This window comes from Spea bombifrons, chromosome 1, assembly GCF_027358695.1.
Source record: "Spea bombifrons isolate aSpeBom1 chromosome 1, aSpeBom1.2.pri, whole genome shotgun sequence".
In the NCBI taxonomy this organism is placed as follows: Eukaryota; Metazoa; Chordata; class Amphibia; order Anura; family Pelobatidae; genus Spea; species Spea bombifrons.
In genome coordinates this window covers 90,048,528-90,192,706 of record NC_071087.1, presented here as the reverse complement: position 1 = coordinate 90,192,706, position 144,179 = coordinate 90,048,528, and the positions used below count along the sequence as shown (strand labels likewise).

The window sequence follows — 144,179 nt, the reverse complement described above, 5'->3', positions numbered from 1 at the left end:
TTCCTGAGTTGCGGTCAGCGACCCACTGTGGACTCCCAGGATGAGTGCCTGTATCCGGCCTACCCTGGTCGAGTACCCTGCAAGTGGGCAACCTGCCGTGTGCCCTGAAAGAGGATTTCCTGAGTTGCGGTCAGCGACCCACTGTGGACTCCCAGGATGAGTGCCTGTATCCGGCCTACCCTGGTCGAGTACCCTGCAAGTGGGCAACCTGCCGTGTACCCTGAAAGAGGGTTTCCTGAGTTTGCGGCCAGCGACCCACTGTGGACTCCCAGGATGAGTGCCTGTATCCGGCCTACCCTGGTCGAGTACCCTGCAAGTGGGCAACCTGCCGTGTGCCCTGAAAGAGGGTTTCCTGAGTTGCGGCCAGCGACCCACTATGGACTCCCAGTATGAGTGCCTGCATCCGGGCTACCCTGGTTGAGTATTCTCCAAGTGGGCAACCTGCCGTGTGCCCTGCAAGTGGGCAACCTGTTGTCTGAACCTGAACCCGTGCCTGAAACCGTGCCTGTGCTTGAACCTGTACCAGTCGTGTATGCCCAGCAAGTGGGTTACCTGCCGTGTCTGCCTTGTCAAGTGGCTTATCTGTTTTGCCTTCGTCTGGCCCTAAATGTCTGCTAGAGACTACTTCCTCAATCCTGTACTGTCATTCTGATTCCTGTTTTTGGAGGAGATTTGTCTACTAGCGGCAGTGCTGGTCATCGAAGGACTCCTACGTTTTTCGGACTCTGTATGCTGGTTCCTGGGTTGACTTGTTTCCTCCGTTCTCCCGTCAGAGGGCGGGCCCTCCTTCTATTGATGTTTCTGTTCGCGTCCGGAGGCCGCTCTTTTCGGAGGGGGATACTGTCACGGTCTGCCCAGGCTGCGGAGCTGCATATCTGTCCTGCTGTAGTTTTTCTGCTTTGCTTTGATCCATTCCTGGATTTCCTTTTGCTTTGTTCTATTTTCCATTCCTTGCTTCTGCTCCGGCTCTTTGCTTTAGCTCTGCTTCCTTTATTAGGTGTGCCCCACCTGTGTGTTCTGTTTGTCTCAGTCTGCAGTCTGCAGTCTAAGGTATGTCTCAGTGCTATGTGTTTGGTTTTCATGTGTGGTTTGTTTTGTACCATTGTCAGCAGGGATTAGCGTTAGGACCCACCGTCATTGGAGTACTTTGGCGTAGTGGTGGGCTAAGCATACTATGGCCATATCATGTGACGGAATCTCCAAAAGTTATCTTGTAGTCCTAGGCTAGTTTCTGTATTCATGTTTGTCTGTCTCTTATGTACCTTTGCCCTTCTTCCTTGAATCATCTGAGGATTCCGGTTCCTCTCTCCTCTCCCCATGTCCCTGTTAATATGTCCTATCCTTGCTTATAGGAGAAGCGTCCGAGGGTTCCGGCTCCTCACTCCTTCCCCTGTGTTCCTTGCCTTCTTCCCTGTCCTTTGTTGTGCCCTGTAACATGTATGTCCTGTCTGGTTATGTTTATTCCTTGTCTTGTGCCTGTTTATATCTTTCAATTCATGTCATGCTTCTAGCCACTTCTTGTGTATATCTCATATCATGTTTCTTGCCTGGTCTCCCTTTCTCTTGCTTGTTTTGTGTCTGCTACATTAACCCTTTGCCTAGCTTTCATTCTCCCAGCCTGCAGCATCCTGCTCGTGATCCGTGTGATATGCTTCATGCCTGCTCCAGGGTGCCTGCAGGATTCGTTTTGTTCTGGACTTCATCTGCTGCCATATCAGGGCGCTGGTGTTTGGCTGCACTACCCTAGGTGCTCAACGCCTGGGCGAGTGTGGTCACCCTGCACCAGGCCCTGCCCCAGACTCCGCTACTGCATCGAGACTCCTGCAAACTACATCGGGCGCGCTGGGTCCTTCCAGTCACCAGCTTGGACCCAGTCCGTGACAGTATGATGGGATTGCAACTCTAATTTTAATAAACCAAAAATACCAAAAATACCCACAAATATATATATATATATTTTTGTAAAGCAGACAACCCAGACTTCATGCAGCTATTTGGCCACCAATCACTGTCAAAGGTGGCCGCAGAAATTATTTCCTGTGCTTTTTTTCACCAACGCTTCTGTGTTGTTTATATTTTTTGCACAGGGTGTGTGTTACAGCAGAGAAACCCGGCCACAATTGTTTAGCTGTATCTCCTGATTACAGAAATACCCCACATGCTTCGTTTTTGTTCTTTCTAGAGGGTCATATCCATCCCTTATATATAGTACCCTATAGGGTAGTATTTTTTATACTTATTACATAATCGGTTTTGGGGTTGTGAATGGGGCTATAATGGGGTTATGCCTTTTAGATGTTGTGTTAGGGCAATAAGATGTCAAAGTTTTTTCTTTTATTATTATCTTTTTTATATATATATATATATATTTTTAATTGTGCACTTTTATCAGTGAAGCATGGTTAGGGGTCCTCTTAGGGACCTCTTGAACATGTTATCAATGCCAGTGATGTCACAATCACATCACTTAGCTTAGCAGCAACCTCTACTGCTACCCGGAACTTCAACTGGGGCTTCTACGATGGACTGCCAGCGTCACATTACCTTCTGGAGCTCCACCATAGAAGCCGCAGCAGAAGTTCTATGTAGCGCAGACGTTCACCGGCTGACCCCCCAAGAGGGAGTCTGAAGCACGGGAGACAAGTCTGGAGATGCATTGGTAAGTCTGGGGTGGGCAGATTGGCACTTAGGGGGGGTATAAGGCATATCTGGGGGGCAGAGTGGCAAATAGGGGGGTATACAGCATATCAGGCAGACAGAGTGGCATATAAGGGGGTATAAGGCTTATCGGGGTGGTAGATGTGCATTACTGGGGGGCAGGTTTGGAAATAAAAACAAGAAATGCATTTTTTTGTGAATTAATATTTACTAGTAAAACTGTTTTCCTACAGGGTCGTCTTTTATTCAGGCTCTCTTTTTCCTAAATTAATATTCAAATTTTGGGGGGTCATCCTATAATTGAGCAACTACTGTATATGTCACAGACAAACACCCCCCCCCCCATATGTGTTCAGCAAAAACCCCTGAGTACAGTGATACCACCCATGCATGGGTCTGTAGGGTTGTCTGGAGGGGGGCTAAAAGGCCACATTTGGGAAGTGCACATTTTTTTTTTTAAGCAATGTATTCAAAGAGGAAATTGTACAAACAAAGTACAAAAAAAGTAAGAGGGCAAATCAAAACAGGAGATACATTAGGCATGTAGTATCGGCACAGGAGATGTACAAGGTACATATCAGTAGTAAGAGACAATCAAAACATATACAATAAGGGCAGAGGAGAATCCACCACAGAAGGCAAACAATATAAACAACCTGGACAGCAGAGGGAAGCTCAATACATTGGGAAGCGCACATTTATTTTCATTTTGACGTCTGATCGACCCATGTCCCGTTTGAGTCATTTTTTTCCCCGGCCAAATCAGTTTACCCCATCAAACCGTACATGTCAGGATTTTTGGGAAGATACAGTGTTAATTTTAGCACTTGCTCATAAAAAAAACTTGTATTTAAAAAAAAAAAACTTCAGTAGGTGTGACTGGACTGAAGCAGGTGAGGGTGGAGAATATTATCCCTGATGTTATCAATTTTGTTTTTAAAGTAGGTGGCAAGCTTGTGGGTGGAGATGTTGGAGGGCAAGGGATGTGCTGTGGGACAGAGAAGGGTGTTAAAGGTGGAAAGTAGATGTTTAGGGTTATGGGAAAGATTAATGAAATTAAATTTGTTTGGAGAGATGGAGGGCGAATGCATAGGAACAGAGCATGAGTTTGTAATGAGTTAAGTCTTCCGGTGGAAGAGACCTCCTCCACAGGTTCTAGGTCAGGGATGCTCAAACTGCAGCCCTCCAGCTGCTGCAGGACTACATCTCCCATAATGCTCCTTCAGCTAAGGGGCTGGCTGAGGAGTATGGGAGATGTAGTCCTGCAGCAGCTGGAGGGCCGCAGTTTGAGCACCCCTGTTCTAGGTGGTATGTGAACACCTTTGAAAGAGACGGGTCGGTGTAGAATGCCACAGCTGAGGTGGACTGTGTGGGGAATGGCTCAGTTACAGACGCAACCATATCTAGGACTGAGGCTAGTGTATGGTTATGCTGAGCTGTAGCTGTATCAGGACAGGGGAGAGGAGGAGATACTTTAAGTGGCGGGAATGCATCAGTAAGCTGTAAAGTGTTGAGGTACCAAGAAAACATTATATTATGCAAAATCCATAACTGTTTTTAAAATAAAACTTACTTTAAACTGATACTAGTAATAAAAAAGTATGAACTCTGATTTAAATATCTCTTCAAAGAAAGACCTTCCTTTTATCTTACCCCTGGCCTATTGTTAAGTTGTAAAACGCTTTAGACAACCTTTGTAAGGGTGGGAGCGAGGAAAGAGGGTTTAACTTCAACACAGGGCATTGTTTAGACAACACTAATTCTAATATATAAGCTTCTTGGTGATAAAAAGTATCTCCACAACTACATTAAAGGCAGCCAGCCATTCTTTTAAATCAAGGATGAACTGCAATAGCATCTAAGGGCTTTTCCTGAATGCTAGATTCTTATAAAATCGTATCGTATCCCCCCCCCCACAGCCCCATTCCACTTACAATAAAAAGTATAACCTGAAGGTCACATGCTGTTGTATTTGTGCATGCATAATTAACCCCTTCAGTCCCCTATGGACGTACCGGTTAAAATGATAAAGCCATATAGGCCCAACAGCGTCTTTAGTCAAATCTGATAACTTTTACATGTCATCTTAGCTATTCAGGCCTTAAAGGACTTCTCTATAGGAAATAAAGATAATAAACACATTTTAACAAACGGTAGCCACCATTTTAAAGAGAATGAAATGAAAATAGTTTATAATGAATCCTAATCAACTTTAAACAAGTGTGTCTCTGAGGGGCATGAAAGCTCCTGGTTGCGTACACAACGAAGCGCTGACAGAACAGAAGCTCTGCTCGATTTTGACTCGTCATGCTATTCCATCAACCTTGTAGCTCCTCCCCCAGCACCAAGCGCGTGCGCACGAGCAGTGCGTAAGCCTCCAGCGCGCCTCGCAGTGAGCGGAGTCATGATGGCGGCGGACAGGCCGTGCTAATGAGACAGCGAAATCACCGCCGCGACGAGGATTATAGATTCGCGGGCATAGCTAGCCATTGACCCAGAGAGAAAAAAAAGACTGCGTAGGGGAAGTTTGCCTCAGCGGGCACGGACGCAGCCGGTGACGGGTATTACTGCACCTCAGAAGGGGATAAGGCGGTGCCACCCAGCCTACTTTACTGCAGAGTTTGGCAAGGCCCGAGGTCGGGGATAGTGACACCGGGTAAACACGGAGGGTACTACGTGACTGACAGGGAAGCAACCAGCAGCCACCATGCAGATCACCTTGAAAACTCTCCAGCAGCAGACCTTCAAGATCGAAATCGACTCGGAGGAAACGGTAATAGTTGCAGGCGGGTGGCGAGGGCTGGGAAAGAGGGTGTTCATTAACCGTGCAAGGATCGCACCAGTTGCAGCGCGCTTTAGGTTTAGTAAAGGAGAGGTGGCGGTGAAGGGCACAGTGGGTTGAATGTGATATATTGGGCCCCTCCACACCGCTGCCAAATACGACGGAGGTGCAAGAGTTAACTGCTTTGGAGAGGGGCGGGGTTAAAGCGCATGCATGTTAGGGGACGAGCTCGCGCGACAAGTGAACTGGTGAGCGTGCGCAAGATTAAATCACGTGCTGATTGGCTGGCAGCCTGAGGCGCGCGCTTCCTCGTGTTAAAGCGATTGTGTTGAGTAAGTAGCTGTAGGGCAGAGGGACTTAGGATGTCACGTGGTTATCTCCAAGGGATGCTTGTGGTCCACGTTTCAACTGGACTGTGTTCAGGATTTGACTTGGACGACATGGTTGTCCGCAAAGTGAATACAACAGTCAAAAGATTATCACTATTTAGAAGTCCGCCCATAAATTCTCACATGCTATACCAGTGTTTTTTGATTTTTACTATTTTCTGTAACGTTTACTGAGCAGCGAAACAAAAACTGGAAAAGTATAACTTTTGCTCTTGAAGAACATTTTAAGTTTACTCGTATCCTGCCTGGAGCTGTGAAGGTATAACCCAGATACTGCTCTGGAGTCTTGCTCTTTATAAGTGTAAATGAGGGAAGGCCCTGGTTTCTTATTTCCGGGGTCGGGCAGTCGTTCTAGGCCAGGGGTGTCCAACGTGCGGCCCTCCAGCTGGTGCAGGACTACATCTCCCATACTCCTCAGCTAGCCCCTTAGCTGAAAGAGCATTATGGCAGATGTAGTTCTGCAGCAGCTGGAGGGCCGCACGTTGGACGTCCCTGTTCTAGGCTGTTGCATGATAGTGAGTCCAGAATTGGAATATGGATCGTGGTATAAATTGCTAATGCTACTCAGAGGTCTAATTAAATACTTCCTAGCCTTGTATGTGTGTCTGGGAGAAACGTTCTGCTTATTTTGCACTAGTCCCTCTATTTCATGTACTGGCACCATAGCAGCCTAGAGTGCAAGAGACTGCTGGGTTAGTGTAAAGATATTTATGGCCAAATCTGCTATTTTTTGCTTTTATACACACAAAAAAATGATGCAATGGCAGTGTCTGATCCTCACTAAACTAAAACAGTACCGTTCATTACCTTTTCTCTGGTTGAAGAAGTATCATGGATGTATAAGAATGGCCTCAATAATGCACTTAACTAATATACAGCCTTGCATATAGAACCAATATTGTTCTAAATGCAGTTATTTTTTCATCAGAAACAATTATCCCCACATCACCTTAATCTCTTGCTGCTTGTATTTTATTTCACATCCCCGGAATATCATTTTAAGCACAATTTAAATACAATGGAGTAAAGGTTGATTCAGATTTTTTTTTGGAGGGTGATAGCCTAGATTTGATATTATAACATGTTTAAGTATACATTTATTTAAAACTTGCCGATTAACATTTTACATTTTGTTTGTCTCGTTTTTTCAGACTCCTCTTCATAGAATATTTTCTCATTTATCCCGTCAAATTAATGACTGTTATATCGCCTAGTTAAATATATAGAAAAGTCCCAGCGGGCTATGGCGCCTAGATTTTTAGATCTGGTCTTGTTTATATTTATCTCTACAGACGTACCTTAAACTGGCTCCTAATGTTTTCGATAACTTGCAGATCCTTGTTTCATGACAGTCTTGCTTTTCCTCTGTTGTCCAATAGGTCAAAGCGTTGAAAGAGAAAATTGAATTAGAAAAGGGCAAGGATGCATTTCCTGTTGCTGGCCAAAAGTTAATATATGCAGGTACATCTCAAAAAACAACCCACGTAAATATGAAACAATCTCCTGTAATTATTTTTATATTATATACTGTATAATTTTCATTTTTCTTTTTAACATGGCTTTTTCATTTGCCTTGATTTTAATCAGCGGTATTTCCGTAAATTGCCTGTAATGTGGTGTTTTTCTTTGTCAGCACATTTCTTTTTAAGTTATGGACTGTTTACCCTGCAGCCATATAGTATATGTATTTTTTCATGTCATCTGCTGTAAGTCTGTAATCTGATGTTTTGCATTTTGTTTTATTTAAAAGGAAAAAAAAACTTGTCATACTGTTCTTCATTTTTATACTCTGTTATCATAAAATAAATTTTTCTTAATTGTCCCACCAGGTAAAATTCTGAATGATGAAACAGCCCTCAAAGAATACAACATTGACGAGAAGAACTTTGTAGTGGTTATGGTGACAAAAGTGAGTTTCTGCACAGCTGTAATTTGTGCAAATGTGTGTTTTTTATTTATGCTGCTTAATTTTAGTTCAATGATAGGTTTTTGTAAATGCTTCAGCAATTTTCTTATATTTTTAAAGGGAGTTACCATTATGGTTATTATATGGTCACTCTTTAAACTGGTTTTAAAATATTTCAGACTATGTATACAAAATGATTCTGGCGCTTCATGTCCTTTGCACTAGTGGCCTGGTCCAAATATACCTCTGCCGTGCCATGCAGCAAAAGAAAAAGCTTCCATTTTACTTGTGTTGGAAGTTACACACTTCTATTTTTTTCCTCATGTTCTGTTACTGAATTTGCGTAGATGGTGTATGTGTTCTGGACCTGTTACAAATGAACCAGTCTAATAAGCAGAATTTTCTACTGATAAGTAGAGTAGGTGAGGTTTTTGTTTTAGCGGTATGAACATTAAACTTTTCATAACCTGATCCACTTCTTTTTCTATGTAGCCAAAAGCAGCAACTTGTCCTTCAGCACCATCTCCAGCAGCATCCCAGCCATCCAGCACTGTCACACCAGCCCCAGCATCACCCCCGCGTACATACACACCAATTGCGCGAACCAATGCCCCCGTCCCTTTGCCTGTTCCTTTTTCTGTTCCCACCATCCCTCCACCTCCTGAAGTCACTTCTGAACAGATGACAACCACGGTTTCTCAGGAAGAGAAACCTGAAGAGAAGACAGTAAGCCCACCGGAGACAGTGAACCCATCATCAACTGAGTGCAGGTGAGATCTTTTCATCATATCACTTTAGGTAGCTAATATGGACTGAAGTGTGTGTGTGTGTGTGTATATATAATTATACGTAGATGCATATATCCTAGTGGCATAAATCTGAAAAAACTAACTAAGCAATATTTTGGGCAAGAAACCTGTAACACCCTTTGAGTATTAGTAAAAAAGTACTCTAACATGTTCTCTTTGGTATTAGTTCTAGTAGCAGTATACAAAGTGTGCTGTAAATATAATTTCTTGAAGTGTCCTGATGCTGACGTTTTTTTTACTTTTTTGGCCATCTAAACAGGTAGATACTGTGATAAACACAAATTCTTGCATAATCACAATTTTTTTTAAATACTTTTCGTATCTGTCATTCACTCAGGACTCCTTGCTGTATCAGATAGCCTGTAAGAACAGGGCAGGCACCTACATGTTTGTTTTAATGTTACTTTTTCCAGGTATCTTTAGTAAAATACTCACAGAATGTTTATGAAGCTCTTAGATGTGAGTAAAGTTAAAAATTAATATATATTCTTACTACAGTTTACCAACTGATTCCTCACGGCCATCGATTTTTGAAGATGCCACAAGTGCTCTTGGTAAGTTTGGTAAAGCTAATGCAGTGTTTTGTAGATGCCTCAAAATAAGCAAAGTCTATGTACTGCTGTTTTACTCCAATCGTTTTTGGATCAGAGCTCTGCTGCATGGCGAATTGTCTTTTCATTAAAAAAAAAAAACAACAACTTTGTTTAAAGTGTCCGTATGCTACAGTTAGACCTGTTGACCCCTTCTTTTTCCTTAGAAGTAAATATAGTGATGCTGCTACTATAGATGGCTGGGAACACGGAAACCTATATATTTATACAGACTGTTTCCTTTCTAGATGTATAAAGCTTTTGCAAATTTTTTTTTGAGAACATATTTATACGTTCAGATTTAGACAGTATTGTGTTACCAGTTGGTGTAATACTAAAATGATCTTAAATGGCAAAAAAAAGCTCCCAAGAACATGGGAAGGAAAGCAAAAAAAAAAAAAGCAATTTTTGGCATTGGTATGTTTATGTGCTTTTTGGAGCCTAGCTGCGAAAGAAAGTAAACAACTAAAAACTGGCAGTTCATTACAATGACCAATTATATTATATGGTGTGCTGCATCAATATGAATTCAGTAAATTTTGTGTTATCACAAATGAGGGACCCTTTTAAATGTAAATAGTCGGATTCAGCCTGCTGTGGTTTATTTGCTTGGTGCATTTTAATAACAGTAAACGCTTATTCCTTACTCATTATGCACATGTTTGTATTTGATGCCACCCCTCATGTCTGTACACTCTTTTACAGTGACAGGTCAGTCTTATGAGAATATGGTAACTGAGATTATGTCAATGGGATACGAGCGAGAGCAAGTCATTGCAGCTTTGAGAGCTAGTTTTAACAACCCTGACAGGGCTGTGGAATATCTTCTTATGGTAGGTACTCACGTTTGATTCATGGGGTTACAAAGAACTGTCTGTCTATCTGTCTGGCTCTGCTTTAAATTACTTTATGTACCGGTTCTGTGCCTTCCAGTTATAGACACCAATTTAAAGTAAAACATTTTGGGAGGGAGTAAACCAGATCAGAAATAGATTTTAGAGTGACCAGATATACCTCCTAGCAGGCCATATGGAGTAAAAATAAACTGAGGTTCTCATTTTACTTGGCCTTCAAGCAAATATTTGTTATGTTTTATTCTCATTATCACATCTGTTTAGGCCTTTAACTTCTATTTATGTATTTTTAGGGCATTCCTGGTGATCGTGAAGGTCAGGCAGTTGCTGAACCCCCTCAAACACTTACTACTACTCCTACTACTCCTACTCAGCCTCTGCCAGTGGCTGCAGGTGCCGCAGCAACAACTACTACACCCACCACACCTTCAACTGGAGGTAATCAGGTGCTTCCAGTACTGTACTGCTATACTAATGTGCTTCATAGCATATAAAACAATACATTACACTGATACATCTTAAAATGTTGAATTTCACAAATTTGTTAGCACTCATAGTGGTCCTATGCATTTTACGCTATCTGAGTGTTTGTCAAAATTTGCTATTGTATGTCTCATATGAAACGTTCTAATTTACAAGCAAGATGGTTCAATATAATTCATAAATTGTGATTTATTATCTGGAAATTCCATTTCCATGGTGGCACCATATTAGGGCAGTAACACGATAAAAAGTAAAAACTCCCCAGTGTAATTAAAAAGATGTACTCGGAAATATCAATGCGAAAACAATTTATTGGGTGGTTAAAAAATGTGCCACCAAGGAGAAGGAATTCCTAGTTAAGAAGTCACAATTCCCTTGCCATTCCAGGCGGCACCAGGATAGAATTAGCGAGAAAGAGAGGGCAAAACAGCAGCCTTAGGGACTCAATTGCCAAACTTGGAATCCTCTGAAGAAAGGAGGTCTAGCCTGTAGTGCCTTGTGAATGCATGTACACTTTTCCAGGTAGCTGCTTTGCATATGGTCGATTCACACAAGCTAGTTCAGCCAAGGCAGTAGAGGTTGCTTTTGTCAAATGTGCCTTCGGACCAGACGGAGGTTCTTTTACTGCCAATATGTAACGCTCAGAGATGACAGCCTTGATCCATTGGCCTACGGGAAACTCTTGAAACCATTATTCCATTCCTGACTCCTGCAGAGAGAAAAAGGGAGTTCAACTTATGGCAAGGTTCTGAACGAGACAGATATCCGGCGAATGTAATTGCTCTTCCTTAGCATCTCTAGGATTTGGACAGAATGCTGGCAAGATTATTTTCTGTTCATGGAAGTTGCATGGAAGTCAGAAACTACCTTAGGTAGGAACTCCGGCGGTAGCCCGGTAACAACTCCGTCATCAAGGAATCTGAGAAAAAGTTCCTAAATGAAGATTGCCTGGAGCTCACAAACTCTTCTGTGATGTAATTGCCACCAATAAAACAGCTTTTTATGTAAGGTTTCAGAGAAACTTCCTACAAAGAACAATTGCTTAACGACTAGATTCAGATGCCAGGGCAGAACCGATGGGGATGACGTCTGGTGATGGCTCTGGACCTACGGATGATCAGCAAGATGGAAATCCATGCAAGTGCTCAATGCCTCGACTTGTACTTTTGGTGTAGCAGGTCTTATTCTAGCATCAAATATCTTCTGTAGGAAATCCAGGACTTGAGGAATGGATGGATGAAAAATGCTGGATCATTGGGAGAAGGACTCTGGGATGGCTCCCTGAAGCAAGATAGCTCTTCTTGCTGGCAGAGGAAGATGCTGATCTGCTAGGCAAATCAGAGCAATCCCAGTTGGTCAAAAGGAAACTGGAGAGAGGTCTTATGTGAGCAAAGAGCCTATGGAACAGTATAGCCGGACAAAGTCATCAATCCCAGAAGCGACACAATGCATCAAATGGAGAGTCCGTTGGAGGGATATAATTCCAAGAATTAGTGGAATTTCTCTATACGAAGAAAGGTCTTCTGATCTGAGTCCGGGATCATGCCCAGAAAAATCCTTGGTCTTGTCAAGATGAGACAGAAGAAGCTCTATAGTAGGTGCAGCTATCAGCTAGTCATCTACATAGGGAATAACTTTAATACCTTCCTGTCTGAGGAATGTCATAACTGCTGATACCACCTTTGCAAATATGCGAGGGGCAGAAGAAATGCTAAAGAGAAGTGCCTGAAACTGGAGATGCAAAATGCCAGTACCACCAAAGCTCCCTTCTGGATACTGGTCAAAGCACCATTGCCCGTGCTGTGGTATGGATTGATTCAATGCATTGGTGGTATCTCTAGGAGCAGTTAACCATAACCTCACAGCATGGGAGGCCAAGGCAACGGCAAGTGAAGGGCTAAAGTTAGCTGCTGCCTCAAAGGATCTCTTCCCCCAAATCCTCTGTGAGATCCTTGAAGTGTGAGGCATGGTATAGTAGTCTTTCTTTTAGCTTTGGCAGCTGAGGCACCTATCGTAGAAGCTTCGCAAAGACCCCTAGTACTTGAGGTCAAATGGAAAAAAAACTCTTAATACTCTACACAATCTGTGCCTTGATAATAAACAAGAATTAGACTGTGACCTAAGTGGCCTTACTGCCTCTTCAGTCACCATTTGACTACTGCACATCTCATGCATTCCTTGGAGAATATTTGGCTGCAGAATGCTTTGTGGCCTTTTCTTCCTATAAAGTATTTACGCAGTATCTTTGTTCAATCTGTAGAATATCTCCTGAAAATTGAGAATGCTCCAGGAAATATTATTTTTGCTATATAATTTGCCTTTCAATCAAACATTCTCCATAAAAATTCGGGATAGCTAATTTCTTTTCTTGTATTTAAACAATGTCCCTAACGTGTTTTCACTTTGGTTCACTGCACATGTGTTGCAATGTTTATTTGATTTATCAAATCTTACTGTGAGGTGCATAGCATCTTGGATTTTTATGAATGCTGTTTTTTTGTTTGTAGGAAACCCACTTGATTTCTTGCAGAATCAGCCTCAGTTTCAACAGATGAGGCAAATAATTCAACAGAATCCTTCTTTGTTGCCTGCACTGCTACAGCAAATTGGACGCGAGAATCCCTCTCTATTGCAGGTAATTTACTTTGTCAAAATTAATATTAAGCAATAAGCACACAACATTCTGGGTAGCATATGCAAATAAGGTTCACAATGGCAGCCTTTCACATCCACTTTAAACATAGATCCCTTAAGAGCAAATGTCTGCTGTATTACAGCCTTTAGACAAAGCTCAGGAAAGAGTTGCAGTCGCCAGATCACACTCATGGGACGTCTGCTTCGTCCTAAATGGGACTCGTCGGCATACGATTGTGATACTGGCTTAATACTTTAGGCTTGGAGAAGCAAAAGAAAGTTATGATGGAGTAAAGGTAATTGAAAACCCTTCCGCTTAAAATCAGTGGGGTAGCAGAAGCATTATTAAACCGTAATCTACACCCACTAGACAAGCCAGAAAGCTTACCAAACACCCCCCCCATCAGAAGTCTTGTGGCGCTGCCGCGATCACAAGGGAACGAGGGGTTCCTTGTGCTCGGCGTCGGCGTGCTAGTGTAGCCACGCCAAATAGTGGAAAGGGACAACATTGAACAGCTCTGGATGAAGTATGGGATATATATATAAATTTATATAGTAAGATATTGATTGCATTAAGAGGAAATATTCACGTTTTTATTCCATTTGTTTTAACAGCAAATTAGCCAACACCAGGAACAGTTTATTCAGATGTTAAATGATCCAGTCCCTGAATCGGGTCAGAGTGGAGGTGGCAGTGGTGGAAGAGGAGTAGTAGCTGAGGCAGGAAGTGGTCATATGAACTACATTCAAGTTACACCTCAGGAAAAAGAAGCTATAGAAAGGGTAAGTGTTTCTCATAGAGTGGAGTTGGAAAGCTACGAAAAATGTAATAATCATTTGGATTAAATCACTTGTGATTGGATTTTAACCTTGTAATCAGAATGGTTAGGCATGCTATTGTAATAACTTTAGTAATAATAAAAAAAAATAGCATACAGAATGTAAGGGCACATGACATAATACCAACAGGACAGCAGCCTGAAAGCAGGTCCATGTTTTGGATTAAATTAAACTGCAAGTGTTTTTTTTTTTTTATTATTTTGTGTGTCTGAACACATAGTATATACAAATTCAATAAACCTGTTATTTGTTTATTCCCCTGCTTAATGTTCTTCATGGGCATACTGATATGCAGGGGTCAAGGTGACCCCTGGTTTATACCCATACATCCAGGGTTTTTTTTGTTAGCAGCATGCACTTTTGCATGAGACCAGGCTGTCTAAAAGAAAGCCTGGACTCTCCCCTGTCAGCAGAAATCAGAATTGCTGACAGATCAAGTGTAATGGCAAGAGCTTGAATTCCCAATCACATAATCCGTCATTCCTTTCAGGTCGATGTCTGCCCAAGACCATATTGGTATCTGTTTACTCCCTGTGATAGCTGATCACAGGTAGAACAGAACAACAGAGCCCTGCCTATTGATCCAAGTGTTTAGAATTGGGTGGGGTGGGGGGATAGATAATGGAACTGTAAAAGTAACTGTGATAACACTTGCCAGCATCCCCAAAGATCTATATTCATAATTCACAGGGAATAGTGCAAACAATATAGCATAAAATCTGAGAAGGAATGGATGTGACCCTTTAAACTATTTATGCATTGTATTTTAATCAGGGAATGTTGCCAAACAAATCGGTTATATTGTTCAGCAACAGCACCTACTCTGTAGCAGATATCCTATGCAAAATTAAGGTGTTTTTTTTTCTTTTCATACTAGCACCAATAATTAATTTTTTATTACTTGATTAAGGCATTAAACTCTTATTTCTTTTCTTTCTAGCTAAAAGCTCTAGGATTTCCAGAAGGACTGGTGATACAAGCTTATTTTGCCTGTGAGAAGAATGAAAATCTGGCTGCCAACTTCCTCCTACAGCAAAACTTTGATGATGATTGAAAAGAAGAGACTATATTTTTTATCTCGCTTCACACCAGTGCATTACACTAACTTTGCTCACTGGATTTACTGGGATGATTTTGGGCTCATATCCACAATAATTTGGTGTACGGTAGAAAAAAAAATGGGAGGGGGGGTGGGGTTTTGGGGAAGTAATGGAGAAACTAGAACATGAAATTAAAAACTTAAATCTGCTTTAATTGAGCAGTTATTGAAGTCAGACTGTATTATGAAGAGAAAAAGAGAAATAAAAAAAAAAATATACAATGAAAATACAGCTTCAGCAAGCATTTATTCCTTAAGCACCATAAGATATATTCTCTAGATCTTATCTCTTTATTAGCCTACTTATATCCAGAATTTTAGTGTAATGCCCTGCTTCCTTTTTTTCTTTAACTTAAACTTTGGTGTTGAGAGTAAGCCCGTGCTAACAGGGAGAATTGTGTGCTTCCTGGTTACATGGGGTATAACCTTACGTGGAAGCTTGCAATTCCAGCAAAAAAATAGGTGATTGTTTGCTGCTTCTGAAGAGGGGAAAGCACATATGTTAATGTGCAGAAACAATTTGACAGAGGAAATGATGTGAAAGAAAAGTTCAGTATCTCTTTCCTTCCAATAAAAAAAAAATAACCAAAATGCAAAACTAAGCCCTGTTCATTGAGTGCAAAGTGCCCACATCTGATTTAGTAAACTGAATGAAGCAATTTTCCAGTTGCCTTTTCATTTTCCTTTCCCCGCCTTTGACAGTTTAGAGGTTCAAATCTGATTAGCTTCCCACTTGCTGATTACTTCCAGACAGCCGTAAAGGTTTGTTAAACAGCCGTTGCATGGTTTTGATACATCCCATTTGTGTGTTAAGTATGTTTATTCAGTTATTATTCTTTATCTGTGTCAGCTGAGAAAATGCAGACTTCTCACCCTAACACTATGTACTCTCCTAGAACTACATACATGTAGCATGTTATGCAATTCACTGTTACTGCTACTTAAAAGGAAGATTACTCCTTATATCGTAAATAGGGTTTCTTTGCACCTGGTATTCTACTTCAAGATGTTCCCTGCTTTGATGACGCTGGCATGGCAAAATTTGGCAGCACAATAAAATGTGTGATATTTTCATAGAGAGCATGTTGCAATCTACATTGTAAACACTTAGTGTATGTCTAATGCTTTTATATGGGAAATTGGATAGATAATTCTCCCCCCTCCAAAAGTTATGCACAACATTAAACATTCTCCTTGTATGTTACGTGTTCACATTTATTTGTTAGGATTCATTTGTATGTATATTTCTTTACTGTTGTGATTTTTTTGTTTTGTTTTGTTTATTTGTTTCATTGTTATTGAGCATGAAACTTTGAACAGGACAAAAATGGAACGTTTGAGTGATGAAGAGGTGAAAATTATGGCCTTGCTAATTTTGGACAATAAAATCATGGCACACGTGTTCAAATCAAGTCGACCCATAAACTGGACCAGACAAAAGGTTAGAGTAAATTAAGGAAAACAAGAATAAAACCCATGGGGGGGGGGGCATCTTACCCCCTCTAGGCCCTCCATAAATATGATTGCCAAACATCTATGCCGCCACTAAAGACTACTTCCAAATAATAAGGATTATTAGGAAGGGCTTGCAGCTCCCTAGTGTACATGAAAGCTTTAGCTTGAGAAAGGTGTGTGTGCACTTTCCTGACATGCAGCTCAAAGTGAATGGAGAGGCACTACATCGGTCTGTTTGCACATCATTAGTGTGGCTAAGTAGTATATCATTGTCACCAGGCAGCCCAATGTGTGAGGATGATTCCAGATGTTGAGCTTAACCTTGTTATGCCTGCTTAAAGATGGAAGAAGAGAGAAAACCGGAAGCAAAACTACCATGAGGACTTGCATAACGAAATAAAATTGGGTTGTGTACAGTTAACGCCCTGAAATAACATAGGTACAACAAGCATATTACCAATTGCTCCTATATGCTACCACTGCCTTCTAGAATTTGATTTTGCCTTTTCTGTGTACCTGATATGTTCAACTTCAAAAAGGCTTTAGGTGCAACGGGAGGCTTAGGCCCTTTGGACAATTATGGTGGAAGTGCTCAAACGCCTGAGGCAGTACAGTACTTTCAGCTCTCATATTTTTTAACCTTCCAGAGAAACAAGCATTTACTGGACCTCACTGATTTTATAGACCGTTACTCTCAAGATTAGCTGCTTGGAAGGACCTTCTCTCTGATCTGTAAAATATTACAGAGGAGGGATTGTGCATTCCCTCCAGGATTCATCTGCAAATGGGAGGATGCGTGTACCCATACATGCTCAATTGCTTCAAGGTTCCGGCAATATGCAAATATCTAATGATACTCGGGAGGCTGGCTGCATGTTTTGTGGATGTAGCTTCTGGGGCACCCCCATTAATTGGGTTAACGGGTACCGGGTAAAGCTTTCATTCTCAATGTCCAACCAAGCCATATGTTTTGGTCTAGAATGACAAATTGAGGATTGGACTTGGAGTGCTACTTCGTCATACAAGACAAAAGTCAGGAATCCCCATTCCTCCACTATTAGTTGGTCTTTGGAGAATGACCTGGATTTCTTATTTTCAGCTATAAAGGCTGAAATAATTTTTTGTAGTGATTTCATTAGCAATTTAGGTGTTTTTATTGCGCTTGTGTGTACCTCCCTATTACCCCTAATTACCAAATAAGTATTTGTAAAGCATCTGTCTTCTACCCCTACTTAAAACTTGTAATTATTTAAAAAACAAACACATCCTCTGTTCTGGAGGAATAAATAAAACTGTGCTGTGCGGTTTTACTACCTAATGATCACTAGAGGGCAAAACAGCACCAGCAATACACCACCCTTGATGAATAACAGTTACACAGTAATTGTATAAATGCCAGATTGTTACAAATGAGCACCAGTAAAAGGTAAATAAATGAATATTACACTTTTTTGTAATATTGATTAAAATCCATAAGGCTGCACATCTCCAAATACTCCAATTGACCAACATATTAATTAAGCAAAATGTGAATCCAGTTCTAGAACATTGCTGTATTTTATGTGAAGTATTTGTATTCTAAATCTGTCCTACTATCATAATTTAAAATCATTACAATACATAACAGCAATCCACCAACCCAGAAATATAACTACAATGATCCTATATACAGAAATTGTACAAAAGAAATGGTACAACAACTTGAATGAAATAGTAGTACAGCAAATAAATACCGTATTTGCTCGATTATAAGACAAGGTTTTTTTCAGAGAAAATGCTCTGAAAAATACCCCTCGTCTTATAATCGGGGTCGTCTTATAATCAGACCTCAAATAGGTCTGACTATGAGACGACTAAGATCCAGATCCCCCGCTGCTCCAGGGGACCTGGATCCTCCTGTCTCACCCCCTCCCCGCCCCACTTACCGGTACTTCTGAGTCCCCGGTGTGGAGCTGGGGCAGCGTGTAGATGTGTACGCGATTCGCGTAGACAACTTCCGCTGCAGCAGGAAGGAGGTGTGACTAGCAGCGGGGGTTGTCTGCGTCCATCGCGCAGACCTTCCCTGGCTGTCAGAGATCAGAGTTCCCCGCACCGGTGCCGGTAAGTTTGGGGGGGGCAGGGGAGTGTTAACTGGGGGGCATAAGGCATTTCTGGAGGCAGAGTGCTCTGTGAAATGCCTTTTAACCCCCTTAATGCCACTCTGCCTCCAGAAATGCTCTTTTAACCCTCTATAGGCCACTCTGCCTCCTGAATGCTGTAAACCTCCCTATATGCCACTCTTCCCCATAATATGCCTTTTAACCCTCTAAATGCCAGAGTGGCATATAGGGGTATAAGGCATTTCTGGAGGCAGAGTGGCACATAGGGGGTCAAAAGGCATATCATGGGGCACAGTGGCATATAGGGTTAAAAGTCATATCATGGGACACAGTGGCATTTAGAGGGTTAAAAGGCATATCATGGGGCACAGTGGCATATAGGGGGTATAAGTCATTTCTGGGGCAGATGTGCATAACTGGGGGGCAGGTTGGAAAATAGAAGGAAATAAAACCAAAATATTTTTCTCAATCATAGCTTTTATTAAAAAAATAGTTTAGATGAATTAACATTTACTGGGCAAACGTTTTTTTCCTATAGGGTCGTCTTATATTCAGGCTTTTTCTTTTTTCCCTAAATTAATATTCAGATTTGTGGGGTCGTCTTATAATCAGGGTCGTCTTATAATCGAGCAAATACGGTAAAACTAATAAAATAATAGTACAACAACTTGAATAAAAAAAATCACAACTAATGTAATCATCGTAAATATAGCACATTACAGGTGTCATTAGACACAAAGACACATACATTTAAGGTTTAAAAGGTTGCGGAGATATTTAAACAGTAATCGCCACCTATAAAGTGGTCTTTTGTTACTGTAAGTGCAAATTGTTATGCGATGCACTACTTGTTTTATTCAGTTTACCCATTACACAGAGATGTAGAATATGATGATGCTATATAAATCAATAAATAATAATAATCTCAGTCTTCGTTACATCAATTTACATCTTGAATAGGGAACTGAGTCACTATTTACTTACTGGAGCCATTGGCATAAACTAGGTTAGACTGACTAAACCTACTATACCATTTGCGGTCCCAGTGGCCAGTTAGGGGGGTGTCTTCTATGCCACAAGACTTTCTGATGCAGAGTGCCGGGATTTGATCCTACTGAAGGTAGGTTCTGGGAGGTGGCTGGCTAAGATACCCTTGGGAACTGGGCAACTTCCCACATAAATACGGTATATCCTTGCCTATACTAGGGAACTGATGATAAACAGAAATAGGTGGGTAGAGTTGGAAAAGTGTCAATATATAAGTATACATGATACGCAGCCAGGTGTCCACCATATAATAAAAGAGCAGACTCACAATATACTTGTAGTGTAGGTTCATATCTCCAGAGATCATATGTTATGTGATTGTACCCCATAGATACAGTAAAATGTATGCAGTTGGGCTATAAACTACTTAATAAATACCCCTCCTGCTGTTTACAGTCTTATCATTGTTGGTAAATCTCAAAGATTTTAGCTCATAAAAAAGCAAGAAATCCAAAAGCTAATTCCATAGTGATATTAAAGGTTTATTTGTTTATTATCCCTATCGCTGGAACTTTAATACCCTGAAAGCTTTCACTTTCTATTTAGGCTTTCCTTGACTGAACTTTGTAGTGTGTAATGTGCTACATTAATGGGTGACTCTCAGGGAAAACTAATTAATAACAACCCTGTTCCACTGTTAATGAACCAAGTTACTCAGGCAAGTTTTTTGTTTTCTTATATACTGTATATCTATACATATCTCATTTCATTTTTAATTTACATTCCACCTTTCAGAAAATACATAAATAGCTGTAGACGAAATTTTGAGTTTATTATTCATTATAACGCTGTTAATAAGCATTTATTCTTTTATACGAGGGGTCCAAACCAGCACCATGAGCATTATATGTTAAAACAAGTTCCATATACCAATGTTATATTTAAATGTGCAATAATTCTTGGGGGAATTATAATCCTTCAAACAGTCATTACCCTTATTAATCTTTATTCCTTATTAATGTATACATTAGCTGTATAGCATTAAAGGAGAACTGTCACTTGTAACATGAACAATCTGGTGTAATTGTTTTGAAGATGTGTAGTTAAAATCTGGCAGCTGAAGTTGGCTCCTTATCGCACCAAAGTAATGAAGTAATAATTACATACAGTATATAATTCGATGTTTAGACTCTGGTTGTTGCTGGTTACACAGTAATATTATCAGTAGGTGTGGGTGCGCTCCCCTCCCTTTTTAGCAGTCTGTCTAGCAGTTTTTATGTAGTTTTTTTTACCTTTCCATGGACCAAAATAAGCACTTGATGTCCTGGTTTGACAATGTTAGACATACACTAAATCTTCTATTTTAACCATCTGTTTTTACAGGTTGCAACTAACGAGTGCCAAAAGTGTAAAATGTGGTATTTACTGTTACCCTCCTGTTACCCAAAGGGCACCTTGGATGGAACCTTGCACCTCCTACTAGTGGAAAGGGGGGGGGGGTATTTTATTATTTATTTAAAATGTTCAATGCAACATTTTACTGTCCCTCATCCCAACATACTTTGGGAACTGATAGCAAGTGGTTATTAATTGAGCATCCCTTCCCTTTGGGATTTAGTTACCGACGCATCTCAAAGCACAAACGGGGGAATGAAGCAAGTAATCAGCACATCTTTTGTAATTATTATATGTTAAACCCTCATACCGTCGCACATGGGATGGGAAGAAGGGACATGAGCTAAAGTACTGGATAGATAGATAGATAGATAGATAGATAGATAGATAGATAGATAGATAGATAGATACAGACAAACTTGCTCCCTTGGTTACTAGGGGTTGAAGGGATTTGTTTTTTTAATGGAAGAGGAGCAGAGGTTCTTCTAACCTCAATCATTTCCAACTTGATTGTAAGTTAGCACCAACCTGTTTAATGAATTCCCAAGTCACATTTAATTTCTGTTGCTGTTGAGTTGGTGTTTAGTGCATAGTTGGATTCGTAGCATTGAACATGCAAATTTAACATTTAGTCTAGTTTGGCAATTTTGCCTCTTGAAAGCTTACTGGACAAAAAATCAATATTGATAACTGAAAACATGCAAAAAGCATTACCACAAAGCACTCAAAATACTCTTTGTATTTTTTTTACACTGATGCCACATGATTAACATGGTGTAAAAGTGTACAATAAAATAAGTGGATGTCCAGCCAAAATAAAAATCTGCAATGACTAAAGGGGGGAGCATAATAATCTGCGTCATTATCAAAAACGTATTAATTCATACAAAAAAAATAAACCATGTTCTAAAAACACATCTAAGCCAACCCATGACTAGTAGAAATGGCTTTAAAAATCCTCATTGATGCTTAAACACAGAAAACGGATTATGTTGCCATGCATCTATAATATAAAATAAAGTGCACAGGTATGTGGCCTAGTAATAAACATCCAGTTCAGAAGTCTTTGTGCATGTGAAATGAGGGGGCAGTCAGATTGCTTATATTTTCTTTTTTAGTACTATTTCTAATGTAAAATATCTCTATATTAGCTAAAAAGAGACACAAGACTGGCATTCAGCGTCAGTGACCTAAACCTGTAACTTACAAGTGATCTGGTTTCATATATCTTTTTTTATTTTTACAATATTTTATTTTTTACAATTTGTAACCTAATAAATTGATATCTGATGAATGATTAATAAATCTTTAGGTCGCTGATCATTGATCAGTCTCCACAATCATCAGCTAGTGACCTAATCTGATGGGTTTGTATTATTCAGGTACATTTTATGGTATTTATTTACTGTATATATATATGACACCATTATAATCTTAAGAGCTATAATATTAATATATGTATTTTTGAAAGCTACAGCTGATTCTGCCCCATTTATATGTCAGTTTTTTTTTTTTTACAAAGGGATTGACTATTGCTCAGCAGAGAAGAATAAGATGGTTTGAGAATATTAAAGGGGATGTTAGTATGTCTTCCATTTGCTAGTCAAGCAAAAAAAATGTGCATTAGTGTTAAAAATAATTTGTAATAAAATAGAAAAGAGATCTGCAGAATATTCACAACATTCCTGTTTTCTTTTAAATGTTTCTTAAAAACCTTTTTAGAAGAACACTGACAAAAGATGAAATAAAATTTGTATCATAAAGATACCTTTTAAATTATTGGAGTAACAGTGGATGAATAAATCATAATTTCTGTACTGTTTTCAGCCAAGTAATAAAAAATTTCCTTGAGCCTGATGTGAAGGTAATTGAATTTGATCTGTCTCTCACAGTTCCATCACCAGCGCATTGCCTGTAGGCCTTAAGCCTTTAATGTTTCTAATGAAGAATAAACAGATTATCACCAAGAATGAGAAACTAAATCTGAGTTGATTAGCTTTCAAAGCCGCTATTCCATGTGACTGTAGTTTTTTTTAGGACACCAGAATAGGAATAATTTATCTTGATTTATGCAAATTATTATTTTATTATTTTTATTATTATCCTCAAGTGCATCGATGTATTCAACACAATATAGACTAAAGTTGAAACATTTAAGATTATGAATGCATCAATATAGAACATAAGATTCTAACACTAGGCATACAACCAGAGAAGTCATGAATAACATATTATCCTTGGCATTGTGTTAGCACACACCTGAATGCTCCATACCAGCAAACTGCTAAAACGTTTGCTTTTATAGAGGTGGTCACACTTGCTAATGATTAATTACTCAAGGGCATTTGATTAGCAGCACCTGTCTTAATTCACATCGAAGCAGTAAGGACTTTTTCACACATTGCTTCTCCATTTTGGCTTTATTTTTGTTGAATAAATCATGACAGTTGTTGTTCATCTGAGGTTGTATTTACCTAACATTTAGACCTTCTAGGGAACAGATGATTGTTATTATGTCCTGATATGTAAAACCATATAATTCAAAGATGGTGTACTTTCTTTTTCACACGACTGTATATATTTATACCAAAGTGGAAAAGCCTTGTTTGAATATAGTATCTGTTTGCTTGATCAATAAAAGCTTATTGAATATAAATGTAACGAATTATACATTGGTCATTGGAATTACAATAAGAAAGTTGGAAAATAAACTTGTTTATGCCATGAGTTCTACAGTATAGGTATGGTTTATAGCACTGCTTCTTTTCCTACTTAGCCTACTGTGAATTTCAGTATAATGTTGTGTTGTGTTCATCGAAGGCAGATCATTGAAATAAAAGAAACCCATATTTTTTCATCATACTAATTTTGCTTTTCCGGAATGGTTGTGACAAAAACACAAATAATGTACTACATTTATTGTATAACATTGCATACAACATTTTTTTTCCTCCAATTTTCCTCATTTCCTTCACATCTACCATCTTTAAAAAGTATCCTTTATTTTCCAAAATTCTATATTTCATACTTCAGAATGCTAAATTATTATAATAAAACTATAATTCGTTTGTTATTCGTTAAATAACGAATACAAATGTAAAATAAGCATTCCCTACTGTTGCAAATGGATGGAAACATCTTAAATATTTGCCACATAAGTTACATTACACTTCCCTAATTGGATAAACTTCTTTTAAGCAACAGAATCATTTCAATCGATATTTTGGACTCTTATCCAGTAACTCACATACACACATATTTACACACACTCTTACACTTACACAAACTTACACCCTCAATTACACACTCATGTTAACACACACTCCCTCTTATACACACTTACATATTTATGCTAACAGACACTTAAACATACATTCTCACTCAAACATACATACTTACATACTCCTTCCTCTTACCCACTTACCTTACCTGCAGCCTTCTTTGTATCTGCTCACATATGTGCAAGCAGCCTCTCATTTATTGGCGTGGGAAGGGATCATGTAATGCCTTTCAGGGCAGGTTCAAAAGTATTCACAAACGATCAGGACGGCCTTTTCTGAAGACCTTGGACTTGCCTGGGGGGCAAATGGGCCAACCTACCCCTGAAATGTTCCAGTTCCAACTTCCAAGTGCTGCTATATTAAAAGACATAGTTCGACTCATTTGAAATTTGAAATTCAGCAAAATATGTAGGGAACTTTGAAATGCTGCTATTATTCAGAAAAATACATAGAGAAGTAATCAATAAAATTGACGTATTTCACCGTTGATGCATAAACAAGTAATATGGACATATGTGTAAAAATAAGTAAGTGGCGGAAGCTCATGCCTGACTTTGTGAGATCCTGCAAACCTCTGGGAATTCCACAGTATGGGTGAGTTGTACTAATGGGAGACACATCCCCTAGTGATCTTGTTGGGAAAAGACTGCAGATCATGGCTAATATGTAGGTATGTGAGCTTGGAAACAATTTGTAGTATTGTTGCCGGGCTGGTGGGGTAGTAATTTAGCATAAAATTATTTCCATTTAAACTCATGTGCACCTCAGATTCAGTACCACGCACGATTAACCTGTTCATTAATCATAACTGATGCAAAACAATACAGAGTCTTGACAGAAATTCACAGAGCTCTTTTGCCAACAATAATCAATAATAGTTATATCCGGTTCAGGAACCATAGTAAAATTCCATTACACATCCAAATGTTCATAAATAAATAATAAGTCTTTTATAAATAATCATTCTTCATTGCTAAACAATACACAATCAATACATCATCCTATGGTAACCAAATTCATTAAAGAGTAGACTAACAAAATGAATCTCGCCAAGAGCCAAATATAGTCAACACACTCACTGGTGAGGACCTTCTTAGTAGGGATAAAAACCAGTGCCTCTCTAGTTTTTCATTTAGTTCATTAGGGGTCATTTTGTCCATTTTGGCTTCTTTTTTTAGGGGACACAAGTCCTAAAATTTTATATTGTAATTGCGGTGATAGATTGTTGCCAGCCTCCCAAAAGTGTCTAGCCCTTGAAATATCATATTCTTTTTTCCTGAGGTAAGTCATGTCAAGAGATCCTTTCTTTAAATGATTTAATGGTCTTTCCTGCATAAAATAGACTACAGGGGGATTTCAACAAATATACCCCAAAATATGTGTAATAACCCTTAATCCTAATACCTCCCTTAATTATTTTATTACAGTGGTTACAAGACAAGCAAGAGAAACTGCGTATGTGTGACCTTGTATGTATGTGGGATGGTACGGAGAAAGAGGTTCATGAATGATACCATGTGTTAAAAATACACTTACATAAGGAGAAACATCAATTTAAATAACATAAATGACATCCTATGTGTAATGTGACTCTATATAAAGAGCGTAGCACCTTTTGTTCCCAGGGTGGAGGATGCAGCCTTACATCCTGAGCACTGTGTTCATGGTGTTAGCTAGAATATTCAGCGCTACATAAACACATATGTACATAAAATATTTGTTATGATGTGACTAAGTAGGAGCAATAGCTCTCACTAGGACACAATGTCATTCCTTAAAATACTGCTTGTCTGTTATGAATATTTACAAAACTAGCCGCAGCCACAAAGAATAAAGTCATTAGTTGTGATAATAATGCTATCACCAGGAAGGTGTCAAATACTTTTGCTGCCATTTATGGCTCTCGTCGGAGTTGTACGTTTAATGTAGTGGACATAAATTGGAAATGTCATGTGAGAAATCCTGGGGCTAGAAATGAAACCCTTTATTTAAGGAGAGTATGTGCAGCTAGAGACATAGCGGTCGGCTCAGAATGCTTAATTTTCTTCCCTTTTCTGCCTGTTGGTCACTTTGTAAACACTCCAGGATATTTATCCCTTCCAGTCAAGAATTTATAGCCCATAAAAGTTAAAAAATCACATAAAACTGACATTTATATTTTCCTTGAGACTGCAACATGACTCCATTATCTACAAAACGATAACAAGACACTTAAAGTTCTGTGTAATTATCCACAGCCAGTGCTCACTATATATATTAGGGAACACCTATAAAATACTCTGCTCTCATGGATATCAAACATTTGCAAACACAACACAGGTTTATGCAAAAAAAAAAAGTTAAGTGTATGTGTGGCACAATTATTGGCATCACTATGAATACATTTGAACTACATTCCCATTGATATTTTACATTTTTTTAGTACACCTGGGTGACTAGGAACATAAAATTGTTCAACCATGACTTTGGTATAACCCTGGTATAAATATTAGCTAAGATGTAGGCCAAATTCCCTTGTTGGAGCACACAGAGATGTAGCCATATGGAAATGGTTAAATGGTTATGCCCATAGTTAAATAGGGTGGTTGCTCTTTAATGTTTTGGAGCTATGTTGCTGCCAGAGGACATTTTGTTAGGATACATGGCATCATGGGCTCTATCATATATCAACAGATATTAAATGAACAGCTGACTGCCACTCCCAGAAAGCTTAAAATGGGCCATGGTTGGATCTTCCAGCAGGACAATAATCTGAAACATATATCAGAAACAACACAATAATGGTTTACTGATCACAAAATCAAGGTCCTACCATGGCTATCCAAGTCCCCTGACTTGAACCCCATAGAAAATCTGTGAGGTGAACTGACGAGGAGAGTCCACCAGCATCGATCTCGAAATTTGAATCATCTGGAGAGATTCTGCATAATGGATTGGTCTCAGATCCCTTGCCATGTATTTCCCAACCTCCTCAGGCATTATAGGAGAAGAATTACAGTAGAGCAGTTACCTTGGCAAAGGAAGGTAGCACAAAGTGTTGACTAAAATGGTATCAATAATTGTGCCGCATATATATATATTTAACATTTTTTTATTTTTATTTGGATAAACTTCTGTTGTGTTTGGAATTCTTTATAATCTCCATATAGAAGATACAAAGTGAGCTTGCAAGCAATTTGTGAGTTAAGGAATCTGCAAGTTGCTTGCATTTTTTTGAGTGTATGCAAGATGAGTGCACAACTGGCGAATATGCAATCTTTCTGTACCATTCATGGGTTTTCTATACCTTCTCTTTCTGTAAACGTGCCTTGCATAGGACTGGAGAGGACACAGGGACATAGGGCCTCTGTTAGACTGCAAGATGCTTTATTACTTGGCTGGACTGGGGCCCAGCAGCGCTGGACCTCCTCTGGAAACCCTAAATTGCCCCGACACCAATTACTGTAAGGACTGCAAAACGTTTATCCCCTATGTTCACATTAAGAACTACAAAATGTATTTATTTTTTAGACATTATATAAACTGTTTACTGATCTAAACATATAGAGGAAAGAAAGAACAATTTTGTGATTATTTTCAACCTCAAAACAAAAGTCCCGGGATGGGTCACATTGTTTTTACTGTAACCATTAATTGCTTTTTAAGAAATTAAACAGCTGAGAAGCATTTTTAAAAAAAAGCTCCAAAGGTAGCAGTGTCAGAGGAAACTGTTGTCATGGAAACTACCAAGGAAAAAACGACTAAAGAAATTACCAATATAAGCATTTAACTGCATGTGACGAATAATGCAGCAGCAGTCCATATCAATCCTTAACGCTGCTTTAAAACTGAACTCCATTAGGATATTATGTGAGGATTTATTATTATCAACCTGATAAAATAAGATTTACTTATTTGAAATATAATTCTGAGGGCAATATTAATGCAATTTTTAACCAGTTCCAAATATGGGAGAAATCACTAGGGAGACTGGAGGTTTCGACTCAGTGACAAATCAATATCCCTTTATCATTAACAACGTTCCAGCTATTTATAAGTCAGGAAAGTAGTATTCTTCATTAGATTTTTTCCTTCAGCACATCTGCTCCCATTCACTCGAGTATATTCAAGAGAAGTTTCTTCTTTTAAAAAAATAAATATATATTTTTTTATTAATAATAAATAAAATATTTTATTAATGCTAACTGTCCACTCAGAATATTAATATAGTAGATGTTATTTATATATTATAATAGGTAGGTAATGCACCCTTTACACTGCTATTAAATTGCTTAAAGGGGGGAGCAAAGCACTTTCAGCAAATGCTCTTTATGCTTCACTGCTCTCATTCTAAGTCAATTGAGGCATCACTCACTGTAAGGAGATGACTAATTACGAAGATGTGTACCTCATTATATAAGCGTGAATTGGAAATGGTTATGTGGTTGGACAACCCCCACGTGGTCATCAGACCTGCCCTTCGCACTGATTATTAGTATATAGCATAGCGCTACAGCAGTTACTTATGCACAATTAAATTTACCCAGGAGTGTGGTATGCTTTATAAAGGATGGAGAAAAGCCTCAGATGCATCTATTATCCCTTATTTCACAAAATGGAGACATTTGCCAGATTTACAGCATGCATATCTTTGTGGAATTAATATTGCTGATAAATAATGGTGGACTAAACATATGTTCAAAGATAAACATAGATTGCGCTTCCCTCATTAGTTTTACACAAACAAAATGTATAGCAAATTTAACAAAGGAAGCAATATTGATTTGGTCATGGCCATTGTTATTATCCATTTGTTCCCTGTATAAGAGCTATAAACCATGCAGTTTCTCAAGGAAGCATGAATGCCTGTCATATATATATATATATATATATATATATATATATATATATATATAAATACAGCATTATCACGATAAGTACAGCAAGTCCTGATTTTGTTACTCTATCACACCGTCCCACTGAGCTCTTCCTCTATCCTGCTTTTTTAGAGACAGTGTTCCCATCTTGCCATGTGTTCAGCATGTACTTGCCTGTGTCCACTTTAACTAATGTCATTCTGATATGTTCCACAGCTAAAGGTGCTGGCAGACATTATAAACAAAGATCTGCATATATATATATATATATATATATATATATATATATAAGGTATTATAACTAGACCTGCGTATCGCTACCTCAAAAACAGTACTAACTAAAAAATCAGGAGAGGAAAATGACCACCAAGGCCAAGCTATTGATCATTTTTATAGAATAGCAAAAACATTCTAATCTTACAACACAAAAATACATCTTATGTAACAGAAAATACTAATTCTGCATAGTTAAATCCTTAACCTTACTTCTACTGAGGCCTGTAACAGGATCCAGACCTAGGGACAAGAGAGCGAGCGGCAGCCCCTTTACCCTATTGTGTGCTATGTCCTCCAGGTACACCTCTGTTCAACGGAGAAGTTACTTAGGACCTGCGTGTCCCTAATTGGCGAAGCTCTGAGGGCCTAAGAACAATGGCCAAAGAGGAGATGTCTGGAGGTGCAGTTCTAAGACAGAGAGAGCAAATATGTCCCTGTGAGGAATAATAGTCCAGTGACTGATGCAGAGACAAAATTACTTGGGAGGTAGCTTAACACACCAGGGCCCACTGACCTTAAGAGACCCCTCCAGGCTACGGAGGCTAAATTACGAGTATAGTTTATCACTGTCTCTCAGCACCTCCAGAATCCTATTCCCCAGTTTCATTTAAAATTATAATCATATTTAGTGGTTACTGATGCACACACAGACACACACACACACGCATTGGTGCAGATAAAACATTTCTGTTTAATACTAAGAAAACTGTGTCTAACTTTTTAACAGAAAAAAAGCAACAACAATATATGCATCTCTAGTCGTTTAATTATAATACAATTATTTATTCATACAGTTTCTGATAACGATGGGTACAAGAATGATACGTTCTTGAAAGCAAATTAGGTTGCATTAGGCTTGAAAGTAAATCCCTCTATTGATTTGATCCGGTGAGTGCATTAAATGTATAAAATGGAGCTAAATCAGATTACATTTGTCAAGTACGAGAGATTTAAAATACAGTTAAGTCAATTCTCTAGTGTGGCATTACTTATCAAATACTATGTGTGATATTTGTGACTTATTTTATATTTAGTGACTTATTTTAAGTGTTTCCAGTATCTGTTTTACTGGATTATTTCACTGAACTAATTATGTTGCATGCAATTTTTTATGCAGTTTTAAATAAAACTGGAAATTACTGCTGAATGTCACTGTGGCCATCGGGAGCCAAAGTGGATACTGCAGCACATTTGCTTAGGGTTTGTTAAATTATATCAATGGAAAACGCTGATCGTACAGCATTCACAATATTAATAAGCATCACTCCATTATGACTGATAAATATGTTTCCAGTTACGGAAGTTGATAACATTTACTTAAGAAAAATATGAGGAAGTAGATCGAGAGACAGCAGTGAAGGCTTGTTCGTGTATTTTACGATGCTTATGATTACAAAAATATACTTTACTTTTACATTTAAGAGCAGGGGTCAGGGGCGGATTAATACATTATAACTCACCATCTATTGTCACAGTACTAGAACATAATTTTGGCTCTTCCTGTACCTGGAACGTTCCAGTAGCACTGTGACGGCTACATAGCCATCTCATTAACTGCCAACAAATGCAGGCCTGGCCCAAGATTTTCTAGTGCTCTAGGGAAATGTTTTCTCTGGTGCTCCCCTCTTTGCTTCCTTACATACTACCTTAGCACCCCAAAGCAGACATATAGTTTGCTAATACGGTTGGAACGTGCCTGATTCTTTCTTTACAAAAAAATAGTCCAATCCAGGGGTACCCTAACTGATTTTCTCACTACAAGACTTTTCCATGGCTGGACACTGTAATTATGACATGATCACTATTCTTAGTAATGCCTTTAACACAAAAGCACCCTTGATAAACTACCCTACTTGCTGCAATATGAACATTCTGACACCCAAAAAATAATGTCACTGGTGTCATGATACAAATAACATTTGGTGCATTCTACCATGAAGACAACCAATGCAAGAGACACCTGTCAACCTAGGTTGAAGAGCAGTGATATATTATAAAGTGTGATGGGGCTACCCAAAGTTTGAGGACACAGAGTTCTTGTTCCAATGCTAGAAGATGCCAATGAAAAGTATATTGTATCTATCTACTCCATGACTACGGGGCAACCTAAACTCACTGCTTAATTATTAGAAAACATTACTTGGTCTGAATCAAGAACATGAATGAGCTTGCAGAAGTTGAACTTGATGGACCGAGTACGCAAAAAAACAAACAGATTTTTTAAATTAAAAAAAGTGTGTTATTTTTACTAACCCCCTGAACACTGGTTTGAAACATTTATCCTCAATGTTATTATGGTCCTTTTATACTATTCATGCTATTTTATTTCAAACAAATTTAAAATACTCAAAGTGAAAATGTCACTGACTAGCTGAAAGATTAAGTAGTGTTATTTAAAATAGTTAATTGTGCCAGCTGACATTCTCTCTATGTGTCTGCCTAAATGAAATATTACTTTAATATCCCTTTTTTTATTGCTTGTGATGATTCTACCACCATTATGGTTTAAACATGTCTTCTACCAAGAAAAATGCCTGTGCTTAGATTGGAAATGAAAAAAAAAAGCTTAATATATATATATATATATATATATATAAATATTATATATACTTAAATAATGTCATATTCTTGTTATATCATATTCTATTATTTTTAGTTTGGTAGTTCTTCTTGAACAATGTGTTGATGATTCAGTCTCGTGTTCTGTTGATGGTGATGGGATGAAAATGTAAATTTACTTCAACATGTTTGCATGTGTGTTTATGCAAAATAACCAACTTGCTTATTCGTTTCCGAATGTAAGGGTTGCTGGACCATGACACTCATCAAATGAAAGATATTTAGAAAGTTTTAAAAGAGTAAGTCATTTCAGCACAAGAAAAAAGGAACAACACTCCTTCTTGGGTCAGAACAGGCCAAGGCTAAATGTCCTTTACAATCATATAGTGCAGATTGTAATCTTAATACAATCAGTGATGCACTCAGGCCTAGGCTGACTAGACCTAGGACAGCAGTTTGGGGGGCGACATTACCCCGCTGCAAAACCGGGGGGAGGGGACAGATTGTTCTCTTGATTGATCAGGCCCCCTGGTGAGCATCTTCGCAAGGGGTTACAGGGGTCTCTGATCTCCCCAACTGGTCCATTTACACCATGGAAGCTGTGCCAGCTCAGCTTAGCCTCCACAGACAGCATTGATAGATACTGCCTTTTAATAAACAGAAGAAAACTCTAAATCAAATCAATATTTGATGTGACCACCCTTTGCCTTCAGCATCACAAGGAAGCAAAATAGATATATACTGTCTATATTCAAGAAAGCAAGAGTACTCACTGGACATTTTAGAAAAATAATTATTTTATTCCAATTTCAGTCTCCAAAGAGGAGTCTTTCTAAAGACAAAATACACAAACATAAGAAACTCCACGATATATATATGTACGAACAGGCACTACGCCCTCTGCTAATTACACACACTCTACTAATTAGCAGAACTGACTTAGGTGTTTATGTATCCATGTGAAAATATGTTTCCAAAAATGAAACTCATATGTAAACATTATATCTGATAGATGAGACACTCTCACTTATATGATATGTGTCATGTCTACATGGAAACACTAGCTTAATTAATTGTAAAACTAAATAGAAAGTAAACATAAAGCGAAATAAGGCAGAGGAAGCCCATGGGAACCCACACAACAGACAGAGGCACAAAATTAATCAACAAGATTCCAAAAATGATTTAAAGGATATATATTCATTAGGGCTAGATAGAGTCCTGATCAAGTATGTTTGTCGTTGCAGAAGACATCTGGCTCTATCCCCTCCTTATTTTATCGGAAGAACAGGATCTTTAGCAATGAATTTTAATATAGGTAGTTGGTGTACATACCCCGAAAAGTATTCTTGTCCCTAAATACCATTCTTATTGCAGTGCTGTGTCCACAGATTCTACCTCTCAATGTCAGATCAGACTTACCCACATAATTTATACCGCAGGGCCAAGTTATGTTATATATGATATATTCAATTGTGCAGGTAATGCAATGGTTAATTTATATATGTTTACCAGTATATAGATGTGGGAAGCTGTCATATGTCCGCAAGCAACTCAGCCAGTGCCAGTGCAGCCAAATTGTTATGCTTATATTTAAGGCACTCAGACAGGGGTCGTACCCATAACAGGACTCAAATCCGAGTGCTGATCACCTGCACCTGGTACCTATTTAGCAGGTAAACCTGCTCCTAGCCTGGATTCCTAGAAATCAATTTCTAATCAACTTTCTTCTAAAATTCTGATATTTGGGTTATCCCATTACTTCTGATTGGATTCTAGCAATTTGGAATCAATATATATATCCCATCCCTTCTAAGGAATTTAAATAACGTTAAACAGAAGCTGAAGGAACGTAAGCACAATAAATTCCTATGTGATCACAGATAGGGAGAAGACAAAATTATAGAATATACCGCAGAATCTGTATCTTTTCTTCAATTTTATCTGGCGATCTCCCAGAATAGTACAAACCAAAAAAATTATCTTTTTTAGATCAAACAGGTGGATTGGGGTTGGAGAAAATGGGGTTATCCAAAGAAACAATGAATTTAGGACAGTCTTTACAGCCAGAGCATCTCTCTAACCGTTCTATTTTTCATCTGAATGAATCATGTGTATCGGTACTTACTAAGGGTCTTTGTTTTGTTCCCATTACTAATTTTTAGAAGTTTATATGGATAAAAGATTTACATCTATTCACTTTTACACTTCTTTTTCAGGTCACTTTTGCCAAAAAAGGTCAAAAGAAAGCTAGAGAACTCAGTCTATTAAACAAGGAGTTCAAGGTTGTTCTGGACCTTGAAAGCCTAGCACCCGAATCTAATCCGTCAAATATTGGTTTAAAGTGTAGGAGCTGTTGTACCTCCTGATGTCAGAATCCCCTCAAGTTGGACTTTTTCTGACACTTGCGACATCTGAATTTCTCGCAGTGTCTAAGACTCTCTAAAGTTTTGATTGCATTAATTAATTAAATTAAGATCATTTAACCAGTCCACTACTAACCTTAACCCTATAACTTAATTTTGACCCTCCTGCTTCCATCCATTGGTCTCAACTTCCCTATTGAACTTCGCGTTTATTTTTGTTTTCATGGCAACCTTAAGAACAAATGGGCTTTCCTAAAAGGAATATTTTGGACGAATTTCATTGAACACAAAGATGGAAAAAAAGGAACACTAACTTTCTGCAGGCGCCCAAATCTAATAAATATGCCCTTCTGAGCACTTCCACGTGTTCCGTTTTGGTTCATAGTCATCATATGACCAGAAAACATGAGACTTGCCTGTGGTAGATGTAAAGCTTGTAAATACATCAAATTTACTAATGGTTTTTCATAATACCAAATAAAATTATATATATATATATGTTTTAAATGTAATTGAAATTATCTGCATTAAAAAGGATTTTTACATGTTCTTACTTATTAAATTTTACAATTTCTTTCGTTAGTTTAGTTGAATGTGAAATTAAATAAATACTTTAGTGTCATATTGAGTCAATAGGGCATTATAATAATTGGATATTTTCTCAAAGTAATTATAAAACCTCAAATGTATTTCAGGCAAAGAACATTTGTTCCAGATGTAAAAATATAGCCAGAACTTAATTACTATGCTATGGTAAAACTGTCCAGAAGTTAAGTGCACCCAAGAGATTTACTTGGAAAATATTCTAATTAATGGAAAAGTAAAATGCAGACTAATTTGCATAATTCATTCACTGAAAATGATGAATCACACTTACGGTTTTAGCTGATAACACCATTAGACATTAAAAGGAAATAATAAAACATACTACTGTGAAGAGTGCAAGCTGAAATGGTATTTACACTCACAGTTCAATTAGAATTAAAAAATAACCATGAATGCAGAATTACACTTGAACAGAAATTAAGTGTTTTTTTTATCATTTTATTTTGGTTGAATGTTTATACTTCAAAGCAAACATTTCGTTTGTACATTTTTTTGTTGACTAACCTCATGTCTCTTTTTAGGAGGGACAGTCCCTCTTTCCAAGCAATCTATTTACAGGGGCTGTTGCACTTTTAAGGGGAACCTTTTGCCTCCTCTGAGCTTTTTTTGTTGAGCTCTGGAGGTTAATGTCATAGCATCATGCTCCACCTTAGAATGCACTAGACTGCACAGGACTCTGTGGTATATATGGGCTGGTTGTAATGCTTTACCAGACAAATTAAAATTGCAGCATGCTAGGGAGGCCAGTCACTCAACAGGACAATAAACCAGGGATTGTGTCTTCGACAATAGATAAAGAGACATTCACCTTTATGGTGAATATGATCACTCTAGGAGTGATCGAACGGCCCCATACATTTTTTTGGTGTTTCTGAAGGCCTCGATGTTGAGTCCAACTTGACTTGCCCACTCACAGAGGTGGGAGTGCATTGATGTCATGTAACTGTCTTACGTGCGGTATATGGTATCTACTCGCACTATGCAAGCAGCCATGAAGGAAAGGATCCAGACAAGGTAAGCGTGTGAGGTGGGGAATGTGTGAGAGACTGGAGAGACAGGCCAAAAGGTGCCAGCGCTCCATTGCTGATAGTTAGCTTTGGCTGACAGGGGCACTAGGTAATCTCCCCTCTTGGTTATGTGTACAGAATTTTAGTTTACAATGTCAATAGGTTAAATCAACACGTTAAAATCCACCTACACCTACTACCCTCAGGTCTCTTAGGATAAAAAAACGCTTCTGCTCTTAAACTAGAAAATGGACGGTTTTATTTTATATGTTGGTCCCAACATAATGCAACAGAAGCCACACCGGTCCTGTCAGATTAGAGCAGGTACTGCACTCTCAAACACAACAGTCTGGGGGTGTTAGTAGAGATTGTATGGCTGTACTTTTGTTTTTTCAGCATTTACGAAACACAACCATATCCAAAATACAACAAAGCCACATATATATATATATATATCTCACAAAGTACTCTTGACATTTTTCCAATTTTGAATCAAGAGCTATTTTGTGTATCTATTATTTGCTGCAGTCTTTTAGAATTGTTAAGATTGTCTTCATTATTTTCAATCTGTTATTTCCCTGGCAATTTTGTTGAATCGCTGCACTCAATGCCTTTAGAAATCTAAATGCATAAGTTTGAACAGTGCCGGGTAATACATATATGCTGGACAAAAGAAATGCATTTTTAACAAGGATATAACCCAAAAGAGAAGTGAATGGAAGAAAAGGGGGAAAGAGAAATAAAGGACAATGACCTATATATGTTTCTTTTTTTAAATCTTTTGTTAGGAAGATTCTATCAAACACAGCTGGAAGCCAAAAATGAGTGGAAAACTTAGTATTATTGCTTTTGGGATATTTATTCTTAACTTCTGAGTACCCAGAAGCAGAATACACAGCTGAAGCAAGGTATTTAAGTGTATTTATGTTACTTTTGTAGTTATGTGCAATCATAAATAGATTAGTGTACCCACCACACTCAACAGACACAGCAGCAGTAGCTCAGTTTTATTTTTGTTCCTGCCCTCACACTTGAGCAACACTTTCAATAGTATTAGACACACCATCCTGCCCCATCATTAGGGACACTTTCTATACACAGCTTATGATACACAGCTTGAACGAACATCTAATGAGCACATGTTTACTTATATACAGTGTGTGTGTATATATATATATATATATATATATATATATATATATATATATATATATAATCACTATGGATAACGCTAATGTAAAGAAAGGCAAATCCAACTGAAAGCTGATTTGTAAGCCTCAATAGGTAGCACTGGCTAATTCAGCAGTTGATGTCACAACCAATTTTACATTCACTTGCTGATAATGTCCCACTGTAGCAATAACTGCTTAAACAATTTTATTTCTGTATCAGCGGCTGTTCTTTGTTTTTGGTTTTCTGCTGGAGAATAACAGGCGATTAACGTAAAATAAGTCATCTAAATAAGTCTGCTCATGTATTTGACTTTTAGGGAATAATTGCCCAAATACTGGTATGGTAATTTTAGCATATTGTTCTTCCTGATAAATATGCACTGTATTAAAACTAAATAAGTTACATAGAATTTATTGGTGCAACAATTAAACAGTTAAAAAGGTCAGGGCTTAGTATAAATCATGTGGTTTTTTGATAATGTAATTCTGCTTCATTTATGTAAATAGTTCTCTTGAGAGCTATTTGATGATATGAAAGAAGCATTGAGGAGGTAGCCATTCCACTAATCCTATAAACCTTTAATTAAATTTGAAAAACACACCAAGATATCATCATTTTCAACTCAACTGGATCACATAAAATACACGAATCATGAAAAAAGCAGAAATTAAGTAAAGAAAATCCAATGATTATCCAACGTTCTTATTTTCTGGTTAAGAAGTAGAAGAAGGTATAGAGCAGCAAAGGCCAAAGATTAGTATGTTGAAGCCCACACACTAGTAAAGAGGAACAGGAGAAAAGGAAGAACAAGAGAGACTATGTAGATGGACTAGTAGCAGAAAAAGAAGAAGGTAGCATACAGCAGCAACATGAAACAGCTGTATGACGTCCAAGCGACTGTCTGAAACGCTCAGCAAACCATATGGTCCCATCAAAGACAAGCAGGGAAAGCCCATCACAGGAATAAAACAGATGAACAGATGGGCGGAGGAGCTCCTGAATCGGCCAGCATTATTGACTAGCAGATTGGCACTGATGTAGATGTTAAGGCAAAGACTTACAATATAGGAACATCTGGAGCTCCAGAGAGCTGTCTTTGGCAACAAAGATTCGACTGTTTAACTCCAATGTAAAGTCATTCCTATTGTATGGAGCTAACACCTGGGAAAAAAACAAAAGGCATTCCTATTGTATGGAGCTAACACCTGGAAAAAAGCAAAACAACTATCAGGAATGTAAAGACTTTCATCAACAGCTGCCTCAAAATGATTCTCCAGATCTACTGGCAATACCAATCTTTGGGAGAGAACTTGCCAACTCCCAGCAGAGGAAGAATTCAAGAACAGAAGATAGGGCTTGCTGGGCACCCTCTACATAAGCAACCAACAAACATCACCACACAGGTACTGTGATGGAACCCTCAAGGTGAGAGGAAAAGAGGCTGCCCAAGAAACACCTGGCAACATGACCTCAAGGCAGACATAATGGGCCACACTTGGAGCAAACTAAACAGAATAGCGCAGGACAGAGGACTCTGGAGATCATTGGCAGGGATGATGGGCATAAGTAAGTGAGTAATAGACATAAACCCTGCGACCTGTACCCCGACTGGGTACACCCACGAAATGTTGCTTCTTTCTGCCGGGACACCAGCGATTAACCCCTTCAGCACCAGACAGAACCAGTGTTGAAGAGAGAAGGGGGGATGCCGCTGCACCGGAGCTGCGTTGGCACTGTGGCTAGCCGAAACTTAGATACACAGTGTGACTACTGTCCTAAAAGGGATAATAAAGTATCATAGCAGCCCACCCCAAGCATCAAACAGCACTCATGATGAGGTGAAAACAGTTTTTTAGTTTATTTGGAAACACACCAGTATTTAAACAGTACAAGGAGGTAATTTACATACAGACACCGCAAACCACACACAGTTCTCCATCAGCTCATTCTTTGCACACGGCTCAGTATTTGCACTCAGCCTACCTCAGCCCATTAGTGGGTTGCTATTGTAGTCTGTGGGGAGGATGGTAAACATGGTTGGTTCCCTGACTTCTAATTGAAACCTGCTGGATATCAGATCCAGGTGCAAATGCTGGCCACAGAGTTCTCTGTCCTGTAAGTCCTGACCCGATGGAGAGTAAAACATCACACATAAACCCCCTCCCAAAAATGCAGGCGCCCCAAATCTGAGCTCCACAGTCTTTATAGTCTCTGGTATTTGGGGAAACGTGGTACATATCAGGGGGAAGAAGTAGTCCAAACGGACAGCCTGTACCCACCTCACCACTTCCCTGTGCAAAAGACTACCCAGGGTTAGGCCCATCCCTATAAAGGACTAATCCCACCTTGTGCACAGCTAGCCCCACCACTTCATTAAGCCAAATCCTAAGAGGGGGAGAGCTCCTGGTACGAATAGACGCTAAGTTTAGGACAAAACCTGTTAGAGGTTTACTTTCATGTTTCCCCTCTGGGCAATATACTCCTGCTGTTTGCTATGCGGTGGTAAACAAACCTGCAATAAATAAATATTTTAGCCTGAGAATTTTAACGTCTTTTCCGTAGTGGTGCATTGAAACACTAATATTGTGACAGTATTTAATAATTTAACCCTAATAGTTGTGTTAAATACCCAGTCACTGAGCTACTATTTATATACAGCTAGAAATGTGGATTTTTTTGTGATCAAGCAACAATAAAATGGTTGTTAAACAACCGTGACAAAAACTAAATGTATTTAGGAGTTTGTAATTTCTGTAATGTTATTTTCTGGAAATTCATATATTTTTTTGGTTGCTTCTTCATCTTTTCTCTGCCAAGCTACATATGTCAAGAGATAGAAGTCTAAGAAAAAAAAATAATGCTCCTTATTTTGTTTCTTAGTGCCATCTGCTACTTGGGTAATACTGTGCCCACAATATGATTCTGCCAGCCATGCGTGAATCACCATGGATTTCAAGGGTGATAAAACAATTACATTTGGCAATATTTTAGACTGTCTTTAGCACAGATGTAACTTAAATCTGGCAGCTGACAAGGTAGCAGACAGTACAAAAGATTGTGACAAATATTCAAAGACTACTATTTAGCATGAGCAGAGACCAGAAAAAAACAACCCAATGGTATGTATTAAGGGAAAACAATAAGGAAAGTCATGTACTAAACAAACTTAGTGGGAAAAAATACTTTTTATATATTTTATATATATATATGAGCAAAATCATAGTATGGTGTAATTTCCAAGATGTTTCTTATCTAGAGCTCATTTTTATATTTTTTCAATGTACGCAAACTTAACTGTGTTTTGTTTTTTGTGCACACTAAATCCCTTAAAGGGACTGTTCAATATCACAGGGAGTTATTAGAAATAATAATCCATATTAATTCTCAGTACTTTAATATGCATTCATGAAAATATTTTCAAAAAATAAATTGCATACCTTTGAGAGAAGCTGCAGCTCCCAACCAGTCAGTGGCAGGGAAGCACCCTCACTGAAGTCAATGTGAGTGCTTTGTGCACATGAGTACTGGGGTCTCATTAGACCCCATGTAATGTTCAGAGAGCCATCGCCAGTACACGTCTTACATATATCTGTATCTGCACAGCAGGTGGTTCGCGGGTGGGGAAAGAGGTATATGCATACGGAGGCATTCTGCAGAATCCCCCAAGGCATTTGCAAGGGAGACATAATGAAAATGCAAAGGAGCCATGCTGCTATCATATGCATTAAAGTACATATGATGTCTGGAGAACCCCTTAAGCTTAGATGACAGTACTGAAAAAAAACAACCTTTTTTAGTAATCATCAGTGAGATGCAGTACAATATGTAAAAAATATCCATGCATATGAGGCTGTTAAGTGTAGCTGTATTAATATAAACTTAGATATATTTCTGGGATAGCACTGGGATAACTCAAAAATAGCAAGGAGAATAGCTGTTTTAGGTTATATAGCAGTTAAGAAAAGTGTCATTGAGTCCCATTGAGACCAGAAGCTTTAACATTCAAAATATTTGCTGTACACTTGGAGCCTCCTGCGTGTAACATCTATGGTTTGAGCTCCCCAAGGAGCACTAACAAGAATCAAATTAGAGCACTGAAGAAAACTAGGTCAAGTTCACTTAATGGCTCAAAAGAAAAACTGTCTGATTATTCTTGGAGCTATGTTTTTAATGTTGGAAAGAGAACAATTATATTTCTTGCAAGGTTCAGCAGATGACTTAAAGGATGTATGTGATTTGTATTTTTAAATGGATTGCGGTTTTGTGCAGTTCATTAATAATATCCTCTTTAGCAACACCAATGTCAAAACAATTCACTTTTCCTATATAATCATTATTTTGTTTTAAATATCGAAAAGTGATCTTTTCTTCACTATGGCATCTGAGCCCAAACTGGCCTTCAGGCAAACCAGACAAATGCCAGGTAGGCCAATGCTCAATGTCATCTCTCCCACATGCCTTTACTGTTGCTCATACAGCTGTCCACCAGTAGTACGTGGCCATGACTGGATACATATGGATGCGTGCTGCAAAAGTGTAATAGTGAACTGTGCAGCCGTTGCACATCCAGCAAAGCTGGGTACTTTTGTCAGCAGATAATCTTAAAGTGTCAGGGCTGATTTTAGTCTCCAGTTTAGCAACCAATGAAATGGTCCAGTCAGCAGAGTTGGTTCTTTGATTATGGTACTACAGTGATAGGACTTTCTTAATGCCACAGGGTCACTTTAAATACATTATCCTCAATGTTGCTTAGAATTGGTCCAGTCATCAGAATTCTCACTTTAATTCCTAGGTGGGATAGGACCAAAGACTTTTATACATTATGTATGGTCAACTCTCGTGAGCTTCTCTTAGAAGAAGGGCTAAGATGGCCCTGCATGATACATTGCTAAACATGAGAAGATATTCAAGAATTATTTAGTTATGCATGGCTAGCATAACCTTTTTTGTAGAAGAAGCCTACTGGGGCTGGTCCTTTATAATGCAAGTAAGATGTTTAGTGAATAAATATTCAATTGAGATAAATATATTACTTTATTTGTCTGCTACTTACAAGAATGCATTAATAGTCTTTACATACTGAACACTGGGTCTATAATATAATGAGATTTCTACTGCATTTGCACTGTATTTGCTTTAGTGGAACTGTAGTCTCGAGCCATAATATTCTTCTTTAAAGAATAAGTTAAAATAAGCACAGAAGAAATAAAATTAGTTTGATGGGCTTCCAAGCTTCCCAGAATCAAGTGTCCATATATCACTTTTATAAAGCAGGGTGTCGTATCTCTCCCCTGCTGTTTCAGCTCCTAAAGTGACCACTGGATCCGTACAGCGGAAGGCTGTAAATGTCAAAAGATATTGTTGATTTCAGCATTCAGATGCCTTGGCACTTTTGTTTTGCAGAACAATTTAATGTCATGACATTTGTGTAGAATTTAAATCAGTTTTAATGGATCTGTGGTTATTTAGATTTCTTCTATATTTTGTTTCTTTTTGTGAAACCTCAACAATTGCCATGGTACTTAGAATTACAACATATAATTAGCATTTTAGTTTTTTTTTGTTTTTTTTTTATGTATACCAAACCTTTTAATGTGTAAAATATTAATTTTTAATATATTAATATATATAATACTATTATTCTTTTATTTAACATTCTTAGGTTTTCTTGTGAGTGATGTCAGAGGACCTACACCAAAGTTATAAACCCAATATATTATAACCAAATAAAGTACTGCATTAGAAAAATATTATTCTACTATGTGCAATGTCCACACATCATCAGATCACTGTCTCAGGGGATTAAACTTGGGTTGATATCTTCAGGTAACTCATGGTTATCATGGAAGTCTCAAGGTTGTTATGGAATAAAAAGTTAACCATTCACCACCACAGCATACCTTCCTAGAGTAGAACTTGGTTGGATGAGTTTGTTGTGGAAGAACTTGAATGAGCAACCTTGAGGCCTGACCTCAAACCCATCAAACACCTTTGGGATGAACTAGAATGGAGATTGCGAGCCAGGCTTTCTCGTCAAACATCAGAAAGTGCCCTTTCTAAACATTTTTAAACCGATACGAGGAGATAGGAAGAAGTGGTCATAAGGGTTTACGTGTATGTAGGGGGCCGTGTGTGTAGGGGGTCAGCTGTAGTTACAGCAGTGTGTTGCACCTACCTGTCCCGCCGGGGTCCTGCGGCGTCCCTCTCGCGTGTCCTCCTCGTGTACTGACAGGCGCTCGGCACACACATGAGGGGGTGTGCGTACTGAACGGTCACGCCTCCCGGCCAGGGACAGTCCTGTTCGTGCTGCCGCAGCGTATCAGCGGCAATCCGATAAACAATCTGCTGCGACACGCTCGCGGCGCACGAACAGTACCTCTTCTGCCTGTGTGGCGCTTCCGCGCCGCTCGTGGAAGTAACACAGTTAGAGAGGAATTAGTGTTTAGCTCTGTTGAGCCGCCGCAGCATATCAGCGGCGATCTGCCGCTACAAATGCATGGTGGCTTCAACAGTACCTCTTCTGACTGTGTGGTGCTGCCCCGATCCCGGCTTGTTTTTTGGACTAGCTCCCTATCGCTCAGCTGGTTCATACCGTTCCTTGGCGAGTTCACGCAATTCCTGCATTGTGGGTGCATCACCAGTGGTGCCTGAGCCGACGTAACACAGTGTATATATACAGTATATACACTCACTGGCCACTTTATTAGGTACACCTTGCTAGTACCTGGTTGCACCCCCATTTGCCTTCAGAAAAACCTTCATTCTTCGTGGCATACTTTCTACAAGGTGCTGGAAACATTCCTCGGAGTTCCACATCATTCCACCACACCCCAAAGGTGCTCTATTGGATTGAGATCTGGTGACTGTGGAGGCCATTGGAGTACAGTGAACTCATTGTCATGTTTAAGAAACCAATTTGAGATGATGTGATCTTTGTAACATGGTGCATTATCCTGCTGGAAGTAGCCATCAGAAGATGGGTACACTGTGGTCATAAAAGGATGGACATGATCAGCAACAATACTCTGGTAGGCTGTCGCATTTAAACGATGCTCAATTGGTACTAAGGGGCACAAAGTGTACGAAGAAAATGTCCCCCACACCATTGCACCACCACCACCAGCCTTAACCATAGAAACAAGGCAGGATGGATCCAAAGTCTGACCCTGCCACCTGAATGTCGCAGCTGGAATTGAGACTCATCAGATCAGGCAAAGTTCTTCTAGTCTTTTGTTGTCCAATTTTGGTGAGCCTGGGCGAATTGTAGCCTCAGTTTCCTGCTCTTAGTTGACAGGAGTTGCTGTAGCCCATTTGCTTCAAGGTTTGACGTATTGTTCGTTCAGAGATGATATTCTGCATACATTGGGTGTAATTAGTGGTTATTTGAGTTACTGTTACCTTTCTGTTATCTGGAACCAGTCTGCCCATTCTCCCCTGACCTCTGACATCAACAAGGCATTTTTGTCCACACAACTGCCGCTCACTGTATATTTTCTCTTTTTCGGACCATTCTCTGTAAACCCTAGTTGTGCTTGAAAATCCCAGTAGATCAGGAGTTTCTGAAATACTCAGGCACCAACAACCATGCCACGTTCAAAGCCACTTAAATCGCCTTTCTTCCCCATTCTGATGCTCGGTTTGAACTTCAGTAAGTTGTCTTGATCACGTCTACATGCCTAAATGCATTGAGTTGCTGCAATGTGATTACCTATTTATGTAAACAAGCAATTAAACAGGTGCACCTAATAAAGTTGGCCAGTGAGTGTATATACCAGGCATATAAAGATGGACTTAATAATTTAAGTTTTATCAAATGTATAACCTGTCTAATATAGTAGCAAAATGCCATCATAAAGATACAAAAGCAGCAATATTGATTTCCAGTATACCTTGTTTTTATAACATTTTCTGAGAATAGTATATCTCTGAAAATATATTATGTTTCAGAATATACAAAAAGCAGAGTGATGCCAAATGTATAAATGAGAGATGAAGTCGAAAAGGAACATCCAGGTTTGGATATAATTTATTGGCTCTATACACTGCTGTTCCCAGATTCACTATAACCGGTGCATGATAAAATTCTCATGTAGCCTCATATTTTAGAAGCTCAGCATTTTCAATAAATTCTGATAGATACCTAAAATATGTTGCTCAACAGACCCTGAAGATATTGCTTTTTACCGTTTAGTATTTCACCTTTAGATAATTTGATTTTCATTGCAGTTTCAAGAGATCTTGTAATGCTGAATTTAACCGTGCAGTTCATTTTGACATATTCTATAGAGAACTGAGTTCATAGAAACAATTTGTATGCTGTGATGCACCTCCTTTCCAAAGATGGAAGTTGTGATTTTGAGCATGTACATTACACCACTATACATTATCCATAAAACACCAAAAAGCATAAAACTTAAAAAAACATCACCAGCAGTGAAGGTGTTAAAAACACACTTACAAAGGTAACATTGAGTGATCTTCAGACCTACTTTACACAAATAGAATATTTAAAAGGACCCAATGGCAGTAGATTGCAAAATGGACACTGGTTTTGTAAAATGTGTGTATATTCTCCTGTACACCACCAACACAAATTGCACATTTAAAATTCTGTTGCCATGGGGTGATGGAAAGTTTTTTTCCTTGACAGTAATAGGAGATGAGAAAAAGGAATTGAGGGAAAATAATTATGACCTGTAAACTCTTCACTCCACCAGGTGGTGGAAAAGGTAGGACATTTGGTGACTTCTCCTTTGTTAATAAGGAGTCCCGAGGCCCTCCATTTTTAAATTATGTATTTATTTTAATGATTATTGTTTTTTTTTTTTGCCAAAGTAGTGTAAATGGTGGGTGTGTAAGTCACATTTCACGTTGCTGTCTCTTCATTTCAGAAGGTCTAGTGCCATAACCAAACTGCAGTCTGTCTTGTGGTGATGCAGGAAATATATCCTTAAATTGTGATTACATGTAATCTGTGAAGGAGACCTGAGTAGCTCTGCCATAGAGAACTTCATTGCTGCTGAAATCTCATTTGTTCTAGGGATTCACCCAAGCACTAGTCCAGACTAAGTGTATGGTGCAAACAGGACCGAGTTTTTTGGGAACAGCACAGACATTTATACACACAATATAATTGGATGAGAAGTATAATCCCATGAACTACAAGACAGCCCGGCGGCGCCTCCATACAGTTATATGGCCAGCAATGCCCACTCAACAAAGAGTCACTATTTCGGAGTGATCTAGAGCGAGCAGTGTCAATTCCGTGGTACCAATGGAGAGCTCAGGGTCCGAAGATGTTATGTTCCAAAAAGTGCCTTGATCCAACATCAGGACCCAGACCAACAGCATCGGAAACATCCCCGGGAATAGTCTGTGCGGTAGCCGGGCCAGAGTTCCATAGCTGCGGCTGGGTACACCCCGGTCCAAAAGATGGGTGGTAAAAACAGGGTTCCCAGGGGAGCTTCCTCTCCGTAACAACCTCAGAGTGTTGCCCACCACGGGTATAGTGTAACCCCAAAAGAGCGACATGGTGGGTCAACAGATTTCTGTAGCGATGCAGTTCCAATTGTCAGTGGGCATCGCTGCGGTTCCTATCCGCTGTACAGTTCCATGTATTTGTGGCCAAGTCCCGGTCAGGATGTCAAGCAAGGGGGAAGAGGAATCTGACCAGCACAAGGGGAACACAGGGTTCCTTAATTCTTGGAAAAGTCAGTGAATATACTCCTTTGGCTGAGGGGGTAAGACATAGGGATCCAATTGCAATACATGAAAACAGGAATGAGGCCAAATTAACATATGGGAGATGAGCTGTCACAAAATCTTTATGGGTAGGATATAGAAAATGTAAACCAGTGTCGACACTGAAAGTGGATAAGAAAATAATAAAATTGAGGAAATACTCTCCTTTTTCCGACCGAGTGCACAGCTGCAACCCTATATAACACTCCACGAAATGTTGAAATACTGATTCGAAAAAGACTTCCGTCTAGGGGCGCTTGTAACAACCGATCTCAGTGGCTCAGAAAGCAAAAAAATTACATATACAGAACAATAGTGTAGTATGGTCAATAACCCAAGGGAGCAAATTAAAACATCCAATGGTCACACTCACAATAGGCCTCCAAAAGCACCCCTTGTTATATAACCCGGTTTGTCCACACCGATGAATATAGAAGAAAGGAAAAACATCTACCATAGGATGATATCTTTCTACACTTATATATGCGCGGTAATTGGTTACACTCACATTCAGATGAATGTTTTTAGGTGTTTCTGATAAATTATCCTGAGTTGCAGTGGATCCTGGATGTCCTGGGTTGACCTTTTTCCTCGGAAAGAATATCCAGGTGTTTCTTTTTATTTTTAAATTCCAATAGTATATGTCCTTTTTTTAAAAATAAAGTGCAAGTGCTTGTGTGACTCAAAGAAGGTTGCGAAGTTAATTGTATTGTCAAGTGTGGGTATCAAGTGAAATGGAGGTATGTATGGATTGTTTTATAAAGATAAGTCTATGTGACCCGTGATTAGATATATCAATAAATAAATAATTTATTACGGGACACAGCCCTAAGGATTGGTTAAAAAAGATATCTATACATACGTCTAGAGTGATATACAGTCTAATAGTCTATTAAAATATTTAACATGCTTAAAATCAGTAAAAAGTCAATAAAAAAGTAAGGAACTAAGTCCGTAGAAAATGTCCAAAAAAATGTAGTAATAATCCGTAATAAATTATTTATTGATATATCTAATCATGGGTCATATAGACTTATCTTTATATGGTTTATATGGTTAAGACATGACATAGCTAATATGCGAGTAAGGCTTCTTCTACTGGCTTACCACCGGTTGTGCAAACATACATTTGAATTTATTGAAATTCCAATTGAAATCAATAACCCATGTGAACAATGAACAATGATTACATATGTACACAGATAAATAAAGTCCTGGTTAATAACACCTCAATATGAGTTATTAAATGGGTACATATAAGCATTCACCAATATCACATAACCGTATTATATAACATGACTTTCCATTCTAACATTCTTGATCATACCGCTATAAATTGCTAGTTATAATAGATTACTTAATTTGAGTAGTAATTTAATTGCAATTATAATTATTTCTCAGGCTATAAATGGCACAATATTCTTTACTATAGATTGAGATGTTTAGCTTTGATAATTGTATACTGCCTATCTTCTGGACCATGCAAACTTAAACTGCCATGAATACGTTTATGATCTGGCCATGTTTTAAAGGATGCCAAACATGCAGTCAGGTTCGGCAATCAGCTGCTTCTAAACATCAGAGGAAGGTAAGTCTAGTCTGGTCTGAAATGGTGTAAGGGCAGAAGGCTGCCTTGTATAGTGAATTCCTTTCCTGAAGAAGGAAAAAGAGAAGACTGTAGCCAAGGCATGGTTGCATTACCAGTGATAATTATGTTCAATTGATGTGGGTAGAAAGTGGCTTAGCTGTCCCTGCTGTGAACTTTTTATCTCTTTTTTTTCTAGTCTCTTTTTGTGTTTTCTTTGTCCTATGTCTTTTTTGAATATTTTGGTGATTCTATTCCTCTTTTTAACCTTTTTTCTCTACTTTCAATTTTCTTTCTATCATTTCAATCTCTTTCTTCTCTTTTCTGTTTCCATTTTATCTGTTCTTGTGATTACGATCAAATTCAAGGGAATTCTGTGAATTTAGGAAAGATTTGATACTACAAGGAGGCACCTAATAGGTGCCACAATGTACAAATACTGTACATTTGAGGTCCATGTGAGGCCTGTTCAAGGGAAATCTTCAAACTAGATAAGCAGATAATAAGAATCAACTTACACAAAGTGTGTTCTTCACAGCAAGGTCCGTAAAATTGGAATGCAATATTCTTTGTAGCTCCATATTTAATCACATCTGGGCAGTTTAAAAGTGACGTGACCATATAATTTTTCATAACCCAAAAATTATATTTCAGTGACATTGTGTTAATCTTTTTTCTTTCTTCTGAAAACCATAAAATGTTAGATAGTAAAGAAAGACATGCTGAATTAAGCCAACTGCATTCAAGCGATTTCAGTTATATTTCAGTTATAATATACCAGCTGGAAAAGAACCGGTTGAGATGGTAATATATCATTAAATTATTATTTGAAATATTTCATTTTCTATACATATTTAAAGATACTGTTACAAGCCACACAATCCTTGGTGGCTTTCAAAATGATTTCAGTAGGATTTTGTGACTAAAGACATCAAAAGTTGGTCACGAGAAGTTTTCTAAGCCCTCATTGTGATTGTAATTTGTAATAAAATTAATAATAAAAATGTATTTGGCAGCACTGAATCATGTGTTAGATTTGTGATTAGCAGATCGTTTGCATAATTACCTAATGTGAGAAATAAGCCAGATGTCAAACTGCATGGGAGCGCTAAAATCTTTCACTTAATTTTTACCATGTCATGTAGCAGTTTAGAGAATGCTTTTGTAATAGGCAGCCGTGAAGTCCTGAATATATTTTTGAGAGTGTCATAGAAGTCCAGTAGATCAAAGATTGGAGAGTATCGCAAAAGTCAAGTAGCAAAGCTGAGGTCAGGTAGCTGGGTAATCCACAAGATACAGGCACAAGGGATGAGATAGGCTAGGCAAAAAGGGAACTTCAGTAACAGGGATAAAGGCACATAAGGTAACAGCTTGAAAACGAGCAAGCACTGAATGAACAGTGCTAGGAGTTTAAATAGCCCTGTCAGATCTTGGCTCCTCTCACCAGACCATCTTGTTCCTCCTCTCCGTATAGGGCACTATAGAAGTAGAGCTATTCGTCTCCACACCTCCCCACCTTCTGCCCTACCTCGTCCACTGAAGCCCCGCCATTATGGCGTTGGATTCGCCCCCCTCCATCAGTAAGGCATTTGCGCTCGCGTAAGGCCCCCGGACGGAGGATCAGGCAAACGGCATCAGTGGAAGCCAGGATGTGAATGTGTGTCTGTATGTATCTGTGGGCAGGCATGTCAGTCAAGTGTACAGTATATCTGTGTATTTTGTCTATCCAAACTTTTTCTAAAAGGGCATAGAATGATTTACTATAACCCGTTTTACCCAGAGGGACTTTTTAGTACTGTTTTAAATTTTACAAATTCTAAAAAAAAAGTGATAGCATCCTCCACATCCATGAACCATGTATATGTGTCTGTGTACAGTACTGTAATGAGTTTATGTGTGGTAGTGTACAATGCTGTGTGAGGTGGAGAGTGTATGTTGGTACCAGGAAAGGATCTTAACATATATAGCCTGGAAGAAAGATGTGACAGGGGGGATATGATAGAAACATTTAAATATTTAAAAGGAATCAACACGATAAAGGAAGAGTGTTTATTGAAAAGGAGAAATACTACCACAACAAGGCTGAGTGTATGTGTTTCGTATATATAGTGCATAGAGTATATGACCCAGGAAGGGCAGAATAATTATTTCATGTGCCTGGGTGTGATGTGTACCTGGATCAACAATTGCTCTACACTCTAGTCCAGGGGTACGCAAGTGGGCCACTTCATCAGAAATGTATGTGTGCGTGGGCCGCACTCATTTTTCACTGAGAGAAAATATGGCCTTATAGCTTATATAATGCATGTTAATACAGGGTTAATTTGGCAAAATGCATGTATTGGCTGCTTGTGCATGATAGGAGTCTCATTGCTACGTTAAATATATATGATTACTAACAGCAATCACACTCCTATCATGCCCAGGAATACCCAGATTCCAGCATGTACTGGCTGACTTGGCATGATAGGAGTGTGATTGCTGTTAGTAATCATATATTTAATATAGCAATGACACTCCTATCATGCACAAGCAGCCACAGTAGCAAAAGCTAGCAGAAATTACACTTCTATCATGTCCATTGTTAATACTTACATTTTTTTTTTCCTGCTCTCCTCCGATGTGATGACCCTCTCCTTGCCACGAGGAACACCTTCTGTGGGCCGGCCCCCTCGAACGTCACGTGTTCAAAGCCAAACTTTGCAGCCGGGCAGCAGACCACAGCATGAGTGAGCAGTACTGGCCAGTCCGGTCCTGCTCACTCACAAGGGCCGCATCTCGAAGTCTGACGGGCCGCATTTGCACAGTCTGTTAGTCTGTGCAGCTTCTTTACTATACGATTCTGCTAGGCTTTAAAAAAATTGTCATCTATGTAAAAAAATGGGGAGGAGGGACAGAACTTCTGTCCATAAGGCTGTAGTTTAACCATGACATTAAGGCTTTATGGGCAGATTTTCCTTAAACAAGAGGAACTTTGTATTCCATAGCTATGTTTTGTAATTTTTGGAAAATAGATTTACATTGATTAGGGATTACGATTTTTCTAGCACAGAACTACCAATTTGCATTGCAGCAGGTTGTTCATGATCTCAGTGGGACCCTGGTAGCCTCAGAATTCCCTTTTTTGTGTTCATCTAATTAGTAGTTCACATCCTCTCTGCTACATGCTGTTCTGGCAGTCAGGATTTTTCTTTCACTTACTTCAGTTTGTTCTCCCTTCCCCTCTATTCATCATATTTATGTCCACCTTCCCAAATCATCCACAGTGTACAAAATCTCCTACAAAGTACAGCGATGAATGTAAGTAGTCATCCTCTTCCGCACAAACATAAAGTCCCTGTCAACAACACATTTTTAAAGCTCTAGTTTCCCTCCTACTTCCTCAAAATTACCTTTTTTGTATTTATTTTGCAAGATACTTATGCAAAGTGGGTACACTTAGTGTATTCCGAATGTGAAAAACATTGTTATGTTTTCTTACAGAGATTTCTGAAGTCTATTTCACACTGAGCATGTTTGCAAAAGTATGGTGACTTAACTTATGGATAATTTGCTTTTCATAGAAGAAAGTCTGAAGAAAGTTTATTCTTGCTGTGATCAAAATGCTTTGGGAAGATATCATTCAGAACCTACCTCTGTCATTTTTGATTTATGTTTCTATAAGTTGAATCCATGCCCCGCACTTTTGTGTTTTGAGCTAATTTGCATCTCTATTTGCATAACTACATGAAAATGTTTTTTGGCAAACGTGAGACGAGTCTTTGTGTTCTTATTGGTCAGTGGTTTTCTCCTTGCAACCATTTTTTGCAGTCTCTTTCTTATTGTGGAATTGTGAACTGACTCAAGTGAGGCCTGCAGTAGAGGACAGGGCCAAGAAAGTTGCGGGCGCGGGCGGACTTTCTGGGGTTGTGGGCAGGATCGGGCGGTTAGGCACTGTGCCTGCGGGTCCCGGTAATCCCACACAGTCCCGCAAGGCTGCCTTCTCGCTGCTCCCTTACAGTGTCTCCTCTCTTGCTCCGCCCAGGAACAAAACAGAGTCACGTGATGTGACGTCACTTCCTGTGACTCTGCCTTGTTCCTGGGCGGAGCAAGAGAAGAGATGCTGTGAGGAAGCAACTCGAGGGCAGCCTTGCGGGACTGCGCGGGAAATCTGCAGTTCAGTTAAGGAGGTCTTTGTTTCTCGTTCGTTCCTGAAATTCTTTAGATTGTGGCATCATGTGCTGCTTTTTGAGACCTTTTATCCTGCTTCACTTTGCAAGACAGACTCTATTTAATTGATGTTTAGATTCAACAGGGGTGGCAGTAATCATGCCTGGGTGTGTCAAGTAAAATTGAACCAAATTATCAATTAAATTTAGTAAACTGGTTGATTTAGTAACTAAAGGGGGGATTAATTTGTGACATAGAGCCACATAGGGTTGGATAGATTTATCTTTCTATACATGAAATAATCATTTAAAAAATGCATTTTGTGTTTCCTAGGTTATTTTTATCTAATATTAAAATTAGTGTGATAATCTGAAACATTTAGGAAAAAGGGGAAATAGTTTTTCACAACACTATATATACTATATGTGCAAAAGTACATATATTACACTAACATGGACTTTGATGACATAACATTCTAAATAGAAATTAATATGATGTTGGTCCACACTCTGCAGCTATAACAGCTTCCACTCTTCTGGGAAGGCTTTCCACAAGATTTTGGAGTGTTTGTGGGAATTTTTGTTCATTCATCCAATAGAGCATAGATGTTGAACAAGAAGGCCTGGCTCTCAATCTCCGTTACAGTTCATCCCAAAGGTTCTCGATGGGGTTGAGATCGGGTCTCTGTGTGGGCCAGTCAAGTTCTTCTACACAAAACTAATTCAACCATGACTTTATACATCTTGCTTTGTGCACTGGGGCACAGTCATGCTGGAACAGAAAAGGGCCTTCCCCAAACTGTTCCCACAAAGTTCGAAGCACAGCATTGTCCAACATGTGTTGGTATGCTGAAGGTGACATACCAAGACATTTTGGACAATGCTATGCTTTAGTATAACTAGAGAGATTTATATATATGATAGCTGAGGGGTCACGTTACATTTTTATTTTAAGAATCACATCATATGCATGTTCCTCTTTTCTATGGTTTTAATTTTCAGTGTTTCAGTGGAACACTATTGGTATTATTAAGCAACTTATCCTATCATATCAAATACATCTGGCTGAAAATCATGGAACACAAAATGAATTGCTTGGTATACATTCTGGCTGCATGGCATAAGAAAAAAATCCGAAAATTGACTGCAAGCGTTAATTTGAAAACAGAGGTAAAATGTATTTGTTTTTGAAGTTACACAAATAAAACATGAATGTAGAACAATTAATTAATAGTTATACAAGCAAGTTCTTAATGCTGAGCAGTCACCATGGAAACTACTGGAATGTACCTGATTATTTCTTAACCTATAATCCTTTGCACCAAAACTACACTTTTTAATCATAGCCCAGTAAGTCTTTCCGCCATCCAAATGCAAGGGAGGTTAATTTTGCCCCTGAAACAAGTTGAAAACATGTTACAATTTATATCTAGCATATTATTATATGTTATATTAAAATAAAAGATAAAGTAATCACCTGAAAAAACAGAAAACTGTGTGGGAGGAAAGACAAAAGTCTGGCTGTAGATACCAAGACAACAAGGAAATAATTGTCCTTCCTGGACTATAATCATGTTTCAAATTATAATTTAAAAAGTAGAGTTTCTTTGTCTGCTTAACTAAAATAAGGTCAAAATTAACAGTATTAGATTCTCAAAATCTAACATCTGAGTACTGTATCTGATCTGCAATCATAGGGAAGCTTGGATGGAGCTTATGATGGAGAAGACAGAGATAAGGCATTCAAACATCATAGTCTATTATAAAGGGATTATATGATCTCTGTTGCTATATGAAGCCAATCGACCAAACACCATTTGTTCTTGATTTGAATCATAGTAGAGGGTTTAACCCTTTGAGTGTATAAGTATAACTGGGAACATCCCAGGAGCCTTCCCTTTTTTGGGGATGTGGGTAGGTGGTCCTGCAAATATTGTGTGTGGGTGGTGTAGGGTGGGGTGTGCCGTAACTCAGCTCCCGAAACCTGGAAAGTTCCAGGGTATGTGTTTGGCTGGCAAAATAGTCACCAAGGTCAAAAATGTATCTTGTAGACGGTGGCACTCTTGCCTCTACATTGTGATCACTCAAAGTGATTAGCCAAAATCTATTTTCTGAGTGTAATGAAGCTGCCAAAAGTCAACCAGCCTGTGGCTCAGTCAGTAGTCTTGCATGTTTTAAATGTTGATGTGAGACTTCCATTATACACATAGCCTCTAGTTTTATTTAAATGCCAGGAATCAGCAAGGGAAGGGAGAAATCAGTCACTGCTCGGTCTAAATAAAAGCAGGGATTTGATGCATGCAACTATCAGTTTAGTGTTTCTGCCAGTTTCAGTAGGTTATCTACACACTGGCAACAAATCTACAATTTAATTACCATATTTAATTTTGGGGCCCCAAATTTGAAAAAATATAAATTACATAAAGTTATTCTACTGGCTGCCTGGGCATGATATGAGTGTGGTTGATGTTAGCTGCTAGCAATTGTTAGTAATCACACTCCTATCATGCTCAGGCAGCCAGTAAATGCACATCACTTTCAGTCTCTCTGTGCCCCTTCCTGTGCCCCCTACACACGCATCCATGCTATCACACACACACACACATATATTCATTCATTTACTCCCCTACCCTTACCTGAACTGCAGATCTTCTGGTGCCGCTCTCAGACTTCCGTGGGGGCCGCTGTTTCCCTCTGCGTTGCTCAAACAGGAACAGGAACTGAGCGGAGTCATGTGATGTACATTTACGTGTCTCCACTGGGTTCCTGTGTCGCGGCGACGGATCAAGAGACGCTGCTGAACAACACAGAGGTAAGCAGCAGGTCCCCTTTCCAGTCTACCACCACTGTATAAGACGCAGTTTTTAGACCCCAATTTTTTCTAAAAAAGGTGCGTCTTATACATGGGGAAATACGGTAATCAACTTGTCAGCATGCAGAAAAAAGTCTGATCCTTGTTTACATGAAATGATTAGTGTGTGCAATGATAAGTCCCCCTACCATAAATAAAACACAAACATATTTACTTTTATAAATATAGTTGTTATTTTTTTAAAAAAAATGTGCACCTGAGGTTTTTTGACTACAACCTGGGAAATGCTGGTACCTTGTGGTCCCATCATCCCCTTGCGAGCCCCCCAACTCACATGCGCACACACATTTACACAGGCATTTATACACTCACTCTAACATCCATTAACACTCACGCATGTCCCTGACATCCCTTTAAGAGAGTGCTCCTAATCTCAGCTCGTTACCTATATAAAAGACACCTGGGAGCCAGACATCTTGCTGATTGATAGGGGATCAAATACTTATTTCACTGAGTAAAATGCAAATCAATGTATAACCTATTTGAAATACGTTATTCTGTTTGTTTTTTTTGTTATTCTGTCTCTCACTGTTCAAATAAACCTGCCATTAAAATGATAGACTGATCATGTCTTTGTCAGTGGGCAAATGTACAAAATCAGCAGGGGATCAAATATTTTTTTCCTTCACTGTACACATACTTAAACTATCACATACATGCACACACTTAGACATACACATTCATCCTTGCACACTTATACATTCATGCTTACACACACATGTACACATTAATGCTCACACGCACATATACATCCTCATATACACTTACACACAAAAATCCATGCTAACACATCCATTCCTGCAGTGCTTGCTTGATAATAAGGTGACCATGGGTATAAGACGACCCCCCAAAATTTTAATATTAATTTAGGGAAAAACATTTATTTTATTTAATAAAAACTATGATTGAGAAAAATGCATTTGTTGTTTTTATTTCCCTTTTTTGCCAACTTGCCCCCCATTTATGCACATCTGACCCCATTTATGCACATCTTTCCCCAAGCTTGCCACTCTGACCCCCAGATATGGCTTATACCCCCTATATACCACTCTGCCCCCTGATATACCACTCTGCCCCCTGATATACCACTCTGTCCCCCTGATATGCCACTCTGCCCACAGACTTACCAATGCATACCTAGACTTGCCCCCCCCATGCTCCAGACTATCCTGGTGTCCAGGAGAGAAGGATCCAGGTCCCCCACAGCTCTGCTATTTGAGGGCGGATTATAAAATGACCTCGAATATAAGATGCATTTGCTCTGAAAAAACCTTGTCTTATATTCAAGCAAATACGGTACATTCTCACTGTAACATACATACATACTCACTTTCTCATCCCCTCATTCACTTCCTTCTAGGTCGCGTCACCCCAAAATTCCCTGAGGAGCCCATTAAAACCAATGTAGCCCTACACAGCTGCCTAGTCTGCTTATATGGTGGTGACATCTATGGTTGTATTTCTCCTACAATTCACAAGGTTCTAACACAGATTTCAGTGGATTTATGGTCTTACCAGAGATCCTCTGTACGGAATGATGTACAGTTCAAACATTAAGTGTAACATATGTCAACTTATATATAAGTTCATAGAACATACATGGTAGAAAACAACATTTTATACAGAATGTGATTGAAAAATGAACTAATGCTACAAGAACAAGTAGAAACATTTTTTTCTCTTGAAGATTGATGAGGTTGGAGTAGCCATTTTATTATAAAACCTGTCAAACCAAACCACCAGGGAAAACTGGCTGCTTCAGGATAGAAGGCACAAAATTGCCTGTGAGTACTCAATGGAACCATATAATCACTGTCGTCTTTGACTGCAAAGAATCAATAACCAAAGAAAAATATGAATACAAATGGAGCAAAAGAGAAAAATGAAGGACCACAGAATTTCTTTATAATTTAGATTTTTTGTTATATTGGATGTGAACACAGGGATACCGAATTAAATGCATGGGATCTTTTCCAATGTATGAAATTTCAGAATGGGTCTGTGATTTACCAGCCCCCTCACCTGAAATTATTTGTCTCTGCTGCAAACCTAGTGGCTGACAACTTTATCACAGATGTATGATACATGATGTTTCAGAAGTGTTCAATATCAGTAATGGTTTGCTGTACAAAAGGTTGACAAATGTACATCAACTACATACCACTCAACTCTATTGTAAATAAAAAAAAAAATTGACAGAAATATTCAGTTTTTATAAAGTATAAATTATATGCTATGTACATTTAAAGTATATTATTTTAAAGAATTTTGATTCACATACATAGTGTTTTAAAGCATGGATATAACATGATAATTAAAAAAACCAAAAACAATTCCAAATCTGTGGGTGACAAAAAATTATTAATTTAGGAATAATCATATAGGGTTTTAGTCAAGTGGTTAGTTGTAGATGAACCTCATCTCACGGCTAAAAAACACGATGGAGCAAACCTAGAGAAGAAATTATTCCAACTCGCTATTTTGTGAATAAACTTTAAAGCATCAACAGAAAAAAATCTGAAATTGCAAGGCTAAACATATAAACAAAGAACATGATGACAGATGAAAACTATTTGGCCCATCCATTTGGACTCAAATATTAATCACTTCTTGGTCATTATGACATTATTTTTCAGGTCTTTCTATGACTTCGTTAAGAAAACATTAGACATGTCCAAAGCATACAAAACTTCACATTTTGAATATATGGCGCAATTTTCACTTGCCCGCTGTGACGGAAGCCTCCATCACTGGGACCACTGGAGCGGCCTGACTGCCAGCCTCCTCCCTATTGACTATGGGCCCTGGGTTTGTAAAGGCTTCTGTGGCTACCCCCAGCAGTATATCATCTCATCACTGGCTGAGGGGATTATCTCCAGCAGACAGCCAGGATCTGCCACCAGGGAGTGACCGCCATTGTTTCAGTTTAATGTTATATAAATCAGTTTCCCCCCTATTGTATCGTTAATCCCGTTACTGCCCTGTTGTCTCTGGGAGGCAGATTGGGGGGGGGTGTCCCAATATCTTGTTTTTATGTTAATGTGTGTTTTGCTGGATATATCCAGCTCTGTGTGTGAGAAATAAATCAGTCTTCGTTTGGTTTTACCCTACACTGAGTCTCGGCTAGTGACTGGGGAACCGGGAAAAGTTTGTTGTCCCAGGCTAAGGGAGCACAAGACAGCGGAGGTAGTCGGTCGGACTAGCCAGCTCCGTGACACCCATCTCTTACATGCGAGTATATGCAAGTTGCAAGAGTCGACTTTAGTGAATTTGGAAGTTGGACATTTTTGCCAATTCACAAACACTCATACTTTAATAAATAGACCTGCTCGTGTTCTTAGTATCATAATCCCTCTCAAAAAATATTCATATATGTCATATATTACATAATATAAAACAGAAAAGTTCCTAGATGAAGTGTTAACACACTTATTGTGGATAATATTTTTTTCATAAAACATATTTAGTAAGTTAATATTTGGTAATGTTAAAACTGAAATTCTTCCTTGTGAGAACGTTAATGAAAATAAAGCAATATCACATGTACTGTATTTTCCAGACCTTTCTCAACAAAACAGGATAGTATGAATCCCAGCCTTTTATATGACCAATGCCTAATCTTTGTTTCTCTTTGTGTGATAATTATGAGGCAATTATAAGTGCTTAGTTAACAGTTTATAGTGGTGAAAATTAATTGGAGTTTATAACCGAGAACAGACATATAAAGGAAATACATTCCCCACTCAGCTGGGCATTCTAATGTAACAAATATATCAAAGGCGTTTTCAAACAGTATCGAATACTACAGGTCTTTGTTGCCCAGGAACATTGCAAATGAAAGCTTTTTGTCGTTACACTGAATATGTATACAGTGCTGGTAAATATGTTCATGCATAAAATTGCAATCCTAGATTTACATGCATTTTTTATTATGCTATTCTGAAAAGATCATATTTTGTCTGTGCAAGACTCCTCTGAGTACTCAAGGATTCGCTGTTGCCATGGCAACGGTGGTGACTGAATGAATTTCTTTTTGTAAAACACATAATAAAATACAGCGTCAGCAAAAAAAAATAAAAAAAATAACCCAGACTGCATTTTAAATTAGATTTCTGCTACCAAAGTAGAATCCCTTGATTTGCTTATTGAAAAATACATACATAATTCTAAATGCCCAGTTTGTTTTATGAAACTTCAACAACCAGTAAGATAAAATTTCAACTTTGATTTGGAGAGGAGGTGACAGAATTTCATTGTAAACTGTACTCTTTATTACATTGTTTGGATTTACATTTGAAGCATCTATCTGTGCAGACTAGTGTTACCCTCAAGCTTTGAAAGATAATTTAAAACATTTAATATGCTTAGCAGCAGAGAATAGGTGAGAAGCGGGGCATGCTAATGCCATAAGGAAAATAACATACAAAGAAAGCTAATTCCGAAGTACCAAAGTAAGTGCGCAAATAGATGAATAGGGTGCAAACATAGAGAAGGTGCCCTATACTACCAGGCACAAAAGACTAGAAAAAAATATATAAATCACATCCAAAATTGTTTTAAAAAATGTAGTCTATCATTGGGCAAGTAAACCTTGTTATACTCCCTGTGAACTTAATTTAAGGATTGCTGCTGAACAATTGATTTTTTGAAAAGGGTTTCTGAGTGATTAATATTCACTTTTCACTGTGGAACAATTATATTAATAAACAGAATCAGAACAAAAACTCTCCAAAAGTACAAAATAAAGCACAAAGCAGAATCAGTCATAGATATGTGTGTATATACATACACTATGTGGACAAAAGTATCGGGACACACCTCTTGATTACTAAATTCAGGTGTTTCAACCAGACCCATTGTCACAGGTGTATAAAATGAAGCACCTAGCCACGCAGTCTGCATTTACAAAGATTTGTAAAAAAAAAATGGGTCGTTCAGAAGAGCTTAGTGAATTCAAGCATGGTACTGTGATAGGATGCCACCTTTGGATTAAGTCGGTTTGTGAAATTTCATACCTGCAAGATATTCCAACTGTAAGTGGTATTATCGGAAAGCTTTTAGGTACAGCAGCACGAAGCGGAAGATCACGTAAAATCACTGATTTGGGTCACCGAGTGCTGAGGTGCATGATGTGTAAAAGTCACCAATGCTCTGCTGATCTTATAGCTGAAGAGTTCCATACTTCCACTGGCAGTAACATCAACACAAACACTGTGCATGGGAGCTTCATGGAATGGGTTGTCATGGCCGAGCAGCTGCATGCAAGCCATCACATCACTGAGCGTCGGATCGAGTGGTGTAAAGCATGCCACCACTGGACTCTGGAGCAGCAGACATGTGTTCTGTGGAGAGACAAGTTAAGTTTCTCTGTTTGGCAGCCTGATGGGCAAGTCCAGGTTTGGCGGAGGCCTGGCTGCATTCTGCCAACTGTAAAGTTTGGTGGAGGAAAGATAATGGTATGGGACTGTTTTCCAGGGGTTGGGCTAGGCCCTTACCTCCAGAGAAGCAATGCTATGCTTCCAACTTTGTGGGAACAGTTTGAGGAAGGTCCTTTTCTGTTCCAGCATGACTGTGTCCCATTTCACAAAGCAAGGTATATAAAGATATGGTTGGATGAGTTTGATGTAAAAGAACTTGACTGGCTTGCACAAAGCCCTGACCTCACACCCATCGAACACCTCTGGGGAGAATTGTAATGGAGATTGCGAGCCAGGCCTTCTTGTCCAACATCAGTGCCTGACCTCACAAATATATATATGGTTTTGGTAAAGTAAAGGCCCTAATACACCGCACTCAGCTCCGACTTCCCATGAAGCTAGCCCCACCCTTATACATGGTCAACCTTGGACATCCATATGTCTAACCCAACCCTGCTCCTTTGTGAAGCCACTTCCCTAGAAGACAGCTATAGGTAGCCTAGCTGGTATCAGGATACTGTTGTTTAAAACATATATTTTGTGCATTTGTATAGAACAGCATTTTACAGAAACTTAAATGTCTAGGATCAATAAATACAGAAAATGGTGCATGAGTTATGCAATGCAATCTACAAACAGCATTTTAAATCATTTAGGTAAAATCTGCCAATATACAAAAATAAGTCAAACAAAGTAAGGTTGTCAGTGTAATGTGGATAGAGATGGGCCACTTGCCAGGGGCAGTGATAGTGATTAAGCCCTGACCCCTAGTGACTGATTTGGCACACTCTCTTGTGGGTGAGAACAGAAAGAACCCTGTTAAGGTAGCATACATCTAAAGGAATAGTCTATAGACAATATGTCCCTGCTTGGAAACAGCTACAGCAGTGGTTCTTAACCTTTTTGGTGTCACACCTCCCTTGTGAAAAATCTTATCACCCCCGCCTCCCATGTTTTAACGGTCCAAATTTTAGGCTTAGGCAAGATGAGTTTGCATAAAACAATTTATAGTTGAAAGGCTACTCACACCTCCCCTGGAGCCGATCCAAACCTCCCCAGAGGAGGCTTACCCCAAAGTTTAAGGATCCCGGTGCTAGAGAGAGCAAGCACGTTTAGGTGGGATAATTGCACAGTAACTGAATAGTTTTAAAACAACTGATCATCATTTCACTGCGCTGAGTAAATCATCTGTAGTTAAATTACAATCCTGTTGACCGACAACCAAAAGCACAGAGGCTTTTTATTGAAATCACCCTGCATGCCTGGTGAACACTGCACTGAGGTATAATAAGAATAGAAATTAGCTAGTAGTACAAGGGGACATAAGAGGCCAGAACAGCTTTTCCTTGTCCTGTAAATTGCATGGTATAACAAATAAACGATTAGAAGCAATTTTATATCTTCAGTGTATTTTTTTATTTCTTGCGTAATTTTTTTTATTTCTTATGGCATTAGAAACAAGCAATAACATTTTCATCCAAATTGTCTTTGTCATTTTGAAAAGAAGATTATATTCTCCAGCAACTAACTGAGTGTTAGTCTCTACAAAATGAACATGTAACTTCATTCTTGTTAGCTCCCACCTAAATTATTGGCGATGTGTACTTCTGGCACTCAGTAGTGCACTGAGTCACAAAATTTGTTTACCAGAATGGGTTTATACTAGGTTGATTCTGTTGGTGTGGTCATGGGTGTAGTTTTACTAGTGTCAACTAAAAATAATTGGTTAAATAGAACGTGAGAGCAGAGAATGAAAAGAGAGAAAGACCTCAAACATTTTTCACAACTCAACAAGGAATGCCTAGCATGGTCTCATGTTAATTTCCTCTCCAGAGATCTACATAATACTAGATGAGAGGAGAGACTAATGTCTAACATTATGTCAGAAGGATAAGCATCCAGTCATTAAGTACCTAGGTTCAAAAACAATTTTGATTAAAGATTTGGCTCCGCAGAGTTTGTATGACAAGTTAGGTAGAAGTTTGCCAGGGTAAATTTTAGTGAATGTAAGAGGTGACAATTTCAGTGTCCATGACAACATGTACTGTGCATATTGTAACATGTTTGATATGATTTGCGCTGCACCAATTTTTTTTGTTGCCTTAATCATGATAGTAATGGACTCTATCACTGTCTTAGTATCCATCATTAAAGTGTTTACTTTGATAATGTCACCAATATTTCTTAATGACAATTTCTTAATTTCTTGACAAATCAAAGCAAATTTGATTTTTTTTTCTAAGAATCACTTTTGAATAACATTTTAATTCAACGTATTTCCTTTATATAGTACAATTTTGATGAAACAGCAAAGCAGTTGGCAGAATTAAATTTTGGCGTAGATAAAAAGATTTCAATAAGTGCCAAATAAGATGCATATAAACCATCTGTTCACAAAATTATGTAGCATTACACTTATTAAACTGGCACCTGCTGTCTCCTCTCTACTTGTTCACTTTACTGAATTACAGGTTTATTGTTTGGATCTTTAATAATTCCATAAGGAGTTAATGAAAATTACTTATTATTTATTCTTCATAATATTACTGAATAGAGATTAAATATACAATTTAGCATAGTTTGTGTGTATCTCTCTCTCTCTCTCTCTTTCTCTCTCATGTTAGAATGCATACGTGTGTGTTAACATGTATGTATAAGTGTATGTGAACTTAAATATGTATGTGTACTACTTCTGTAGGCTTTGTGTGTTTGAGCACGTTTGTGTGTTAGCATGGATGTGTATGTGAGGATGAATGTGTAAGCATTTGTATGTGTGTAAGTGTGTGTGCATATGTGTGCAAGTGCGAATGTTGGTAGGCAAGAGGCTGATAGGGCCACTTTTCCTTTACTTGCCCCCTGGGCCAGAAGGTGACAGCCCTCCCCTGCTGCATGCTGTGTATGACCGATCCAGCATGCAGGAAGTGACATCCCATCCAGGATCTGCACACAACTTGGAGAAAGATAGAAGAGAGGAAGAGTGGGCAGGGCCACAGGCAGTTTGTTTGGAGGTAAAGATGGCACAGGCTTTTTGGAGGCACTGATAAGCTGGTAGGCAGCAAATATGGCACAGGTAGGCTATTTGGGGCACAAAAGGCACATGAAGACTATATGGGGGCAAATATTTCAGGATGTTTGGGGGCACTGACAAGTTGTTTGGAAGCAAAGATAGCAAAGGCAAGCTGTTTGGGGGAATTAATAAACTGCTTGGTGGAAAGGATGGCACAGGTTATCTGTTTGGGGGTACTGACAAGCCATCTGGGAAAAGGCACAGACAAGCTGGGTTGGTTATACCAGCTCCCCTATGGTTGTGTCCTGCTGTCCTCCTGTCCCTTATACCCGTATCCTGTTCCTGTACCGCTTCCTTACTGCCTGTCTCCGGTATTTTGACTCCTGGACCATCTCCTGACTTTGAATGTTTGCCGCCTGCCCTGACCCGTGCCTGTTTACTGTTGATGAGATTGTCGTCGCCTGCCTTGACCCGTGCCTGCTTACCATTTATGAGATTGTCACCACCTGCCCTGACCCGTGCCTGTATATCGTTTACGAGATTATTGCCGCTTACACAAATCCTGCTTTGGGTATCCATTTCCTAAAAACCTTCTACGCTGACAGATGGTTTGTTCTAGAATAAATAGTAGACAGTGACAAGAGGTCAGCTACAATTTGGACCTCATGGATTTTTCCATGTATACATCACTTTTGCATTTCTGGACTAACTTAGGGTACAATAACAGTCTAAAGTGCATATGTTAGAGGCAGGTCTACAGTACATGCAAGGCTAAATGTATGAAGCTGGTGTTGACAGTTTAATTGGTGTACTATGGACTAAATAATATGTTTTCAACACCTTTTGATAACTAATAGAACTTTGCATTGTGGCTAATGTTATTAGAGAGAAATCCATTGACAAAACATCCATTTGAGTTTTGTTCTCATTTATGGGAAGCATTACATCTGTAAAAGGAGAAAACAGTAGTGGCAAGATGTTCCATAAATACTTAAACCTGGGAATGATTTGGGGCCAGATGGATATATATAGAATCATCTACACTAGTTGGATGTACTGCATGCTCTATTGTTTTAAATAGGGCCCACACAAGAGAATACAATGCATCCTTCACTTGGACGATGCTGGCACACAGGGGTACATGCAATGATCGTACATGGCACCAGGATGGATCCATGGAAGCCCCACCTCACAATTCACAAGACTTAAATGATCTGCTGCTAACATCTTGGAGCCAGATACCACAGCAAACCTTCAGAGGTCTAGTGGATGGTCCATGCCTTGACGGGTCAGGGCTGTTTTGGCGGCAGAAGGGGGACCTACACAATATTAGGCAGGTGGTCCTAATGTTGTGGCTGATCAGTGTATATATTCATCTGTAGTGGGCTATGTCCTTAGGCCCAAAATGAGGATAAATTGCTTTGCTGATTATCATTGATATATTGGCACATAAAAGGTAACTGATTACGTTTTTTTCCCACAAGTTTTGCTCCCATTTAGGGGCCAAGGTTTCAAAGAAGGTGGTTATCTCCATTTAGAAAGAGAGCAGTATCAAAACAGCAGTAGTTTCAATGTCCGAACCCTGTTCCTAAAGTTGGGATACTCCAAAATATGCACTGTTATTTAATTGTAAATTTTTTTAGATATTTTTTTCCATCATTCTAAAGATTTATTCTATTTTATTCAAAGCATGTTCAGTTGCTAAAAATAGTCTATTCGTTTAGCAGTAACCATGGTAACTGAAATGCTTTATACATTTTTTTTCAAGCAAAACTGTATTGTAAAATTTCATGATGAATTCTTTTTTTCATATCATCTCACTTGACATTTGTGATAGTCTTTTAACACAGCAATAACTTTTATGTTTTGTCCCTGGAGAAGAGAAGAAGCTGGCAGCATTGATTTATTTTTTACAAGAACTGTAACCTATTTTTTAAAGGATGAATGAAATTGACAGTTGAAAACCTTAAAACTTGTCCAACACAATGGAATTCTTTAAGCATTGAAAACTGGACAAGCATCACAGGTATTTATCTATGAAGTGTATACCTGGAATTCTAGATACCCTCTCCTCTTCCCTTCTTTCAAACAAAGTCATTTGGTTGCATTGATGGTGCTTTTGGTGACTTCCTCTCCCTCCCATTGGAGGAACAGGGGAGAGGTAGTCACTGAAAGAGATTAGGGCAAAATTATGGTGCATTTGTTGATGTCTTCTGGAAGATTGGGAAAAGGATTTCACCGGAAGTGCTGCCATTTGGGCAGAAGTTCCCACCGGGTTATGTCCACTGAGATGCAGACAAAGATAGAAGATTGAAGATAGAAGGGGGTCTGGCCTTGTTTTCGTGGCTTTGTACAAATTGCCTAATTTACCAAAATTTGGTAAATTTGCAATTTGTATGAATCTGAATGAACTCTACCAGATATGTATATGGTTTTATGTCTACTTCCCACGTCTCCAACAGACGTTAGGAGCATTAGGGAAACGTTTATGTAGCGTTTCTGGAGTTTGTGCCATCCTGTGAGTAATTTGCAGTTATTCTGGTTACTGGGAGATCAGTGTCCATGTAACTGGAAAATTTTGTACCATTGTTCCACTGATATTTCTTCTCGTTCATTATTCCATTGCTTCCACTGGTATAAAGGATAAGCCGAATGGCGAATGATTTAGGTAAACTGGAAAAATGGTGTGGCTACTGGCATTTAAAGTGGATAAATGCAAAGCAATGCATCTAGGGCATAAAAACCCAGGGGCAGAGCATAGAACATTTGATACAGTCTTAACCTTAATGTGTGAGAAAGGGGATTTAGGGGTGATTATTTAAAGATACCAGAATGCTTGGTTGGATAGCGAGAGGTATTAGCAGTAGAAAGAGGGAAGTGCTTATGCTGCTGTACAAAGCACTGGTGAGACCTCACTTGTGTGTACAGTACTGGAGACCACATCTGCAGAAGGATATAGATACTTTGCAGAACGTTCAGAGAAGGGCTACTAAAATGGTTCATGGATTACAGGATAGAATTTACTAGGAAAGGTTAAAGGAACTTAATATATGTAGCCTGGAAGAAAGACGTGCCATGGGGGATTTGATAGAAACATTTCAATACTTAAAGGGAGTCAACATGACAAAAGAAGAAAGTTTATTTAAAAGGGGAAATACCACCACAACAAGAGGACACAGTCTTAAGCCAGAGGGCAAAGGTTTAAAAGTAACATCAGGAAATATTACTTTACTGAAAGGGCAGTGGATGCTTGGAACAACCTTCCAGTAGAAGTGGTGGATGTTAATACAGTGAAGGTGTTTAAGCAAGCTTAGGGATAGGCATAAGGCTAAGCTAGATATAAGATAAGGCCAGGGACTAAGTAAAGTATTCAGAGCTTGGGCAGACTGGATGGGCCAATTTTGGTATTTTTAGATTATGTTTATTATAAAGTTTTTGTATGTGGTGAATCAGTTGAGCATAACAACAAAAATCTTCTTTCCTAGGATAAGAATTTGGAGCATTTGGAGTGCATTCGATACAAGGATATCTGATACTTTGGTATTCTAGCAAAGAAGTGTCAAGGGAGTATGCAGTCAAGGCCTGGAGGGAAATCTGGGTTGTTCCTTATTGTTGTAAACAGTGAGTGATCTGTGGTCATTTTTTGTTTGCAGATCACATTTTTATATCACCTCAAATCAACTCACTAATTAAATGACAAAAATATCGAGTATGTATTTCTCTATTTAACTTAAAATCTAAATGTCAAATATCCTACAATGAACAGTATTTCAGTTCTATTTCAGGTTTTGAGAGTCTGGACATTGGGGTAAAACTCGTGCTGCTTGTAGTGGACGGCTTTTCCTTCAGCACAATATAAATATTTAGATCAATGTCCTGTGTGGATTATAGTGCAAAATATGATCTTGTCAAATTAATACACAAAGAAAAACATGTAGTTGTGAACTTAATGTCATCAAGATTTCTTCATCATGTCCACATATCTCAACAACACACAACAAAGGCAATACTAATCTATTATAGGCAACTGCTTTGATATCTTTATTCAATGTACTGTGGTATTAAATCACTTGCGTCCCATGCTTTGCAAGACTTCATCCATCATGGAATGGCAGCTAGGCACCTAGAAAGAAATCCTACATACACAATGGTATTAAAGCACCATCAATCATTAAACATTAGCAATCTACAGTTAATTATTTTCTAGTGAATTCATAATTATACTATACAGGGTTAATTATAGGGAAACACACATCAATGACTGGAATTGTTCTTTTGCGTGTAATAATACAATTACTCATGTGATAATAAGTTATCTTTTTTGTTTGTTTAGCCTCTGGATATTGTACATGCAAGAGAGCATAGTACCAAAATCATATGCATCATCTCTATCTACATGGATGATAAAGCATTTCAAACTTGACAATTATCAGAAAAACGGTTTATTCAGAAAATGTTGATTTTGATGGTTTTTCCTATAAAGCCATAGTAAAACGCCTAACTTCCAGTGGCTTAATTGCAGGACCCAGTGGTATACTAAAGCAGTATGTATGTGGAGTGACATCTGATATCTAAATGACAAATACCTCCCAAAAATATATATTTTCTTTTATTGTTGCAAGAGGGATAACAGACAGGGAGGATGATAAACAATAAATAACTAAAAGAATATTTAACAATTAGAATTAGGGAAAAAGAGGTCATGAGAGGAAAATGGGTGAAGGATATAATATAATGAGGTGAGGAGGTAAGGGAACAAAGCTCTTATACAGAAAATGCTTCCCAGAATATTTCTAAAATTAATGTGGCATAATTTAGCAGAAAAATATTTGCAGCAAACTTATTTTTTGGGAGATTTAAAATTATATGTGTATTATAAATGGGTAATTTGTACAAGAATATGTGTAAAGTTACTATTGCAAATGTATATATGGATGTGTAAATTATACACATTATATATTATATATATCACCCTCAATCATAAATGAGGAGAAAGTAGAAACATCAGCCAGGATAACAGTCAAAGCTGTTTTTTAAATGCCCTCCCATGAAGGTCATGTGACCTAAATGGGGCATTAGTAAAAAACAATCACTTAATTGGTTATCAACAACCTGAACAATGTATAATACAAAAACAATACAAAAAACATATTATGACTCCCATTCCCATTATTTATACACTATAGAATAGTAGAAATGTATAATGTTACTGAAAAAAAATGAAAAATATGTAAAGAATTAATTAATACTATTTATAAAAACAGAGACCAATTAATCTCTCTATTAAAGCCTGCCTGATTATTTTCATTTTGCAAAGATCCTAATCCGAAATAAAAAAAGGATTTACAGCATAATAAAGCCCTCACCCTATCCCTGCTTCTAGATTGAACAGGGACCATCTCTAAACCATAAAATCTCAAAGATGCCGGAGATCCATGGCCTGTCCACGATCTCCGGCATCCTTGAGATTTTATATTGGTTGTTATTGTTAACTGTATGGACAATATCCCTATTGTGATATTCGTACTGGTTAATCTGTAAAATGTGTGTAGGTATTTACTGAGTTATGCTGTGCTTAACGAATGGGTTGTGTACATCATTGTTAAAAATGTGCTTGCTGTCTAAAGGAGCTTCTACTAGAGGAATTTTTATGAAAATTGCTATTGGATTCTTAGATGATGCCTATTTGATATTCAATATTGTAAATCATTGTGTAGAAAAATACAAATAAAATGACCAAAATAAATGTATTTCAATTTACAGCTTTAATCAATCACAACATAAATGATTGTGATTTGATTTTCTGATCATTCTGCACTGGTAGTAAGAACATCTTACTTCTGATGTCTGATAATGATTGATACATGCTACATCAACTGTATAATCTGCTAATTACATATTTCTAAAGAGATTCTTCTGTCAGAGGTTCCACAGTTTGTATGCTGAAGATAATGGCCGATGTTCTTGTTAGTTAGTATAAAAGAGAAATGAAATGACTGTGGTACTCTATAGATGTGAACAAGTATAGAAGGAGAAAGTAGCGTTTAGGAACTAATAAGCAGGCATATAATGTAAAAAAGATGGAAGTAAATATGAAGCTAAGCTTAAGGAGGCAAAACACATTATGACGTATACAAAATAGGGGCATGCACAACCTAAAAAGCATAAAAGTCATACACACTAAGATTGCCAGGTTGCTGCTAGAATAATAAAGACCAATAAGTACACAAAAGAAAGCAAAAATTTAGCGCATTCCCGGCTAATACCATTCAAGGGGATTCCGTCAGACTATATGGGATATAGCAAAAGACACATGAAGGGAGCTATATAAATAAGGATAAAGATCTAGCTGACTGGCTAAGTAATACTTCTGTTGAGTTTTTACAGAGGAAGGTGAAGGGAAGGGACCTCAATCCTCAAGAAACATTAAGGCATGTGAAGCATATGTTTAACTTTTTACTCCAGTGTAAAAACAGACAGATCCATGTGGCACGATGGGATACATTCACTGTTATTAAAAGTGCTTCAGAGTGTCCTGGCAAAACCATTAGCAGATCTTTTTAAACAGGGACCAGAGACATGGAGCGTAGTCCAGTAAGCAAACACAGTAAGCAAACACAGTTCAGTAGCCGGTAATTCCAGAGGCAGATAGCATAGTCCAGTAAGCAAGCCAGGGAGCCAGAGGCAGATAGCGTAGTCCAGTAAGCAAGCCAGGGAGCCAGAGGCAGATAGTGTAGTCTAGTAAATAAGCAGAGGTCAATAACAGGTCATGATAGAAAACTCAGGTGTTTGGCAAATGGCGCCACTGGCACATTAACAGCAAAAAATTGATTTACAAAACACAAAAATTGCAAAATAAATTATTTTGTTGAACATAAATATGTTGATCTAAATAATACTGAAATTCATTATTCATCAAAACCAAGGAGGGGCCTCAAAAACAGATTATAAAAATTCTCGAGTGATTCATATGACCTAAATTCTGTGCACTCACACAGCATAAAAAATATTGCCAGATTTTACAAATTATTTTCACTGCACACTAATTATTGCAGAACTATTTACTGCAGAACTAATTATTTCTTACCCCAATTCATAGCAGGCAACTGACATCTTACCTTGTAATACTTTTTCTTTCTTTTTTGCCCCTTAGATAAAGACAGTAGCACACAAAATGTACATATTGTATGGATGCACAGAAAATGCTGTAAGTAGGCTCTAGCGCTTTGCCCCCTCCCCCTTGAAGACAACAGGGGTTCCATTCTTTACACACTTTGAAGGAGGTCAAAGCATCCTAATTGCATGAGCAGAGTTCCACCCAACACCCTCAAATGTAGCAAAGAATCACGAGGTGCTCAGCAATGTAAGTAAATCAGTGCAGTTTTATTTCCACACGAGTGGCGACGTTTCAACCTAATAGGGTTTTTCACAAGCCATGGGTTCCATTCTTTGGCACGGAGGATCAAGAAGATCTGGACACCTGATTAGCTTTTTAGCCAGGGAGGGAAAAAACTTTAAATATTCATTTTGATAAGATATGAATGAAAATGAAGCCTATGGGCCGAGCGGCCCACTGTGGCTCATTTCTGCATGGAAATTTGAGGCTGCCTACATTTTTTGCACAGGAAACACGCAGCTCAACCTTAAAAAGAAAACAAATGTATATACTGTAGATTGAAAATGTATGTATAACCTAGAAGGCATATGTAAATTACCATGCACCTACGGCGCCCAGCCTTAACACATCTCTTCAGAGGACAACAAATCTTAAAGTTATTTGCCTTGTGTCTTAATCTGCACAATTCTGCCTTGAATTTTTAGAATGCATTGAAATATTTGCAGTTTTATTAATTCATTACACATGTTCATTTTGTATAGTGTATTTTATTTTGCATATTATGCAGTGAGGGCATTTGACACTTTTTTTCTTAGTATAAGTACCATTAATCTGTTAACTAATCAAAAAAGTGACTGTGACAAATAATAGTTAAACATAACATGCATGTTTATTGCTTAAGTGTGATACAGCTAAAATATTTGTCAGCCAGTGTTGTATCTCATTTTGCATCATTAAAGTTTCTTTTTCTGCAGCCCTGGATGCTGTACAAAATATTGTTTTTTATATAAATCTGATACTAGTAATAAAAGAGGAATGTTTGAAGAGTGCAATCAAGCACCCCAAAGTCTATAAAACATCATTATACACTATAATTGAATCTAGCACCAAATATCATGCACCACCTTTGTTCTTAATTTTAGTAAATGTTCTGTTTTTTAAGATATTTAGATTTAGATTGTTCAGCTTATCTACCTTCACCAAAAGCACAGCCAGTACATTTCATGCAATTCTTAATTTCTTTGCCATCTTGGTAAGAGTCTGATGATCTCGGCTCCTCACTCCTTCTCTTCTGTTCCTTGTTCCCTGTCCTTTGTTATGTCATGTACATGTATGTCTTGTCTGGCTATGTTTCTTGCTTGGTCTCCCTGCCCCTTGCTCGCTCTGTCACCCTTGCTCCCAGCCTGCAGCATCCTGCACATGATTACATTGCAATGTCTCATGCCTGCTCCAGGGTGCTTGCAGGATATCACCAAGTTCTGCTTTGTTCTGGACAACATCAGCTGCAATGTCAGGGGCCTGGTATGTGGCTGCACAACCCTAGATGCCCACTCGGGAGAGTGTAGTCACCCTGCACCAGGCCCTGCACAATAACTCCTGAACACAATCTTTGGGCGCTCTGGGTCATTACAGTCATCTGTATGGACCCAGCTCCTGACACTATGATAATATTGTACAATCGCAAAAGTTGTAGTGCTGTATATTTATAAATACAAAAAGGCGTTATGTACAATATACAACGTGGGAATGAGTAAAACCGACCAGAACAGAGAAGCCTTGCTGAAAACCTCACATGTCTATCGCTTCAGAACTGGCCAGTAAAGACAAGTTACTGGCACTATTGGTGACCTGTGCCTTTATCAAATATTCCTATATGGACAATGACATCACCTACCCATCGGAACCTTTGCAGTCAAACTGGAGGTTTTCCTTTCCATCATCAAAGCAACGAGCACCAAGATGCTCAAAGTCAATGAGGATCAAGAGTATTTTGACCATGTATTTTCCAGTCTGAAGGAAGGCTGAAGGGAAGCCTTACTATTGACAAGATTAAACATCTAATTTGAATTAATTAAAGTCTTTACTAGAAAAATATACAGTGTTGTGTAGCTTTTTCAGAAACATTTTGGCAACACTTAGGGTTGCCACCTTTGGAGCTGGTATTTGTAAAATATCAACAATGCAAAACAGTTTTTTTGTGCTGTGCAGGGGGCAGGCAGAATATGCTGCCTGCTGAGCAGCACCGAGGCAGCTGGACAGGTTACAACACACCATGGCACTCTTAATAGAAAGGGCACATTGGGCATAGAGCATAATGAAAGGGGTGAAGTCTGTGCAGGCTGAGTCTTCCTACCTTCTCCGCAGACCACTTTTACGCCCCTGTCTCCTTTCCCGCAGCTCTGCTTCTTCTCTTGCCTCTTCTGTCTTCTTTCCCTTCTACCTAGTATCAGCTCTGTTGACCAGGCCTACCGCAGCATTTCATCAAAAGGGTAGAGCCTCCATTTACACCCACTCCCCTGATTAGAGGAATAGGGTGGAAGCTGTCTATGTGGAAGCGCTCTGGATGGCATGGTCAACGGAGCTGATACTAGGGAGAAGCAGACGAAGACAGAAGAAGAGAAGTGGAGCTGTGAGAAAGACTACAGGCATGCGGAAGAAGTGTAGAAGGTAGGGAGACATTTAGTGTGTGAGTGAGAGAGAGCACGCGTAAATGAATGATAGTGAGCGAGAGCGTAAGAATGAGTGAGAGTGTGAGTAAGAGATGGATACTCACACATTAGGGGGCATGTCCCATCAGATGCTGAGGTAGTCATCCGTGCAATATTGCCTTGGTACCATGAGGTCCCTATCCCTCTTAATATACTGCTGCCTTGGGATCATGAGGTACTCATCCCTCCCCGTATACTGTTGCCCTGGTATTTTACAGCAGGAAAAATGGGCCGACTAAAAGGGCCAAATTGTTCCTTTCCTCTGTGAAATTTTATGTTTCTGTGTTTTCTTGAAAAGTGTTTACTCAATCATGTAAATAGCTACCAATAGGTTACAAAAGACTCATAGTAATGCCCTGCACACCTCGGCCCTAGTCACACCTAAAACACAAGTATACCTCTTCTACCATTTAAAGCATTAGGCAGTATGTCTACTTGGTCAGGAGATGAACATATTTTTATATAGTAATATTGCCAATGTTTACCTTGATTGAGGATGAGCATGAATGTACAGGAAAGGACATACTGTACATTGTTCATCGTACAGATTGACACATAAGGAGCTCATGATCGATACACTACAGATTTTATTAAGTCATCTAGATAGTGAAAAAAATCAGGACAGTCATTATTCCATCACAAATACAATGAACTATATTGGCCTTTAAAGGTAAACTAATATAATAATCATCATGAAAAGTGTCCATGGCAACAGTCTCCATGAAACATGCTTGAAAACAAACAGTCAGTGTATCAGTGTATCAGAGGATTTTGTAGAACACAAAACAGGGAGTGCTAATTAATTGCAGCTCATTGTTTGTGAACACCTTTATCTTCTGAGGTTCTGTTACAGTGCCAATTTCTAAGAACGTTTGTATGAAGCAATGTTGTGCTTATTTAAAGAAGCAGTATCATCTTTAAAAACATTTTCCTGCTCCGGTGTCTTATTATTATCTTTCATTTATATAGCACCAACAATTTACGCAGTGCTTAGGGCATTTTGTAACACAGTGTTTAACAATATCCAAACACAGGTAGAATAATCAAAAAACTGGATTGCTTAATTATTTTTAAATGGTGAGAGAACCATACTGTTTCTGTCATGCAGTACCCTTAAGACTGACCCCCGGAAATTGGAAATAATACTTAATTTCAGGATCATGAGTACTTTTCATTTTCCAGAGATACTTATTGCCCTGTAATCTATACAGGAAGAGATTACATAGGTATTCATAGATGTAATTTAGATCATGCACCCTAATATTTACAGAAATCTGTTTATGGCATCCATATACCTGATGTATAAAATAACAATTAATTTATCCTGTTATTGATTTCACATTCAGGTTTTAGTATAAACTAGACTTGTGCATTTGTATTCGGGAGAACATGAAAAGAACACGAATGTTGCATTTTCGTTGTTGAAACCGAATACCGAATAAACTAATATGGCGGCTTCTAGCCTACCTTCAGCCTTCGTAGCATCACATGAGTTAACGGGAACGGGAATCCATTGGATCCCGCCTGGAGTTAAAGGTCCGTAAGAGCAACTCTATTGGCCTCCTCTGTCCTTCATTGGTTGATGCCAGAGAGAGCACCTGTCGGCGATCAAAAGATTCGTTCTTACGGACCTTTAACTCTTGGCACTGAAGCCAATGGTGTCCCCAGGCCAAGTTGCAGTGTTAGGAGTTAAAGGTCTGTAAAAATGACTCTATTGGTTGCAGGCAGGAATCTCCTCTGGTATCAACCAATGGAAAACAGCTTCCTTTCATTGGTTGATCAAACACCGAAAAAAGTTACCTGCGCTTATATAGACAAATGGAGGTTTTTAGTTTCACTCCAATGGCCATTAAAATGGAAGCTCGCCTGCCACGTCACGGCAAACCACTTAGGCGAGTCCTACACTATACAATTCACCTCGCTGCTGTGAGCTAAAGGTAAAAATCTCTAATGAGATAAAGAAGGGTATTCTCTTAAACCCCTACACATTTATTAGTCCTTAATAGGGACCACATGGGGTGGGCGGCAGCAATAGCAACCTGGCTGTGAGATACCAAAATTGAGACATAAACACACAAAAGAAAGCCCTGCGCTCAAACTCCCATCATTCTTGGGCGGCAGCAACGGCTATAGTATCCATCAGCCCAAAATACATAGAACAAACACCGAAAAAAAGCCGCCCAAGAATGATGGGAGTTTGAGCGCAGGGCTTTCATTGGTTGATGCCAGAAGAGGCCCCTGCCAGCTACCAATAGAGTCGCTTTTACAGACCTTTAAAATTTAAATCCAGGTGCAGAAGCCATTGGTCTCCCCATGCCAAGTATATCAGAGGTGTACCTTGCCCTGCCCTTTGTCAGGGGGACTTAAATCCCTGTTCCTAACAAGCAAAGTTGCCAAGAGTGGCTGTCTGAGTCTGCGAAAAATGCTCTGAGCAACTTGGCCTCGGAGGAACAGGGATTTGAGTCCTCCTGGCAAAGGGCAGGGCAACTTGGACCAATGGCTTTGGCGTCAGGCGTTAAAGGTCCCTAAGAGCAGCTGTCCTTCATTGATTGATGCCAGAGGAGCCCGCTGCTGGCGACCAATACAGTCGCTCTTAGGGACCTTTAAAATTTAAATTCAGGCACCAAAGCCAATTGTCTCCCCAGGCCAAGTTACTCTGAGGTGTCCCCTGCCTTTTGCCAGGGGGACTCAAATCCCCATTTCTCCCAAGCCAAGTTGCTCAGAGAAGGCTTCTGCCGGCCACCAATAGAGTCTCCAAAGTTGCTGCTGTTTTCACGTTAACCCCTATTAACCTCTACTAGAAAACCGGCAGAAAACAAAGAGAAAAATGAACTCGAAGAATGTGCACGAATATTCGACACAGGAATGGGCAAATAGTTGTGGAATACGAAGGGTTTTTTTTCCCCGAAGATGAACACGGAGACTTGGCTCTATTGATAGTTTAAAAACTTGAGTTCTGGAAAATATATGCAACTAATGTTCCTTATACTGTATAAACTTTTTATTAGATTTTTTTCCTTTTGCAGGATTCACTTTTTGTTGTGCACTTGCATTGTAACTAATAGTGCTGCATAGGTGGAAAACAATATTATCTGTGCGCAAGATAAATCTGTAATATTATGTTCCTGTTATCCTGGAAAGCTAGACTGCTACACATACAATTTGAGTTACACTGCACAAAAAAGGTTGACATAATAAGTTCTAATTTCTGCAATCAATCTTGGCCCAACCTTGAGCTTGGTGTGACTGTATGGTGTGACTGTATGTTGCATCATTTTTGGAATTATTGAAAAATTAATTCACTTGGTATTCCACTTTTGCTGCATTTACTCTGTTTAACTGTATAATTGCTGGCAATATTTATTCATTTATTGGTACTCCACTTTAGACTATGAACTCCTACAAAAAGGGGCATGATTAGAAATCACAGGGCCCCTGTGTAAAAATTCTCCATGGGGCCCCCAACTTCACTAGCACCACATCCAACAGTGCCACCTCTGTCCCCAAATAGTTGTGTGTGCCACTTTTCCCCCCAAACAGCTTGTTTATGTCATCTTACCCCAAACAGCATCAATGTGCCATCTTTGCTCCAAATAGCATTCACTATGTTTGTCCGATCTTTGCTCCCAAACAGCATGTTTGTGCCATATTTACCCCAAACAGCTTGTCTGTGCCATCTTGTTTCCTCAAACAGGCTGTCAGTGTCCCCAAACAACTTGCCTGTGCTATCTGTGCCCTCAAACAGCTTGTCAGTGAACCAACCAGCTTTTTCCCCAAAACAACTCCCCCAAGACAACTTGTCTGTGCCATCATTGTCACAAAACAGCCTGCTTGTGCAATCTTTCCCACTAAACAACTTCTCAGGATCCCAAACAGCTTGTCTGTGCCATGTTTGGTAGAGATGTAATTTTCAGGCCTTTGCCATGCAGGGAGAGTAGTTTTAAAGTGAGCAAGTGGTTCCAGAGTGGTGGGCCCGGTTGTAGTTGAGTCCCCCAAGTGGTCTCATCTTTCCTCACATACACTTTTCTCGTTTCATCTTCTCTCCCTTAAAATAAAATGAGAGGAAGCTACAGTTTTAGTAGGGCAAGCACAGGTCAACAGATTACTTGGTAAAGCAGAAAAGAGGACTAAAATAACTAGAATTTGATGGCAGATAAAATCATTGGGCTCTTCTAGTCTGCCCATTTTCTGCTGCTGTAAAAAAACTCAAATCTTACTTAGTTCTTAATGTTGGCTGAGAGACACGGAAGATGAAGTGGTCAGTAGAAAAGGTAGGGAGAAATTCAGAGAGTGTGATAGAGTGGGAGTGAAAGACGCCCCTGTGTTTTTGTCTGTTTTGTGGGGGGTTTGGTCCCGTTTTCACAGACTCGTACTAATATGAATCTGAATGCACAAATCTAATATTAACCTCTACCACTTCTATTGGAAGACCATTTTAGTGAAGTAAACCGTCCTTAATGAAATAATTTACACCATATTATACAATAATAAGATTACTAAAATTAGAAATACAATCTGACAAATATTTAGGTATGTTTCACATCCTTTTTTACAAATGTTTTTTGATAAAAAAAGATGGCAGAGCTAGTGAGCAAAAGGTCATGGTGCAAAATAGCTTGTAGGGCGCCTACAATTAGCACTCATCATTTAGTTTGCCTTCTTTTGTTTATTAAACTCCATCTTTACTAGCACTTTTTTATTATTCCCCGTTTTTATCCTTTCCCCTCCTATCATTTTTTAATCAAACTACTTATATCTTTTTTCTTGGTTTAACCACCACCATTAAGATATCCCTCATATTTTACACCTCACCATTATATCTCGCCTATATTGTACACATCACTATTACATCTCACTCTTGTCATATTCCCACCCTGTCAGATTCCTTGCCCTTGCCCCTGTCATATACCTAGTCCTGTGTAATATCCCTAGCAAGCTCTTCGATGCCCTGCCCTCTGTGATTTATGCACAGGCCTCTGTCAAATAGAATGGCCGAGATGTAGCCGACTGCCTAAATAAATACTTCTCTTCTGTTTTTTTACAGAGGAAGAGGGACAATTGTTAACCAAGAGAAATAGAATGACATGTGAAACAGCTGTGTTTACAGAGGAAGAAGTTCTACTTGAACTCTCAAAAGTAAACACAGACAAATCTATGGAACACCCAAAATTATTAAGAGAGCTTTGTCGTGTCCTGGCAAAACCACTAGCAGCCGGTTATCCTGTGAAACGCGTCGAGAGAATTTATCCTTGGAGTAGGCAAATTAATAGAAACAATGCTAAAGGATAGGATTGTTAAATATCTAGACACAAATGGCACGGGTTTACTACAGGAAGATCTTGTCAAACGAACTTAATTTACTTTCTTCGCTGGGTAACTAAGATAATAGACCAGGGAGGAGCTGTTGAAATAGACTATCTAGATTTTTTAGTAAGGCATTCAACACTGTCCCTCATAGAAGACAATAAATAAATTGTAGTCTTTGGGTTTGGATGCCAGAATAGTTAATGGCAATGGTTGAGTCATAGGATGCAAAAGGCTGTAATTAATGGCGTATATTTAGAGGAAGGACCTGTTAGTAGTGGGATACCTCAGGGATAAGTTTTGTAATTTTTAATATTTTTATTAGTAATATTACAGAAGGTCTTAATGGTATGGTATGTTTTTTTGAGGATGATAGAAAGGTCTGCAACAGGGTAGATATTCTGGGTGGAACAACTCAAATGGCAAATCATTTAAGTAAGTCAGAAGAATGGCAGTTGTAGTTTAAAATTAAATGTAAATGAATGCACTTGCGACGTAAAAATCCCAAGGCAGAATATAGCATTGGGGGCGTTGTTCTGTCAGTGACAAGTGAGGTACTTAGGAGTGATTATTTCTGATGACTTAGAGGTAAGCAGACAATGCAATAAAGCACCTGAAACAAGATGCTGGGTTGCAAAAGGAGAGGCATTAGTAGCAGCAAGAGGGAGATGATTATGCCACTTTACAGATCTATGGTCACTTTACAGATCTATGGCAGTTCTGGAGACCCCAGAGGAGAGTAACAAAAATGGTAAGAACAGAGATTGTCAGGAAAGATTATAGGGTCTTAATATGTATAGCTTGGAGGAAAGAAGAGGGGGCATGAAATAGAAACATTTAAAAACACAAAGTACAACAAAGTACATGAGGCAAGCTTATTTGAAAAGAGGAGCAATTTTAGAACAAGAGGTCATGGTCTAAAACTAGAGGGTCAGAGGGTTAGATGTAACGAGAGGAAGTTCTACTTTGCTCAGAAGGCATTAGATAAATGAAACAGCCTCCCAGCAGAAGTGGTGGCGGCTTATACAGTGAGTGAATTTAAATATGGGATGGAGTTCACCAGACCTTCACAGGTTGCCACTGGAGTCCTCTTCCACTCCTCCATGACAACATCACGGAGCTGGTGGATGTTAGAGACCTTGCGCTTCCCCACCTTCCGTTTGAGGATGCCCCACAGATGCTCAATAGGGTTTAGGTCTGGAGACATGCTTGGCCAGTCCACCACCTTTACCCTCCGCTTCTTTAGCAAGGCAGTGGTCATCTTGGAGGTGTATTTGGGGTTGTTATCATGTTGGAATACTGCCCTGCGGCACAGTCTCCGAAGGGAGGGGATCATGCTCTGCTTCAGTATGTCACAGTACATGTTGGCATTCATGGTTCCCTCAATGAACTGTAGCTCCCCGGTGCCGGCAGCACTCATGCAGGCCCAGACCACGATACTCCCACTACCATACTTGTAGGCAAGACACACTTGTCTTTGTACTCCTTACCTGGTTGCCGCCACACACGCTTGACACCATCTGTACCAAACAAGTTTACCTTGGTCTCATCGGACCACAGGACATGGTTCCAGTAATCCATGTCCTTATTCTACTTGTCTTTAGCAAACTGATTGCGGGGTTTCTTGTGCATCATCTTTAGAAGAGGCTTCCTTTTTGGACATCAGCCCTGCAGACCAATTTGATGCAGTGTGTGGCATATAGTCTGAGCACTAACAGGCTGAAGCCCACGCCTTCAACCTCTGCAGCAATGCTGGCAGCACTAATACGCCTATTTCCCAAAGACAACCTCTGGATATGATGCTGAGCCATGTTTATGTAGCTCAACAATTCTTTTTTCAGGTCCCCAGAGTTCTTTGCCATAAGGTGCCATGTTGAACTTCCAGTGACCAGTATGAGAGAGTGTGAGAGCGATAACACCAAATTAAACACACCTGCTCCTCATTCACACCTGAGACCTTGTAACATTGACGAGTCACATGACACCGGGGAGGGGAAATGGCTAATTGGGCCCAATTTGTACATATATTAGGCAGCAAGTGAATATTTCGTCCTCAAAGCTGATGTGTTAGAAGCAGGAAAAATGGCAAGGGTAAGGATCTGAGCAACTTAGGGCTTAGTGACAAGGGTCAGATTGTGATGGCTGGTTCCCGAGCATCTCCAAAACTGCAGCTCTTGTGGGGTGTTCCCAGGCTGCAGTGGTCAGTACCTATCAAAGAAGGAAAAGTGAAGGCTTGCCCCCTGTGGTCAAATCCAACAGACGAGCCAGTGTAACTCAAATTGCTGAACAAGTTAATGCTGGTTCTGATAGAAAGGTGCCAGAACACATAGTGCATTGCAGTTTGCTGTGTATGGGGCTGCGTGGCTGCAGACCAGTCAGGGTGTCCATAATGACCCCTGGCCACTGCTGAAAGTGCCTACAATGGGCACATGAGCATAAGATCTGAACCACGGACCAATGGAAAAAGGTGGCCTCGTCTGATCACGTTTCCCTTTACATCATCTGGAGGCCAGGGTGCATGTGCATAACTTACCTGGAGAACACATGGCACCAGGGTGCATCCGTGGAGGCCCCACCTTGCAACTTAAAGGATCTGCTACTAACGTCTGCCAGATACCACAGCACACCTTCAGAGGTCTAGTGGAGTCCATGCCTCAACCAAAAGGGCTGTTTTGGTGGCAAAAGAGGGACCTACACAATATTAGGCAGGTGGACTAAATGTTATGGCTGCTTGGTATATATATATATATATATATATATATATATATATATATATATATATATACTGTGCTAGCAAAGTTGGTAAAAATTGCATAAATACCGTAAAAGGTCATACTTATTTGAATGTTGCCTTTGTCAGTTCCTTGTGGTTTCCAATATGGCAAAAGTGAGACACCTTTCTTACTTTTCAATGACAGGTTCATTATAAGCCTCCCCCATTTTAAACGCCCTGTGGTTTGGGGGCCCTTAGAAAAAATATTTAGAGTACAAGTGTTGCTACTAATGAGGGCTATATATATAAGTAATGAAGACAATAAGAACAAGATTCATTATAGTGGCATTGTGAAGAATCTGTCTCTCACTCTTTCCACATTTTCTGAGGGAGCTCCTTAGAAAAAAGGGGGCCTATAAATTTGCTTACAAGGTAGACAGCCTCTGGTATCATCACTGTGATCAGGCTTTGGGTTGTATAACCATGTCTACCTCTGGCTCACATAATGCGGTTAAGAAGCTCCATTCTGGAGATCAAATTTGGATGTGCTTATACCTATGGGCTACAAATTCTTCACTGTGTGCTACTTATGAAAGTACATGAGAAGGGACAGTAATATATAAAAAATGTTATCTTTTGTAGTACAAAACACACATTATTATGTTTTATACATTATAAATTGCATTTGTCGATCTGGGGCTGACTTCCTTGTCTCTAATTTGGCACAGTGTGTCCTTGTCTTTATTAAAGTGCACAGGTGCTGACTGATTAGGTGTCTTAGTCCTTTGAATTTTAGGATCATTTTCTGAAATATTGAGATCAATAAACCTCACCATTCTCAGGGGTAGCCATGGGACCAGGGGGATGAGTGACATATCCCTTGGGATTAATCAAGAAGGGGGGAGCAAGTCCGAGCAACAGCATCACTGACAAGGCCAACATTGATTTGATGTTTGCACTTAAGGTTCAGCAGTCTTTTTCTAATGTACTCACCCGTGGAAAAAATTAAGTTGTTCAGTTTGTATAATGACCGATCTGTACCAACCTTATTTTTTACGCAAAATAAAATCTACTTATGTAAACACAGACATGTTTAAGAACACAAAAAGAAAAGATATGTTAATTTTTGATTTTCCATAATTTGCACATTCCTTTTGTTTAAGACACAATCTTTTAGCAAAGTATAGGGTTGAATGTTTATAAATTAAGCCTTCCACCTACAGACAGCTTTGGTCATTTTAGAACTTTTCATGGCAGGATAGGAATCACAGGGATGTGACAACACCTCTTTATTTTAAAAGAACATGCCATCTACCCACGAGGAAGACTACAGCTTCAATTATTAACTCTATATTAACTATTATAATCCCCATTACCCAGGAAATTCCTAAAATACTCCATATATAGATTATAAAGGCAAAACTCAATTGTGTCTGTGCAAATCAAATATTTAACATAAAGAAATATCTATATACATTCAATCAATATATTCATAATTTAAATAAGTCTGAAAGGCTAATTTTTGATAAAGCCATACATAAAACGTACTGAAAATCTCAGGCATACACCACACAATGATACCACAACTATATTTCCTATCACCAGGTGGACGTGCGTTTGCGCGCCTCAAAGAGGGACACTAATGACATGCCAAGCGCATGCGCACTGGGTATGTTACTCCCTCCTCCTCCTTCTCCTTCTCCTTTCCACCTCTTCTCCTTAGCAAGTGGCTTTCTAAATCCTTCCATTAATACAAACAGGGGGAGCCTGGGCATCCCGGGTCTTAACAGGATCTGAAATAAATAAAATGCATGCAGATAGACTTTGAGAAGGATGACTGAGGACAGCCAACAGGATTACCAATAACAAGAAGGAAATCACTGCACACAACAGAATGATCAGTATGCTTTCATTTGGGATTGTTTCTCCTGCAAGTTGGACGGGGTATTGGGATTCCTAGCTGGACAGAGAAGCTGAGAAGGTAAGGGGCACAATGGGGCAAATGAAACAATGCATATAAGAGGGGGGGGGGGTTATACAAGAGGAGATGCTGGCAGATTTAGGTACCCAGGCGAGTGCTTGCCTTCTGCTAATGTGTGTGCAGGAATAAGCTGTGCACCTGATACATTCTATGCATTGCTATCCAATTGCTATTAGGCACCATATAGAAAAGTATACACGTATATACAGATATATATCTATATATCTATATATCTATATATAGATATATATATATATATAGTAAAGTATACTTCATTAGCATTTAGATTGCTTTTGTAGTGTTTGCTAGAAATCATGGATGAAACCTTATGATTTGCATCATCATTACGGAATATATATATATATATATATATATATATATATATATATATATATATGTACACTGCTATATATTTGCAAGTTGCGATGCTTTAGGGTACTTGGTTTCAGTGATGCTGCGACTATGAATGATGCTGCGTGAAAATCGCTGTGAAATTGGAAAGCAAAACATTAGATTCATCCTTAGATTTTATTTTGTATTTTTTTAAATTCTTGATCTTGAAAATAATAAAGGGGGGGGGGTGATGCTGAGGTCACCAACTAGACATGATTATTTAGGAGCCTCACAAAAGGTCCGGGGGCTTGTGAAAGCTGCTGGGGGCTGGTGTCGCTATTAAATAATCATTGGTGCCTCAATCCTCAAGAGGGAGGAACGCAATCTGTACAGGGAAATTGGGTTTCTCTAATGACAAGGGGGAGGAAAAAGGCTTTTTTTGGAACATGTGAGCCAGCAAGATCATGCACATAGGATATGAAACGTTCCTTTATTATTATTATTATTAGTATTATTATTATTATTATTTTATTTATTATTATAGAATATTATATTTATTATAATGCTATAATTATATATTTTATAATATTATATATATTACCGATATATTATTAATTGTAATATAATTTATTATTATGATTATTATTCTGTACATAACAAATCTATCTCTGTCTGCATATAACAATGGTTACGTAATTTGTAACATTTTATGGCATGTGGCTTGTTAAATACTACATTGTATCGCATTGTTTTTGAAAGCATCCATGATTAGGCTGTGCAGCATTAAAGGAATCTTTTAACCACATGGATGCCACAGAGGAGTGTGTAGAAGCCACAGTGCCACTCAGAGGATTAAAGAATCCCTGTTTACAGAGAAAAGCACATTGCGTTGGATTTATTTAACGTGGGAATGCCTTGTGTTCACTTTATGGGGCATGGACAATGGGAAGGCTGGCTTACAATAAAGGGGGCGTGTCGGCTCCCCAGCAACAAAATTATTTTATATATTTTATGTTATATAATATATATATATATATATATAATAGCCATATAGATGGGTTAGGTAACCTCGCTTTTAAATAATATTAACATTTTAGAGTCAGTGATCACCTACTTGTTGGGATTTACCCAGCCATATATACATATCGGGTAGCTCTGTCACTTAGGATATATCAGCGAAACCCCTTTTTGTGTGAAGCCTGTGTACTGTCTGCTTAGACGGTTTTACTCAATAAGATCTGGGGCAGATCAGATGGGCCAAATACGCAAATTTCCTTACCTTTTTCAAAAGGCTTTATACTTTCCAGGATCACATGAGTGTGTGGGTATGTGAAATAATATGTAAGTTGATTTGGTGGTTGAAACCCGTGTTTGAAAATATTACATTGAAATCAGTAGGAAAAATCACTTCTATTAAATGGACAGTTTAATGACCCGAAACTATGCTCACTAAAAGAAGAATGCTTATTGAAGCACATTAATATGCATTCTTTAGAAGTATGAAAAAATATTTAGCTTTGGGAGATGCAGCAGCTGTCATATGCAGTAACCTATATATAATGGGTGAAGTGTCCATCATGTACATTTTAATGTATAACATAGCCGCCTAGTCCCTTTAAATGTTCATGTTGTCTGTTTTGAAAATGCATGGGAGGATTCTGTAGAATCTCCCATGCGCATTTGCCTCTTTCGAGTCCTCACAGCTCAATGCAGTGCAGGAGATCTGTGTTTAGCAGAATATACTCCCCTCCATCACTGGCTCGAGAATGCAGCCAATCAGTGGCAAGAAATGTCAGGCCATGGAGGGCAACTGCAGCAGCAGGGCAGCAACTTCTGGGTCAGGTAAGTTCTGTGTTTTTATTTTGTTTCCATTTTGGAAGATTGCATATTAAAGTACTCACAAAGTCTTCTCTTTATAGTGTTTATAGAGACGCCAAGCTGTCCCTTTTAAGAGATGGAGTGACATGCGCATAATATATATTTTTAGAGGTAGATTCCAGACCATTAAAAAACTTCCTATAGAAACCTCATGTAGAAAGGTGAAATAAACACCCTAAACAGATAGGTCAAACGATTGTACTGGTGACTCTTTAAACCATGGGTAGGCAAACTTCGGCCCTCCTGATGTTGTGGACTACATCTCCCATAATGCTCTTACAGTCATAATGCTGGCAAAGCATCAAGGGAAATGTAGTCCACAACATCTGGAGAGCCACAGTTTGCCTACCCCTGCTTTAAACCTTTTAAATGCTGACACATGGACTGCAGCATAACAAAGAAGCCACAAAAAGCTAGCCCAATGCTAACTCATATGCCACTGATTTAGGAGTTTCGGGGAGTTTACTACCACACCAGATTTACATTCACTTACCCGATCATATATTTTTCCTTTTGAAAATCCAAAAAGGGACATAAAAAAACCTTCAGGAAAAACATATACCAAACAATATTGTTGTACCTAATAAGACCACCAGCAGTGAATACTCCTTAATAATGCACTCACATACCTACTACAATGTGAGCATGTAGTATTCAATCTCAATTAAACGAATAAGCCTTGTGGCAACATACAACTCATTAAGTCAAAAGTGGAAATGCTATATAGTCTAAAAAACATAAATATTACATAACTGCATATTTATTCGCAAAAGAAATACCCCTTACATTTAAACCTCCCATTGATGAGAGAGTATAATTTGACACATAAATGCAATTATATTATTTGTTCGGAAGTCCTGTGTACAGGAGTTAACTATAATGATCGATACATATTATTAGTTCCAAATCCAAAAAAAAAATAACACGGTGGTAAACAAACATGGCAGGCACAAAGCACTCACCCTACTGACTATACATTGCATGTCCAAAGAGTAGATTCAAAAGCATGCTGGACTACGATTATGGTGGTATTATAATATGTGCCTTTGAACTTGATTTGTTTCTTTAGGCTGTCTATTGATCTACATAGCCAAAGTGACACAGACTTAAACACGCTGACCATTCTTAACTGCACTGACCATTCACATACCCACTGACAACTTTCAGCACCGCTGGTACACTCTTATACTGACTACTGTTTACCACACCAATGAAAAACTTGATCCCACTGACCACTCTATAACATGCTGAGTGCTCTCAACCACACTAATGTGAAGTCAAACACATAGCAATCTTAGAAACAATGGAGTACATTCAAATACACATGCAACTCTCAGTCAAACTAATGCACAATATTATAAAGCATAAAGATCTCAAGCTGCACCTAGCCGCAGATATATACATACCACACTAAGCCACACACCCCACATACACCACATTCTCAGGCACACACACCACTATCAGACACAGACATACAGACACAGTGCCTTGAGAGGCATAATTGAGTAATTCTCCAATGCAGAGACACAATCTGTATGTATGGTGCCGGGTCGCAACTTCTCTGGCAATAAGAGAGTGATTTGATGCTGCAGCTCACTCTCCCTTCATTAATCTGGACCTGGAATTACACTCATCAGAACTTGTCGGCAACATTTTAGACCCTAGCTGTCAGTTATGTTGCTAACCAATGGAATGGGGATGGAGGAGAAGCATGGTTATACTATGTGTCTTTCTACAGGATATGTTTATTCAGTAAGTTAATTCATAAGAACTCATATAGAAGTATGCAAATGAAATGTAGGTTAAGCATAGTAAATTGAGGTAACCCTTAAACTGACTCGACTGACAACTTGACATTTTACTGAATCAACCTCAAGCATGAATGCGTATCCTAGACTTTTTAACAATTGTAATGGGCAAAAAAATTACTCTATACCCTGACCTAATGGTTTGTTCTATTACTAATCTCTCAATAAAATTGGAGACCATAAATATTTGATATAATTATGTTAGCCTCACAACATTCAAAATTGTGAAAGAGAAACACTTTTGTTTTTAGGAAGTTAGAGGGGCTTTACTTTTCTTGTGACTTTCTAACAATTGTAATGGGCAAATAAATTACTCTATACCATGACCTAATGGCTTGTTCTATTACTAGTCTGATTACCAGAATACAAACCTTGACACCACACCAAGAGGGAGGCTACTTTACTATCTGTTAATAGTGAAATATGCCTGTAGTGTGCGTCCTGGGAATTTTAAAGTAGAAACTACATTTGTCAAATTTAAAAGTGTTGTAATCCTGTGAGCAAAAATGTAATTAGCAGGATCAGTGCAATGTAATTTTTATGGATCTAGAACCCTTGCATGTAGACACACAGTTCCTCTTTATAAAAGTTGGCACTTTGCCTTCCCCTTATTAATGCACAACTGTTAAAGAACAGCTATTATCGCTTTTATTTCTCGACTGACACCTTTCATTGGGCTAAAAAAAAGTAGGATCTATAGCTTTGATTGACACTGGGTTTTAGCCAAGGTTAGTGTTGATCATTATAACCTTTATATTGTACTCTTTGGGTGCCAAGGGGGCGGACAAAGGGTGTACATATGTCAACACCCCCCAAGGAACATGGAGGGAGGAGAGGCAAGGATGGGCTATGTGCCTCTCCCAAGGGTTAATAGGGTATTTAACTATCCCATTCCAGTGTGCATGGGATGGAGAATATATAGAATATAGAACACGATACCAGGGCCGGACTGGCCCACCGGGATACCGGGAAATTTCCCGGTGGGCCGGAAGGTCCGTGGGCTGGGCGGCCATGAAGACAGCCGCTGAGCTGCCCCCCAGGCTGCCCGAAATCTAATCAAAGCAGCTGCTGGGTGCTGATGCCGTCTAGTGATGGGAGCAGTGTGAGGGGTGAAAGCTCCGCCCCCTCGCACTGACCTTTCACCCCTCACGCTGCTTCCATCACTATGCGGCCATCAGATTGCTGGGAATGTAATCTGAACGGCCGATGCGTGCTGATGCTGCCGGCCGCCTCTGCTTTAATACTTTTTTTTTTTACTTTATATGGCAAGCCGATCCAGCTTACCATATAAATAAAAAAAAAAGTGTTAAAGTAGCTCCGGCCGGCGGCATCAGCACGCATCGGCCGTTTAGATTACATTCTCGGCAGTCTGATGGCTGCATAGTGATGGGAGCCGCGTGAGGTGGAAGCTCCGCCCCCTCGCACTGCTGCAGCACCGGATGTCAGGTCAGTGGCATCCTGGCTGTCAGCATAGAGGAGAACAGTGTGCAGCTACCAGGAAGTCAAGAGAAGTAGAAGGTGAGTAAAATAATGTATTTTTTGTACTGTATAATGTTTTTTTGTATTTGTTAAAAACAAAAAAAATCGGCATGTGTGTGTGTAAGTGTGTCCCCCTATATGCCACTCTGCCTCCAGAAATGCCTTAAAAGGCAAATCTGGAGGCAGAGTGGCATAAAGGGGGTTAAAAGGTATATCATGGGGCAGAGGAGCATATAAGAGGGTATAAAGCATATTGGGGAGGCAGAGTGGCATATAGGGGGCATAAGGCTTTTCTGTAGGCAGAGTGCCCCATGATATGCCTTTTAACCCCCTTTATGCCACTCTGCCTCCAGAAATGCCTTATACCCCCCCTATATGCCACTCTGTCCCATGATATGCCTTTTAACCCCCTATATGGCAGAGTGGCATATAGGGGTATAAGGCATTTCTGGATGCAGAATATCGTGAAGAATAATGTGATCAGTGTTTTGTTCCACTGAATAAAATGGAACTCTTTCATCTAAAAATGTTCGCAGTAGTTTTGATCCCATTATGTGTTTTGATCCCATTATGTGTAATGTATTTCATTTATTAGGGCCTTTTAACACTTTTGCTTTCTGGCATTTTAATACAAATAATGAGATAAAAAGAATGGCACATAGTGTGACTCGGGTGTGTATAAGGGGTGCGTGTGGGTATAAGAGCTTCACCGTGAGATAAACTATATGGGGCTGGTCTCCAAATTTTTCCAGGGCTGCTTTTCAGTCCCAGTCCGGCCCTGCACGATACTCATTATTTTTCATCAAATTAGTATCAGTAGGGTGCAATGTTTAATAACTGAAAAGCCGTTCCATAATTCGGCAGTGTCAATAGGATAGCACATATAAACAGGTAGGAAACACCTAAACATTTGTGTAAATAAATATGGGTGACTCAATTGCACCAATGAGATGAAGGTATGGGGTGCATGTTTTGTTGAATCTCTCTGGTTATAGTTTGATATATTTCAAAAGGGGAAGAGAGAATGTAGTTACCTTTGTTAACAGGGGATCAGGACAACCCACATTTTTTTTCTTTATTCATTTAATTTTTATGGTATGTACAAGTGGGAGAAACAAGTTACTTCACCTTCTCTTGAGGTGAACTGAAATTAGGATTCACTTAATTGCTTGTTTTTTTCCAACTCAGATCTGTGAGTTGCTTGTTTTTTTAAACTTGGCTCTCCTGTAGTTGCGTGGATGCGAGTCGAGTGTCATTTTCTGTGAATGCAAGTGTGAGTTGGCAATAATGAAAATGTGAGTTTGTCATAGCTTGCAGACACTGGTAGGTAATACAATTCAGTGAATTGTACATGCTCATGTTAAAATGTCTCATTAATAACGTTGCCTTTTTTCAATTATTTTTAAGATCTGCATTACCTATATGCAAAAATCTTCTTGTTATTCATCACAATCACAACCACAACCACATATATGCAAAAATCTCCTTGTTATTAATCACACTCACTTTAATAGTTACATATATTTATAACACAGAATCACGGCTTCAACGTTATTAATGTTAAGGTCCAGTCTAAATGTTTTTATAATGAGTTCTATGCCCTTAGCAGAACGTGCAAAGACAAGCTGTCACACGCAATCCGCTTTGGGTCAGTTCACACGGTATTGCAAAATGATCTATACAGTGAGCAAGCAGTGTACAGATCGTTAGCTAGAAGACATTTTTTCATTACTACTGATGTATTGTCACCTGACGAATGCAAATCAGGGTCTACTGAAAGCTAAGGGCTGTCAGTGACATCCAAGAACACATGGTCATATGATAGATAAAATGCAGCATCTGTAGTAGATATAAATTAGGTTTTCCAAAAGAACCTGTAAAAACAATACTGGTGATCAGAAACTAGGATTCCAAAAAGAAGTAACAATGTCAAAATGAGTTAAAAAGGTTGTGATATCTGAAATAATTGCTATGCTTTTGTAGAATGCTGTGCACAGAAATATATTGCTATTATTTTGAGAATACGATAGAGGGCACCGTATTTACTCCATTATACAGTAAGCCGACCCTGATTATAAGACGAAACCCCAAACTTTGGATCTTAATGGAAGATAATAATAAGAGGCCTGAATATAAGACAACCCTATTACGAAAGAATGACTTTTTTTGCTTTCGTTGCTCTCACACTCACTCTCTCTCACATTCTCACTCACTCACTCTCTCTAATGCTCTCTCACATTCTCTGTCCATGTCTCCCTAACTTCTGAGACACTGTGAGAGTGTGAGAGAACTTGCGTAAGGGTGACTGACAAACCCCTAGGCTTAGTAGGCTGTGCTGTGGCACCATGGATCAGAGTTCTGAATAAAAGATGACCTCGATGCAGTGGAATGTCTGGAGGGTGTATTGTTAGCACAAGTATCTTTCTCCTCACCTACAATACTCAATAATAAAAAAAAACTCAACCAAATTTAATTTAAAAATGTTTTTTAACTCTTACAAAAGTATAAAAATAACAAATGTTTTACAATGTAATATCCCTAAAGAAAAGGGCACTTGAGGGCTTTAGAAGGGCATGAGCTCTATTAAGGGGTTAAAACAAAAGACTTGCTGCAACTAGGTAAGTTAGGGGTTAAATAGTGTTTCTTTTTATGATTTTATCTCAGTGCCCCTTTATGGTTGACTGCAATTTAAGATGATATCAAATAACCACTGGGTTGAGGTAATTACCAGCAAGTGTCTTAGACTAATGACCAATGAATTAATTGAGCTGTATAACTGTTAATTATATAACTTTTCACTAAAGAAACCAGATGGTGTTTTTGAATAACAAATTCAAATGGAATGCAAACTAAAATCTAAAAACACATTTGAAAATGGATATTAGTAACGCTCACAAATATACTTTTCGTATGATTTGATATGTAAGATATTTAATGGCAAATAGTGCAGTTCCACTATATAGTAATATTATATATTACTCAAGAATGTAGTATGAGGTGGCAACTGTTGTCCTAGTTATGCTGATAAATTATGTAAAACAAGAAATGTATGTATTGTGGGTCTAGAGTCATAAGATCAATTTTCTTACAGATGCCTCCTTGTGCCCGAGCCATTTAATTATGTGGAAATTGCTAGCGCAACTTATGTCACAATATGCAAGCTTCTCCAACAACAACATGACAACAGGGTGCTTTGGACTTTTATTTAACAGTAGAGTTCTAATTAATAGTATGATATATGAGATCATCAAAAATTAAAGCAAATACAATATACAACGTTCAATGTAAATCGCACTAAAAATATAAAAGGGGGAAACAGTAATGACAACAAATATTATATGAAAACCAATATATAGAAAATATTTAAAAACTTTAAACCTTTTAAAAAGTGATGAGGTAATTTCCCCTTTCAGATCACTGGTCTGTGTGTCCTTCCATCACAAACACTTCTTTGTAAATGATTTAGTATTAGCAATTACCCATGGTGGTTTAAGTAGGCGAATGGGTTACTGGTATTATAAGAACATGAAACATTCTTGTATGTTTATAATAAATCACCAGTAATATTTATTTATGACTGATTGTTGTAAATGAAAAAAGATAAAGTATACTAATATTATGAAGCACATATCTTATCTCATAAACCACTCTATGCACTACTTACCGTATTGGCTTGAATATAGGCCACACCCTTAAAGTGTGGTGCTATTTTAAAGAAAAAAATATTTTTTAAGAAAAAATACACATTAGTGGAATGGTAAAACAGTATTTTATCTAATGAACAGGAATACATGTATTTTAACATTTTTGGTATTTATTATACAGTTAGTCAGCATAGGTTATATACAAACAGATGTCCCCAGATATGCTTTATAACCCCTGATATGCCACTCTGCCCCAGATATGCTTTATAACCCCTGATATCCTTTATTCCCCCTAGAAAAACCCACTTGCCCCCCAGATATGCTTTATGCCCCCTAAAAATGCCACTCTGCTTCCTAGAAGTGCCACCCCCCGATTTACAAATGCACCTCCAGACTCCCTGGTGTTTAGCGGGGCCGGCCGGTGGACATCTGTGCAATGCGCGCAGACAACATCCGCTGCCGGCACTTCAGTCGGGTGTTCTATGACGAAGAAGCACCGGCGGAAGTGCCAGCAGCGGAGGTTGTCTATGCGCATTGCCGCAGCTGGTGAACCTCTGCGCGATACGCATAGACAACCTCCGCTGCCGGCACTTCCACCGGAACTTCTATGGTGGAGCACCGGAAGGTTATGTCAAGCTGCCGAAGAAGAGCATCCAGGTCCCCTGCAGCGCTGTGGGGGATCTGGATCCTAACCCTGCTGCTTGCCCACAGCAGGGATAAATCAAAAAGAAAAGAAAAGCACCCGTCCGGCGCCCGGAACTGCGCATCCCTACGCTAAACCACGAATATAGGCCACGCCCCCACTTTAAAGAACTAAAGTGTGTGTGTGGGGGGTGCGGCTTATATTCGGGCCAATACAGTATGTGATTAATATATATAGATCAGTATTCCCACAATGGCGGTTTAGAGAAGTTAATGCAAACAGTAATAAATAACCCCAGACAGTACTAAGTGGGAAGGACGTAGGAGGGGAAGTGGGCATACCCAGACCTGTAGGAAATGGAAAAGTATCGCGCAGACCCAGGGAAGCAGCAATTCTCTTGAAGACTCTGATTCAAACCCAGAGATACGTATGGCCTAGACCAAGCATGGTGAAGAAGCAACAAATTCAATTTTCGTGTGTTGTTACTTTGCTTCTGACTTACTGCCTCCATGTATGTTAAATATGGCGGCGTCTATTTATGGTTGCTGTACCCCTCAGTAAAATGTTCTACTACCTTCTCCATAGATATGGAAATCTGATTATTATTATTTATATAAAAAAATATGTTTTATTTTTTAGTGGGGTAATAAACTCACAGATAATGCATGTTGCAACATACTGGTAAAAAAGAGACTTTCTCTACAGCTGATCTACAGATATGAGGTCAGAGGAGTTGAAGCACAGAAAGCGTTGAATCATTGATGGAATGGGAAATGATATGAAATTGTGAATAGGGAGCAGGTGTGGTACTACACCACAAGATGTTGGGTCTTTAAATATTTTGCTTAAGGTCCCAAAAAACCTGGTTGTGCCTGAAAGGGGCTTCAAGAACACATTTTTTGTGTGAGGTAAAATATATCAAAGGCTAGACCATCTTTCTCACAATCAAACAGCACTTGGTAAATTTCTATGCGAAAAACCAAGTCTTTACCTAGTGCCCTTAACTTCTTTGTGCAGCTCAAAAATGTCTGGCAGTGCCAGTATTTCTCTATCAGTATAAAGTTTGTGCATTTTATCGAACAAATGTTACTTTTATTGACTTTAGTGTACTGTTATCTTATGTACTACTTGATATGGCTTGTTTAACCATAGAACAGCTCTGCCCACTATGACAAAGCTGTATAAATCAATAAATAATATAAATACATAATGTTTATCTTCTTACCATAACATAGAATTCCAGGCCTATTTAACATATTTTAAAAACACACAAAAAATCACATATTGATATTTTCTGATGCTTGAATTACTAATAAGAGATAGAGAGTTATGGCTAGGTATGAGTTGGTGCGGTACAACTAGTTTGAGAGTCAGAAGAGTTTAACATCACTTTACATAGAATGCAGTAGAATTTTTAAGCTATTTATTTTTAAGAATTTATAAGCTATTGCTTTTTGTGACAGATCATTAGTCTAATAGAATAACTCAAGTTGTGCCAAGACATAATCTAGGCAACAGATTGGAGCTTCCTAGAGGTTCACATGTTTAGAGCCCTGAACAAAGACAAAAAAAACCCTTAATGCTTTATTTCTCTAAATGAAGACATTTTTCTTCACAATATGAACCCTGCATGGGGCACAGACGTGGTTCCCTTAAACGTTAAGCACAATAAATTTGACTTTCAAAGCAGTTTATATTTTCGGAATTACAAGACAATCCACTTAAATAATTACAGCTTCTTTTATAGCAATTTAATAGCTGCAGTAATTAGACCGCTATTACCATTCAAATAATATAAATAAGCAAGGATGAGATTATTAACCAATGCAGCAAAAGTAAATTTGTAACAGCCAAATTACGTGTTTAGAGGTAGGTACAAAGACACAATTTTAAAAGGGTTAAAAATAGTCAGGAACAAGGCCTTCTGCATTCTACAGTAAAATAATTAAAGGGGATTAGTATGCAATTATGTAACAAATATGTAAGGTGTGGAATTTCCATGAAAAAAAGTCACTTGAGAAAACTCGGGAAAGAACTTGTATCAGCCAACCAACATCATCCATGCATTGTGTACATGTCATACAATTGTATCACTTGGAAACATCTATAATGTGTCAAGTTCTGTTTGATTGAAACAAGGGCCCTTAAGTGGAGGTTTTACTTGATAAGAGAATAAGAAGAATGACCCTGACAAGGACTGCACATGCAATAAATTTCAGAATAAGTAAAATCATCCCTGCTTTGGATCAGAGACACAACATAATGGCCTTGAATTTACATAAAAATACATACATAGGCTAGTCCAAATAATACATACTTAATTCCCTTTCAATTGGGTTTCTCAAGCTTTAATCTAGAGCAAAAGGAGTTAAACAAGAGAACGAATGGCTTACTAGATCAAGCTGGCAATGTAATTCTTTTTCCATGTTCCGCTGTCTTATATTTGTGGAACTACCTGCACAGTAGGATCCTACTGTACCGAAATAATAACTTATCTTTCCTGCTAGCAGGTAGGATTTTGGTTAGGAAGCCAAAGATTTGTATTAAGTCAAAGACAAGAGCTTCAGTTACAAAATAAGACATTAGGATTATGGGATATTCTTCCATGGATAGGATTTCTGTCTCGATAGCTTTTTTTTACATTGTGCTACAGAAGCAACCTTGAATAGGAATGATATCTTCTTACATACAATAAGTGTTTCAGCCTGAATCACTAGTAATTATCTGTGTATTACTTTTGGTTTTAGTCAGTAATGCTGTGTTTAATGTCTTAAACATGCAGCCCGTAAATGTATGACATGTAGGCAGTGAAAAAACAATATTTAGTAACGTATCATATTTGAAATGGTCAGATAAATACATTTGTTTTGGGGATATGGTTAAATGTTTGGCTATATGTTCTTATGTGTTCTTCTTATGTGAATTTGTGACTTATTAATAGCTATTTATATAACTGTAGAATTCAGAAAATTATTCTCTCTTTTCTTCCTTTTTGTTTTCTCCTTCCTCAACTATTCCCGCTGCTTCCTCTTGTCTTCTCTTTCTACACGTGAATGAGTATTCCTCACTTCCCGCAAAACCCTTTCCAGAGGGTCCTAACTCTCCTCCCTGCAGGCAACAGTATCTGGCATTCCATTCCCCTTCTCTAACTTCCCTGCACACATCACTATCCCCTTTTTCCATACACAGCAGTGTCTGGTAGCCTCTCTATTCCCCCCACCCATGACACTATCCAGCAGTACCTCCAACACTTAGCAGCATAGCGTCCAATCGAGTAGCAGATCACTGCAGCAATTTGTGATCCTGCTGGGCTTAGCATGAAGGTCCAATCAGACCTTAGCACCTGCAGTTTGGTAGGACCCTGGCTTTAAGCCCTGCCCAGTGTGACTGACAATTCCTGTGGTGACAACGTTATATACGTATAAAGATAATTATGACTGTAAATACTGTAGAACAAATATTTTGATGTCCTACAAAAAAGGTCATCAGGAGAGGAAAGAGAGACAAAAACAGTATGGTCCCAAAGTGGGACTGTTATCTCAAAGAGAACCATTTTGGACTGTTATATATCTCCTCATCGATACTTACACAGTTAGTAAAATAAATAAGAGATTCCAATGTTTTATGCAAAAAGGTTTTGCACAGATAATAGTAATTTATTTATTTAATTTTGACAAATTTCTATTTGAGGCCTTTATGCCATAACTGTTTGAAACAAATCCATGTCAATCAGATCTTATCCTTCCTTCCAACAATCATCAGAGAAATGGTTCAAAGCTTTTGAGAAGTCAGCTGCATTGAAATAAATATAACTAACTGTCTTCTGGCATGCCAACAACAGTTGCATCTCTGCCCACAGAATAGGACAGAGGAGGGCATATTCTCTTGTCCTCCAAATTATAACAACTAGAAAACTTTGAAATCAAAAGGCCTTTCATTATGTGTGAGGTACATATGAGTTAGAACAGTATTAGTATACTCATGTGGATTATTGGATTTTGTATGGATCACTTACTTAATGGATTTTAATGATTATGTAAATTAACTGTAACATTTTAAAATCCTGAAGATTATTGCTGGTTGGTCTTCTTAAGTATCCAGAAATACACTAGAACACTCCCTAGCTTACGGTGCAATGAAAGATTTAAGGTTATTCATTTTTTTGTGTATTGACAGTAGATAACTTCTCTATTACTTACTAGATAAAGGAGGTTGTAGACGTATTTACAAGCAATACTGTTAACAAGTGTTATGCTTAGTAAAGGTGCTGTTCTACTTCAAATTGCAAATTATTCTAGCCATGGTGACCGATTTTTTTTTAAATAAAGACAGAAGGCTCCTATTTCACCTTCTCCGAACCCGACAGACCTACCAATGCAGAGAGCAGAGCGACCACCTTAGGGTCGAATTCAGGTGTGGCCACTACCTTGTCTGGGAGCATAGAGCGTGGGCATTCCGCCCGCAGCTTACCGTGCACCTCCTTGGGGAGAGTCCTGCGTAACCATTTATGAAGGTAACGCCCAATGTGGTCCACAGGGACTCACTCCGTTGCCCTGGAGTGCTGCAAAAAACCCTCTAGTCATGTCATCATGACATCACAAGGGTTTTGCCTGTCTCAAAAGAGGTCCATGGGGTCTTAAAAGACGTCATATGGGATCTCTAGATATAGTGAACTGCTTTCTTCAAACCCGTAGCATCCTTGAAACATGCCAAACATATGCAGATGGAAAGCCAAGGCGACATTAATAAGTCTATTTAAAAAGTAGATTTTTTTACCGCTAAATTTGGATGAAGTTGGTGGGAAAATTAATGCACTAAATATGTCAAAATGACCATAGTGGCATAGCCTGGGCTGTCTACCTTTATGTGGTGTTTTGAGATCCCAGACTGCTATTGAAGTTGTAGCCTCAGAATACCAAATTTGAAAATACTACAGTTTTGAAGACAAATATGTGCACTTTTTAATATTTGTCTGTAACTGCAAAAAACTGCAAAAATCCTGGCATATGAGGTGCATCCAAACTCAGCACATGTATATCTATATATTTTACGTTTTAATCTCTCTGTGTACAATTTATAAGCGGTAAAACTGTAAAAAAAAAAAAAAAAAAAAAGCCTTTTGGGTGAATTTTTCATGTTTCATACTAGATAATGGATTATAATGATAAATGTGCTTTAAAAAAGCCATTTGTGTCCTGAAAAAAACAAAAATATATACTTTGTGTGGGTACATTAAATAAGGAAAATCCTGAAGGATTTAGTTTTACCTTAGATACTATCTCTAAATTAAAGTAACCTATGTACTAATAAATAATAGTAAAAAACACATAGTTCCCAAAATTAAAAATTAGTCATCTTGAACCCAATCCACATAACCAGTTACATAAAAATTCATAAAACAGATATATTCTGTTTACTAAATTCACCTATCTGGTGTGCTACCTCCACTCATTTGCACATTAATTAAAACTGTTTTGTGGTTAAAACGTGTAGAGCATACTGAAAGTAAGTTACATCTCTTCTGAGTAGATGTCTGTGTGCTAATATGTGCAACAGTAGCAATCCATATATCCACATCTACTGGCCAGTTAATGGTTCTGTTAAAGTGCCAAACTTTAATTGGTCATATGGGTCATATCTAGAAAAGAAATGGATTTATTAAATATTGTTCTACTCATTTCTTAATGAGCTGGGAAGGGTACTGCATGAACTCCTGTTATGATTCTGGACACTAGATCTAAAGCCTCTTGTACTTGGAGAACCCTTTTGCCTTCACTGGGTTTCAGGCTTGTTTCCATGCTGTTAATTCACAATTTTATCTGCCCCACAGGAGTTTTTACATTTTACGCTTTACATGGTCATCTTGCATCTATTTTGTTATAAATTTGGGATTTACAGTATCTTCCTATTTTACTAGCTCATCCTTATTTAGTCTTCCCTATAACTTCCAGTTCCAGTTATCCATCATAAAGTGAAGTCTATATCTCTTTATGATAGCTGATGGCTATGATGTTTGTGACAATTCCTGCTGCAGTAGCTTAGAAGATGTTATGTGCTCCTAGGTCCTGCAGCACAAGGACCATGCTATATGCTAAATCTTCACAGAAAACGATCAAAGAGATACATTTCTTGTGGAGGCTTAATGTTAATTTGTATGGGTTCTCTGTGTTTGCGACAGACAGGGTCTAAAGGATTTCCATCTGTCTTTGTTGTTGGCAAAGCGACAATGGCCAGAACCCAATGTTTGTCTCGGCCCTTGTAAAGAGTGGAGTATGAGCTGGAACGAATCCCATTCAAACTCTGACTCTTATTTATTATTTTTGTCCTTCACTCATGTTGCAGGTAAGTCCAGTTCAAGAAACTTAGTCCAGGATCTTTCGCAACTATGGCTGCGTTCATCTGCTTACTTATCTCCAAGGCAGCAGAAATGGATCTGCCTGTTCAAGTCTTGAAAGGCAAATGCACATAACATAAGTTTATTTTCCAAACATGCAATGCAGTTTACTAAATGCAAAATGGAACATGCATTCTTTATTAGAGTTAAAACATTAGACTTTTGTCTGATTTTCTTCTTCCTCTGGCTGGGTCTACTGAAACTAGTAATCACCAGTGTATAAACATCTTGTACATGCTCAGTAGCATTCCCATAGTCACCAACGCAGCAGCTAATTCAGTCATTCTCAGTCATCGGAGTGGAAGCTCGGTATTTTTTAAACCCAATAACATTAATTTGCACGCAGTAAAATGTTCTGGAGTCCATCTAAATCGCATTTGACATGGAAATAGGACTGTGGTGCTCCTTTGCCAAGCTGTTTATATAAATGTCACCGTTGAATAAATGTGTAAGTGTTTCTTCTTTCTTTCACCAGATATTTGTGGTATAGCTGATCAATCTGTTGAAAGGAAATGGCTTTGGAGAATAACACCCATCGCAGCTATTCAATTATACCATGTTTCATTTTTGTCGAGGTAAGTGTAGTGCCGTCGCATTGAAAGGCTGCAGGGTTGCCATGGTGATAGCTGCAGATCAGTAAACAAGTCACAAACATACAGCTGTTACACGTTTGATTGTATAGCCGCTGCATTTCTTGTGTCAATAAAATCCTTATAAACTGATTTAGACGGATGTAGGTTTCAAAAGGAAAAGATAACGTTCTCACTGTTGTCAGTAGTTTCAAACGGTTTAACCAACAACAGCTTTTAATGGAAGAAAAAAAAATTTAATTCACCAAACCCCCATCAAATTGTGTAAGACCATTTACTACTGAACTTATTGAGACAAATGTGCAGATCGATAGAAAAGCAGGTACGCAGACAGTCAATACCAGTTGAGGAAAGCAAGTGCATATACAATTAGAGCTATGTGCTGTGCAGCGGAGTCCGCTTAACTCCTGTAAATTAGTCCTGCAGAAAAAAACCCCCATAAATTGTAGCTAGTGATGGTATGTAGATGCCTGGCTATACTGGCTATTAATAACGTTTTGCGAATGCTCCAAAAAGGGTTTTAATATATAAAGGACCATGGGTCGACCTAATGTATCGGTTTGTCTTAGTCTGTCAATTCTCGTCTTGTCATACCCCTTGAATATATGTATTGTATTAAGCGCTGCATAGATTGTTGGCGCAGAATGTCAAGTTAAGTGTCATTCACCCTTGTTAGAAAATGCAAACTTTAGAAATATATTATATTATTAGGTATATGCATTTGTTTCTTTTTTTATGTCCTCCTCGCTTCTCTCCTTGTGTCTTATTTCTCCTCCTACTCCCTCTTACTTTCCTTCTTCTCTCTCCCACTACCTATTTTCCTTGTCACTCTTTCGTCTTTCAACCTCTTCTTTTTTTTACTTTTCTCTTTCTACCTTTTATCTTTCTTTCATTATTTCTTTCTTTTATTCTTTCTTCCTCAGTCTCTATTTTAATTCTCCCCCCCACCACCCCACACAACCATATTCTGCAGTCATGGACATTTTTTTCTCCTCATCAGATACCTCTTTCCTCACTATCTCCTTTTTTGTGGAAGACAATTTTTCCACGGACTGCGGGTGGGATGTTTTTAGTTTGATTCAAGTGCATTGCGTTTATTGTGAATTTCACTTCTACTATTATTAAATTTAAAATATAATGACATATATATGCAACTTCCCTGTTTGACTTTCCATCCATAAAAAGCACATACAATTGTGCCACTCTACCCCTAGATATGCCACTCTGCTCCCCTAGATATGCTTTATGCCCCCCTAGATATGCCACTCTGCCTCCTCATATGCCACTCTGTCCCCCAGATATGCCACTCTGCTCCCCTAGATATGCTTTATGCCCCCCTAGATATGCCACTCTGCCTCCTGATATTCTTTATGCCCCCCTAGATATGCCACTCTCCCTCCTCATATGCCACTCTGTCCCCAGATATGCTTTATGCCCCCTACCCGCCCTAGAAATGCCACTCTGCCCCCCTGATATGCCACTCTGCCCCCTGATATGCCACTCTGTCCTCCTAGATATGCTTTATGCCCCACTAGATATACCACTTTAACCAATGCACCCCCAGACTCCCTGGTGCCTAGTGGGGGCAGCCGATGTACGTCTACTCAATGAGCGTAGACAACCTCTGCTGCTGCTCGTCACTTCTGCCGGGGCTTTTATGCCGGCACTCTGGCAGGCGAATCCTCATCTCTGGCAGCCTGGGGAAGTCTGTGCGATGTGCTCAGACAACCTCCACTGCTGCTGGGGCTTCTACGGTGGAGCACCAGAAGGTCATGTAACACCGGCGCTCCTTAATAGAAGCCCCGGCGGAAGTGCCGACAGCAGCGGGGTTACTTGCATCGCACAGATGTCTGAGGCTGCCGCAGAGGAGGATCTAGGTCCCCTGCAGTGCTGAAGGCGATCTGGATCCTCACCCTGCTGTTTGCCCGCAGCAGGGCTAAATGAAAAAGAAAAAAAAAACACCTGTGCCCGGAAATGCTGTGTGGCCCAGTTGTTTATAGGTGGTTGGGGACCCCTGCCCTACCTCACTTTCTCCCAATCTCTATTTTACAAACATGTACAATAATATATAACTTGAAACACAGGAAAATTGTGTACTTTTAATACATTAAATATAGGAAAACACAGCTAATCTTTGTAACAAAAACATTTTTTTAAATATTGAAAAAAAGGGGCCCTAGGCAAGCATTGTACTTCATTGGTTGATGGCAGACGAGCCCCCTGCTGGCGACCAATAGAGTCGCCCGTACAGACTTTTAACGCCTTAATGACAAAGTCCGTACATGTACGGGCTCAAAATGCATTGTTTTCAATGGGTTTAGGGACCGCCCATTGTCCTTAAGGGGTTAAAATCCTGGACCAGCAACTTGGCCGGTAGAGACCACTGGAAGGGACCAGGGACATTAGTAGACGAAGATGAAGACGAACACGAAGATTCTTCGTGTACGTTTTACCGGCGCTATCTTCGCTTCTTTGCTTCTTCGGGACGAACATAAAAACAAACTCTTCGTTCGTTTGCATGTTCGCCCGAAGACAAATGCACAAGTCTGTTATCTACCCCACCTCACTACGAACCCTCTCTCCCCTTCTCACTATCTACCCCTTTTTTTCACTATTTACTCTCTCTTCCCTCTTTCTCACTATCTACCCCCTCTCACTATGTACCCCATCTATCTACCCCCTCTCTCTACACTCTCGCTACCCCCCCTTTTTTCGTTCGTGCGTCTTCAATGCTGAGCACCAGCATATGATGTCATATTCCGGCGCTCAACGCGAAGAGCCGGCACCAGGACAGAGGCCTCGTGCTCTCACCACGGCAGTCAAGGCAGTGCTGAGGCAGGTGGCGGCAGAGAGCAGAGGAGCCAGAGGGGCGCCGGGCGGTAGCTAAAAACTCTTTCATGAGCAACCGCTTGGCTCCCCTCTCTCCTCCACCTGGGTGCTGTACGGCGTTTCGATTGGGGATTCCTACGGCACTGGGGGGGTTTATTGATTATTGGAGTCCACCACCCTCCGCCCGGTTCTTACGCCCATGCCTGCAGTCCCTGACCCACAAACATTTCTCACACACACACAACAGTATCCAACAAATCTTTCTTTTCCTTCCTTGTTTTCTCTCTGTCTGTCTTTATTCAAATTTTCAAACACTTGTATTTGGCAGTCCAACTGCACCAATGACACCATCTGTCAGACACTTCCCCTAAAGGCCCCCTCCCACACCACCCAACAGTATCTGGCACCCAAGGGTGAGCCTGTGGTTAGTGGCACTTGGGTGCAGTATTTCTTTGTTGTTCCCACCCAGTAAATAACACAATAACATACAGATGTGCTCTATCCACTTGCAGCTAACCCTCTAATTCTAACAGGGTACACTAACATACACACACTACTATATGCTGACACTCACACTCTTTGTTCTTGAATTTGTATGTGTAATCTACTGTGTACATGTACAGTTAATGTAGTCATTTTAGGCAGCATGTACAAAGCCATCATTGCTTTAGCTTTATGACATAGTTACGTTTTTCAGATACCTGTCCATTTAACATGTTGAAGGGTGATCATTATTCTGCTGCAGTACAGTTAAAGTACATGATGAGTTACATAGAAGAATGACTAGGCTACCGTTAGCATGACATTCTTCAAACTATATTGTCTATCCAAGGTCCACTCCAAAGTGACTGGCACACTCAGTGACTGAAGGAAGTGCATCTATGTTGCTATTTTAGCACAATGAATATGTGAATTGAAATACTGTTACAAAAAAAAAGAAATCAAAACATAACAAATACACGAATAAGAAATAACTCAAGATAATTAAAATAATTAATTAAAAATACATTACTTATCAAAAAGTTCTACTGTTTTCAATACATTTTCATAACAGCTCTACAAATCATTTGTTAAGTGCTCATTCAACGCAGGATTTACGTATGTAGTTTGCTATGGTATTTAACCTTTGCACTGGAACAATTCTTTAATCCCTAGAACCCTAAAGGGATTATGTATGAAGGTACTGTAATGACATAATAGGTATAATGCAATATAATGGTGTGTGTATATGCAGAATTACCAGCCTTCATGTACATTTGTGGGAATAATTTAGTGTTTATTTTGCGCATTAAAAATTATACATTAATAATATGACAAGATTCTACCTTCTATTCCACAAACATTTAAAAGCATTCTGTTGGATTTTCTACCTGTATTATGTTGTAATTATATTATATTATTATATTATACTTGCACTTAGCTTGCATATATAGTAATCTCTGCCAATTCTCAATCACCTATGGAATTACTACAACTAGATTAGGAGCATCTAGGTAATTGTTGTGGTGTTAGCCCAGGCTGGATGGGACCTTTAAGGATATTTGTATGGTTCCAACAGTCTCTGCTCCAGGATGATATACACTGCCCTTTATTAATAAATTGTACGACATGGCTTAATTCTTGTTTATTAAATAAGAAAAAACACACCACATCTGTTTTGTATTTTTAAGGCTTCTTTTTAGGGTGTAACATTTTTTTCCAGCATTTAAACAAATAAGAAAATTACAATGATGTATGCTAATAATTCACACAATTGAAATGGTTCTGTTAATCTTAGTTTAATCAATCACTTATTCGAGTAACACATTTAAAGACTGACTCTCCTTTAATGTTCTGAAGCATCACGTTATATTCTATGATAAAATAATGAAAAGCAATGTTAAAAATGCATATCTCTTAAATTTCTGACCCAAACATCACACATGAAATAGAGTGATTTATTTATTGCATGAAACACACAGCAGGGTACATATTAAATGAGACAGGAAAAAATAGCTTCTTAGTAACAGGTTTATTAGAGGCATTTATATAATAATAGCTCCCTGGAAGGTTGAAATATGCATTTATTTTTACATGTGCTTTCTTAAATGGGATACGGTAAGTGAATATAATTTTCTAGACTGCAATGTATGTGTTAAACTGTAAACTAGTTGTTAACAAATTTATTTTTCCCTTTCAAAATATAATAGGGTTCTGTACAGCTATTCTTGGAGATGATTCTCATAGCTTTTTTCATATCATTTTGGGGATTACATTTTTCTATATAAAGCTATGGCTGGTACATAATTTATTATGTTGCTAAATACTTATGGCAGGCATGTCCAAAGTCCGGCCCGAGGGCCAATTGCGGCCCGCATTCCGGGCTGATAAGGCCCCACAGATAAGTTGCCCAAATATAGTTCTGTTTTTTTGATATTAAAGGCAGAGTGATTTAACACCTGTTTAGATTTGTCATCCAAGTCACAAAATGAAAAGTATGCCGTTTTCAATAAACTTTGCATAAAATAGTTAATTTGCATTTAATTTTGATGGTTCAAAGAATGTCAGGCAAAATGGTCGGCCCTCACACATGTTCACTTCATCAAATCTGGCACTCTTCAAAAAAAGTTTGGACATGTCTGACCTATGGCGATTAAATAAATGCAACTGGGGGTGAAGAATGTTATCATGAAATGTTAAGAATATTGTGAGAAGCATAGCATTGCCTAAGTCTGTTTTTTATGGGTTATTCATAATGTATATATTGTTTATAAATGTTTTCACATATATTTAAGGTCTAGTGTAGAGTAGCTTCTACTTTTGCTTTGTTATTTAAACTTTTATTCCTGCGACCCAGTGCAGTGATATCACATATACACTCAAAAACCTACTGATGTACGAACAGGGCAGATGACTTTTGGCCCACAGGCAATCTCAGTCAAATGCCCCAGTAATTTGGAAGACAGTAATCTGAGTAATCGTATCTTTACCTGTAATTCATTATCTTAGAAACAGCAATCACCATGTTAAATGGCATTATACAACACAGTGCTCAGTACATTGAGGACCTAGTTAGAGCCTTGGCTTAACACAGTGACAGGTATCTTGCAACTCAGTATTGGGTCTCAATCCAAGTTTTAAAGAACCCTGCATTAATGCATACGGTTATAGAAACAATATTTTGCAATAGTGGAGCATTCCGCATTTCTGGAGGTTTGTAGGAGATGATAGCTCCATCTTCTCTAGAGCTAGACCAACAAGTAAATCACTAGACGTGGACTGCTGGTTAAAGGAAAGACTAATGCACACAGAAAACAGTTTTTAAACAAAGAAAAGTGCTCATTTTAGATTACTACATCTAGATTACATCGTGTTTTAAGAAACCACTATCATGGTTGGTGCAATAAAAGCAGAACCTTTATGAGACAGCGAATTATACAGATGTATATGCCCATGGGCAATGACACTGAAGCCTCATAGCAAATGACTGTCGTTGTTGTGTTACAAACCATAAAAAGGGTTGTAAGTTTGAAGAAACAAAAGCTAGAATACAAAACTTATAATGATTAAAAAGTGATTATATTGTTTTTTTTAAAGCAGGCCCTACACTTTACCATCTCTAAATAGTTTGCTTTTTGGGGTTCCTCAATGTGACATCTTGAGCACTGAAGATCACCCCAGTATCAATAAATTATATATAAATATGTGACAGTGGAACTAATAATTAAAACAAAGCCTGTGCATGAGAAAAGGGCTAAAATTCCTGTAAAGTTTCTCCGTTATTATCTGGAAAGAGAATGTGTTCAGCTGCCATGAGCACTGTTCATCAGAGAGCTTGTACTGAAAGATAGGGAAATTAAACCTGACAAAAGTAACCAGAGGAAGTGGGGCACATTAAAGGCAAACCAAGCAAGGCAAAGCTATTTCCCTAGCAAAAAATAATTGATGACATTTTAGAAAGAACATTAAAAGAATTGGCAAACAACAAACACTTGCTATGTACTGTTGTTGCAGGGAATTTTGTAAAGACATGCGACTCATTACATGTTTAGTAAACACACACACACACACATATATATATATATATAGATAGATCTATATAGATATCTCTATCTCTCTCTCTCTCTCTCTCTCTATATATATATATATATATATAGATCTATCTATATATCTATCTATCTATCTATCGATCTATCTATCTATCTATCTATCTATCTATCTATCTATATATATATATATAATGCCTATGCAAATGTGTACCAGAAATCTATTAAACAATCACATATTGTCACTTCACACTTTCCACCACATACCTTTTATGTGACTTATATTGGAAAATATTGGCAAAAGAACATGTCATTGTTCCCGCTGCTTTATGTGCAGAAGTGGCCATAACCAGTAATTAGTGTACTAAAAAAGGTACAGATGGAAGCTCATGGATTGGCTGCGAGTGAAAAGTTGCCTAGTTCCATCGCTCACAGTGAATATGTGTTGTTAATGTGACATGTTGAACACAATGGATGTTTTGTGGAAGCCCATTAAATATTGGAGATGGTGCAGTTAGCACATTCATTTAAAGACAAAAGGAGCAGATAAAATGCTTTATCATCCCAGCACAAGAATGTGAGAAAATATAAATTCGAGAAAAAATTGGCTCGCTGCATCTGTGTTAGAAAGCACCTAAGTCTGCATCATTTATCCCTGTTCTCTCTTCTCTAGATCCTTTCTTCCTTTCTCCCTGTCCCTTTCAATCGTTCACACTGTCAGTCCATTTCACTTTCAATTATGCACACACACACACGGTCTTTCAGATTGACTGTTAAGGAAAAAAGAAATGTAGATATAATAGAAAAGCACTGTATTTGTGTTTTTATGCAAATTGAAGTACTAGCAAATAAGTCATACTTCATTATTACTTTTTATTACTTTTTACCCATTATATTTTCTGTTGTTTCTTTCTGTTTGTGAACATATCATTCCCATATGGATAAGGTGGAAACTGAGCCATTCCATCATGTTTGGTAATTTTTTTTTATAAAATCATGTAAAGTGCCAATTATACTCCAAATACAATGTGATGACTGTCACGGTCAGGACTACTTGCCAAGCCGTGACTGTGTGGAGGGCGTGGGCATGAAGGGGTTAATAGCACCAGGCCTCTGGATTTACTAACTTGACCCTTTAACAAGGCATAAGCTATACCAAATTAACCCCCAAATCCTGCCTGTATCCCCCCAGGTAGTCTGCCACCACTCACGATTTTGATACCGGATTCGTGAGAAATCCGAATAAGAACCTTTATCTCTATATATATATATCAACCCACCCCGGGCAAACAACATATATATATCCTGTAGAACGTAATAACAATACGGTAACGTGTTATCCTCTCTTCGGGTTTGTGGATATCGATACTAGAGCCTAAAGACAGACTTAGATTATGAATATTTTAATAACAAAAATACAAAGATTACACAGTGCCAGAATTACAAAAAAAACCAAGACATATAATAGAAAATAAAACAGCAAACAGTTCTTTTGCACCGGTAAGTTGGAGGGGGAGGTCCCCTGCATCCTCCTGTGTTATGCCCCCCCCTCCAACTTACCGGTGCTTCTGAGTCCCCAGTGCTTAGTCCGGGCAGCGTGTAGAGCTCGCGTAGAGCTCTACACGCAGCCCGGACTAAGCACCGGGGACTCAGAAGCACCGGTAAATTGGGTCGGGGGTTAACACAGGAGGATCCAGGTCCCCTGCATCGCTGCGGGGGATCTGGATCTTAGTCTCATAATCAGACCTATTTGAGGTCTGATTATAAGACGATTCCAGAGCATTTGCTCTGGAAAAAACCTCGTCTTATAATCGAGCAAATACGGTATATAATTTATTCAGAATATGAATGTATTAGTATTCACAGGCAAATCATGGATTGGATGTTCACATCTGTTTCCTGCACATTTTTTCATCAATCATCAATGTTGTGATAGTTGTTCTTTTCCTTGTTTGAAGTGAGTAATAAACCAGAATTCTTTGCAATGTATGGTCATTCTCATAGCAAGCCAGACAGTAAGTTTCTTCACTCAATTGTTAGTTTTGTACTATAAGGCAAAAATACTAAAAAAATTTCTTGCTATTTCTTATGTACCCTAATTCACTAAAGGGTGATTGCAGTTAAGTTGACCAAACTACATGCTTATTACAACCCACTCTTCTGCTCACTAAAAGCAATTCATATCGAGAAATCAACCCAACTACAGCATCATTGAGTTGTGCATACTTAAAAGTCAAGAAAGTAGTTAATGAGCAGGCATGAAAGCCTGTCCTGAAAAAACTAAATATCTAGATGTAACAAAAAAACTAAATTAGATGCGTATCCACAAGACTTTTAACCTTGGTCCTAAGCCAACTCAAAAAAGGAACTTCCATGGGTCCTTTGCAAGCTTGAATACCATCATTTGCAATGGAAATTCTCCATGTCATCCAACTTTATCTCTGGTTGAGCATTAACCGAGATTCACTGTAGACAGTTCATGTAGTTAATGTTTTGGCAAAATTGTATTTCGTTTTCCCGCATTTTTGTGCCAGCAACACCTTGATAAATCACCCCTATAATGTGTAACACTTAAGTATGACTTGATTCCAGTACGTGGAAACTTTAAAAGTCTATACACATGCATCATTTTTAATTACGGTAAGTAAAATTGCTTGGCTTTCAGGAGCTTACTATCAATATGGATATATTTTAAAGCCAAGTGTACCATAAATCTGAGTGTTTCTTTTTAAGCCATATTACGTTGTACTTTTCTGTAGAATGTTTTCCAGTGGAGGATACTTTTGATGAATATTGTGGTCAAAGGTTTATGGAATGATGAGGATATTTCCTGGAAGTGGATGTTGAGTGCTCTGACATAGATGCATTACTATGAGGTTGATGCCAAGAGCTTGGCTCGTTGAATGTTTTTTTTAATTCAGTTAAAAGCTACTTTACGCTGGCTGCTGAATCTAGTTACATTTTATCTTAATTGATCTTGTAACACCTTGTAATACTGCAGTATTTCCTAAAGTTTTGGATTGGAAAAGTGAAAGATGGACAATACCTGTAGTGATATCAAGAGAGCAATTTTGTAGAGCAGAAAATGAAACCTATACATTTAACTAGCTTACCAGCAAATTATGTATAGATTACATTTTATCATAAATAATCAAGCTAACTTGCCTTAAGGTACCCTGTATATATTTTATGTATATGTTTGCTAGCATAAAATATTGATGATACTCTCCTATACCTCAGTCACCAAATACATTGTAAGCTCGCAAGAGAAGGGCCCTCTTCTCCCCCTGTACCAGTATATATAATGTCTGTTAATATTTAAATTGTCATACTTAATTTTACTGCACCTGGAATCTGATGGCGCTATATAAATAGGTGTAATGTGAACATTCTCTTATTTGTGAATGACAGTTGAGCTTTAAGGATATGGCATATCTTAAATTAGGAAAGTATATATAGCTGTCCCTGTCTTATATTTTTTGATGTACTTAAACCTATAGACTTAAGGCTTGAGTTTATTTGATTTGTTACAACAGAACTTTTCAAATGTTTTTACATGTATCTTAATATTTATTCCCCTCATACTCTTTTAAAAACTTACAGGGGCGGGGTTGTGGATATATTTCATTTTCAAATAATCCTATAAATAATTTCAATTTGCGATATCAAGGACAAGTTTGTAATTGCACAGATAAATGGATTCAGCCCTATTTGGGGGCCCAGATTATCTTTGAAAACGTTATGTTTTGTCATCAATTTTTGTCAATTATGGTTATTTCCATTTTTACTTCTTCCACATTAACAACATCAGTAGTGGAAAATCTCAGGCCTTATGGGCTTCTTACAAGCCATGCCGTAAAATGCGGCTAACTAAATGAACTAGGACCAACTGAGGTGAAAGAAGAAGTCAAAGAGGAATAAGATGGAGGCATAAGTAGACCTTGAAGCGTTGAAGCCAAAAATTGTCTGACAATAAAATGTTCTATATTATTTGAAGTAGTCTTCATATTTAACATGATGACAAAGTATTTTTGAGGTTACTTTAGTGTGAAAAATGATATGGACACTAAGTCAATAGGACATTGAAAGGAAAACCATTACCGCATGTCATTTATTAGATCTAGTTTATGATCCATTGGTAAAGTGAATATTTGGCAAGTCAAACATTTCTTCATTTTATCACTGTAGTTAATGAGTTGTATTTGAGAAACCTGGCACTTAAACATTGAAGTTAGTGTCGTCAGAGTAACTCATTGCACCCATTTAATGTGATTCTCCTGGATTTTAGAAGCCATAGTTTTGTTTATGAAGGCATGATTTTAGAAGTGTTTGTTTTTTTCAGTGTTTTCTTAACAAAGGATCTAAAAATATTGTATTCTTTGTTAATGTAACTCAGCAGGAAATGTATTAAGCAAATCAAATGTATTTTAGTTTCTATTTTTGTTTCTGTTTGACAAGACATTTTCCTAAATGTTATGTGTTATATTACTTTCAAAAACAGCCATGATTAATTAATAAGGTTTGTAAGATCTCAGGATTTGTCTGCCTCCTAACTTTTTTTAGTTTATTCACATTTATGTACCCCCTTCCGGCCCCTAAATAATAGCAAGCTTGGCTCCATATTTGTGTGCCTGGCTCCTATCTTCTACAAAAATAGCCAATCACCTATGATACATAACTTTACTTAATCATATTTACACTCTCACTTGTAAATTTGTTTGTCCACTTACATGATACATGTACCATGATGCGTCTACGTTTCTAAGACGTAAATATATGTTAATTTTGGGACTATTGGGAAATAATAATAATATAGAACATTCTGTCTTGAAAACCAGTTGGAAATCCTGTGAAATGATATATAAATAACCTCACTTTGAATACTTGTGCCTATTATACACTTGATTTGTTTTATCAAAGGATATAATTCTCCTTGTTCTGTAATCCTCTGCCATTTCTGTAATCTTAACTTGCGTTTCACTGTGCTACTGAAGCCTTATGTTTTCTTCATCCATCTTCCCCTATATGTCTCAGGTGGCCCCTATCTTTGTGTACGTTTTGATACATAGTGCTGTTAGATACCTCCCAACACTTTTTGCCTACAGTCTCGATTTTCAGCCACTGTCCAGGTAGCTGCACTGGTGTCCCACTTTTGTATATGTGAGGATCATGAGGCACAGACCTTCATAATAACTGGTACATGACCACCTCATAATACTCTGAAGCTGATCACCGCGAGGTAAGGTTGGGTGGCCTTTCCTGAAATTAAATTAATCTTTTGATTTTGAAACCCTTTAAAGTGCAGCTAAGTCAATTTTGTATCACAGATACAGAATGTGTGGCTGGAACACCATATGATTCAAGCAATTATTTCTATCTGTGCATATCCCATGTCAAATAAGTGTATAGGCCATCCATTAACCTGTAAGCTGTTCAGGTCAATGCATATTTAACTATTCATCACTGAAATCTACAAAATATTTACTGTACTATTCTATGCTTAAAGATCTGGATGTACCATGTGCAACCAGATAACAGAATCAAAAATAAACACAGGCAAACATTGCATCAGAAAATTATTCTCCACATACCATATGCGATCACAAAATTATCATAGAAAAATCTGTTACACAATAAATGTGTGTTCCTCATTGCTTGTTGCTGATGATTACTCCATAAATATCTAAAAAGAGCTGTGTCTTAAAATGTGAAATGCATAGATAGATAGATAGATAGACAGACATACTCTTTAGGGCCTATAATATTTTTTATTAGTTTTTTATTTGAGTTTTTTTTAATTTAATTATTACATTACTGATTTAACACACACACACACACACACACACACACATATATATATATATATATATATATTTAGTTTAAATTAAAATGTTCTCATATGGAATAGTGGCCATTTTAAATGTAATTTGTTATTTTCTAAACATTTATTTAACTTAACTACTCAAAGCTTAGGCTTGATGTATTGCATATATAAATTAGAACATGACATGTACCATAGTCTCGGATTTCTTCATATAAATGTAAGGGTTGAATACGGTTTAGTATTATTCAACATATACAAATATTTTGAAATCCGTGTGCAGTGAGGTAACCACGTGGAATCACAGCTTACTGGGCCAGTCAAGGCAGATCTCCCCAACCAGCCCATTATCCTCACTATACCCCAAGGTTCGTCAAACAATCTTTCTTTGCATAATTCAAACTAATTTGAATTTACATACATTTAGTTTTTTTGTCTCCTTTGCAACATAATTTTCACATTGTAATTATTGGTGTTCATCACTCTCTACATGTTCTGATTTATCTTGCTTTGACACAAGTACCCTTGTATGAACCGGTATTAATCCATTTTACCAGGATGTGAGCTTTAGTTCCCATTGAGATGAGCAGAAGTCAGTTTTGATTTCTATTTACTTTGATGCGTTTGTCCCCTGGGTAAACATTAACAAAGGGCAAGCTTCAGAAAACCGTAAGAATATATAGTGACTCGCTACATAGCCGTGGCATCCTGGCACAACAGAAGCAAACAGAAATGTGTTTCAAGCATTTTCTCACTTGGAATATGCACAACTATTTTTAAAAAGCACAATACTAATAATACAATAATAATAATTGAATATCCATCATGTGCAGCTTCAACACTGAACTGTTGTAGAACTCTACTGACACCTACCTGCTTGTATAGTTAATGCTTTTTCCTGGAATTGCATTACTTAACTGATATACTTGCACAATATTATTATTATTATTATCTTTTATTTATATAGAGCCAACAGTTTACGCAGCGCTTAATACAATACATATATTCAAGGGGTCTGACAAGACAAGAATTGACAGACTAAGACAAACCGATACATTAGGTGGAGAGAGCCCTGCTTGCAAGCTTACAATCTTGAGGGAATACAAATACATTGATCGTATTTTGTGCAGAATATTGTATGGGATTAATAGATTATAAAGTAACAGGTCTATGCCAAAAATTATATCTACAGATCTGTCACATTCTATTACATATCATTTTTGTTGGATTGCTCACTCAGTACACTGAAGTTCTTAGCATAAAGTAAGCATAGATATTTATGAAAATAAGGAAAACATTTTTTTATGAGCATCGCGTTCCTTGAGAATGTGATTCTCCATTTATCTTCATGTGATGATCATGTGAGACTTCCAATGTGGGGGAAGCATGAATGGCAGTTTCTGAGTACTGCCTCTGCTCCCCTGCACTAAAACTTTTTTTATTTTATTTTCTTACTTTTATATTTACTTCTAATCAGCAGCACTCACTATACATTATGGAAGTCTTGAGTAATTGTGTGAGACTTCTGGAGCATGGAGGTTGGTTACTAACTTCCTGAGTTCGGCAATCATGATAGGTTTTAGGGTCATCTTTTCATGACGGGATTGACCATCATCAAGATTTTAACAGGTTAATTTTCTCATGTTGTAGTGCATGGGGTGTCTGAGAGCAGTCTAAACCTACTCTGTGCTGAGTGACAGTCCAAAATATGGGGACTTGGTACTTTTTGTTTTAATATGTGCCTGGATGAAGCTTACTTATATTTTGTCTAGTAGATTGAAAGTGAATGCAACTTATTTCAATAACATCTCCATATAAGACAAACCCTTAATCATACACATAGGGTGTTTTTAGGAATGATGCCAAACCTGGTTTCTGGTTAATGAAGCTTCTCCATATGGATTCTCCTAGGCATGGCTATCAATTTCTACCTTACTGATCACCGACTTGCCAACTTTTTACTGCCATGCAGGCATAAGTCATAGTTTGCAGATGGATGAGTAGACATTTTAATTGGTTCATTTCATATTTATTAAAGGTTATTTTAAATCTAGCCAAATTACTATTCCTCAAGGGTCAAACATGACGGTTCATATCCAAAGATTAAAAAACACATGCTCCAACTAAGACCATAATTTATGGAGCACATATGGAGCAGTACTAAAAATAGTATATGTGCCAAGTACACAATAATTCAAGCTGTTTTGGTATAGACACCAGAAATCCTTAAATTGAAAAGAACAATAATTGTCACCAGTAAAAATCTAGATTAATTATTGTGTATGTGCTGTCATCAATTTGAAGACAGTTAGGTTACCAGCCTATAAACCTATGTTAAGGTTTTGTGAAATACTATTTCGTGCTAGCTTGGTGAATACTGCTCTGTGTCATTTCAATTGGAGTGCTTTCCTGCTGCTGATTGGTTGCGTCAAATAGCCAGTCAGTGGCAACAATCCTTCCCATGCGTAGAAGAAAGGCAGCAGAGCTTCTTTAGTGGATCTGCCAGGCACAGTAAATTGACTGTTTAAACTATTATTGTATGTGAGCATACCATATTTGAAGCATTGCCATACCTGGGAACTTTCTAAATGAGTTGACGTGGCCTCTTTTAATGTGTACCATTTTGATGGTCCATAATGCAGATTATGTGTAACAGCTCATTAAATGTGTTAACGTAATGGTTCTTATACCTACAGTGCTGTGAAAACGCATTTGCCCTCCTCCCGGTTTGTTCTATTTTTGCATATTTGTCACACTTAAATGTTGGGGATCATCAAAATAATAAATCGAAATAACCAGAGATAATACAAAATGGATTTTAAATGATTATTTCATGTATAGAAGAAAAAAAAGTTAGATTGATTAACTCTTTGCCTTCAATAAATGAAATGATCATTTAAAAGATGCATTTTGTGTTTATTAGGAATTATTTGGAAGATCTAAACAAGTAAATGTGAAAAACTGACCAAAAATAGAAGCAATTGGAAAGGGAGCAAATACCTTTTAAAGAAACCTTGACTTCGTATTATCATTATTTAAGGATAGACTTAATTGAGTAACTAACATGCATTTAAGCATGCATATGATCAAAAGCACTAATTAGGACTCCTAGATATCATCAGCTCAATGTAGACTATAGGTGGCTCAGCTCCAGACTTTGTGACCCTAAGATTTTGTCCCTTCACCCTGAGATTGGAGCTTAAACTTTGTATTGCCTTAAGAAGCTATTCACATATCTCCCAACATTTTATGTGAACAAAGACGGACACCATTATTTGTTGTTAGAGCTATGAGTGTGGCATTCAGAAAAAAGTTATATACGGTATTTTATTTACACAACTAAAGAGATACTTGGAAGCTGTGCCTTCACATTACAGGATGTTTACGTATGCCAGTCGGTAAATGAAAATGAGCATATAATTTATGTTTATGTCAAAATCAAACTACTAGGGTTCCTGAAGGTATGAATTAAGAAATGCAGATCTAGGTATTTTATCATCTACAAAAGGAACATCTGTTGCTTTAAAATTCTAATAAAGCAGCATTCAAGTATTTTTGAGTCTCAGTTGAAGGTTGCTATGGTGATGCTGTTGGAGCTGTTGGTTACCTTGATCTGCAGACCTGTGTTTTCAATGTTCACAAAAAAATATAGTGCCAATTAATTGGGAAGGCAGCTTGCACTACCAATCAAAATACCCAAGACCACATACTGTGGTTGGCATGTTTATACTTGTGTTTTGAACCATGTCATGATTGGCATTTTCCATGTAAATTATGGCACTTTCCCATACCTACAAAGTGTTCCCATTTAAGAAGGGCACTCCCTCTTTGGTGCCAAATCCTTACAAATCCCTTACAATGTTTGCTGTATATAATTAGCATCACAAAAATTTGTATATTGATAGCTGGATAAAATCAAGATGACCTTAAGATACCTGTGTCACGTGTGGTTAAAGGTGTGGTGGGCATGGTCATCCATGGTGCTTGGCTTAGGCAATCATACCTGAAGTATCACCTTGTGGTGCTCAGCTGTATAGCATTGTAAAGTGGCCACAAGTAAGCTGAAATAACCTCCTTTGATTTTGTAGCTCCTGGTCAGAGGATTCTTCTTCTTCTAAACATCATATTCAATTGGAAAAATATTGAAAGGTCATATTCATATAAACAGTCTTGCATCGTAGTCACACCTCTAACTCCATTACCTGAAATCAAAAGTATGCCTCTTTGGCCATTTCAAACGTTTAGAGGTATGCTGCGTGCCATCATATAGCTTTTGACTGAATGACCTAAATGAGACTTTTTCCATGATCTAGTGTTCTGTTACTCAGATCATTTCTTTCCTCCAACTATTTAAAAACTTGAGCTACTGTTGAGATATTGCTCAGCCACCTCTGTATTTCGTGGTTCATGTCTCCCAACAGTAGCTGCAGGTAGGGAGCAAAGGGTTGATGCCTATGCTTAAGACATATTTACAATAAAGCCGGAACATTCCTTTTTTGTTGTTCAAATCACAGATTTCCTTCTGAGATGTCGAAGTTGTCAATAAAAGCTTGTATATATTTAAGATAATGTGCTAATTGCAACATCTGAGTTGTAGTAGAACTGCCATTTAAAACTGTTGGAGTTGTGCACACCTGCTTGGCATCAACCAGCACTTCTAGCTGTTAAATTATACTTTGCTTGCGTATTATTCTAGTAACAGCAAGCATAATGCATTTAGCTGGAACAGAATAATCATTAGTATTACCTGATAACAGAAGGTGAGCAATTAAGCATACAGTTGAAAGTAGCGTTAAAATGGAAATTAAATTGTTTTATTTGGATTATAGCATTAAAATGTCAAGTATTTGTGTGTGTGTGTGTGTGTATATATATATATATATATATATATATATATACATACATGGCATTGTCAATGTGTTTTCACTGAAGTGAAAATGGTTCAGTATTGAAGGAAGTTTGCAAAATATCCAGCAAAGTGAGTAAAATAAGGATTTTTGGCTATAAAAGATGTCTGAGTACTCGCTAATTGTAAGTACCGCTATATGGCTCAGAACAGTTTTTGATGTATGAAATGTCATCTTTTACTTCATTTTTAATGTTCTTGTTCACACCAGGATTCCCCTCATAATGAGATTAATGTTTAACAGTAAATTTATTGCGACTATTGTAAAATATTTCTGTAATGGCAACAGAATGTGGGCTTTAAAATTGATAAAATGCAAGTTATGCTTATGGTCATGTTTTGATTTTAAAAATATATTTTTTTAAATCACAGGTGATACGTAAACTGCAGAAGAGATTTTGTTGCAACACAAGATTGTGAACAGGCCACAGTTATTTAGTATACTTTAACATTCATAGAGCATTTCCGTAAATTGCTTATAAAATAATTTAGTGATCAACAAATTGGCTCCACATGTAAGAGTCAGCCACAAAATTCAGGAGCCAGCGGCTGGCATACTACTATTATTACTGCTGGGTCATGTGACGTTGCTTTACATAATGGTTCTGCGCACACTAAGGAAAAGCCAGCTCTATCTCTGTAATGTATTGTATGCGTTATGAGATTAGTCTACTGTAGTGCTGATAATGTCTGTGTAATCCCTTGCCATTGTGTCAGGGCTCGACAAATCCTGGGCACCAGGTCACCATGGCAACTAAAAATATTTTTTCTCCCTGAGGCAGACGGCGTACACTCAGAGAGTTGTAAGGATAAAGATGTAAGTCACGACACAAGGAGTTACCTCTTTATCTCCTTAAGTAGCTGGGATTGAACGGTGTCCTTTCTACTCCTAGTAGGCGTGGTTGAACAGACTCCCATAGCATCACTGCGTGCCAGGCTGCTGTATGGATAATACCAGTTTTGTTGCTGTTAACACATTCAGCCTGTAGTGGCCACTCTACATAGTTTTGGAATTCTTGCTCCACTTTGATGGTATCAGCTGTGCCTTGGTATCTTGTGTGGCCCTGCTCTTTAAATACTGGCTGCTTATTGCAAACAGGGCCTTTGTATTTGGGTTTCTACCTTGGGTGACATGCTTGATCCAGCTCCCTGTTTGACTGTTTCTCTTGCTGCTGTTACTCCTGACTGATGTTTCCTGTCAGAGGGCTATCTTGCTAAGCGCTCTGTCTGACGTCTACCATACCAAGCACGCTGTCCGAGGGCTATCTTGCCAAGCGCCCTGTCTATGGACTATCCTGCCAAGTGCCCTTTCAAGGGCTATCCTGCCAAGTAACTATCCTACCAGGTGGCTTGTCCTGAAGACTACCAAGCTTCTGTCCTTACCATGAGATTTCAGTCTGTTCTGCCTGTCTGATTAAGTCACAGCCCGGTCTTGGTGCACAACCCTGTTTCGGTGCTCAGCCCTGTTTGTATCATAACTGCAGCCCTGTCTTGGTGCAAAGCCCTGTTTAAATGCTTAATCCTGTCTGTCATCTAGCCGTGTCTGAGCTAATCAGTCCTGTCTTCGCTGATCAGTAATTAGTCCTGTTGGTACCATCCTGTGTTGCCAGCCCTGTTTGTACTTCCAAGACGTGTCGGTACTATTCAGTCCAGCCTGTATCAGCCAGCCTTGTCAGTGTTAATGTGTATGAGCGTATGGTGCTGTGTGTGTTACTGTGTGAGTGTATGCATACTAGCCAGGTCAAAATGAATACGCTCACCAAAACAAGCAATTGAGGGTGATCAGCAAATGAAGATTCTGAGTAGATATTGACAGCCCAGGGTAAAAACCAGGTCAGGAAAGCTTATAAAGGTCATCTGGGGTCACTGACTTTACAAGCACGCCTCCTCACAAGTGAATGGACCAAGATGACTGAAACTTTAAATATATGAAAATACATTTTGGGAAAAAAATAGCTTGTACATTTTTGGCTGGCTCCTAAATCCAAACCAAATTTGTCAACCCTTGTATTGTGTTATGTGTTAATTACAGATATCCTTTTCTATTTCCTGTGTATGTCAATTTCCCATGCAGTAGTGAAGTGCAGTATATAAACTGTGCCCAGTGCCAATAAAGTGTGTGTTCTCTTGCATTCTGACTGGTGGTGACACCTTTCCCCCAGAGGAGCATCTTTACTTTATTGTAGCTTTCATATTGAGGAATATGGCAACAACGACCAGGGACATCCCAGGGACAATACTTTGCAACAGATTACTTTGTTATTTACTTTATGGAACATATTTTCAGCTGGATTCAAATCCAGAGATACATTTATCACAGCTAACTGAATAGCAATCCTTATGTAGATTAAATCAAAAGGTAAAAACCTAGTTACGGTATATTGTCCTGGATTTGATAGCTGGGATACAATGCATCACAGTGTTTATCTATTTTTTTTAATTGCAATCTGTGGCAGGATTGATATTCTATTACTTGTGTTAGATTTATCTCCGACATTGAATCCATTCCCTTATTTCTCAACTGCATTGATCGTGCCATCAATGTTGACACTCATGTGCCCTTTGCTTTAGGCACATGTCCCTTTTGTGAGTCGTGCTAGGACCTAAAGTCATTTAGACACATTCATTATAGCTGTTTGCCGAAAGGCTTATGTAACATCATATGGCATATATGAACATACTCCCCAGCCACAGTAATCGGAAGCTTGCCTGGGTGATGGGGGAATTATTGGTTCATGGGATTTGTTCTCCAAAGAAACTGCCACTGTTTAAATGTTTTAACTTACCATGCTGTATTTTCAGCTTGTCATCATGGCCGGGACTGTTCTGCTCGCATACTACTTTGAGTGCACGGATACCTTCCAAGTCCACGTCCAAGGTTTTTTCTGTCAAGATGGAAATCTTATGAAACCTTACCCAGGGACGGAAGATGAAAGCTTCATTTCACCGCTGGTGCTGTACTGTGTACTGGCAGTGACGCCAACAGCTATCGTAAGTCATTTATATGCTAAATACGTTTAATAATGTATGTGACATATTTAGTAATCACTCCGTTTTTAAATATGGCTGTGACAAAACGACAATAATACAATTTTACAAAAATACCATTACACATTATATTGTTTGAAGAGTGTATTTAGACACAGGATATTTTATCGCTCTATATAGTGAAGTACTATTTGGACATATTAAAAATTGCGATTATACAAGGAATATAAAGTACATCTGCATTTCATAAATATTAATCCAATCAGTATAAAACAGTATAAAACAGGCAAGTATTTACTTAAATGACTTTCCACATACACATTACTTGTTCTATTCAAACAAGTATGTATGTATTTTAATATAAACATTGGTAATACAGGTAACTAGTATTTTTTTTATTTTGTATAGTGCCAACAATTTACGCAGCCCTTTGTACAGTACATACATTCAAAAATTGGCAGACTAAGACAAACCGATTCATTCGGTAAAGAGGGCCCTTTATTTATCTAAGGTAAATAAGGCAAACTTCTAAAAAAATTTACTGTTAACATCGAGCAGCCCAGAATACACTCAGTAAAGGAAAAACTCCAGTGGGCAGCGGGTGCATGTTTAGTGGTCAGAGACACTGATAAAATGATACATGCTACAAGGTATAATGATGTCCTTCACAGGTAATGTTTGGTGTCAATCTAGTTATTTTTATAAAATATCAATATGGTTTCTTTGATTTTGTTATTTTGATTTCTTGACAAAAATTGCATTTTTATTCTAGATATTTATTGGTGAGGTAACTACATATTTTATAAAGTCTACAAGAGAGAACCTGATTGTTCAAGAAAAAATGATTTTGACCGGAGAGTGCTGTTACCTGAATCCATTAATCAGGAGAATTATTCGGTTTATAGGTAAGGACCAACAAGATTGCAGTTATCGGATCACTGTAGTTTGTGTTATCCCCCAGAGATGCATAAGAGTGTTTGCTCTGTCCACTTGCTATACTCTGTATCGTGATGACCCTATTCAAAATGGATCATCCATCTCCCTTATATCTGCAGATTGCATTGGGAAAGTTAGTGATATCCTTAAATCACATTTCCTTATAGGCTGTATATAAAAGAAACTCGGCTTGTCGACAACAACTAGTTTGCTTGTGTTTGTTACTTTTCAATTTTGTGTAGGTTTTCTTCTATAGGGATATATATATATAGGTGTCACTGCTGGAAAAAAATTCAGCCAAAATCCCCTAAGCACAATAATACCCCATAAGTATACGCTATGTGTAGATAGACAGATAGATGGATCCACGTGCAGGCATATATATATATATAATACCCCATACGCAACCAAATGCGATACACGGTGTGTATATATGCCGATCAGCCATAACATTATGACCACCTGCCTAATATCGTGCCTAATATTGCGGCCAAAACAGCCCTGAAACATTGAAGCATGGACTCCACTAGAACTCTGAAGGTGTGCTGTTGTATCTGGCACAAGACGCTAGCAGCAGAATAATTTAAGCCTTGTAAGTTGCAATCCTGGTGCCATGTGTTCTCCAGGTAACCGACACACACCCGGCCATCCACGTGATGTTAAAGAAAAAGTGATTCATCAAACCAGGCCACCTTCTTCCATTGCTCAGTGGTCCATTTCTTATGCTCACTTGCACATTGTAGGTGTTTTCGGCAGTGGGCAGGGGTTAGCATGGGCACCCAGACTTTTCTGCGGCTACGTGGCCCCATACTCAACAAAATGCAATACACCGTTCTCACACCTTTCTATGAGAAGCAGCAATTTGAGCTACACACGGGCCAGTCCCCCTCCCCTACGTGCATTAATGAGCCTTGGCCGCCTACGACCCTGTCGCCGGTTCACCACTCTTTCTTCCTTGGACCACCTTTGATATTTACTGACCACTGCAGACCGGGAACACCCCACAAGAGCTGCAGTTTTGGAGGTGCTCTGACCTGGTTCTCTAGCCATCACAATTTGGCCCATGTCAAAGTCGCTCAGACTTGCCCATTTTTCCTGCTTCTAACACATCAACTTTTAAGGATGAAATGCTCACTCTCTGCCTGATATATCCCACCAACTGACAGGTGCCATGATAACAAGATTATCAATGTTATTTACTTCGACTGTCAGTGGTCATAATATTATGGCTGATCGGTGTGTGTGTGTGTGTCTGTGTGTAGATCGGTGTGTGTGTGTGTGTCTGTGTGTGTATATATATATATATACACACACATCTATTCGGGTTGCAAGTGGATAAAATATCTCCCAAAGGCTTTTCTGCTTTGACTGGATAGTATCATACCTCGTATCCCTAATTACTGCAATTTTAACATTTGTTCCACTGGACTAACACTACCACAACAATGAACGCTGAGACAATAACATGTTAATGTCTATTTTTCTCAGCAAGTGACAGTGTGTGTGGGGGCCGAAAACATTTCATCTTGACAGGCAGAGTCTTTTCTGTGACTAATTTGTTCTTTAAATCAGGTTAACTTGGTTACACTCCTACTAAATAATGATCTTGCATCTAAGTCCAACAGAGTGGTTATTTAACAGCTGTTGTAAATGCAATAGCCCTTCTTAATTGTGTTTCTACCTGCTTCCGGCACATAATACTATATAAACTAATAGCCTGATAAGTTTGCAAACCCAATGTGGTGATTTATAATAGTACCTCACGTGCATGATAGGCACAATGCATAAAATCACGCTTACTCCTAATTAGATGTATAAATGGAATTGTTAATTGCAAATGTACTCTGTAGGCATGAATGAAGAATGCATATTTGAGTAATTTATAATTTAATATGTTACTTTAAATATACATTCTTTGGGGTCTATTTACCAAAAGCAGGGTTCACAGGAGAGGTGTTGTTTAACTCCTTGACTTAACTATACGTTATGAAAAGACAACCCCAGTTGGTCTGCTGTACAGAATTGAAGACCACAACTCCTCCTTTAGTGAATAAACCCCCTTAATTGTAAAAAAGTAAATGAATAAATACTTAATGAATCCAAGACAAGACCAATTACTGACTATGGTCTGAGTCTTTACATTAGGAAACATGGGGATAATAGATGGGCTAAATTGTTAACCGCAGTCAAATTCTGTTTTTGACTGTTCTATGACTTATGTAGTGAAAACCCTGCAGTAGAACACACACTCTTCATTTCATGCACAGGAACAGGAACTGAGCGGAGTCATGTGATGCGATGTGCATTCACGTGACTCCACCGGGTTCCTGTGCAGCCGCGGCGGATGAAAGTAAGCAGCAGTTAGTTTTAAAAAAAAATACAAAAACTACCACCACTGTATTAGACCCCAATTTTTTCTGAAAAAGGTATGTCTTATACATGGGGATATACGATAATTTACATGTTTTATATTAAAGGGGCACTCCAGTGCCCCTTGCAGTTCGACCAAGGAAGAATGCAGAGTGCCACCCACTACATTGTGTGATTTTTGCACCAGTTTTAAGCAGTCAATGAAATGAAGCATCACAAAAAGCAGGTAGTGTGCTGGGTTGTATAGATAGAGGCATCAGTAGCCAAAGGAAATAGGTGGCTACCTAAAATATTGTCTAGAAAATATCTCGAGAACATCTCCAGAAGGATATTAATATATTGAAGAGAGTTCAAAGGAAGGCTACTAAACTGGTAAACGGTTTGCAGGATAAAACAATTTCAGGAAAGACTAAGGGATCTCAAAAAGTATACCTTGAAGAAAGAAGGTAGAGGGAAGATATGACAGAAACATTTAAATACTTAAAGGGGTTCAAGAAAGTACAAGATGGAAGTTTATTTCAAAGGAGGCAAATGTTAGAAAGGAACTTTTTCTTTATCGAGGGGATGGTAGGTAAATGGAACAGCTTCCCACCAGAAATGGTAACGGCTAATACAGTGTGGGATGACTAGGGATTGATTAAGACCTGACTCTTAAATTGGGGAAAAATGGGCTAACTAGATGGGTCCAGTGGTTCTTATCTCCTGTCAAATTCCCTAGCTATAGATCAAATAAGATATTTTAAGCATGATCAATATGTAGTACCACGTGATTGATTATTGTTGTAAAATATCAGTGGGGTTTTAGCTGACAGATCATTTTAATGTGTTGATAGAGCATTAAAGCTTGCTTAAATACACAAGATCTTCAAACGATTTTGTGATTCATAGACTAGCATTTGAGTTTATCCACTAGAGGCTCATTTACATACTGTGGGTGTTATGTAGAAAAAGTGATTCTCGTGTAAAGTTTAAAAAGTGATCATCACCATAGCAACCAAGGCGAACATTCCATTGGTTGCTACGGTGACAAGTTTTAAATTCATACCTCCATGCCATAAACCCCTCCTACACATACCTTACTTAATTTTGTACGTGATCCAGTCATCCTCATCTGCTCTCTGCCTACATATACACGTATATTTTCTTATCTTATTTTACACACTGCATAGATTCCAGGAGTTTTTGTGTGTGTTAACCGAAACTCTAAATTGGCTAAGCACAGATAATGAAATCGTGTATGAGACATTATGTGCATGAGTTCGAATTTATATATAATTTGGCTGAATTGTTAACATTGGAAATTCTTCATGTGTTTTCAGTTCATCTCATTTTTGTTCTGACCTAAAGCATGACATCATTATTCAGTATTAAACAACCCTGCAAGCATTTCCATGGGTGCAGGTGCACATACTACTGGGAAACAGGATGCTAGTTGTCCAAATATCAACATGGCAGTGGGTATTTCAATATTGTCCAGTAAATAAAGCATATATTCTTTCAAATACAGCATTCAGATGCTTTATCCTGGGGGAAAACAATGAAACACATATAAAGCTTATATGTATATATATACATATATAATTTCTTATTATGCAGAGAGTGTAACTTGGTGGGCCACTGGCCAACATTGCTCCATCCAACACGAGATCTGCCGCTCCAGCAGCAGATCGGGTGGTGCAGTGTGCAGCTACTTGCTGGAAATGCCCGGTTGCATGCTACACGAGTATGAAAACACACTGTGTGGCCTCCCTTATCCAGCCATTGACTACAAACCTTCGTAATTAGTGTCCGCCAGGAACAATTTATTTTAGTTTGTGCCAGGAACAATTTATTTTCCCTGGTTTGGTCCTGTTCTTATTACCCTAAGACTATTGTGACAAAACTTTGTTATTGGTGGGCTTGTTTTGGTATGATCAATCTGGCAGTTAAAGGATTATCTTTTCTAAAGGAATACTAAGTATTGAAAACTGAGCTAAACTTTCGAACGGCAACTATAATTAAAACACTTATAAATCATATATACGTATAATATTTCAATTATTTTATGGCAATAAAAACCTCCATTGAAGCATTATTTATAGTATTTGGCTGCTATACGCCAGCTTCAAGTAACAATATAATGCTATGTTTCATTCTGGGGTTGGACGTCACGTTGACGCAGGCAACTCTTGTAAAGCAGATTTGTTAATTGATTGGATGATGTTTACTAAGACTACTGATTTCTTACTTGCAGTCATTTTTCCCTTTACCATATGTCACTAGAATCATTTCCATTGAAATCTTTTTTTTCCCCGCTTTCAAGACCCTAGAGCATGTTTGTCCACACTGGGAACAGGGCTGTGCTTTTTCAAGTAAGGAGTTAATTGAGGTTACTTTGAAATGTCCTTGATCAGGAATTGTCTGTGAGCCAATATTGATGCCTGGCGGTCTGCCAAGGATAGAATGGAGTCTGTGGGATTCCCTTTGGGCTTCATGCTACGAGCTCTTTCAGAAACTCCAGCATATTACAGCCGACTAATCAAATATTCTTGCTGGTGGGTTAGCGTTTAATCAGGTTAGAAATTGAATTAATATGTGTAGCACCATAGCAAGTCATGAGTTTTCGTATAATGTGCTGTTTCTAAGTGACAATAGATTTTTAATGTTTACAAACTGTATTTTAAGAGGGTTAATATAATTATTGAACTTGGTGACTGTCTGTCTAGTTGTCTGTCAATCTCATGTCTGTCTCCCTTAATATTTGTTTGTGAATTTATGGTTTGTTCATGATGTTTTAATAATTAAGCCATCCAGAATACGTTCAAAATATTTTAGAAATATGTATTTCTTATTATTGTGTAGTCACGTGATACAGTTCTTTACACACCAAAGTATTCTACACACCTAAAAAAAGGACATGAAAGACAAATTGTTTTGGGTTCCAAATAAAGGGCTGTCCATCCCTAGGAGGAACCAGTAGGAAGGATGCTGCTTTTGACACAGGCGGCCTTGAGAGGTTAAAAAATGTTTTTTTGGACCATCAATTGTCTTGTAGGCTTGCGATAAACAGCAGTCCATTTATCACGAGTGAAATAGTATACTGTAATAAATGTAATTGCTCATAGTAACTCCATTTCCATGTTTTGAGATGTTAGCCCTTTTATTCCTTGGTATTGCATTTGATTTATTGTGTTTTTTCCCCACAGGAGTCTTTGCCTTTGGACTGTTTGCTACAGATATTTTTGTTAATGCTGGCCAGGTAGTCACAGGTAACTTGACTCCTTACTTCTTGACAGTGTGTAAGCCAAACTACACTGGAGCAGACTGTCTTGTTCATCATCAGTTTATCAACCATGGAAACATCTGCACTGGTGAACCTGATGTCATTGAAAAGGCAAGAAGGTCTTTTCCATCCAAACATGCTGCTCTGAGTATATATTCTGCATTATACACAACGGTAAGTAGTGCGTATGAATCTGTTGGGGAGATCTGCCCCTCGGTTTTGGCCAGGGATACGTCACCGAATACAAGTGCTGCAGAGAAAACACAAATACTGGAGTCTGTTCTATGAAAGGCAAGTTGTCGGTCAACTCAGTAACACTCAGATATCACAATTCACAAAAGAAACTTGTATATTTGTTTATTTTGCAACTTGCTTGTGAGTTAATGAGAGCGTGCAACATCATTTTTGTGATATGCAGACAGGTTAATGCAAGTTGTCTTCCATGATGCCATTGACTGCATCTTGCAACCTCTGACATGTAATAGGACCATACATAAAAAATAAATAAATAAAAGAATGATATGGAATAATAGAACTCAATATGACCCAGTTTATCTTGGAATTTGTCAAACATATCAACAAGAAAAAAAAGATCTTTGTAAATACTCTTGCTGTTCCGGTTTCTGATGCACTTATACCAGAAAATATTTGAATGTTCCTAGAAATATCAATCCAAAAAGTTGTACAGCCAATCATTTACGAATCCATATGGGTTCAAAATGTTAAATTCATAAAAGCTAGTTTCCTCATCTTTATTCTTAAACACTTCACTTTGCCTTTAAACAGTCTGGATTCCAACCAGATGTCCGAGAAAATGAGCTCATGTTGGCCTGATGTCACTTAACGAACCTTATATCTTTCCAAAATGATTTGCTTATTCACTAATATAAATTTTTAGGATGTATGTGTTTACTTGTGCATATTTTATCAAAGTTATGCGAAGTCTTGCATCTTGAACAAAAATGCGCTATATGTGTTGTATACTACAGTATCCAAGCAAGGGAAACTCCATTATTATTATTTATTCTTTTAGATAGCGCCATAACGATGTACAATGGGTGGACAGGACATAACAAGTTGTATATAACATAATAATTTGACTAACAGAAACAACAGGTGACGAGGGCCCTGCTCAAACCCATGGGGAAAGTCCAAGCACAATATGATTTAGTGCTAAACTATTTTTCTGACATTATTTCCCCTGGATAAAAAGGATCAGAAAGAACTTTTATTTTGCTTTAACATTATCTAATAAATTGCCTTTATTATACATGACAATCTGAACTGCACCAGAGGGGGTCATTTTTTGTAAAAATATTCTTCCCTCTCTGTAGAAACAACCTTGGGACCTTTATTAAATGATGTTTGACTGTGAACTTCTCGATGTTAGATACATAATACACACATATATACGCACACACATATACATACACGGAAGGGTTAACTTGGAACAGGCGTTAGATGTTCCCTTTGGGTCCTTTATGATTTGGGCATCATGGGAAAAATATAGTTTAGTTTGCATTTTAAAAAAGTAAGTCCAATTTATGAAAAGTGGGACGTGGTTGCCATCTAGTGTATATTCGCATTATTACAGAAACATAGCAAGTTTGCTTTAAGTTTTTGTAATGTATGACTGCTATTGTAATACATATTAATTTAGAATTCTAGCATTTATAATCACAACTTGAACCTTTAACTCGCCTTTATATGACATGTTTAAAACTCAAAGCTTTTTAATCTACCGGTGCAAAGGTTTAAGTAAATATAAAAACACATCTGAGTAATAAAAATGAATTCTCTTTTCATTTGAGACATTAAAATTGGAATATTTTATCTAGCACTGAATCTTCGATGCAAAACTAATTATTATTGCAGAGTTTTATATCACTAACGTACACCGGCAAGGTCCGATTCTGCAAAACAATATTGATGCAAGAAAATTGTTAGACCCCCGTGGAGCTTTTTAATAAGCCTATTATAGTAATATTGATTGAGTGTTCTTTTGAAGCAGTATAAATGTGTCCAAAGTATTTTGTGCATGAGTCTTCATACTTGGTTTAGCATATTTGATTTGATTTTACTATATTTGTTATCTTCATGATTTCCTGTATTTTTGCAGATGTACATCACAAGTACAATTAAAACGAAGAGCAGCAGGTTAGCAAAGCCTGTTCTCTGTCTTGGGACTCTTTGCTCTGCTTTCCTAACAGGACTGAACCGTGTTTCAGAATACAGGAACCACTGTGTAGATGTCATTGGAGGTTTCATTTTAGGAACAGCAGTGGCTTTGTTTCTGGTATGTACAATATGCAGTTGTTATGAACTCCAGTATATATTTAGAAATATTTAGAAATATTTCAGCATAGTAGGAAAGATGGGACATGTCGTATGCTTGTGCAATATAGGGAATTCTGGTAAAACAACCAATTATATGTTCTGGTCTGCAATGTATGATTCCATTTGGTAGCTATGGTGTTAAAATTCAAACTTTACTCCATGTACCCCACCTTCTGTTCATATTTGCACATCATTAGCCAGTGCTCCACCATAGAAGCCCCGGCGGAAGTTCTGCACATTGCGCAGACGTCCACGGCTGCCGGAGAGGAGGATCCAGGTCCCTTTCAGCGCTGCGGAGGATCTGGATCCTAACCCTGCTGCTTACCGGCAGTAGGGCTAAATGAAAAAGAAAAAAAACACCCACCCGACGTTCGGGTGATACGAACTGCGCATCCGTGCGCTAAACCCGATTATAGGCCGCACCGCCACATTAAAGACCTAAAATGGAGGAAAAACGTGCAGCCTATATTCGGGCCAATGCGGTATATCTCCGTGCATTTAATATAAACAGGACCTGACTTTACATAACAAGGGCCGACCCTTTATAATGAATAGTTATTCCAGCATGATGGAGATTTTCATCTTACATTTGTCAAACTGACACATTTTTGTGGATATATCCACTCTAATATGTTTCTAACGTGCTGCATGCTACATCCATAGATTCATTAGGATTCTTATTAGAACAGGGTGGCTGCCAAGATTTACAATAATACATGCTATGGGCTTCACACAGCAGTTGCCTTGTTTCCACTATTTCACTCAGGCTAAAGGAAGTGAAGAAATAATCAAATCCCCTCTGGGTTTTTTTTAAAATACATATCAAAACATTCATTAATATTCTACAACCGTGTTGACTTTTTCTCTTATATATATTTATGGATGCAGTAGAGCTTAAATCGTACTCGCAATAAAGCAAAATGCCTTTGCTGATAGGATTTTCCATTACTTGGTATCTGAAAGTAACTTTGGATGGATTGTATGATGGATAATGAAATGCAAGGTAGAATTTTAAAACCCATCAAAGGTATTAGAAGTCAACTTGAATGATGGACCCTTCTGGAGACCAATTTTAAAAATAATTTAAAAACAGATTCAGTAGTAATATTAGCACAGGGGAAGACAAAATATTGCCATTTAAATATTTATTTTTCACAAGAGCATGCTTACATTATTTATAGGTATAAAACATTAACAAGAAATTTACAACAAGCTCCACTTGAAACTTTAAGTTCATTTCAACCTATAAGGCCTTTTTATATATTATTTTCAGTCTGGGTGATGCCTGAAATTCAAGTTCCTGAAATGCATAAAGAAAAAACCACAACAGACTTTCTGTACATGCCATTGCTACTTCAGATTATCATGTCGGGATTCCTTTCCATTTTACTGATATATTTTCCTTCATGGATTTAATATGTTTTGTTGGTTGAAATATACATCTACACAATCTGTATAAATCTGAAATTACTGACTTTTATGAGCAACTAATTAATGAAAATGTGCTCTTACAATAACCCAGATGATATGTTTACTTACAGGATATATATATACCGTATTGGCCCGAATATAGGCCGCACTTTTTCCCTCCACTTTAAGTCTTTAAAGTGGGGGTGCGGCCTCTATTCGGGGTCTAGCGCCAGACGCCCGGCACATGCAGTCAGCAGGCAGCCGGGTTAGGATACAGATCCCCCGCAGCGGTGCAGGGGACCTGTATCCTACTGTCTGATACACTCAGACAGCCTCCCCTGCCGGCACTTTCCACGGGGGGAGTGCCGGCACGGGAGGTTGTCTAAGCGCATCGTCCGAACGTCCGCACGATGCATTTTACACACACCCCCCCCGACTTACCAGAGCAGACTCCCGGGTGTCTTGCAGGGCCGGCGGAAGACATCTACGCAATACGCGTATACAACTTCCGGTGCCGGCACTTCCGCTGAGTGCCGGCACCGGGAGTTGTATACACGATGTGCATAGATGTCCCCCTCCGGCCCCGCAAGACACCCGGGAGTCTGCTCTGGTAAGTCGGGGGGGGGGACAGAGTGGCAGCATATCTCGGGGGGGGGACAGAGTGGCAGCATATCTCGGGGGGGAGAGGACAGAGTGGCAGCATATCTCGGGGGGGGAGAGGACAGAGTGGCAGCATATCTCGGGGGGGGGAGGACAGAGTGGCAGCATATCTCGGGGGGGGAGAGGACAGAGTGGCAGCATATCTCGGGGGGGAGAGGACAGAGTGGCAGCATGTTTTTTGGTGCTTTTTTTAAAGAAAAAAACTTTTTCTTTAAAAAAGCACCAAACTTTTAGGGTGCGGCCTATATACGGGGCGGCCTATATCCGAGCCAATACGGTATATATATATATATATATATATATATATATATATATATATATATATATATATATATATATACCGTATTTGCTCGATTATAAGAAGGTTTTTTTCAGAACAAAGCAGAGCCTTATATTTGAGCTCAAATAGAGGTCTGACTACAAGACTAAGATCCAGATCCTCCGCAGCGCTGCAGGAGACCTGGATCCTTCTCTCTGGCAGCTGGTGGGCGTCTGTGTGATGCGGCACTTCCTCTTGGGCTTCTATGATGAAGCAACGGCATCACATGACCTTCCGGTGCTCCACCATAGAAGCCCCGGCAGAAGTGTCGGCAGCAGCAGAGGTTGTCTGTGCGCATCCCGCTGCCAGAGAGAAGGATCCAGGTCTCCTTCAGCGCTGTGGAGGATCTGGATCTTAGTCTAGGAAGTACTGGCCAGCAGTAGCAGAGTGGCATGGATGGATGTATAAGAGGCAGAGTGGCATGGATGGATGTATAAGGCATATCTGGAGGCAGAGTGGCAAATAGGGGGTTAAAAGGCATATCTGGGGCAGGGTGGCTTATTAGGGAGGCAGAGTGGCATTTAGGGGGTATAAGGCATATCTGGTGGCAGAGTGGCATATCAGGGAGGGTGTGTGGCATATAGGGGGTATAAGGCATTTCGGGGGGGCAGAGTGGCATATAAAAGGAAATAAAAACAATAATCATTTTTCAATCATAGTTTTTATTAAATATGAAAAAATAGTTTACATGTGAATTAATATTTACTAGTAAAACTTTTTTCCTATAGGGTAGTCTTATATTCAGGCTTTTTAAAAACTTTTATTTTTGCCGCAAACAGGAGGAATGCAGTTGAAGTATACAAACACACGTATACAAAGATCAAAAAGAATAAAGATTACAAAATGATTTTAAAGCAGTCGTCAGTGGTACAATGGTAAATAAGACAAAGTAAGAGTATGACGAGGAGTACGAAGCGGAAGGGACGCCCGACACAGCACACCGCCAGGACAACAAACGATACATCGTGTACCAAAGTATATAATTCAAGATACATAAGGAAAACCTTACCATAACAATAAAATAAAATGAGAATAAAATAAAATCAACCTAAACCCGGCAGGGGGTGTCTGCCCAGTAGGATTTGCCGAGAAAACCATCCAGTGTATTGGAACATGGAAAGGAGAGAGGCCCTAGTGGAGGGAGCCAGTGTGGGAATATACGCCGACCATTTAGTAAAGAAGGCACGGGCTTTGGTTTCTCTATGTAGGGAAGATTCGGTCCAATCCATTTGGAAAATATAATTTAGTCGTGACAGGGACATGGCCAAAGTGGGTGGATGTGGCTGGATCCACTGAGAAAGAATGGCCTTCTTCCCCACCGCCGCCACCACCACCAGTAGGGATCCATCTCTCGCTGGAAGTCGACAAGTATCGGCGGGGGAAAAAATGCCAAATAAAGCCCATTCGGGGGTCATAGTAAGAGGTAGTTTCAACGATGTAGTGACAAAATCATGAATGGAAGCCCAGAAAACCTGAATTTGGGGACAGAGCCAGAGGCAGTGCATTAAGTCTGCGTCAGGATGGAGACATTTCGGGCAGTGGGAATCAGCCGCCATGTGCACCAGTTTCCATAGCTTTGGGGGAAGGTAGGCCCTATGTAACAATTTTAAAAACATTTCAGAATAGGATTTAGAGACTAATATCCTAGTAGCCCTAATAGTGGCGTCAACCAGGCAGTCTGTCGTAAGGTCTGGGAAGTCCAGCCGCCATTTAGCAAGGCCCTGAGTCACGGTCTCTAGATCAATCAACGGGCGAGTCAAACTGTATAGTCGGGAGACAGAGGTAGGACCAGTCTGCAAGAGTAGGGTCTGTTTATCTAGTCTATTGTTCTTGTCAGATGGAGAAAGGCAGGAGAGAATTTTAGAAGCGTAACTGGAGATTTGTAGGAAATGCAACCTATGAATAGGTATGGGGTAGAATTTAGTCAAAAGACCTTCGTAGGAAAGTAATGCCCCAATACCATCAGTTAAGAAATGGGTCAGGAGTCTGCCCCCCCTAGCAGACAAGTGGGAAAACAGAGCAGCAGCCCTGCCGTCATGGAAATCAGGATTGCGGAGGAAAGGCAGATACAAGGAGACATTTGGGCTAAGGCCTTGGGCCCTACGCACCAACCTCCAAGCCCTGGCAGGGGCAACAAGTAGTGGGTTGTCTCGTAAGGAAACAGGCCAGTCGGAAGGGGGCAGGTGGAGAAGAGAGGCAAGGTGAACGTCAGGTGTAAACTGTTGATCCAAGAGAGGCCAGGCGCAGCAAGGTGTTTGTAAAAGCCATTCAAGTGCTATTTTATAGTTAGCAGCAAGGCTATATCCCAGGGGGCTCGGAAGGTTAAGGCCACCGTGGGAAACAGGCTGTTGGAGTTTAAATAAAGAAATCCTATGTTTCTTATGTTGCCATAAAAAGTTACGGAGGAGTCTATCATGTGTGCGGAGGTCGCATTTTTTATGATAAGCGGCAGCATCTGAAGGGGGTAGAGAAGACGAGGGAAGGCCACCATTTTGTATAAATGGCAACGACCCGTTAGGGAGAGCGGTAGTCGTCCCCAGGAGCGGAAATCGTTCGCCATGCGAGAGAGGAGTGGGGAAAAGTTTAAATCATAAAGAAGATGTAAATTAGCGGGAATCTGCAGACCTAAGTAAGTTATGGAGCGTGAGGAGGACCATTGGAAGGGGAAAGTATCACCCCAACCTAACTTAGCCTGGTCATAAATGGGCAAGGCCACTGTCTTAAGCGGGTTAATTAGGAAACCGGAGGCCTCGTGAAATAATTGCAATAAAGTCAAAAGGTGGGGGATGGCCGATTTAGGATCGGATAGGAATAAAAGAAAATCGTCCGCAAAAACCGCTGATTTAAGTTCTACCCTGCCCACCTTGATACCTACAATAGATTGAGAGGCCTCTAGAAGACGTATCAAGGGTTCCACCGCCAGGTTGAAAAAAAGTGGGGATAAGGGGCAGCCTTGTCTAGTACCCCTACCTAGTGAAAAGAATCGGGAGTTAAGACCATTAACTGTCAGTTGTGCTACAGGGGACTCATACAGCGCCCTAAACAGGTTCAGGAATGGCATTCCGAAATGATGAAATTTGAGAAAACTAGTAAGGTATTGCCATGAGATCCTGTCAAACGCCTTATCGGCGTCGCAACTGATAATAATATTATGGAACTGACGGGCAAGTTTAGTGTGGTGAATGGCAGCTAAGACACGGCGGATGTTCTGCGTCGAGCGCCTCCCCCTCATAAAACCGGTTTGAGAAGGAGAGATTAGGTTAGGTAATATAGTTTGGAGTCTATTGGCCATTAGCTTAGAAAGAATCTTAAGATCTTGATTAAGAAGGGAAATGGGCCTATACGACGGAAGAAGGGTAGGGTCCTTATTAGGTTTTAAAACAACCACTATTCGAGAAGTATTAAAATTCGGCGGGGGGAGGTTGCCATTCAGAATATTATTGTAAAGATCCTTCAAATATGGGAGAATATGGGGCAAGAGAAGCTTGTAATATTCGGCCGGAAGGCCATCAGGGCCGGGCGTTTTGTTGTTAGGCAAGGATTTAATTACTGTTTGTAGCTCCCGGAGTGTAATTGGGGCCCCAAGGACCTCCCTATCCTCGGGAAGTAGCTTAGGTATTTGTGCTTTGGTGAATATCTCCAAGACCGTCTCAGTAGTAACCGGAACAGCCGAGTAAAAAGACTCAAAATAATCCGCAAAACTGGAGGCAACGTCTTTAGGGTCTGTACAGGAGGATGTCGGAGTGGGACGCACCTCCCGAACCCCCCGGTGAGTATGTAGGGAGTGCCGCACAAGGTTGGCCAACAATTTTCCAGAACGATTGCCCCAACGGAAAAACCTGTTACGGACAAAGGTATATGAGGTCTGGGCCTTCTCAGCTGCCCAGGCATCGTACAAGGCTTTAGCCTCCTTGTAGGCCCGTTCCGTCTCAGGGGTGGCATGAGCCTTATAGTCCTGGTAAGCCTGAGTCAACGTCTTATTAAGAGAAACAAGTTTTTCATCGGCCCCCTTCCTACGCCTCGCCATGTATGCGATAATCTGCCCCCGGAGTACAGGCTTGGAGGCCTCCCATAACAGATTAACATCATCCAGATGAACAATGTTATCATCGATGTAATTGTGCCACTCAGTTTCCAAAAATGATTTGAAGGACTCTGACTGGGACATGAAAGATGGGAATCTCCAGTTACGTGAAAAGGCAAGGGGGTCACGAAGCGTCCAGTCAGTCCAGACAGGGGCATGGTCAGAAATGACAATATTACCAATATGGGAAGACAAATGGAAGGGGAGTAAGTCGTCAGAAAGGAAAACATAGTCCAGGCGAGAGAAGGACTTATGTGGATCTGAGAAAAAGGTGTACTGCCTGTCTACTGGATGTGTGAGCCTCCAAACGTCGTTGAGGCGGAAGTGTTGTAGCAACGGAGCGGAAAGGAAGGACCGAGGTCTGGCCTGAGGGGCAGAGGAATCTAAATGAGAGTGGGCAGTCATATTAAAATCACCGGCCAGGATCAAATTTGTACATTGGAGGCCCGACAAAACAGAATATAAATCAGCAAAAAAGCCTGTTTGATTCACATTAGGTGCATAGACATTAACCAAGGTGTATTTAATACCATTAAGAGTCAGTGTAAGTACAATGTATCTACCCCCCGGATCCCTGATAACCGACTCCACGAGCCAGGGCAATCGCCTTGTAAGGATAATTGACACCCCTCGGGACTTTGAGGAATACATGGCTGAGTAACAGTCGCCCAGCCAAGGGGCTTTTAAAGTATTAGAGGCAGGATCCGTCCAATGGGTTTCCTGTAAAAACAGGAGATCTGGGGACAATTTCTTAAGGTGAGACAAAACCTTCTTTCTCTTTACAGGGGAGTTCAGGCCCTCCACATTCCAGGAGACCATCCGAACATGTGTTTTAGAATATGTAGAGGTAGAATCAGTAGTCGTATGCATTTGTATTAAACGCTCAACCAATGCCCGCCCGTGGAGTCGGGAAGAGAACGAGAATTAGGAAACATGGTGCAGGAGAGTCCCAGCGAGCCCCCCACAGCAACCAAAGAACAATGTCTGACAACTGCTTAGAATTTACCAGTAAAATACCTCCTGTTAGCATTTTAGAACTTTTAACCAAAACCATGGTGCGCTGGAAAGGGCACCAAAAACAACAAACAAAAGAAAAACAAAAATCAAAAAAGAAAATCAGAACAGAGAGAGGTAGCCTGTGAAACGGGACATCAGTCCCTAGAAGGTTTAGAAGAATGAGAGCGAAGAGGAGAAGAGGAGGCAGAAGAAGGGCCTGACCCCCGAACAACCTCCACATCAGTCGCAGCATCTGCCAAGTCGGTACGGACAAAGGAATCCGCGGACTCAGGAGTCTCAAAGAACAGCGTCTTCCCTTGATAGGTGACACGAAGCTTGGCCGGGTATTGAAGAGCAAACTTAACTTGACGTTTGTGTAAAATTGAGCACACTTGTGAGAACTGACGCCTCTTGGCCGCAACCGCAGCTGAGAAATCCTGAAACAATAAAATAGTATGACCTTGATATTGTAGAGGCGAGTGTTTTCTGTAGGCCTCGAGAAGCTTAACTTTATCCAGATAATTCAGGATCTTGAAAATAACTGTTCTGGGTCTAGCGATCGGCGACTGGCTCTCCTGCCCCACTCTGTGGACTCTCTCAACCACCAAACGATTTTGGGGGAGGGAAAGATGCAGTGCAGCGGGAAGCCACTCCGTGACTAGAGGCCACAAGGCGGCCGACTTGACCGATTCTGGAAGACCAACGAGACGCAAATTATTGCGCCTGCTACGGTTCTCAAGGTCTTCGACACGGGCCTGCAGAGCGCTAATGAGTTCCTCGTGCGATTGTTCTGAAGCTTTAAGGCCAGCAGAATCGTCCTCGAGATCAGAAAGTCGAGTTTCCAGTGTCTGAATTCGCTTGCCTTGCGAGGTAAGTTCGGCAAGGGTGGAGTCGATTGCAGAGGAGAGCTTTTCCAGTTTCTGATCCAGTAAAGGTGACAGAATGTTAACCAGGTCATGCGAGGAGATAGAAGCAGCAGGAACGGAAGCGTCTACATTCTCGCCTTGCGCAGAAGCCTGGAGCAAAGAGGACTTGAATGTTGAGCTCGACTTGTCCTTAGCTTTCCCCTGCCTGGTCGATGTCTTCGACATGTTGTCCATGTATTTTTCCATGAGGAGGTAGGGTCAGGCAAGAAGGAGAGTAAAGCAAAGCAAAAAAGATAGAGAGATAGAGAGAGAGAAAAAAAAAAACAAAAAAAAAACAAAAAACCAGATACTAAAACCCCACCGAAGCAATGGAGCAGCACACTAAAGGCACGGTATATAGGTGAGGCACAATGGGTTGTGAGGCCAAAAGCAATATGTAAAGACACAGTGAATGTTAACTCAACAATGTAATCCCAGTTTGTTGATCACCAGCCTAAAGCAGGTGTACGGGTAGTGTCATGGAGCGATGTAAGTAGTATACAGTGTCCGGCGCAGTACTGCAGAGAAGTCTCTAGTGAGATGTGGCAGGCATCACAGGAGAAACAGGCGCCCAGGTGCCAAACACAGTATAGGTCAGTACTCACAAAACGGCAACAAAACAAGAAAAGGGTCCAGACGAGCAGGTAGATCTCTGTGTGGCAGGCTGAGTAGCCAGCCGATGAACAGGAACAAAACCTTCAACGCAGCCGTGCAGTAGAGGAGGGTAGTCGCCGCCGAGAAGAGTCCAGCACCAGGCCAGGAAAGTAAACTGAGGGACAACACTGAGAGGTGAGGAACAATCAAAAAAAAACAAAAAAAAAAAAAACGTGAAATAAAGCAGATGTACAGGTGGTGTTGTGGTATGATGGCAGTAGCGCAATGTTCGACACGTCACCGCAAAAAGAGTCTCTGGCAAGACGTGGCAGGCAGCACAATAAAAAGCAATGAAGAGGAAACAGGTGCCAAATGCAGTGGAGGGTCAGTACTCACAAAACAGCAAGTGAATCAAGGAGAAGGCCCAGGCGAGCAGGTAGATCACAATGTGCCATGTAGAGTGGTCAGCCGCTGAACAGGAACAAAAACTTCAAGCCGTTGTGCAGTAAAGGAGGGCAGCTGTCGCCATGGAGTGCCTGCAGGACGTGTAGAGAAGAAGTCGGCCGGTATCGTGGAGGATGCGTAGAGGAGGAAGAAGCCACCGGGTTCAAGTGGACCAGGACATCACCGGTGAGTATCGAGGTAGAGGCCGTTGGCAGTGGCGAGTGACGTGTGGGACAAGGCCCAAAGTTACCACATGGTGATCCCGTAATGGCCGCCGAAGAAAAAACTAAAGAAGAAGACGCCAATTCGAAAAAAACAAAAATCGTAAACGAAGCGGAGTAAAATAATAATTAAAAAAAAAACGACCGGAAAACGAAGCGAGGTGGAAGGAGTGTCATGTCGCCAGCCCGCGGTGCGGGACAGAATGGCGGACGAGCAGCAGCGTGGTACACACGCCAAGCGTAATGGCGGGTAAATAACCCAGACTCCGGGGGAGAAGAGGTGAGACTCACTGCGACGGTGCCGTAGATAGGTAAGTTGGGCAGGAAAAAAGCAAATCTCCGTCCGATGGCAGCGGATAGAAGTAGTGTCGCAGGAGCCCATGTAAAAAGCAGCCTGTCCGTTCAGCCGCCACCCCGGAAGTCATATTCAGGCTTTTTCTTTTTTCCTAAATTAATATTCAAATTTTGGGGGTCATCTTATAATCAGGGTCATCTTATAATCTAGCAAATACGGTGTGTGTGTATATATATATATATATATATATATATATATATATATATATATATGTATATATATATACACACACATACACACATATGTAAATCTGTATTCAAGACTGATGTTCCTGCCAGTAATATCTTTAAAAAAAAAATCTCTTTAACTTTTTGGATTTCATGCAGGGCCTGTGTGTTGTACACAATTTTAAAGGAACATATGGGTCACCATCCAAGCCAAAGCCAGAAGATCCAAGAGGAATGCCTCTAATGGCTTTTCCAAGAGTTGAAAGTCCACTTGAGACTTTAAGTGCACAGGTACTTTTTTTATTATTTATAAAATTGTGTGTTCAGTTGTGTCCTTCTGTCTCATCCTTCTGCATTTTTATTAATATTTTAAAATAAATGTTTAAAATATGAACATGAGCTTTATTTTTTCATAAATGTTTAATCATACCAGGTGCACAACAATACATGTTGTGTTGATTCTAACAAATAACCCTACTTATTTTGGTTCAGTGCTTTTGGGTATTTATTTTGAGATGCAGTCAAGTTCATGTTGCCTTTCAACATACATTCCCTTGACTGTAATTCTCACCCCCTCCCCCATACACAGAAATAATGAAAAATACGTTAAAAATAAATAAACTAGGTGCCAATAATTTTCCCTAAGGGAAAACCCAACCTATCTGCCCTTACCACCATCATTTGGCCAGCAGGACAGGTCTAATAAAATATATATATATTTTTTTAAAATAGATCTTTTGGGCAACAGGACAGTAAAAACCATTGTCCACCCCTTCAGCACTCAAAGTTCGCAAGCTTTAGAAAACTATTTTTAATGACCTTCATTCAGGGGCATACTGAGACCGTTCAGGGCCCCCTGCGGTGATGCCCCTTCCTTAGCCGCATGCTATCACAATAACAGTTATTGTGTGCTTACACAATAACTGCTATTAATATATTCTGAGCCATACATTGACGGTGAAACAGCATAAGGGGCCTTTCTGAACAATTTTAAACAGGCACACCGGAACAAGTGGTCACAGGGGTCGCCCAGGCCCCCTGTAGTTACAACACCACTGTTTGGGCCGGTGATCCATGATCTCTCCCTAACCGGCCCCGCTCCTGCGAACCCCACCCTGAGTTTTGCGGGCCCTTGGCCTGTGCCTGAGTGCCCGATGGGTCAGTCTGCCCCTACCTTCATTAATGATCCCAGGTGCATCCAAAAATAATATTGTAAAAAACACAACAAAAGACAGTTACATTGCCCAACTGCAGCATGTTTAAAATGGTGTAAATACACCAGCACATCAGAGGCACCAAGTAGTTGGAGGATGCATTGCACTCCTCCGCTGACTATAATGAAAGTGATAACATTGCTTATTCGTGGGATATATTTCCCAGTACAACCTGTTTTAATGTCTTATTGAATTCACTTATATATTTTTTTTTTTCTTGTAGAATCACTCTTCCTCGATGACTGAAGTCACCTGAAACAACATGTATACAAAAGGGAACTGTTTTTATATTACCATAAAGTGAGAACTTCAACAAACACAGTTACTCAGTCTTAAACTGTGATTACCAGTATTATGTTATATCTAGTTAGAAGCTAATGTTTTGTATTTTTCTTTTCTTTAAGGAAGTGATGTAGCTTGCCTTTTTTAATGTTTTCATCTCTAACATCCTTTGTTTATACCATAATCTGATAAATTCATGTTATGGTATACAATGCACTAAAATTTAAAAAAAAGAAAGCATCTTTTGAAAATGTCAATGTTTTGTGATTATGTTTGTATACAAATTTTGTATTATTTTATATGCATTGAACTGCATTGTAAATTACATGTAAACATAGTTTCATTTTTTTCCATTAATGAACAGAATTTTATACTTGAAATGTGTATATGAGCAAACAGTTTGTTTTTCATTGACATACATTTTATTTAACACATAGTGAGCAAGCTGAAACCAATAAATTATTTAGTGTTGATTTTGCTTGATGACATATGCTTATATAAATCAATTTGTTTAGCTGGATTCTTCTATATCCACTATATCTGGGCACGTTTACGTTATGCATTCACTTCAAGGATTTAGCTTACCGTAGTGTTTAACTTCCCAGTTACCATATTATCAAATAAGATATGTTATTTGTAAATGTATCTAATTCAATTTCTATATGGAAAAATTCAATACTCACTGACTGTTTTCACAAACTTTAAAATAAGATTTTATAGTGAAAACTCCGCTTAACTTCTTTTTTTTGAAGCATGAAATACACTGGATTGTGATTATATACAAAATAAGCTAAATAAAAGAAACAGATGTATGATAGACAAATGGTGGCTTTTTTCTCTTAGTTCAGCTATATTTTTTTTCTTATAAAATAACTAGAAAATATAAAAAAAATAAATATTACTTTGGAAACTTTTAACATCCGCTCAATTTCCTCTGTAGCTTGGTTTTCAGTAATGTATATACTAAAGTATCACTTTCGTGTTTTGAAATGTCTGTATTTAATTCTGGTTAAAACCGGTTGTACTTGGTGATGTTTCAATTTTAAACGTTTTTTGAGCAATAAACTGTTCAATTTTACTAAACGTGCCCATTTTGATTTATTTTAAGGTGTACATTATTGGAATTATTCTCACCAGCCCATTAAGCAGACTTAGTGTGAATGCCTCACAATTCAATAGTGCAGATACGCTGCAAATAAGTCTTACTGTATATATGAAGGGTGGCCAAATTTAAGCTGTCATGAAAATATTACTATTACATCATCTGTTCCTTAGCAGTTCTAAAAACACAACCTCAGATGAACAACAACACATGACCTACTACACTGTGTCATGATTTATTCAACAAAAAATAAAGCCAAAATGGAGAAGCCATGTGTCAAAAACCAAGTACAGTGTTTTATTTAATAGCTTGCTGAACCACCTTTAGCAGCTATAACTTGAATTAACATTTTCTGTATCACTTTATCAGTCTCTCACATCGTTGTGGAGGAATTTTGGCCCACTCTTCTTTACAACTTGATTCAGTTCATTGAGGTTTGTGAGCATTAGTTAATGCACAGATCTCTCCACTTCAATTCAACCAGGTTGAGGTCTGGACTTTGACTGGGCCATTGCAATACATAGATTTATTTTCTTTTTCAGCCATTTTGTTGTAGATTTGCTGATGTGCTTGGGATCACAGTTGCATGACCCAATTTCAGCTATGCTTTAGGTGTCTTGTACACATGGCCTCACATTTGTCTCTAGAATACTTTTTTTATATAGAGGGTTGACTCAGTGACTCCAAGGTTGAAAGGTCCTGTGGCTGCAAAACAATCCCAAATTATCACCCCTCCACCACCATGACAGTTGGCATGAGATGTCTCTACTTTGGTCGAACATTATTCCAGAAGTCTTGTGGTTTGTTCAGATGCAACTTTGCAAACCTAAGCTGTGCTGGATTGTTTATTTGAGAAAGAAGACAACCATTCCAAACAAACCATGCTTGTTCAGTCTTTTTCCAATTATAGTGTCATGAACTTTAACATTAAACAATCTAACTGAGGCCTGTAGAGCCTGAGATGTAACTCTTTGACCTTGGGGTAAATTTACTGGGATGACAACTCCTTGCCCCTGAATGAAGATTGGCAACTGTCTTAATGTTTTCCACTTCTGAATGATCTTTCGTGAAATGGCCTTATAACCTTTCCCAGGTTGATGGACAGCAACAATCATTGCTGATGTCTTTCCTCCCTGGCATTGTATTAACACACCTCAATACTCCAGACCAGCAAACAGCTCAAACTTCAGCTTTTATAGAAGTGGTCACACGTGCTGATGTTCCATTAAATAAGGGCATTTGATTAGCAGCACAAGTCTGCTACTTAAGACTGTAATTCCTATGGAAGCAGTAAGGATGTACTTTAGTTTTTCACACATGGCTTCTCCATTTTTGTTGAATAAATCATGGTTCATCTGAGGTTGTATTTACGGATTTTTTAGACCTGCTAAGGAACAGATGATTGTTATTAGGTGTATATTTTTGACATGACTGTATATGATAGGCTATGGGATATGCTTGATTATCTAGTAACAATTCATTAATA

At 38.8% G+C, this 144,179-nt stretch overlaps 2 protein-coding genes across 2 annotated transcripts; both read left to right on the top strand.

Moving 5' to 3' along the window:
• The first annotated feature begins 4,979 nt into the window (after positions 1 to 4,979).
• On the top strand, positions 4,980 to 16,243 carry RAD23B (RAD23 homolog B, nucleotide excision repair protein). Its single transcript, XM_053465861.1, has 10 exons — positions 4,980 to 5,431; positions 7,209 to 7,290; positions 7,659 to 7,738; positions 8,228 to 8,505; positions 9,043 to 9,098; positions 9,840 to 9,967; positions 10,282 to 10,426; positions 12,979 to 13,106; positions 13,721 to 13,888; positions 14,886 to 16,243. Exons 1-10 carry the CDS (start codon positions 5,366 to 5,368, stop codon positions 14,997 to 14,999), a joined length of 1,245 nt encoding a protein of 414 aa, XP_053321836.1. The 5' UTR covers positions 4,980 to 5,365; the 3' UTR covers positions 15,000 to 16,243.
• Positions 16,244 to 83,429: 67,186 nt separating this feature from the next.
• PLPPR1 (phospholipid phosphatase related 1) lies at positions 83,430 to 142,674 on the top strand. The gene is made up of 8 exons (XM_053465860.1): positions 83,430 to 83,697; positions 100,352 to 100,451; positions 120,850 to 121,038; positions 121,808 to 121,940; positions 127,527 to 127,777; positions 129,723 to 129,899; positions 140,255 to 140,386; positions 141,533 to 142,674. The coding sequence occupies exons 2-8, from the start codon at positions 100,389 to 100,391 to the stop codon at positions 141,563 to 141,565; spliced, it is 978 nt and encodes a 325-aa protein (XP_053321835.1). The 5' UTR covers positions 83,430 to 83,697; positions 100,352 to 100,388; the 3' UTR covers positions 141,566 to 142,674.
• The last annotated feature ends 1,505 nt before the right edge of the window (positions 142,675 to 144,179 follow it).

Coding starts and splice junctions, on each gene's coding strand:
- RAD23B (XM_053465861.1), top strand. CDS start 5,366: ATGCAGATCACCTTGAAAACTCTCCAGCAGCAGACCTTCAAGATCGAA. Junction 5,432..7,208: donor AAATCGACTCGGAGGAAACG/GTAATAGTTGCA, acceptor GTTGTCCAATAG/GTCAAAGCGTTGAAAGAGAA. Junction 8,506..9,042: donor CCATCATCAACTGAGTGCAG/GTGAGATCTTTT, acceptor TTCTTACTACAG/TTTACCAACTGATTCCTCAC.
- PLPPR1 (XM_053465860.1), top strand. CDS start 100,389: ATGGCTTTGGAGAATAACACCCATCGCAGCTATTCAATTATACCATGT. Junction 129,900..140,254: donor CAGCAGTGGCTTTGTTTCTG/GTATGTACAATA, acceptor GATTTCATGCAG/GGCCTGTGTGTTGTACACAA. Junction 140,387..141,532: donor TTGAGACTTTAAGTGCACAG/GTACTTTTTTTA, acceptor TTTTTCTTGTAG/AATCACTCTTCCTCGATGAC.